At 35.7% G+C, this 120,431-nt stretch overlaps 2 protein-coding genes across 2 annotated transcripts in view; both read left to right on the top strand.

The window, feature by feature from the left end:
* The first annotated feature begins 2,221 nt into the window (after positions 1-2,221).
* Positions 2,222-63,270, top strand: LOC136032786 (tetratricopeptide repeat protein 4-like). Its single transcript, XM_065713152.1, has 8 exons — positions 2,222-2,323; positions 10,275-10,411; positions 14,012-14,129; positions 15,431-15,602; positions 21,570-21,762; positions 29,246-29,508; positions 48,190-48,363; positions 63,150-63,270. Exons 1-8 carry the CDS (start codon positions 2,308-2,310, stop codon positions 63,232-63,234), a joined length of 1,158 nt encoding a protein of 385 aa, XP_065569224.1. The 5' UTR covers positions 2,222-2,307; the 3' UTR covers positions 63,235-63,270.
* Positions 63,271-105,629: 42,359 nt separating this feature from the next.
* The window catches only part of LOC136033354 (sushi, von Willebrand factor type A, EGF and pentraxin domain-containing protein 1-like), a 306,644-nt gene continuing 291,842 nt past the window's right edge, over positions 105,630-120,431 (top strand). The window contains exons 1-2 of the mRNA XM_065714145.1: positions 105,630-105,733; positions 117,999-118,570. Of these exons, the coding sequence (XP_065570217.1) occupies positions 118,040-118,570 (531 nt within the window). The 5' untranslated portion in view covers positions 105,630-105,733; positions 117,999-118,039. The remainder of the gene's footprint in view (positions 105,734-117,998; positions 118,571-120,431) is intronic.

The raw sequence follows: 120,431 nt of genomic DNA, 5'->3' as shown, positions 1-120,431 counted from the left end.
GCAAGACTCAGCCCCCCTTCTTATACAGATTAATTTCTGTTCGGCTCAGGTTTTAATATTATTCCTTTCTTCCAGTTGAAATAATTTTAAATCCAATTTCTGATCGTTTTTCATTTAATTTTGCAAAATTTTTCCTCCTTTATTGAAAATTTCCGGGAAAAACTTCTCCATGGACAGTTTATCCCATGTAAAATACGTTCTGAGAAAGTCCCCTGGACAATTCCATCCTCACTGAAAATTACCCAAAGTAAATTTCATTGGATTATTCTAGTCAGAGAATTTTCCCTTGCCTTCTTTTATTTATTTATTTTTATTTATTATTACGAATAGCGGTAAGCATCAATGCTTGTCGCAAAAACACAAAAACACAAAATCATAATACTAATCTAAAGTAAATTGGCAACGACAAACTAAACAGCAAAAACTCCTAAATAACACGAAACTACATAACAAAAGTGTCTAAATAAAAAGACGTATTTACTAATGCACTCTTAAAAATTCGAGCACTCTCTGCCTCGACAACCTCCAAAGGCAAACCATTCTATGGTCCGGCAACTCTATTAACGAAAGATAATTGACCAATTTTTTTCAGTGGTTTTGGGGGATATAATTTATAATCATTCTGACGAGTAGAATGATAATGGCTAAATTAAAAAAATAAATTTGGATCAACATCATCCACTCCTTTAATTATACGAAACACATTTACAAGGTCATTGTGACGTCTAAGAAAGTTCAACGACGAAAGTTGAAGCCTAGAAGGTCTCTGCGGATAGGAAAGGCGCTGAAGGTATGGGACCAGTCTAGTGGCCCTTTTCTGTACCTTTCCTATCCTATGCTCATCCGTTAAACTTAATGGAAACCAAACAGTAGTATTATACTCAAGAAGAGGGCGGACCATTGAATTGTATTAGTAATAAATTGCGAAGGTTAAAGCTACTAAAGCTTCTCCTTATAGACGATAAACGATAATTTGCATTCTTTACGATTTCCGAAACATGCTTATTAAATGTCAATTGGGTATCAAAGTAAACGCCAAGGTCACGCACTATTTTATAGGAAGGGATTCGTATGCCAGACAGCTGGTAAGTATGCACAGGTGGGAGTTTATGAGCATAGTGTAGAATAACACACTTATACGGGTTTATGAACCTGAAATTAGATTCGCACCAATAAGTTAGAGAGTCAAGATCCTCTTGTAAAAGTTGCACATCGTTTTGGTCTCGTACTCGCAGAAAAAGTTTTACATAATCCGCGAACATCTTGACAGTAGAATGATGAACAGAAGAAGGCATATCATTAATAAAATAAACAAAATAAAATTGGACCCAGGCAGCTACACTGGGGGACTTCGCTTAACACATCAATTGAGGATGACCTAGCTTCACCAACAACAACCTGCTGAGTTCGTCTATTTAGATAATCAGCAATAAATGCAATTGTTTTTTTACCCAATTTATAAGCTGCACATTTTTTAAAGAAGGTTGGGTATTGAGACTTTGTCGAATGCCTTCGAGAAGTCGATTTAAATGCAGTCAAAGGGTATAGCTAAATTGGCAAAACGTTGAAAGTCCAAAATAACCTCAAGAAGCTGAGTATTACAAGACCTATTTTTTCGAAAACCATGCTGAGCAGGATTCCAAAAAAAACTTATTTTTTAAAAATTTCTGATTGTTTTTTAAAATCATGCCGTAAATTCAACCTTCGTGGAAGTTTTATCGCGAATCCATTTCCCCCCATGTTCCAGGGAAAGATTCCCCTGTAGAAAATTTATACAGCGAAGAATTCTCCACCCATATGCAAAACCCATGATAATGTGGACGCTCTTGGAATATCTCTACACATAAAAATTGAGTCACCAAAGTGAAATTAAGACGAATAAAAAGAATATCCCATAAAAATTAATGCAAACTTACCCCGTTTAAAATATTCCCTGAAAAATTTTGCAGAAAAGCTGCCCCCCCCACATAAAAACTTCACGTGTTTAATACTCTATGCAGAAATAAAAAAATTCATAAAAAAAATTCAAATTCATCCTTTTTCGACAGTTATCATGTCTTAGCTAAAAATTGGACTTGTTACCATAATGATTAAACCAAATTGTAGATATTGGGAAGAAATTTATTGGTGTTTGTAACTTCTTTTTGCCTAAAAGGTGACTTATATTCTTATGGCCAAAGGCTATAGACTTCTGTCACTCAGTTATTGCTGTCGAGCTGTGCTGAAACCCGAGTTCTTTTTCTTTATAATTTTGCCTAAAAAGTCGGCAACCATAGAATGTAAATTTAAATCTACAGGACGTGCAAAATGATAGACAAGACAGGTAACTCTTTTGGAGAGATGGCCAAGGTCAAAATCTTAAAGGAAGACTGTTGTGTATGAAAAGCCAATTGCCTAAGACATAATACTAGGTGGTATAATTTAACGAAACCCTTGGAAAGGGAGCAAGAGCCTAAATTGGACTGAAGTTAAGGCTAGGCAAATTTTGATGTGATTTCCTTTGTGTAGGCTAATTGAGACCTAGGTACACAGAAACATTAGAGAATAATGGGTATTCTGATGCTTAAGACCTAGTAACTAAATAACTGCTCCATTTGATTCCCCAATCAACACTTTCAAAATGTAATAGCCTAGGCCCATTCACTACCCTGAAAAAAGCTTGCCTCACCCTTTGCCAATGGTTTAGTATATAGCTCTAGGCTATACTGTTACTTCATAATATGCAAAAATTGCAGTTAACTGATTTTTTTAAACATTGCAGTTAACTGATTTAAAATACAAAAATTACAGCTAACTGATTTAAAATGAAAGGCACTTTCATTTTACTTTACCCCCATCCCCCTTAATGTGCCAATATAGAATAGGTTAGCCCAAAGTATATATCTCTCATGTGTTTTCATTTCTTGATTTTGCCAGTACACAGGTTGAAACAAGAGTGATACATAGAAAATTTGGTAAAATTGGTACAAATGGTATTACTGACTTTCATATAAAGTGAATATACCACTCGATGCCTTTTTTAATGCTGTTTACAAATATAATAATTGCTTCTACAACAAATTCAGATTTAAGCACTTTTTGACCTCTTAAAAATGACCTATATATGGGGTCATTACAAATCTGTAATAGTTTAGAAACAAATTTGGGCTATATATTTGCACATCAGGGGGGGGGGGGGTAAAGCATAGCATATATTAAATATGTAGACTAACCAATGCTGTATTTTTTTTTATGTGCTGTTGCACTGGTGATTTCTCTTCTCATTAAAATTTGATGTGCACAAACACATAAAAAAAAAACAGCAATGGTTAGTTTACATATTTAATATATGCTATGCTTTACCCCCACCCCCTGATGTGCAAATATATAGCCCAAATTTGTTTCTAAACTATTACAGATTTGTAATGACCCCATATATAGGTCATTTTTAAGAGGTCAAAAAGTGCTTAAATCTGAATTTGCAGTAGAAGCGATTATTATATTTGTAAACAGCATTAAAAAAGGCATTGAGTGGTATATTCACTTTATATGAAAGCCAGTAATACTGTTTTCACCAATTTTACTGAAAATAGGCTATATAATTTAGACCATATATTTGCACAAGGGGAGAAGGGAGCTGTGGGTAAAATATAGGGGAAGTGTCTTCAAAATGTGTTAACTCTATTTTTTTTGCATATTATGAAGTAGCCTAACAATTGTCTTCTTAACATGATTACTTCTCAGTAGGCCTAATTCCAATTCTAGGCTTATACCAATGTTTTTAAAACAGCTCTTACTTTGTATATATCACATTTCTGTTGATCAGATCTCCATCTTTCTTTCCATTTTCATCCATAGAGTAAGATTTCCAGTAACCAACATTGACAGCTGATCACTACTTCCACATTTGAATTACTTTGAAATCTCTACCATACCTCAAGTCAGCTGGGCTGATGGCATGGGGTATTCCCCCCAGTGTCATGGGGGTCATACTATGAACTCTGCTTTCCTCACGCACCTGGCAGAAAATATGTTATATCAATCCATTGAATCACCAACTAGGTTCAGAGATGGACAAATACCCTTGCTACTTGACCTGGTAATCAAAAATGACCCAGATCAAATTCTAAGTATCAATCATTTACCACAAATTAGTGCAAGTGATCATTTATGTCTCTTAACAACTCTCCAACTTTCACCACCCTCTTCTGACCATATTTGCAGAAGATATATCAATTACAAGAAAATCCACAAGGAACTAAGGAGAATGCAAAATGGCAACTGGGAAGCACTGTTTGAGCACAAGTCAAGCAATAACTACCTTACTTGACAAGGTCCATAAAATGCAAAATGAACAGAAAGAACAGATACTGGGCAAAATACAGGCAAATGAATTCTCAAGAACAATATGATAAATTAAAAAGCAAGGAATAGACTAAGAAAGATTACATGATATTCTATAAAAACATGAAAATATCATTGCTACAGAAACTAAAACTAATCCAAAGAAATTCTGGAACTATGTATCATCAGCAAAACCAAGACAACATTCCATTCCCTACCTAACCATGCCATCTGGCAAAATCACCAATCATGCAGAGATAGCAGAAACCTTAAACAAACAATATTCCTCAGTCTACATTATGGAAAACTCCAGAAACATCCCAGATATCCAGGAATATCCTGTCAATGTAACAATGCCAATGGTTGTCATTTTTGAGTCAGATGTCCAAAAACAACTGAAAAAGCTTGGCATATCAAATGACTGGAAAAAAGCTACTGTTGTACCATTACACAAGAAAGGCTCCAAAGATAAAGCTGAAAATTATAGGCGTATAAGTCTAACATCAGTAACTTTAAAGATTCTCAAGGGGATCATAAACAATGCTGTCACTAAGCACTTGACATACAACAACAACATGTCTCCAAAATGGCCATTCCACAGACACAAACCTAATACAGTCATATGATGAAGTTACCAAACTACTGGAAAAAGGGACACCCATGGATGTGATTTTGTTGGATCAAGCAAAAGCATTCAACAAAGTTGCACACCTAAGGCTGAAAAGAAAGCTTCAAGCTTGTTGTATCCACTCTGACATCATTGAATGGATTGTAGACTTCCTGGGAGAACAAACCCAAAGAGTTGCTGTTATTAATGATAAAGGAGTATATGTGCTATCATCACCTATACCTGTTCTTAGCAGAGTTCCCCAAGGAACCATGCTTGGGCCATCACTTTTCAACATATATATCAATGATGCTCCTGAAATACTCCAAAACCTTCTCACACTCTCTGCAGATGATAGTAAGCTCACTGGGGCAGCATCATCTTGGGTGGAGGTTGCCTCAATCCAAGCTGGATGACTGGACTACACAATGGCTACTTGAATTTAATTCAAGCAAATGTAAATTTTTACATTTTGGCAATAAAAATCAAAAACATGTTTACACCATGCAAAATCAAATAACTGGTCAAAGAGAGCCTCTAGTTGCAGTTACAGAGGAAAGAGACTTGGGTGTCATAGTTGACTGCCAGTTAAAATTTTGAAGTCATAATGAAAAGATTGTTGCTAGCACAAACCACACTTTAGGGACAATTAAACAAACATTCACAATTAGATCTCCATGAACAATCACCAAGCTTTACAAGAGTCTTGTCAGATCAAGGCTGGACACTGCCATGTCAATTGCATCTCCATTCTACAAAGTGGACAAGGACATAATAGAGAAAGTACAGAGGAGAGCAACAAAGATAGTAGATGGGTGCCAACATCTTCCTTACCCAATGAGACTGCAAACTCTGAACTTATGCAGCATGACTTACCAAAGAAAAAGGAGTGACATGATTAACACTTACAAATTGACTTAAAACAATCCAATTCATGGTCTCTTCTTCATTGATTCATCACAGTGGACAAGGGGTCATTCTAAGAAGCTCATTAAGGTCAATGCTCAGAGGAGGGAACGCCATCACTTTCTAACCAACTGGGTTGTAGACCTGTGGAACTCCCTGAGTGATCATACTGTATCCAGTAAGACTGTCAAAGAATTCAAAGTCTCACTTGACAAGGAGTGGAGCAATAAGGAATGGAGGCTGGAATGGGACACCTTGGAGTCCCAGAGCATAAACCCTAGTCAATAAAACCAACTTAATATTCAAAACAATTCCGAATCAATCCACATGACAATTTTTGAAGAAATGCTGAGCAATGCTACAGGATGGAAAATCCTTCAATTGCCCCAAGTTGCAATTTAAGGTAATACCGCTTAGAAAGTGGATTGTTACATCATTGGATTTGTCAAAATCTTCTGATCATGTAAATTTAGCTTGAACAATCTATCTATATACAACACATATAATTTCAAATATACTGATGGACAACAATAAAGCTCAATCACTGGCTGAAAAAATAGCTTCTTTCTCAGATCAAGGAGCTTTTCTTGAAGATTTTATTGGTATGCCTTCTAGTCACAAAATGTTATGGAGAGGGCAAGGAGACCAGAGAAAACATTTTTGTAAATAATTTTGTGGGCCATAATCATGTTGCCATGTGTCCTCTGGTATGCAAGAGTAGGAAGCTTCAAGTGATGTAGGCTAAATGCTCTTTGTATGGTATCTGTTTGAGGCCTTCAACCATTTTGGATGGTGTTTGTTGTACTCTTTCTAGTATTTGTTTGTCCTTCTTGAAATAGGGTGATGGCAGGGACATTCTAACCCTTAGGTGCAGGGAAATTAGTACCTTGTAGTGCTTCATAAACACACTTGGGCATCTGCTAGAGATTGTTCTTTTGATCATTCTGAGAGATTGTAGGGCAGATAACAATACAGATTTTGAATGGGTGCTGAATTCAAGTTGACAATCAACAATGACTCCAAGATCTTTTTCTTCAGAGACTACAAAAAAGGGGTTACCTTGTAGATGGAACTGCTGATGTGTATTATGATTGCCAGAGTGGATTGGCATTTGCATTTGCCTGCATTGAAAGAGAGGAGCCATGTATCAGCCCAAGTCCCAAGAATGTCAAGATCCTTTTGGATAGATTGCAGGTCAGAGGTTATGGCTGATTTACCAATAAGGTTTGAATCATCAGCATAAAGTGTGAGGAGGTTTGGGAGAAGATTGGGTGCATAATTTATTTAGGGTGAAAAAACTCAGCCCAAGAATGGTCCCCCAGCAAACCCTGCTTAAAACTGTTGTAGATAAGGAGACATGAGAGACACCTTTAGAGTCATGAGCTCTTACAACTTGTGTTCTTTCTCAAAGGAAACTGTATCCACTGGACTATAACATCATCAACAGCTGCTGCTTTTAGTTTGGTGATGAGGAATTCATGATGAACCCTGTCAAATGCTTTTGAGAGGCCCAGGAGCCCCAAGTTGATGGGTAAATCATTACCCAACAATTATTTAACATAATCGTATGTGTTAATTAGATTAGTGTTAACAAATTTTAAAGATCTGATGCCATGTTGAGTAGAAGTGGGAATGTTGTTATTTTTATCCAAGTGCTGAATTAGAGCTCTGTTGACAAATATCTCAAGCGCCTTTACAACCATAGAAGTGATGCTGATAAGACAGTAATTTTCTGCATGATTTTTGGGGCCTTTGTTTGTGGATTGGTGTGATATAGGATGTTTTCCAATCCAATGGTAGTTCTCTGTTTTGTAGGGACAACTGGAAGATTCTACACAAGGAAGAACTGAGAACAATTCAGCACTCCTTGAGAAGCCTTGGGTGTATCCCATCTGATCCTTTGGATTTATTACTTACTTGTACTTGGGGTGGGAGTCAGGCGTTTCTGCCTCGCCTGGCATCCAGAATCTTTTTGACCTCTTTGGACCAGGTTTTACAATCTGCTGCCAATTTCTCTGCAAATGGGAGCCACTGGGTTAACCATCTATTTTCAAATTTCTTAATGCCCCCAATGGTATCTGGGTCAGAATTGATCAGGGTCCACCTTCTTTTGCCCTCCTTGATGCCTCTTCCAAGAGTTGTAGGGCTCAACTAGAAGGATTTGATGGGGTAGGTATTCTGGTGGTCTCTGCAAGATGTGACCCAGCTATTCTAAGCAGCAATTTTAGCAGTGGTAGTAACATCTTTTCTAATCTTGCAGAGTTGGCTTACCAGAGAATTCTAAGTACTTGGTGTGAGCATCCATGTTCAAAGGCAGCTAGTGCTCTCTTGTGTTGAAGCTTTAAGGACCAAGTTTGGATTTATTAAGATCAAGTTTATCCAGGCTATTTAAGACCATATCTTTGATAATTTATAATTTTGTCATTATATCACATATAAAGTTTGATGATGCTGCAGGGATAGTTGGACAAGATAGGATGGTGAAGGCAGAGACAAAGTGGATATTCAATACATTAGCCTTATCTACTGGTAATGAGTGGGTTTTGCCATTATGTTTGAGGCCAGGAATGGTGTGATGGTTAGAACTTTTAGCAGATACATGTCTCCAGAAAGATTTGCCTTAATATCTGTGGAAACCTTTCTTCTCGTGTTGAGACTTCAGTTTTCTAACTACACTGGAGGCAAGGTTTTGAGCCTTTGCATACCTTGTCCAATTTTCTTGGGTTTTCTCCTTGTTGTACCTTTTCCAAAGACTGACTTTCCTGTTGATTATTCTTTTTGCATCTTAAGAAGAATCTTTTTCTTTTTAAATTTAAATGTTGAGAAACTACAAGTATTCCAAAGTTGTAGTCAGCCAATCCTAACTATCAGCCAATCAACTGTCTTAACCTTTATACACCAAAATTAATAGAGAGACAAAAAAAGTTTAATTTAAATAAAGCAGAAGAACAAAACAAAAGATGAAAAAGAAACAACAACAATATTTTTGACTTCATTTCCAGGAGCCTTCTACAACAGAAAAAAAATGAAGGAAAAACATTTTATTTTGAATTAACTCATCTAAAGACAATGACAATAAAAAAAAGAACAACAACAAATAAATATAACTCACATTTTAAGCATTTTCGGAAATGCAAATTTGTCCAAGATTAGGCACGATCTGAGTACTGGGACTCTTATTCCACTTTTAACTTATTTTTAAATTTTGATATCATTGGTATTTTAATGAAATTATCTTGATAAATTCTTAATGTTTGCAATGTATTTCAGGTATTTGCCTGTGAGTGTTTTTGAATGTACCAACCATTTATAATTTTTAATATTCTGCTATGTTCTGTATAAGTGGTCACTATTTTAACCACAAAAATTGACTCTTGACATATATTAATTCTATTTATGACTCATTTTGATTTATTGACCTTGAAGCAGCACATGCTGATTTAATATTTTTGTGTTGTTATTTATTTGTTTTTGATCCTTGCTTTTGTGTCTTCTTCTTTTGTGTCTTGACATGCTCGTGTTAGTTCCAGCTATTGTGTTGAATAAATATATTCTATTTTATTTTATCCTGATAGATAAACACACCAATAGTTTTCTCCCTAGAAAAGAACTAATTGCAAATATTTAGCTCTGACTCACAATAAGTAATTAATTAATTACTTTTTATAAATTGCAACTCAATGATTGCAATTGCCTATTGAATGTCAAAATTTACAAAAATTAATTGCAATAAGCTTATTGAACATGGGGAATAATTAGCATAGCTGTTTACTTGAAAAATGAGGCATGAAAATGTTATGTTTATAAAAAAAAAGAAAAAATAGAGAACCACTTCAAGTGTCCCATCTCAGTGCAATTTTACCTTTATGCTGGAGGGAGGTCAGGTGAGAATTTCTTCAAGATTAGCTTGAACTTTGAAGAAACATATCAAAGAAAGTTTAAAGAATTGGGTAGAAAGAGGCTCATCATCAATATTTCAACTCCCAGTTCCTGGAAATGTTCTTCAGATAACCCATCTAAAAGTTCAACCTGTATGTTCATTATTGCAGTAATACCTGCAGCCAGGGTGGCAAGGGGGACCTGGCCCCTACTCGTCAAAGCTGGTGGTTAGGATTCCCTGAAAAATTGGAAAATAGTTGCAAAATTGTATTTTTTCCTACTCAAAAACCCTTAAAAACCCCCTCGCCTCCATAAGATATTTGTTCAATTTACCTATAGTATCTAACAAGTATGTTTTTGTTTCTAACAAGTATGTTTAATGTTTCTAACAAGAATGTAATTTTATTTGTAAAAACATAAATTTTCACATCTTTTTCTTAAAATATAATTAAATAATTGTTCATATAGTAATTTACTTAATATGCATCTCCCCCATCTGTATGCAAATGTGCAAGCTAGAACCCAAACTTCTGGGAAATACTGCTGCTTTGTATTTAAGGTGACATGAATCAGCCTAAGGAAGAAATTGAGACACTTGCACAGAGGCTAGATAGAGAATTAGATGAATATATAGACAGTTTGCCATCAAAACCTTATAGGCCTCCTGAAACAAGTGATCCAGAAAGATTGCTAAAGGTAAAGTATTTTCCTTTTGATTATAGATTTGTGATTTAAGGTCACGAAGTTATGTTGAGCAGAAAGAAAATAAAATATATTATGTAGTCTATATAAAGGGTGTGTATATTGTATACTGATGATATTATGGTGTATATAGATGATTTGTGGTTGTTATGTTTATTAGCTGCTAAAATATGTATAGTTTTTGTGGCACTTGGTACCAAGTGACATATAGCGATTGCAAATTCTGTCAGTCTTTTGGTCTAGGTGTATGTTTTTATGGCACTTGGTATCTACCAAGTGACATATAGCAATTGCAAATTCTGCTGGTAGATCTGTCAGTCAGTTGGTCCTGGTTTTGCTAGTTTAGGCACTTTCAGGTAAGCTAGGACGATGATATTTGGCAGGTGTATCAGGAGCCAGCCCAGATTAAATTCGAAATTGTCCTTACCTTGATTTGACCGTCTGGGGGGAGTGGGGGGGGACAGTTAAATTGGAAAAAATAGAAAAAATGAGGTATTTTTAACTTACGAATGAGCGTTCGGATCTTTATGAAATTTCATATTTAGAAGGACCTTGTAGCTATGATCTCTTATTTTAAATCCCAACTGGATCCAGCGTCATTGGTGGAGACTTGGGGGGGGGGCCTGAAATCTTGGAAAACACTTAAAGCAGACAGATCAGGATGAAACTTGGTGGGAAGAAAACAAATCCAAGATACGTTACTGACATAACCGGAGCAGATCCGCTATGGATCTGGTGACATATGGGGAAGTTGGGGGGGGGGGTAGAACCTAAAATCTTGGAAAACGTTTAGAGTAGGGGGATTGGGATGGAAATTGGTGGGAAAAATAAGTAGAAGTGCTAGATACGTGATTGACATAACTGGAACGAATCTGCTCTATTTGCCGGGAGCTGAGGGGGGGAGGGGTAATTCTGAAAAATTAGAGAAAATGAGGTATTTTAATTTACGAAGGAGTAATCGTATCTTAATGAAATTTCATATTTAGAACGACCTCGTAACTCAGATCTCTCATTTTGAATCCCTACCGGATACAGCGTCATTGGGGGAGGGGAGAGACCGAAAATCTTGGAAAACACTTAAAGCGGAGAGATTAGGATGAAAATTGTTGGGAGGAATAAAAACATGTCCAAGATACGTGACTGACATAACCGGACTGGATCTGACCTCTTTGGTGGAGTTTGGGCGGGGGGGGGGGGAGTAATTCGGAAAATTTAGAAAATATGAGGTATTTTTAACTTACGAACAGGTGATCAGATCTTAATGAAATTTGATATTTAGAAGGATCTTGTGCTTTAGAGCTCTTATTTTAAATCCTGACCAGATCCGGTGACATTGAGGGGAATTGGAGGGGAAACCGGAATTCTTGGAAAACGTGAAAATTGAGGTATCTTTATATTACGAATGGGTGATCGGATCCTAATGAAACTTGATATATAGAAGGATCTTATGTCTCAGATGCTCCATTTTCAATTCTAATCGGATCCGGGACATAGGGGTTTGGAGGGGGGAAATAGAAATCTTGGAAAACGCTTAGAGTGGAGAGATCGGGATGAAACTTGATGGGTAGAATAAGCACAAGCTATAGATACGTGATTGACATAATTTTAACGGATCTGTTCACTTTGGAGGAGCTGGAGGGTGTTAATTTGGAAAAATTAAAAAATTGAGGAATTTTTACCTAAAGAACAGGTAACCCAATCTCAATGAAATTTGATATTTAGAAGGAACTCATGTCTCAGAGCTCTTATTTCAAATCATGACCAGATCTGTTGACATTGGGGGGAGTTGGAGGGGAAACCGGAAATCTTGGAAAACCACTTATAGTAGAGAAATCGGGATGAAATTTGGTGGGTAGGATAAGGAAATGTCGTAGATACATGATTGACGTAACCGTAAAGGATCCACTCTCTTTTGGGGAGTTAGGGGGTGGGGTTCAGTGCTTTGGCGAGTTTGGTGCTTCTGGACGTGCTAGGACAATGGAAATTGGTAGGCATGTCCGGGAGCTGAACAAATTGACTTGATAAATTCGTTTTCCCCGATTTGACCATCTGGGGGGCTGAAGGGAGAGGAAGAAGTAGAAAAAATGAGGTATTTGTAACTTACGAGTAGGTGATGAGATATTAATGAATTTTGATATTTAGAAGGACCTCGTGACTCAGAGCTCTTATTTTAAATCCCGACCGGCATTAAGCCTCCGATTTTACTTTTAAATCAATTTATTGATTCGTAGAATTTTGCTAGAGCTCATACCATATAAGCTCTTGGCTCTTGGCTCGTCCGGCCTCGTCACAAGTGCCATATGAGCTCTTAGCTCTTGTTTTTTTTTTGTATCTTCTGCTGATGATTGCCATTGAACAAACGATTCAAATATCCAGCTCTTGTACTTGGTTAGCTTAAATTTTATCGATTGTTATTAGTGTGTTTTTAAATTACATATGTCAAATACGGTCTTTAGGTGTAACAACGATAATTTGGTCTTTAGAATGTTCTGAATTCAGAAAAATTCTCAAGGCTCTTCATTAGTTCATTTTTGCATCTTCAGCTAATGACTATCATTGAATAAACGGTTAAAATACCCAGTTCTTGTGCTTGCTTTGTTTAAATAATATCTGGTGCTTTTAGTATGTTTTTAAATTAAATATGTTTCTAATATGTTATTCAAATATGCGTTTTAGTTTTATTTCACCATCTATATTGGAAACCTTAATATTTAAAAATACTCACTGTAAAATACGCCTGCATGGTCCAAGACTTCTTGCAAGATAAAATAGAAAAAAAAAGGTTGTAATATTTATTCATTGTGTATTTGAAGAGCAGTTTGATGCTGCACCGCTATTTGGAATTTTCTCTCAAGAAAGGTTTTCCCTAGAAACCCATCTATTGATTTTTCATAAGGAGGCTCGACAAACGTAATTCAATTAATAAAATGTAGGTAATTGGCTATATATTGGCACATTATCTCTTACGTTTTTAGCGCCCTGATGCCATGAAAATTCTTGCAGAAAAAAAATGGGTGAATTCCAGTCGTAATAAGATTTTTTCCTAAAATCATCAGAAGTTCTCTAATTTATGTAAGAAATGTGTCCACCCTAATTCCGGTTTTTACCCGGTTAGAAAATTTTCAAACTCAACTTTTTACGATTAAGGAACTTCATCAAATATGAACTTGATTTTGTTGGAATTCCCAATAATATTTAAGAAGATTAGCCCCCCTCCCCATCCCCGACAAATGTTTGCCTAAAAATACAGTTTTTGTATTATATGTTAGGCAAGTACTTGCACGATTTAACCATTCATGTTTGAGGTTTATTAATTTTTCTACGGCTTAAAATTGCTAATATACCAAGTCAAAGGGTTCAAGTTTTGAAAACTGGTAGCCTAGAAGTCGTGCAGGATTTCTTTTTGGACGAGGGAGGTCTGGTATTTTTGGGAGGGATCTAATTGTTCCAATTATTCCGGGAGTGAGATTTGTGTATAAATCTGAAATGTGACGAAGAGCAGGGGACAACCAGTAGTCAATTCACGTGGTAAATGTTGCTCCTGAATTTGAATAAGGTCAGTTAGACTTGGCATAAATTGTGGTTTGATTATAGGAGATGGAAGAACACCCAATTTTTATGACCAAACAGCCAGAAGAGGGTGAATCCCTGCCACCGTTTCTTGAAGGAATTCAGCAACTTAGGTATGATACTAGTGAGAACACTCCTGAAGGTATGTACCACAATTCCCACAATAGCATGTATAAATGAACGCTAGTGTGTCAGTTTGAACCCAGTTTCGATTGAACCCAGTAAACTATATCTTGTCTTTAAACCACTTGATTACTTTTTCTGTCAGTTACTTTAACGTAACGCACTTAATTATATGTAATTGAAACATAAGTTTTTCTTTATTGATATTTATTAAAGTCATAGTCTTGAAAAACACGAAGATTACCTTTATGAAGAGGTACTATCTGAGCTTTCTTGAGGAGGAATGAAAATACCTCCGTCTGTAGTGAGAGCTTGATCAAGTATGTTAATGGTTGAAATGCAGATGGCAAGAGTTCTTTTACTACTTTTATGTGAAGGCAATCGAGTTCGGACGCAGAGGTACCACTTTAATTTTTGACAATCATTGAGTTGTCAAGGGAAGTTTTGATAATGACTGCTATTGGCTCAACATACGCTGGATCTACAATATTCTAGTAGAATTTTTGTGGAGAAGCTATTGTGTGTAGTTCCACAACTTCAGTTCGCTCAGCACATGTCCTGCCAAAAGTAATTTCAGAATGTAGCTTAGGTATTTGGATCGTAATACTAAAATAATTATCTTCCATAGTTTCCTTCCATCCCTATCACTTTCAACTAGTTGCTTATTAATATTTCTCTTTTGCCCTTTCTGAGAATCGATCGGAAGCATTTATTGTTAAATTCATAGATTTCTACGCCAGCTGCTCTTGATAGGCTACTATATTTAGCTCTAAGCCAGGTTTTCTTACAAATGCATTTCAGTAAGCTCTCAGTAATCCATGGATGAGGTTGAGCATTTTTTTTCTCATGTTTAGTTACCTTTTTTTTTCAAACAATGTGGTTTAAGAAGCTCCAGAAACTTTCCACCTGAGTTAGCTCCAGCTATTTTAGTGAATAAATATATTCTATTCTATATCTTCTTCATCTAGAACACTGACGTGTTCTAGAACACCATGACCATCAATTTTCTTAATAAGTCATTAATTGGCACGTCTTCTCTTATTTCCAAAAATGATCTTTCCACCTGTGATACTGTATTTGTATTAACTGTCTATTTTTCTATTCTCTGTTCTTGTTTGTGCTCCCATATCCAAGGCAATTTTTATACCATGGGCCCTGCGTGTAGGAAAAGCATTTGATGTAGGGAAGTCTAAGTCTTGATGCAGGGTATGGGTTCCCATGTCCTATTCGCAAGGCTTTGCTTATACCCAAAGCTTATTGATAGACGTGTTATTGATAAAATGATTATCTATTATTATTTTTCATTCTATTAAATTCCAGAACTGGCCACCACATACAAGGAAAATGGCAATTATAAATTTAAGCTTAAGAAGTACCGTAATGCCATTACTGAATATACTGAAGGCTTGAAGCAAAAATGCGAAGATGCAGAACTTAATGCAATATTATATGCCAATAGAGCAGCATCTCATTTTTACCTTGGCAACTACAGGTAAGTATCCAGTACTTCTCTGAATAAATGATTCATTCATTTCTAAACAAAAACTAATCTAGTTTAAAATTATCTACAAAGCAGTCCAATTAAGTCAGTGACTGTGACTCAGTTAAGTCAGTGACCAGTTAAGTTAAAAGTGTTAATGGTATTCTTAACACCGCTAAAGATGGGGGAGGCGTAAGAACTCCTGTTTACACCCTTACCTATTTGGGAAGGTAGGAGAGGGGAGGTACTAGTAGCGGAGCCTGTTGGACGACAGTTATAAAAATAAGGTAAGAAAAAAATGTGGGTATAATAAATGACATATAACAATAATATGAAGTTGTAATAAAGAATAATAAAAAAAATTCTAAAAAAACATGTTTTGTTGAGCTTGGATGATGTTTACTGACTGAAAATGTTCATATTTTTTTTACTCTTCTCTCTACCTATTTTAGTTTTTTAATAAAAAATTAAAAACTAGAACTTTTTTTTAAAACATTCCCCTCCAAGAGCGCAGATAAGTTGAAATATATTTTTGTCCTGCTTACCGATAAAATTGAATTTTCTTGGGTAAAAATAAAAGCTTGAAACTGTTACGGTTTTGAGACAAAAATTCGTCATGTAATAGTTCGCCATTTAAAAGAATCGTCATTTAATAAGTTATAGATATGTCAGGACTGCATATAAATATACCTATTTAAGTTTGCCAATACAAATTAAAAGCTAGAAGTTTTGAATAAATCGATGCAAGGGCCGCAAATGTATTTGTTGATTCGAAAAGAGAAAGTGAAAGCATTTATAAGATAATAGAGATATGGAAGACAAATTTGGAAAATATTTCCACTTTTGAATTTATGTGCCCAAGTTAATCCAGAAGCAACCGAAAATCTATTTTTTGAACACTTGGGTGGTTTGTTAATTCATTTTTCGAATTATTTTGATGATATCGACTTTACAAAATACGTATGAATACAGAATGCATTTATCGACGAAGGAGATGACGAATTTGAATTAACAAGTTTTGAGGAAGAAAACTTAATTGAACTATTTTTTTATACTCCTTTAAAACAAAAATTTCAGAATGTACTGCTGATTCATTTTAGGCTAGATATTAATACTGAATATAATATTTTGTTGAATAAAGTTACAAAAATATTCCTGTCCTTCGCAATATCTTATTTATGTACAAAATCAAAAGTATTTGTGCTCACTTTTTTCTTTGCAATTAAAAAAGCTATAAAACGTACAGTGGTCAAGTTAGGTTCTGATACATGGGGGCTCCGAAACACGGAGAACGATTTGTTAGATGTTTTCCAGAGGAATTATCTAAGGATTCTTTTGGGTATCCGTCTTACTGACCGTATTTCAAACAGTAACTTGTGCGAAAAAAATATAGTTCAATCCTGCGTTCTAGAGCTATAATGAGAGAAATATTAGATGGCTAGGACACGTTTCGTGGATGAAAGAGGATTGCCAAAGATCATCCTTTTCGGGCAACCATATTAGGGGCGAACGAAAAGAAGGTCGTCCCCAAATGCGCTGGGAGGAGGTTGGAGGAAGGATTTAAGGGAAATTCTTGGAAAGGTATAAGGGGGGGGGGCTCTGAGTAAATTGGGACAGGAGAGGAGTGTTCGTAGTTGTATTGGCCTCAGGTGGTTTTGTGCTGCAGAAAGTTGTTAGTAGTAGTAGTAGTAACAATAATAATCTAAAAACTATAGGAATGTATATACACAGTAAAAAGATTAAATGGATAAAAACTTCAAATGACAAACGTATGGATAATCTATTTATTAGTTTTTAAGCTAATGTTGTCTCTGCTATTGTATTTGTCGTCGTTTTAATAAGCAATAAGCAGTTTAAATTTCCATAGATCATTGTATATACTTAACATTTTTAAGTAATTGCTTGAAATTAAGAGGTTGATTTATTATTTATCAATTAATAAAGGTAATTGGTTAAAGCTAAAGTTGTCTAAATAAGAAGTAGATAAGAAGACTTTAAAATTAGATAAGGATAAAAAGGCTAATAAGTAAATAAGAAGGCTATATTTTGGGCCGTGCATTTATCTGGAATTGATTTCTTAAGTGTCTTATCGCATCAGTGTATTCCTTTAAGCAAGACAGCAGACAGCACTGCTTATTGCTTTAAGGTGTAGAAGCAAGACATCACTGTGTAACTAAACAGGGTTAAGAACCGGCATATCGACACTGTGCTTTGCTACTCACTGTTAAAGTACGAAAATTATAAAAGAAGCAAAAAGGAAGAGGTCGTAATCTTAAGAGTCTCTTTTCAGAAGGGGGCGTAACCAGAAAATCGGAGTTTTGGGTTGGTCTTTGATCTGGGATCTCTTATTAGCAAGCCTTTTAAAATCATTTGTCTTTCTGACCTTTGAACTTTACTTTTGCACCTTTACTTATTTCATTATTTTATTTGGGAATCTTGTATAAATAGAGAAGGTTGTTTAAAGAGCTACTAAAAGAAAAATAATAATAATCTTTGACTGTTATTCTAATAAAAAAGGGCGTGCCTCTGAGGGCAAATCACAAACAGTGGCGTCATTTGGCAGGGGGCTGGCTGGGGCTGTAACCCACCCTGATTTTATGGGGGCTCCAAATCAGTTGTCATAATTTTCATTGATTTTACTTGAAGTGTGAAAAAATTGTTTAAAAAGGTTTTCTCAGTTAAAACGAGTCCGTTTCTAATAGAGCTATACTTCACAACAATATATTGTGGGCTCTATTCTCAAAAATATTTATTTATTGTTCCTGTTTTATATATCGCGACATATTTTTATTGCCTTGGTGTTGCAGCTACGGTGATCAACTTTCATTACAATAAAGTAATTAACCCAGGATCTACAATAAAATTATACATGTCAGTTGAGTAATTCTGGAGCAGTGATCCCCTCTATATACACGTATTATATACTCTACTTTCTTTTAGTCTGTTTTTAAACTTGTTCTGAGTCGTGCGTGACTCAGGTCTTCTCTGTTTCTAGACTTGGTAAATAAACATTATTTTTTACAACGATGGATTTTTCGTATTCTTAGTAGCCTTAGACTGATTATTGTTAGTAGACGCCTGAGCGCATGGAATTTTGCCTCCTTCCTCCTTCCGAGGAGGAAGCTCCTTGTGCTTTTTCTTCTTTCCCTCCAGTTAGCACGTTAAATTTGAAATTTGCTTTAATTCAAAATGGCTATTTCATAAATTTTGTTTCTTGTATTGTCTTGAAATTTAGCTTCTTGAATTTTGAAAAAATTAAGTTGTGGATTTCAGGCCAAATTTTTTTTTTTTAGATTTAAAGAAAGATAAGAAAAAAAAATTATACAAAAGGACAATTTAAAGAATCGACAAAAGCCTTGTAGGACGGTAATTAATCTCACACGCCAAACATCATAACAAAATAAGAACTTAAAAAAGGACAAGATTTGTTAATAAGAGAGTACAGTCAAAGACCAAATATTTCGACTTAAAAAACGGAAGGCCCTATCAGCAGAAGGGAGGGGGGCTTAGTTTGAACCTACTTAGAAAAACATGAAAAATGCAAAATCAATAAGAGCTGTACAGGAACAACTTGAGAATTGAAATAAAACTCAGACATTTCAATTAATGTCAATTCAAGAAAATTTAGAAGGGGTAGGGGGGGGGCAAAGTTACTGTTCAACATCCAGAGGGGGAGTGAAAATTTGTTGTTTTTTCAATTTTTCTGTGAAAATACCAAGCCAGTGTCATGAGCGGCCATTTTTCAGGCGTGTAAGCCCATATTAAAGCAGTTGCATCGCGTGCATTTTACACTAAATGCCATGCCTTAGACTGAACCTTGTGTTGAGTGATTGAATTCAAAACTAAAGATGAATGGCATCTTCATTTTCCGTTCTTCATCAGCTTTATTGTTTTATCACGAATTGCAATTCACACTTCCAACTGTTTTTTAATGCTCAGAAAGCCACTGACATAACTGTTCTTCAGCTGGAGAAATCATCTACTACGAGCTGGGCATACTGGTATAGATCGGTGAACAAAGTACTGAATAAATACGACTGTGTTTTAGCCGTTCTATCAATCACCAAATCTTCTAGTGACGGGCAGCTTCAGACATTCAAATTTATGTTTATCCTCCCTCTAGCGAAAAAAAAAATTTGCCACGAAATCTGTTTGAGCAGCTACTTTGGGAAAAAGCAATCTTGCTGAAGTGGAACAATCAACTCAGACATTCATCTTTTGCTATCAATCACCAAATCTTCTAGTGACGGGCAGCTTCAGACATTCAAATTTATATTTATCCCCCCTCTAGCGAAAAAAAAAATTGCCACGAAATCTGTTTGAGCAGCTACTTTGGGAAAAAGCAATCTTGCTGAAGTGGAACAATCAACTCAGACATTCATCTTTTGCTATCAATCACCAAATCTTCTAGTGACGGGCAGCTTCAGACATTCAAATTTATATTTATCCCCCCTCTAGCGAAAAAAAAAATTGCCACGAAATCTGTTTGAGCAGCTACTTTGGGAAAAAGCAATCTTGCTGAAGTGGAACAATCAACTCAGACATTCATCTTTTGCTATCAATCACCAAATCTTCTAGTGACGGGCAGCTTCAGACATTCAAATTTATATTTATCCTCCCTCTAGCGAAAAAAAAATTTTTGCCACGAAATCTGTTTGAGCAGCTACTTTGGGAAAAAGCAATCTTGCTGAAGTGGAACAATCAACTCAGACATTCATCTTTTGCTATCAATCACCAAATCTTCTAGTGACGGGCAGCTTCAGACATTCAAATTTATATTTATCCCCCCTCTAGCGAAAAAAAAAAATTGCCACGAAATCTGTTTGAGCAGCTACTTTGGGAAAAAGTAATCTTGCTGAAGTGGAACAATCAACTCAGACATTCATCTTTTGCTATCAATCACCAAATCTTCTAGTGACGGGCAGCTTCAGACATTCAAATTTATATTTATCCTCCCTCTAGCGAAAAAAAAATTTTTGCCACGAAATCTGTTTGAGCAGCTACTTTGGGAAAAGCAATCTTGCTGAAGTGGAACAATCAACTACAAACGCTTCCACAAGTGATTATTCTCTTGTGACAGATTGTGCTCTAAGTTTGAAAGCTGCTTCATGAAAGCTCTTCCACTGTTGGAGTCAGTCTCTGTGTTAGATGTTGATTCGCCGCGTTTTCTCAATCCTAGCCGACTAGCTAGTGTAGCAATGCATTACAAAGAAGCTTACATTGCCGCAACCCTGTTTGCTTCGCAAATCGGTTTTGTGAGAAGATATATGGACTCTTTAGCCTTTAGGCCAAAAGATTTCTAAGAGCTTCGCGATTGTCTGAAGGCAATGTCAATAGCATATTCCGAAATTTTGAAAATTATGAAAATCTTCATTATTCTGTCTACTACAGCGGCTAGTAATGAGAGATTCTTTTCTACAATAAGCCTGATTAAAACCTATTTAAGATCAAAAACAGGCAGCAAGAAAAATGAGACCTTGTCATTTCCCAGTGTTACAGTAAAACTGTAAATTACTTTCCAGCTTAAGTTCTCTCTATTCATTCAACACTTTAAATTGCTTCTTATTATTATAAGTCATGCCTGTGCTAACCATTATAAAGAAATATTGCTCTTAAACAACTGTGAGCCGACCACTTTAGGAGGCCCAGAGAGGTTGCTTAGTACCCCGCCCCTAGCTCAGAATGAAATGGTCGCCGCTTGTCACAAATTATTCTTTGTTTTGGATCATCTTTGAATGATTGTCGGACAGCTGTAAAACTAAAATAGGATTACAAAAAAAAATCTTCCAAGCAGCTTGGTGTTGACAAAAGCTAGATCATTTGATCATTCTGGAATTAGCTCAGCTATTCCAACAATCAAAACAAATAAAATAACTTGAATGTTGCCATGCGATTTTCGCGGGGAAGGGGACAAAGTCTAGGCTAGTCAGAGCAGAGCCTTGGTTTAGAGTAACCTAAAAGTTGTGTCCTTTGTTTTAGATCATCTTTGAGTGATTGTCAAGAAGCTGTAAAGCTAAAAAAAGATTACAAAAAAGCTATTTTGCGAGCTGCTCAGTGTTGTCAAAAGCTGTCACGTTTTGAAGAAGGAAACGAATGGTGTGACCGTGGGCTAACTCTGGATAGAACAGACGAGCAGTTAATTCAAATTAGAGCGCAATTAGCCAAAGAAAAGGTTGGTATAAACAACAACGAACCGCAAAATATAAGTGTCTCTTAGAAAAAACGCTTGAAATATTTTCAGAAAGAACCATCTTCTTTGATGAAAAGAATTTTAAATAAATTAACTAAATTAAAGTTTATCTAATTACCTAAGTATAATTGAAATCGTTTTGTTCCAGCTGTGCCTAATCAAGATTTCATCATCTTTCTTTTAATTTTCAAATTAATTTTGTTGCAATAGAAATCGATTAGTAATTTACATAGTTTTTAATTTGAATTAAATTATTAATTGAATTAATTTCAATCAAAATTGTTATATCACAGCTGTGCAAAATCGAGGTTTCATCTTCTTCTTTTAAGCTTCGTATTACTTCGTGTTCCAAAAATCAATTGTAATTTAACAAATTTTTCAATATTGGTTCCGTGTGGTTCCGTAAAAGTTCTAAATAGGTTAAAAAGTTCCAACGTTGATTTTTTAATTTTCCATACTTAGTAAAAACACGTGTCTCAATTTTAATATGATTGAATTTTCCGCAAGAATAATGTTGATGCGTCAATCAACATTGTTCTCATGTTCATGTTATCAGAGCATGGTGTCATGCCCTATTGGTACCATGTTAAGAAAGAAAGGGGGAGGATAAACTGTATTAGAAATTATTGGACCAAGAGTTAGAAGCAACGATTTCCTCTATTTGATCTCTCGCACTAACTTTGATGGTCCTTTTCAAATATATTCAATCCTCTCCATCAGAGGAGTTATCGACAATTTGACGACAACGACAATTGAAGAAAGGTTTGAGTGGTAAATGAAATGTTTGCAAATAAATCAATTCTTCGAAATATTTTCTTAATATCCTCGCTGTTTTTTTAAACGCTCTTCACTTCATGGCCTTCTTGGTTCACAAATGTATATACTATTTTGAAGAAGATGATTATAACATAGCATTTATTAGAGATAGGAAATTTTTTTATTTAATTTATAGCCGTTTTTTAAATAATACGGGGAAATCCGGCTCCCCCTCTATGGGAAGTTCCTTTCCCCATGAACATTTTTTTCATGGAAAGATCCTCCCACGTAACCCTCCCCCTCCACCAGAAAAATCCTCCCTGAAAAAGTCTATATACTTCCCAATAACCAATACTATATAATGCAATGGGCAAAGTTCATAACTTGCAGCCCTTTACCCGGATACTGTGGGGCGCTAAGTCATCCTCAAAGACATAGTTATTAGACTTTTTGACTATACTGCAAAAAATGGCTATCTAAAAATTTTGATCGGGTGACTTTGGGGAAAACACGAGCGTAGGAGGGGGCTAGCTGTCCTTCAATGTTTTTGGTCACTTAAAAGGGCACTAGAACTTTTGATTTCCTATCAAATGAGTCCTCTTCCGAGCTTCTGTGATCACTGGTTCGATATGATCACCCCTGAAAAAAACAACAAAAACAATCAAACAAAAAACACGCATCTGTGATCTTTATTCTGGCAAAAAATGCAAAATTCCACAAGATCACTTGAGGTTTTGGGGATGTTTCCCCCCTTTTTTCAAAAAATTTGAAAATTTTCTCAGGCTTGCAACTTTTGATGGGTGCCATTAAATTTGGTGAATCTTACATATTTGGTATAAGCATCAAAACTCGATTCTTTTGATATATCTATTGTTATCAAGACTCTGTCTCCTAGAATTTCGGTTACTATTGAGCCACATCGCTCCTTATTTAAAGTTCGTTACCACGAAATGTTTGATCTAAGAATATAAATTTGCTTTTACCTGATATGATTCCTTGAAATCATTTTGCGAGCCTAAGCGTCGGCTGACGGTCTCAAAGACAAAGGATCCATTAGTTAATTTTTCAAGGGGACTAGGTATCATCAAAAGCTGCCGAGAATGTATGATTTGATTGGGAAGTTTGACTGAAAAGACCGTGAAACTTACTTCTCTTTTGTAGACGATCTTTCCAATCAAAGTGAGTAGCACCACAGAGAATTCTTTTAGCGACCCATTTGCTCAAATTATAATTCTTTTGATCTGATTTTTAGCCTTTTTTTTCAACAGATATGCCAGAACATTTTAGGGACTGCCCTTTCCTGAACTTTAAACAAAAAGAAACAAAATTTACACTTTATAATGTAAGTTCATTACAACTAAATATATCTTTGTCTGGCACAAAACGGGGGTAGTTAAATAGTTTTTTCAATGATTACCGGGAAAGTAGATGTCGGCTTTTAGTTTTGTATTGTTGATTCGAGTGTCTTATCCATGCTCTACAAGCTAAGACAAGATCGCCCACCCAGTTCTATGTAGTTCGGCCACACAAACTAAAAACTTTATGATGGAGATGATAATTTTTGAAGATATTGTATGACCTTAATGTCAAATTTGTCCGTAATACCAATTTTTAGTTGAAACTGACGGTGATCTTTAAGAGGAGAAGGACATTTTGTTTTGTAATCGGATATATAAGGGTTGAAAGGTCCTAAATATAAAAGTATAAAGTATAGAAATTGTGTAAATAAAAAGTATAACATACAAAGAGTATAATAGTACATGAGAAATATGTAATAAATAAATTATAATATAAAATATAAAAGGTATGCAAAATACAAAAATATATAAAATATAAAACAAATATGTAATATAAAGATGGAAAAACGTACTAAAGGAAATGTTTATATTCAGCCAAGTTTCAACAAAGCATCTACTATAATATTGCCAAGAATTACCAGAGTAATAATAAATGCATAGATTTGTTTGCCTATAAAGGTTTGTATCCAACCAAGCTTTAACAAAGCCTCTACCATAATATTGCCAAGAATTACCAGATTAACTATAAATGCCTAGACATCACATTACCGATCTATTGGTGCTGTCGTGATCTGACCCAGGGAGTAATTGTTAAATCTTTTGAAACCTTACTCTATAGTGAAAAATGAAAACTGGCTCTTTGACTCTTTTTGCTCATCATTTTTCAGACGACTCTTATTATCCACAAAATTGACAAAAGAGACACAAACAACAAAGAGACAAAAAGAGACACAAAATTGGCAAAATTGACTCTGCAATGAGAACACTGTGCAAGATATAGAGACAAGCTTGTTTTTTATTTGAGAACACTGTGCAAGATATAGAGACAAACTTGTTTTTTATTTGAGAACACTGTGCAAGATATAGAGATAAACTTGTTTTTTATTTGAGAACACTGTGCAAGATATAGAGACAAACTTGTTTTTTATTTGAAAACACTGTGCAAGATATAGAGACAAACTTGTTTTTTATTTGAAAACACTGTGCAAGATATAGAGACAAACTTGTTTTTTATTTGAAAACACTGTGCAAGATATAGAGACAAACTTGTTTTTTATTTGAAAACACTGTGCAAGATATAGAGACAAACTTGTTTTTTATTTGAAAACACTGTGCAAGATATAGAGACAAACTTGTTTTTTATTTGAAAACACTGTGCAAGATATAGAGACAAACTTGTTTTTTATTTGAAAACACTGTGCAAGATATAGAGACAAACTTGTTTTTTATTTGAAAACACTGTGCAAGATATAGAGACAAACTTGTTTTTTATTTGAAAACACTGTGCAAGATATAGAGACAAACTTGTTTTTTATTTGAAAACACTGTGCAAGATATAGAGACAAACTTGTTTTTTATTTGAAAACACTGTGCAAGATATAGAGACAAACTTGTTTTTTATTTGAAAACACTGTGCAAGATATAGAGACAAACTTGTTTTTTATTTGAAAACACTGTGCAAGATATAGAGACAAACTTGTTTTTTATTTGAAAACACTGTGCAAGATATAGAGACAAACTTGTTTTTTATTTGAAAACACTGTGCAAGATATAGAGACAAACTTGTTTTTTATTTGAAAACACTGTGCAAGATATAGAGACAAACTTGTTTTTTATTTGAAAACACTGTGCAAGATATAGAGACAAACTTGTTTTTTATTTGAAAACACTGTGCAAGATATAGAGACAAACTTGTTTTTTATTTGAAAACACTGTGCAAGATATAGAGACAAACTTGTTTTTTATTTGAAAACACTGTGCAAGATATAGAGACAAACTTGTTTTTTATTTGAAAACACTGTGCAAGATATAGAGACAAACTTGTTTTTTATTTGAAAACACTGTGCAAGATATAGAGACAAACTTGTTTTTTATTTGAAAACACTGTGCAAGATATAGAGACAAACTTGTTTTTTATTTGAAAACACTGTGCAAGATATAGAGACAAACTTGTTTTTTATTTGAAAACACTGTGCAAGATATAGAGACAAACTTGTTTTTTATTTGAAAACACTGTGCAAGATATAGAGACAAACTTGTTTTTTATTTGAAAACACTGTGCAAGATATAGAGACAAACTTGTTTTTTATTTGAAAACACTGTGCAAGATATAGAGACAAACTTGTTTTTTATTTGAAAGCACTGTGCAAGATATAGAGACAAACTTGTTTTTTATTTGAAAACACTGTGCAAGATATAGAGACAAACTTGTTTTTTATTTGAAAACACTGTGCAAGATATAGAGACAAACTTGTTTTTTATTTGAAAACACTGTGCAAGATATAGAGACAAACTTGTTTTTTATTTGAAAACACTGTGCAAGATATAGAGACAAACTTGTTTTTTATTTGAAAACACTGTGCAAGATATAGAGACAAACTTGTTTTTTATTTGAAAACACTGTGCAAGATATAGAGACAAACTTGTTTTTTATTTGAAAACACTGTGCAAGATATAGAGACAAACTTGTTTTTTATTTGAAAACACTGTGCAAGATATAGAGACAAACTTGTTTTTTATTTGAAAACACTGTGCAAGATATAGAGACAAACTTGTTTTTTATTTGAAAACACTGTGCAAGATATAGAGACAAACTTGTTTTTTATTTGAAAACACTGTGCAAGATATAGAGACAAACTTGTTTTTTATTTGAAAACACTGTGCAAGATATAGAGACAAACTTGTTTTTTATTTGAAAACACTGTGCAAGATATAGAGACAAACTTGTTTTTTATTTGAAAACACTGTGCAAGATATAGAGACAAACTTGTTTTTTATTTGAAAACACTGTGCAAGATATAGAGACAAACTTGTTTTTTATTTGAGAACACTGTGCAAGATATAGAGACAAGCTTGTTTTTTATTTGTGCGTAGGCTCTCGTAGCTTGGTGAGTGAGTTGCCAGTCTAGTTAGATGGTGGTGATCAGTTTTGCTTAAACGGACGGAAAGTTTCTTTATGGTAGATTTTCTGCCATTAAATTTGCTTTTTATGCAGATTTGCTTCCATAAAATTTGCTCTATATGCATATTTGATGCCATAAAATTTGCTTTTTATGCAGATTTACCTCCATAAAATTTGCCATACATACTGATTTACTTCCATTTGCTGTATATGCAGATTTGTCGCCATAAAATTTACTGTGTATGCAGATTTGCTGCCATAAAATTTGCTTCATGTACAGAATTGCTGTACATGCAGATTTTGCTTCCATAAAACTTTGCTACATGCAGATTTGCCTCCATAAAATTTGCCGTACATACTGATTTACTTCATTTGCTGTATATGCAGATTTGTCTCCATAAAATTTACTGTGTATGTAGATTTACTACTACTACTACTACTAATAACTCACTGCAGCACCAAGCCGCCTGAGGCCAACACAGCTACGCACGCTCCTCCTCCAACCTAATCTATTTAAAGCCTCCCTCTTTACACCCTCCCAGGAAGTTCCCATTTCCTTTAAATCCTTATTTATGACATCCTCCCAACCCAGACAAGGACGACCTGCTTTCCGTGTAGCCCCAGACGGTTGGCCAAAAAGGACAATCTTCGGTAATCTGTCATCCTTCATCCGTAGAACGTGGCCTAGCCATCTCAACCTTTCTTTCATTATAGCCCCAGAAAGCGGGATTGAACCACACTTTTCGTACAACCTACTGTTTGAAATACGGTCAGTCAGCCGGGTACCCAGAACAATCCGTAGGCAATTTCTCTGGAAAACATCTAGTAAATTTTCATCTGCTTTTCGGAGTGTCCATGCTTCAGAGCCATATTTGACCACTGTCATCACTGTAGCTTCCAATATTCTAATCTTGGTTTGTAGGCTTATCTTTCTATTCTTCCAAACTTTTTTTAACTGTGAAAAAACACCCTGAGCTTTAGCTATTCTACTTTTAACATCTTCACTGCTCCCACCATCTTTACTAATAATACTACCAAGGTAACTGAAGCTCCCAACCTGATCAATCTTTTCGTTACCTAAGGTCACCTGTTCATCTTCACTTATTCCTAACCTTAGTGACTTAGTCTTCTTAACAATAATTTTCAAGCCTATTTTAGCACCCTGAACTCGTAAAACCTCTAAAAATTCATTCATTTTGCTCACACTTTCATCTAATATGCTTAAATCATCAGCATAATCTAAGTCCAGGAGCGTTCTGCAGATTTGCTGCCATAAAATTTGCTTAATGTACAGAATTGCTGTACATGTAGATTTTGCTTCTATAAAACTTCGCTACATGCAGATTTGCCTCCATAAAATTTGCCGTACATACTGATTTACTTCCATTTGCTGTATATGCAGATTTGTCTCCATAAAATTTACTGTGTATGCAGATTTGCTGCCATAAAATTTGCTTCATGTACAGAATTGCTGTACACTCATTTTTTTTTTTTTCAAATAAGTTGCCGGTCATCGGTCACCCTCGCTTGCACACTGTTTTTGTTTTGTTTTTCGGATTGATATTTGCCGAGTGTCCGTTGTTTTGTGGGTGGGTTCCCGTCTAGTGGTGAGTCGTGGATTTATTTATATTTATTTTATGCATTTGTTTTTGTTTCTTTTTTCTGTCAAATAGGTGTGCTATATTGTTATACCGGGTCTTTGTCAATCGACCTTGTGTCTCCGGCTTGACCCTTTTTTTTTTATATTGTGTGTGTTGTACAGAAGTTTAAATAAAATCTTGAATCTTGTAGATTTTGCTTCCATAAAACTTCGCTACATGCAGATTTGCCGTACATTCTGATTTACTTCCATATGCTGTATATACAGATTTGTCTCCATAAAATTTACTGAGTATGCAGATTTGCTGCCATAAAATTTGCTTCATGTACAGAATTGCTGTACATGTAGATTTTGCTTCCATAAAACTTTGCTACATGCAGATTTGTCTCCATAAAATTTGCCGTACATACTGATTTACTTCCATTTGCTGTATATGCAGATTTGTCTCCATAAAATTTACTGTGTATCCAGATTTGCTGCCATAAAATTTGCTTAATATACATAATTGCTGTACATGCAGATTTTGCTTCCATATAACTTGCCCTACATTCAGATTTGCTACGTTAAAATTTGCTGTATACGCTTAATTACTGCCATAGATTTGTTGCCATAAAGCTTGCTGTATATGCAGATTTACTGTATATCTGCTCTGATTATTGGATATAAAAAAAATTCGATTCTTTATTTTAGTCTATCAAAGACCGGGATAGAAGGAAAGCTGATATCGCAGAAAGGAAACTACAAGCATCGCACAAGACAATTTTGGCTGCAATAAAAAATCGTGGGATACAAGTTCATGGTGATTTAAGTATGGAGAGTCTTGAGCCGTGTCATCCAGCTGCTATCAACAAAGGTGTACACTTGGAAGGAGAGACTCTAGTTTGGCCCGTTTTATTTATGTATCCAGAATATGGGGAAACTGACTTTATTGCAGAGTTTCATGAAAATACCACGTAAGTTTCTCTCTTCTGTATGATCCTTGAATAAAGAAATACACTGGGAATTAGAGAAAAATGGGCTTTATACCAATCCCTAATATGTGTGCAAAAATGATATTGGGTTTTATTTTATCTGTAAAACACTTGAAGATTTGAGAGTCGGCATTTTTGGGTATATGGCTTTCACCTGGCTTGTCAAGTAGGAATGCCAAGTAATACAGTAAGCTCCATCTTATGAGTTCACTATTACTCATAAGCCAAGGTTGATCATATGAGGTTTCTGATATGTGACTACTGAGTTTATTCATGAGGTTTGTTCATATGAGGTTTCTGATATGTGACTACTGAGTTTATTCATGAGGTTTGTTCATATGAGGTTTCTGATATGTGACTACTGAGTTTATTCGTGAGTTGTATATGGCTATGGTTATTTTGAGGTACTATGTAGGTTGATTTTTCGGGCATAATTCTCAGATTCATTTTCAAGCGAGATTGAATTGATTTTCAGGATAGAGTTTAAGGTGAGCGACCGAATTTTAAAGAGCCCAGACAGTCAGTTTTATTTAATAATTAATCGATAAAAAGGTTTGCAAGCGGAATCCGTTTGATTAATCCACATACCTTATGTGGGAGTGTCACTATAGAAAAAATAATGAAAAATGAAATTTGCTCAGAAAATATACTGGAAATATAATAAAGAGAGAGAAGAAAATACAGTGGGAATTTTTGGTCTAACGTTTAGATACGTGAATGAAAATATGAACTATTCGACGCATGAGATACTGAGGGATTTAAAATATAGTAGCTATGGGTATTTTTTTTTACATATAATCTGCTCATTTATTTCTGTAACATTATCACAAGCTCTAAAAGAACCAAATTCCACGTACTATGTTAAGCAAAAAAAGAAGAATCTTAAAAACTGATTGAATACGAAATTTGTCAACACGAAATAACCATTATGAAACTTCAAAGAAATTCATAAAAATATTGTATGCAAAAATAAGCTTAAAATTAACTTAATAAAATAACTTTATTTTATTAATCTAAATAATAAAATAAATGATAAAAAAATGGACTTAGAGAAGATTCGCCTGTTTAAATTTGTTATTATATAGGAGAAAATGTTCTTCTACATGTTTCTATTGAAGATTTTATTAGAATGGAAAAGGTTTTTTTTTTGTTGAATCAGAACGAAGATGGTGAAATCTAAGAGAGGAAAAAGTTACTAAGGAAAAGCGAGTTTCTCTGGGTTTAAAGAGAGCCTTATTGACGAAACATAGCAATTTTTTATCCTTTCTGCAATAGTAACCAGATTGGCTTTGCGAAGAAGGGAGGTGTAATGGACTTCACCTTACTAAAGTTATTTCTTAGACATTCGTTTTGGACTATCTCTACTATGTCCGACGATTCCTTGGAGATAAAGAAACCCACTTAAAAACAATAGGGAAATTTTCTCAAGACAGTGTAAATCAATTCAGTGAATATTTTGTCCTATGTCCAAGGGCCATTTTCAGCACAACAACAAACACACACACATATATATATATATATATATATATATATATATATATATATATATATATATATATATATATATATATATATATATATATATATATATATATATATATATATATATGTATATATAAAAAACTTGCATTAAAATACAAACTTTAAAATTAAAAATGCTTTTAAAAACTTTTAAAAGAGCACTAGCATCATTACTTCAATGAAGTTCATCCAGGACTGATAAATAAGGTGATAAGAGATGATAAGATTCGTCCAAACGGAGTGAAATAATTAAATACAAGCTTTCCAAGCTAATCTTGCTTTTTTAGCAGCCAGTCTTAAAGGCATTTTTGTAACAGATTCTCTACTATTGTCTACTGGTTTAGTAAAATATTTTGTTAGATCATTTATACCGTTTACCTAAAGCAGAATCAAAGGAGTTATTAGAATTATTAGAAATTAATGCTTTGCCTATGTCTTCTTTATGCTTGTGCAGGCGTTTTTCTAGATTATGACGAGTTCTGCCGACATAGTAAATGCCACAGTCATATGGTTTTGATGAACTCCTCTTTTGCGAGTAACTGGGGTTTTATCTTTACCAGAGTTTAATAAATTTTTTGATCTTAATATTATTAGTGAATGCTATATACTGATAATTTTTTGTGCAAACATTTTTTAATTTTGTTGTGATTTTTGGGATGTACGGAAGATAGATTATATTTTAAGGCTTATCAGGAGCCTCACATTGTGAAACGTCTTTGATTTTACGGGAATGTCTTTTTAGTCTGTGGCTAATTGTATTATTGACAAAAAGAATGAGATATCTGTTACCAAAAAGAATATCTCCGATAAAATTTATTTTTGCTTTAATGTACGAATCGGAGCAAATGTTCAGGGCACGATCAAGCAGAGAAGCTACATCTGCTCTTTTAACTTGTGGGGGGGCGGATTTGATTTTAAGTGAAGATATCTGTTGTTTTGTGTTTGTTTTCTATAGATATTAAAATCCTGCTTATCAGTACTACGAATAATTAACATATCTAGAAATGGTAATTTATTTTCAATTTCAATTTCTAGGGTAAACTGCAAATTTCTATCATAAGCATTAAGATTATCTAAAAGTTCAGTTTCCCCTTAGTTCCAAAGAGAAATTACATCATCCATGTAGCCACCACAATAGAAATATTTTAAAGAATATGAATTTAAATCGCAATTTTGAAGATTCTCAGCATAAATATTTGCCAATAGCCCGGATAAAGGTGCTCCCATTGGTAGCCCTTTTATTTGCTGATAAAATGAATCACGGAACTGAAAATACAATGAAAACCTCTTAAAATTTTAACTAGGTTCATTAAAATTTCGAAGTTAATTCCTGCCACTGAATCTATGATTAAATGTTAATTTTCTTCTATTTTGTTTTTTAATATTTGCTCGGAAATAGCCACATCTATATTCGTATACATGAAAACAACATCAAAACTACTAACTATTGTGTTTTCTGATAAACACAATAGTTGCCGGTCATCGGTCACCCTCCTTGCACACTGTTTTCATTTTGTTTTCCCGATTGATATCTGCCGAGTTTCAGTTTTTTTGTGGGTGGGTTCCTTTTTAGTGGTGAGTCGCAGATTTATTTATATTTATTTTATGCATTTGTTTTTGTTTCTTTTTTTTGTCAAATAGGTGTGCTATATTGTTATACCGGGTCTTTGTCAATCGACCTTGTGTCTCCGGCTTGACCCTTTTTTTTATATTGTGTGTGTTGTACAGAAGTTTAAATAAAATCTTTAAATAAAATCTTGAATCTTGTAGATTTTGCTTCCATAAAACTTCGCTACATGCAGATTTGCCTCCATAAAATTTGCCGTACATTCTGATTTACTTCCATATGCTGTATATACAGATTTGTCTTCATAAAATTTACTGAGTATGCAGATTTGCTGCCATAAAATTTGCTTCGTGTACAGAATTGCTGTACATGTAGATTTTGCTTCCATAAAACTTTGCTACATGCAGATTTGTCTCCATAAAATTTGCCGTACATACTGATTTACTTCCATTTGCATTATTATGAAAGGAAAGAATATGCTGATACTGTTGGTTAAAATACGAAGGTTACAGCTACGTTATATGACAAAAAGTAATTGGATCCAAGTGAGGAAAATAATTTCATAAAGATAATGCATTTCAAGCCAAAAGTACGGCAGATTAATTAAAATGCACCAAGACTTACGCCTGGCGGGATGATTCAAAATCAGTCATCCCGCCAGTTACCATCAAAATAAGCCATCTTTTGTTCCTAAGTTTTTCAACTAAATTTGTCGAATTTCTAATATCGGAATTTTGGAATACAGTAAAGGCTTGAAAGCTGTGCAAAGCCATTTTCCAATATTGGAAGCGAGGGCTTTGATAAATGCCACGATAGGTCTGAAGACAATACCTTGTTTATGTAGTTTTGGTAAACCGTGAAATTTTGGGCAGAAGTTACCACAGGGGAAAAATCTATTGTATAATTGTGGGGTGATTCTACCATTCTGTTTTAGCTGCTTTAATTCATTCATAACATTATTAGCAAACTGATTAGTTCATATTTATCGTTGAACTGATAGTTCAACAATAACTCACGGATCGTGAGTTATCAGTTTACATGTAGTTTTGTCATTTAAATGTGAATACTTTTTGTTGTCATAATATGTCGCATCCATGACAACAAGTGAATTTTTGTCTGCTTTGGCTATTATAATAGACAGGTCTTTGCGGAGATTAGATAATATTTGCATGTCGTGCAAATTATCTGGTGTAAAATTGGTAGGAGAGTTACCTTTTTTTGGCTGTTATAAAGGTTATTTATAAGACAAGATCTAAATTCATCTGGTTTAGAAATAGATGTGTCGTATTTATGCAAAGCAGACTCTAGAGAGGAAATTATATATACCACAGGAACTTGTTTCGGTAGAAAGAAGAATTTTGGATACTTTTTTTTCTTTTTTTTTTCGATTTTCTGGGGTTCAAACGTTCTAGAAATGAGGTGAACAATAGCGGGTCCTGGAGTGAATCTTGGAGAATAAATACGGTTCCTTATTGAAGATTCATCCTTAGAGCTTTCCAATTTCTAATAAAGTCGTTCCTTTGAAAAGATACTTTCCATTCTATCGGAAGGATGGATAGAACTTAACAGGACAATGAACATTCTGACATCTGACGATGAGAACATTCTGACATCCAGAAATACAAAACAAAAGGTGATAAAAAAAAATGCAAAACGTATTTTGTTGTTGTATTTTTCAATTTCCTACTGCTATATCCTTTATTTTTTTTACTGGATATATATGTAAATATTATTTTATGTTGATGCTGTTTCATTACATATATTATCTTTTTAATGGTTGACTTCAATATTTACAGCTTTATGTGACGCAAAATATAAATTCCATTGCCATTGCTCATCAAGATCTTATTTTATATGCAGGGTTGTATATAAATAAACACACATTGACGGCCGAATATTTTACAAATGTTTTTTCGTTTTTTCGAAAAAAATTCTATTATTTCTAGCTTGATATCACGAAATGTAAATCTCTAATTTGCTTTACATATTTTTATCTTTCCTGTATTATAATCTTAGGATTTTTGGAAAGAATACTTTTGAATAAAAATTACTCCAAGTACTGATAAGCTGGATTTTACTATATATAGAAAACCAAGACAAAACAGAAGATATCTTTATTTTGAATCAAACAATTCCCCCCCCCCCCACACGGTAAAAGAGCAGTTGTAACGTCTCTCATTGATTGAACATTTGCTCGGATTTGCACATAAAAGCAAAAATAGGTTTTATCAGAGATATTCTTTTTGGTAACTGATACACCATTCTTTTTGTCAATACTACAATTTGCCATGGATTAAAAAGACGTTCCTGTAAAACCAAAGATATTTCACAATGTAAGACTTTTGATAAGCCCTTAAATATAATATATCATCTGTACATCCCAAAAATCAGAACAAAATAAAAAATGTTTACACGAAAAATAATCTGTGTGTAATTTCACTCATGATTCAAAAATCACAAATTTATTAAACTCTGGTAAAAATAAAACCCCAATAACTCGCCAATGAGGGGTTTATAAAATGCGATGTGACTGTGGCAATTACTATGTTGGCAGAAGTCATCAGAATATAGAACAAGAGCTAAGAGCTCATATGGCACTTGTGACGAGGTCGGCAGAGCCAAGAGCTCATATGGCATATGCAAAATTCTAAGAATCGATAGAATGATTTACAAGGAAAATCAGAGGCTTAATGCCGGTCGAGATTTAAAATAAGAGCTCTGAGACACGAGGTCCTTCTAAATATCAAAATTCATTAAGATCCGATGACCCACTCGTAAGTTAGAAATACTTTTTCTAATTTTTCCTCTCCCTTCAGCCCCTCACATGGTCGAATTGGGGAAAACGACTTTATTAAGTCAATTTGTGCAGGTCCCTGACACGCTTACCAATTTTCATCGTCCTAAAACGTCCTGAAGCACCAAACTCACCAAAGCACTGGACCACCCCCTAATTAACCCAAAGAGAGCGGATCCTGTCTGGTTACGTCAGTCACCTATCTATGTCATTTGCTTATTCTACCCACCAAGTTTCATCCCGATCTCTCTACTCTAAGCGTTTTCTAAGATTTCCGGTTTCTCCCTCCATATCCCCCCAATGTCACCAGATCTGGTTGGGATTTGAAATAAGAGCTCTGAGACATGAGTTCCTTTTAAATATCAAATTTCATTAAGATCCGGTCACCCTTTCTTAAGTTAAAAATATCTCAAGTTTTCTAAAAAATTTTAATTACCCCCCCCCCCCCCCCCGAACTCCTCCAAAGAGAGCGGATCCGTTCTAATTATGTCAATCACGAATCTAGAACTTGTGCTCATTCTTCCCATCAAGCTTCATCCCGATCTCTCCACTCTAAGCGGTTTCCAAGATTTCTGTTTCCTCCCTCCAACCCCCTATGTCTCCGGATCCGATTCTAATTGAAAATGGACCATCTGAGACATAAGATCTTTCTATATATTAAGTTTCATTGAGATCTGATCACCCATTCGTAAGATAAAGATACCTCAATTTTCACGTTTTCCAAGCTTTCCAGTTCCTCCTCCATCTGTCCCAATCTCACCGGATCTGGTCGGGATTTAAAAATAGTGTTCTGAAGCACAATATTCACCTAAATATTCACTGAAATGGTTTCCACTATCTTGATAAAATTTACCTTTGGTTTTTAATTGTGTTTGTTTGTTATGGAAAGGCAGTGTAGTCTTCGTCGCTATTCCTTGGAGATGCCAGACAGGAGGTAAGTACTCAAGGAATAGGTGTATAAATGAGAAGAAAATTCCGAAACAGTGTTATTTAGGACATTTAAACGTATTAAGGAGGGAGAATGGGGTATCTTCAAGTTAGGAGGAAATTTAATTAAAAAAAAGAATTTGTTTAGCTTCTTTGTTTCTCTTCCCCTTCGTCTTCTATTTTTTGCTTTTTTTTAGGTTTTTTTTTGTTCAGGAATGATTAGAGTCTATTTAATTTATTCAGTTTATTTATTGTTTTCCCCACTACGCCGCAAGAAGTGACTCTTGCTCGTTCCGAGTCTAGAAGTTCATGTCATACCACATACAGCTATTCAATTTAACTTTTTCATCTGTTGATTTTTTTGACGAGTTTTGTTCTAATTAAATAAAAAAAAGTTAAGTTTTTTTAACTGAAAGTAAGGAGCAACATTAAAACTTAAAACGAACAAAAATTACTCCGTATATGAAAGGGAATGTTCCTCCCTCAACGTCCCGCTCTTTACGCTAAAGTTTGACTCTTTCTTTCAATTCTACTTTATAAAACAGTAAATAACTTTAGCGTAAAGAGTGGGACGTTGAGGGAGGAACAGCCCTTTTCATACACGGAGTAATTTCTGTTCGTTTTAAGTTTTTAATGTCGCTCCTTACTTTCAGTTAAAAAACTTGATTTTATGGCACTGTCGGTTTGTCTGTCGGTCCCGGTTTTGCTTCTTTAGGCACTTCCAGGTAAGCTAGGACGATTAAATTTGGCAGGCGTATCAGTGACCGGACAAGATTAAATTAGAAATGGTCATTTTCCCGATTTAACTATCCGGGGGGAGGGAGTGGGGGCCGATTAATTACGAAAAAATAGAAAAAATAGAGTATTTTTAACTTACGAACGGTTGATCAGATCTTAATGAAATTTGATGTTTGGATGGATATCGTGTCTCAAAGCTCTTATTTTAAATCTAGACCGGATCTGGTGACGTTGAGGGGGAGTTGGGAGAGGGAAACCTAAAATCTTGGAAAACACTTAGAGCGGAGGGATCGGGCTGAAACTTGTGGGAAAAATAAGCACAAGTCCTAGATACATGATTGACATAACCGGAACAGATCCGCTCTCTTTGGGGTAGCTCTCTTTCGGTATTTTTAACTTACGAACGGGTCATCGGATCTCAATGAAATTTGATATTTAGAAGGATATCCTGTCTCAAAGCTCTTATTTCAAATCCCGACCGGATCTGGTAACATTGGGGGGAGTTCGGGGGGGGGGGCTAAAATCATGAAAAACACTTAGAGTGGAGGGATCGGGATGAAACTTGGTGGGAGAAATAAGCAGAAGTCTTAGATACGTGATTGACATAATTTGAATGGATCCGCTCTATTTGGGGGAATTTGGGGGGGAGGGGTAATTCTGAAAAATTAGAAAAAATGACGTATTTTTAACTTACGAAAGAGCATGAAACTTCATATTTAGAAGGACCTTGTAACTCAGATCTCTTATTTTAAATCTCAACTGGATCCAGCATCATTGGGGGGGGGGCAGTTGAGGAGGGGACCGGAAATCTTAGAAAATACTTAAAGCGGAGGGATCAGGATGAAATTGAATGAGAAGAATAAAAACAAATCTAAGATACGTGACTGACATAACCGGACCGCTCTCATTGGTGGAGTTGGGGGGGGGGGGGTAATTCGGAAAGAAGACGTATTTGTAACTCACGAACTGGTGATCAGATCTTAATGAAATTGATATTTAAAAGGATCTTGTGCTTTAAAGCTCTTATTTTAAATTCCGACCAGATCCTGTGATATTGGGGGGAGTTGGAGGGGGAAACCGGAATTCTTGGAAAACGTGAAAATTGGGGTATTTTTATCTTACGAATAGGTGATCAGATCTTAATGAAACTTGATATATAGAAGGATCTTTTGTCTCAGATGCTCCATTTTCGACTCGACTCGGATCCGGGGACAGAGGGGGCTGGAGGAGGGAAACAGAAATCTTGGAAAATGCTTAGAGTGAAGAGATCGGGATGAAATTTGATGGGAAGAATAAGCACAAGTTCTAGATACGTGATTGACATAATTGGAACGGATCCGTTCTCTTTGGAGAAGCTGGGGGGTGTTAATTTGAAAAAATTAGAAAAATTGAGGTATTTTTAACTTAAGAACGGGTGACTGGATCTTAATGAAATTTGATATTTAGAAGGAATTCATGTCTTAGAGATCTTATTTCAAATCCCGACCTGATCTGTTGACATTGGGGGGAGCTGCAGGGAACATCGGAAATCTTGGAAAACGCTTAGAGTGGAGAAATCTGGATGAAGCTTGGTAGATAGAATAAGCAAATGTCGTAGATACGTGATTGACGTAACCATACTGGATTTGCTCTCTTTGGGGGAGTTGGGGGAGGGGTTCAGTGCTTTGGCGAGTTCGGTGCTTCGGGACGTGCTAGGACGATGAAAATTGGTAGGCGTGCCAGGGAGCTGCACAAATTGACTTGATAAAGTCGTTTTACCAGATTCGACCACCTGGGGGGCTAAAGGGAGAGGAAAAATTAGAAAAAATGAGGTATTTATAACTTACGAGTGGGTGATCAGATCTTAATGAATGTTAATATTTAGAAGAACATCGAAACTCAGAGCTCTTATTTTAAATCCCGACCGGCATTAAGCCTCTGATTTTCCTTTTATATCAATCTATTGATCCTTAGAATTTTGTTAGAGCTCATACCATATGAGCTTTTTCCTCTTAGCTCTTCTGGCCTCGTCACAAGCGCCATATGAGCTCTTAGCTCTTGTTTTTATTTTATTTCTGAACGTTTTTGAATTAATGTATGTTGTTATTTTGGCTCTCCGCAAATGAATAATTAAAACGAAATTTGCGTATTAATTTTTTTTTTTGCTAAATGGCTTTCTCTTAGTTTTGATTAGATGATTTTGAGAAAAAGGGTGGGAGAGGAGGCCTAGTTGCCCACCAATTTTTCGTTTACTTAAAAAGGCAACTAGAATTTTTAATTTTTAACGAACGTTAGTAAAAAATACACATAACTTACAAATTAACTTACGTAACGAACTTCTATATTCGTATGTTTTTATTATGTATATGAGGGGGTTTGCCCCCTCGTTAATACCTTACTCTTTACACTAAAGCTTAATTTTTTTCCCAATTCTTTTAAGATTGACCCCTGAATCACAAAGGCTGTAGAATAAACAGTTGATATTACTAAAAATGCTTTAGCGTAAAGAGCGAGCCATTTAGGAAGAGATGGAACCCCGATATGCGTAATATTCTCTGTTCGTTTTAAGTTTTAATGCTGGTCCTTACTTTCAGTTGAAAAAACTTTTTCATATTTATTTTTTTCATTGTTTTTTTTTTAAATAATACTTAAAAATCCTGCGCCCCTTCATGGAATTTCCTCCAAGGGAAGATCCTCCAACGTAGCTTCCTCCCCTCAACCCCCCCCCAACCAAAAATCATCCTGAAAAGGTCTGTACACATCAAAATAATCATTCATTATCATATGTAAACGCTGGTCAAAGTTTGTAACTTGTAGTCCCTCCCTTGGGGACTGTGGGGGAGTAAGTGAGCCCCAAAGACATAGTTATTACGTTTTCCGACTATGCTGAACAAAATGGCTATCTTAAAATTTTGATCCGTTGACTTTGGAAAAAAATGAGCGGGGGAGGGGGACTAGTGCCTTCCAATTTTTTTGTCACTTAAAAAGGGCACTAGAACTTTTAATTGCTGTTAGAATGAGCCCTCTCGCGACATTCTAGGACCACTTGATCGATACGATCACCCCTGGGAAAAAAACAATAAACAAACAAACAAATAAACATGCACCCGCAAAAAATACCAAGTTCCACATTTTTGTAGATAAGAGCTTGAAACTTCTACTTTTAGGGGGTGTTTCCCCCTATTATCCAATACAAGGCAAATTTCCAAGCTCGTAACTTTTGATGAGTAAGACTGAATTTGATGAAACTTATATATTTAAAATCAGAATAAAAATCCGATTCTTTTGATATATCTATTTGTATCAAACTTCCGTTTTTAAGAATTTTATTTACTATTGAACCGGGTCGCTCCTTACTAGTTCGTTACCACGAACTGTTTGATCATTATAATTTTTATTTCGTTTTGATTTATTTTTTTCAATGAAACATACGTATTCCCCCTCCTTTTTTTAATTGTAAATATATCTCATTTTAAGGTATCGTTTGTAAGGTAAATACATTTCAAAGTACTTCAGTATTAGTAACCAGTATTTCAGGGGCTATCAAGCATGTGAACGAAGGGAAAGCTTTACTGAAGGGAAAGCTATTTGTGTAAGGGATAAGGGATAATAATATAAGGGATATATAAAGGGATAAGCATATAAGGGATAAGCATGTGAACTGAAGCTATTTGTTAAAGTTTTTGACTTCGCAGGATTGACTGTAATAGGGTGAGTAATAGCTCCATCTACTATCTGTTCGACAGCAGACATTGGCATTGGGCCAGTTTTTAAATTTTTGTAACACGTCTCTAAGACAGTTATATCTTCAGTAATTTCTTTTCTATTCAAAAAATGAGCGCCACAGCTGCTAATCGTTACAAGGAATATAATTGGGTCTATCACGACTCCTTTGGGCCCGGCATTGTAAAATAGGTGAGGATTGAAATAAATGTTTTGGTATTTACCTACTTGTGTTCCATCAGAAAGCAAATGGATTTACCGTGAATAAAGTAGGAGTCAAATTAAAAGTCACCTAAAACTTAGTCTGTTTGTGCATTGTCGTTAATTAAACCAAAATTTGAGTTTGCTGGAATAGGATCTATATCTTTCAAGTTTTTATATAAGGTAAACAAAATAAGTGGGTTGTGAATTTAGAAGCTTTCGAATTGCCTATAGTTGGATAAGCTTTCGAATTGGTCAACCTTTGGAATTACCCTTTCTCATTTACCTAGTTAAAAATCTTTCGTACAATTTGGAGAAAACTTGGGCTAAGTGTAATAGATCGACTGTCAAATCTTTCTTGTTACCTTTTTGTTTTTTGCATGAGGAAAACCTGAATTCCTTCGAAACCTGATTTCCAGCGATTTGGTAACTTTTACCAAAAGTAGAGTTATCTCTACTTAGAGTTGAGGAAACCTGAAGAAAAGTAGAGATAAAAAAGTAGAGGAAACCTGATTTCCATGAATTTGGCAACCTACAGTAGAGGTACTCTGAAGGAAATTAGTTGAACTGATAGATCAAATCTAACTATTTGGTAACTTACAGCAGACTTACCTCTACTCAGAGTAGAGCAAACCTGAAGGAAAGTAGAGAGTAGAGGAAACTGGCAGTAGTGGTAACCTGAATTCCAGCAATTTGGTAACTTACAGTTGAGGTATTATCACTAAAAATTAATGACAATGGCTGTGAAAGGTTATCGGCGGATTACTGATCACTTTACTTTGAAAGATTATTGCTATACTTTGGGGAAGTAAAGCAATTGCTGAGATATGAAGGTTGTTAACTTTGGGAGCTAGATAGGAGCAACAGAATGTAAATGTGAGGAAGGAATGTCACCGTTTTGAGGATGGAAATTTTGGGCCTGTTTGGATAGTGCAGTTACGGTTCCATTGCAACTGAACTCCAGTAAACTAAACCTCCGTGTAACTGAGCCCTTGTGCAACTGAACCTCATTTAACTGAGCCCTCGTGCAGCTCAATCTCATTTTACTAAACCCCTGTGTAACTGAGCCCCTATGCGACTCAACCCCCTTGCAACTGAACCACCTTTCAACTGGACCATCGTGCAGCTGAACCACCGTGCATCTGGACCGCCTTGCAGCTGAACTGCCATGCAACTGAACCACCGTGCAACTGAATCTCAGTTTAACTGGACCACCGTGCAGCTGAATCACCATGCAACTGAACCACCGTGCAACTGAACCACTGTGCATCTGATCTACTATCCAACTGAACCATCTTGCAACAGAACCACCGTGCAACTGAATCCCCGTGCAACTGGACCCCCGTCCAGTTGCATTCTCGTGTAACTCAACCACCGTACTTTCATTGGGTAAAAATCAATTTAAGATCTTTACTTGTCCAACCTTGTTGGAATTGTATATTGGCTTTTTAAAGTCATGATATAAATGACTGTCAAGATGATTAATATAAAAGCTCTGAAAATCGAAGAAAATCGATTTGAAAAGAAGAAAATCGGACATCACAAACTCTTAAAGCCAGATCTATTTCTCCTTTTTGTATGTCTGTTAATGGGGGTTTACTTCGCCCTCTCACTGTCTATGAGTCTAGGCGACTGTTATGGAGCTATTATATATTTTCACATTAGGGGGGTGGGGGTAAATCATAGCATATATTAAATACAGCAATGGTTAGTTTACGTATTTAATATATGCTATGCTTTACCCCACCCCCCTAATGTGCAAATATATAGCCCAAATTTGTTTTTAAACTATTACAGATTCGCGATATCAAATATCCGATCAACGAAAACGGTTGGGACGGAATAACTCCATAATGGTGAGTTTGCGGTAGTTTTGCAAGACAGAAAAGATGTTCCAAAAGTCGAAATGCATTTATTAACAATAGTTTCATGACCCTAAACAATTGTTCAGGTAGTAGGAACATTAAACAAAACATATTTGAATGTTTCGGCCCTATATCTAAGGGCCGTCTTCAGCAAATAAAATAATAAACAATAACATACTTACAATAAAAGTTCTCGGTTAAAAATCCATTTTTCTAAAATAGCCTTGGTATCATTACTTCTTAACGAAAAGTTCAGCCAAGCCTGTGTGATATTAAATAAAAAAACAAGTTTTTTCAACTGAAAGTAAGTATTAAAACTTAAAACGAACAGAAATTACTTCGTATATGAAAGGGGCTGCTTCCTCATCAACGCCCCGCTCTTTACGCTACAGTTTGACTCTTTCTCTCAACTCTTCTTTTTAAAACAGTAAAAAACTTTAGCGTAAAGAGCGGGGCGTTGATGAGGAAGCAGCCCCTTTCATATACGAAGTAATTTCTGTTCGTTTTAAGTTTTAATGTCGCTCCTTGCTTTCAGTTAAAAAAACTTGTTTTTATTTATTTAATTTCTGAACGTTTTTGAATCAATATATGTTTTGATTTTGGCTCTCCGCAGAGGAATTTGCATATTTATTTTTTTTTGGCTAAATGGCTTTCTCATAATTTTGATCGAATAATTTTGATAAAAAAAGAGCGGGGAGGAAGCCTAGTTGCCCTCCAATTTTTTGGTTAATTAAAAAGGCAACTAGAACTTTAAATTTTTTACGAATCTTTTTATTAGTAAAACATATACGTAACTTATAAATTAGCTTACGTAAAGAATGTTTTATTCTCATTTTTATTACACATATGAGAGGATTCGCCCCCTCATCAGTACCTCTCTCTTTACACCAAATCTTAAATTTTGTCCCAATTCATTAAGAATGACCCCTGAATCACAAAAGCCGTAGAATAAATAGTTGACATTACAAAAAATACTTTAGCGTAAAGAGCGAGGTATTAGGAGGAAGTGAGCCCCTCATATGGATAATGATTTCTGTTCGTTTTAAGTTTTAATGCTGCTCCTTACTTCCAGCTGAAAAAACTTTTTCATATTTATTTTTTCATTGTTTTTTTAGATAATGCTAGTAAATCCTGCGCTCCCTTCATGGAAATTTTCTTCCCCCATGACAAATTCCTTGGTGGAAAGTTCCCCCAGTATATCCCCCTCTTCTCAACCCCTCCCCCAATCAAAAAATCCTCCCGAAAACGCCTGTACACTTCCCAATAACCATTACTATATGTAAGCACTGGTCAAAGTTTTTAACTTGTAGCCCCTCCCACGGGGACTGTGGAGGAGTAAGTCGTCTCCAAAGACATAGTTATAAGGTTTTTCGACTACGCTGAATAAAATGGCTATCTCAGAATTTTGATCCGTTGACTTTGGGAAAATAATTAGCGTGGGAGGGGGCCTAGGTGCCCTCCAATTTTTTTGTTCACTTAAAAAGGGCACTAGAACTTTTCATTTCCGTTAGAATGAGCCCTCTCGCAACATTCTAGGACAACTGAGTCGATACGATCCCTCCTAAGGAAAAAAAAAAAAAAAAAAAAATAAACACGCATCCGTGATCTGCCTTCTGGCAAAAAATACAAAATTCCACATTTTTGTAGATAGGAGCTTGAAACTTCTACAGTAGGGTTCTCTGATACGCTGAATCTGATGGTGTAATTTATGGTGAATCTGATGGTCGTTAAGATTCTATGACTTTTAGGGTGTGTTTCCCCCTATTTTCTAAAATAACGCAAATTTTCTCAGGATCGTAACTTTTGATGCGTAAGACTAAACTTGATGAAACTTATATATTTAAAATCAGTATTAAAATCCGATTCTTTTGATGTAGCTATTGGTATCAAAATTCCATTTTTTAAAGTTTTGGTTTCTATTGAGCCGGGTCGCTCCTTACTACAGTTCGTTACCACGAACTGTTTGAAAAGCTAACATTTAACAAGCTTAAAAGGTTCATTCATTTCACTAGCTGTATTTGTTAAAAAATAGAATAATTTCTTATTGCGATATTTGCCTTCTCTGCAGCTAATCTTGTAGTGTTTTTGGGATTGGGCTTGTTTTACACACCCGTTGTATTGTCCCGAAACGCATCTAATAGAAAATTTGAGATAGCCATTTCATTCAAAATAGTCTAAGTATCATACAATAAGGCTTTTGAGGTTGAAACAAACCCTCAGAGCCCTGGGACAAGGGTTGTAAGTTATGCCCTGTGGCCATTTAAGGAAGGGACGGCTGTATAAACTTTAGAGGAGGCTTATTTGGTTGAAAAACGGAAGTTATAGTTCCGTTTCCGTTTCAAGAGTCAAAAGTGATGAAGGGCAGAAAGCCCCCCCCCCAACTACCCCTCTTCCCAAGCGAATCTGATTAAAATTTTGAGATAGGGATTTTGCTCAAAATAGTCCAAAGAACATGTAACAATGCCTCTAGGGTTGACACAGACCCCCCATGCCCTGGGTATAAGGTTGTAAGTCACGCCCTGGGGGCATATAAGGTTTTATGGAATGGGTGGTTGTATGAACTTATGATGGGGCTCATTTGATTTGAAATTTGAAGTTATAGTGCCCTTTTTAAGAGTCAAAAGGGATTTGAGAGCAACCATCCCCCACGCTTCTCTTTTCCTCGTAGGCTTCCAATAAAAACTGGAGATAGCAAATTTGTTCTTTATAGTCGAAGGGTCGGAAATTGTGTCTTTGAGGAAGACACTTGCGCCTCCACAGCTCTCTGGGCAAGCTATGCCCTGGGGGCATATAAGGTTCTTATAAAAAGAGTTGTCGTATATAATTTGGAAGGGACTCATAGAACTGATAATCTGAATTTCTAGTGCCCTTTTTAAGCGTCAAAGTGATCTGAGGTTAGCTATCCCTCCCCCACACGTCGTGTTTTCCGGAAATACATCGAATAAAAATTTTTAGAGAGTCATTATATTTAAAGTAGTCCAAAGATCATATAAACAAGGCTTTTGAGGTTGATACAAACCACCAGAGTCTAGGGGCGAGGATTTTAAGTTATGCCCTTGGGACATTTAAGGTTTTTATGGAAGGGATGGCTGTATAAACTTTAGAAGTGGCTCATTTGTTTGAAATTGGAAGTTCCAGTTCCCTTTTAAGAGTCAGTAGTGAGGAAGGTCAACTAGCAACCACAATTAACCTGCTTTTTACGGAATTTAGTTGACTGAAATTGTGCAGTGGCAATTTGGTTTAAAATAGTCCAAAAAACATATAACAATGCCTCCAGGGCTGGAACAACTCCCAAGCCCTGGGGCAAGGGCTTTAAGTTATGTTCTCGGGGCATATAAGGCTCTTATGGAATACAAACCACCAGAGCCTGGGGGCGACGGTTGTAAGTTATGCCGTGTGGCATTTAAGGTTTTTATGGAATGGATGGTTGTTTAACTTTAGAAGAGGCTAATTTGGTTGGAAATCGGAAGTTCTAGTTCCTTTTAATCGTCAAAAGTGATGGAGGGCATTTAGCCCCCCTCCTCCTCCCCGAAAACTCCTCTTTCCACTAAATGCATCCGATTGAACTTATGAGACAGCGATTTTGATAAAAATAGTCCAAAGGACATATAATAATACCTATAGGATTGACACAACCACCCAGCAACCTGGGTATAGGGTTGTAAGTTATACCATGAGGGCATGTAAATCTTTTCGTTTCAGGGTTGGAACGACCCCAGAGCCCAGGGGCAAGGGTTTTAAGTTGTGCCCTGGGGACATATAAGGTTCTTATGGAACGGGCGGTCGTATTAAATTCAGATGGATCTCATTTGAATTTAAATTGAAAGTTGAAATGCCCTTTCTAGTGATTTGAAACGAACCGAACCCCCTCCCCCTCCCAAGCCCATAATTTTCTATAACAAACATCCAAACAAAGTTTTGACACATAAAATGTTTTTGAGCATTGTTGAAAAGGTCAGTAATTATGTGTTTGGGGAAGTCAACTTGGGTTTGACTCGGATATTTATTTCTGTTTTATCGATGCTGACTAGTGGTAGTTTTACGCATGGTAGATTATTTGATTCTATTTTTGCTTATTTTTGGTTTAATGGAGTTCTATCAGGCTAATTCCCGGTGGGAGAAGCAATATATTGACAAATTTGGCACTGTCTTCCACTTATGCTACACCTCTCATGCGTGTCACTCCACGATGCCGAACTAGAGGCAATCTGTTGAGGTTCTACCTTGCCAAATTGACAATTGTCGATTATAACTGACGAAGGCAAATTGTTTGTATATATATAGTCCAATTTGCCTATATGTAGCCAAATTTGCCTATATATTGGCAGATATCGTCAATATATCCATACTTTAAGCGGCGGGCGTAGGCTAGATGGGACGAGGGTCTGACTGTCTGGTATTTATGAGTTCATTTAAAGAATTTGCAAAACCGTGGTTCGTGGCTTGTTTAGAGCAATGGTCTAAACGAGCCACGGCATCAGGCATCCGTGCCTTTTTAGCAATGAACATGGGCGTGAAAAAAAGACTATATTGTTGGTATACGGTTAGCGATTGCAGTTACCTTCATCAGTAGATAGGCTTCTGATGCAGCAGATATATGTATATCTGCTGATGACGGTCGCTGTATATGTAATCGAAATATTCAGAGTTGTTTTGTGATTGTTTTTCACTGTCTAATACAAAGATTAATCCCTGTTATTTGTACGACATGTCTGCTACTATTCAAATGAGGCAAATATTCGACTTATCCGAAGGCTACTAGTAAGTTATAGAATTGATGATAAACGGTAATGTTGTAGGTAATAGTAGTAGTAGTAATATCATCTTAAATGATGATATATATCATGATATATAGATGAAATAATAATCTATTTTCACCCTCTTTTGTACCATTTCAAAAATGCACTAGAGAAGTATAAATAGAGAAAGAAAGAAAAATAAACAAACCAAAAAAGGAAAAAAAACACGAATAATTATATACTTTATGGTAAAGTAACCAGCATATCTAACGAAGAAAGAAAAACAAGTAGAAAGATAAAACAAATCAAAAGAAAAGTAGGAAGTATCAGTCTACTACTCTACCGTATATAATAGATGGTTAAGCCGGAAGGGTGATATTTTCTTACACCAGTCTTTGAATCGAGCCAATAATTCCTCCATCTGTACACATATGTCAAAAGCATGTTTTTTTTTGTTTTTTCTTTCAACTAGAATCCAACTATTGTGTGAATTGTAGAACCACAGAGCTGAACTATTTATCAGCTATTTGGATATGAAAATAGAAAACAATTATACTTTTATTATATATTTTGTTTGTATTCTCTGGTTGTTTATAGCTATTGTTTTAGGTTTCAAGACCACTTGCAGGTTATTTTTGGTCCAGAATCTGAGCCAGCCCCTTGGGATGCTGAAAAGAAGTATACAGTTGATAAATTGAGGGTGTACTTTGAAGATAGGAAGACGAATACGCTTCTACATGTGCCTTTGATAAAACGGCTAAATGAAATACTGACGAACCAAAGGTAATGTTTATTTTTGGGTATTAGATTTTTTTTCTGTTCATTAGTAACAGATAATCCTAGAAACAATTGAAGTTTTTTCTGCTCAAGAATTTGCATTGCAATTCTGTTGACAATCTACGATGTATTTGAAAATTTTCTATGAATTTTTTCATCGTCCACAAACGGCTTTTTGCGAAATTTCTGTATTTTGTATCTTTCGAAAAGTAAAGTTATAAATGTTTAGAGAAATTTCTTAAAATGGCTTTTTTATGCTAAGTATAAAAATACAAGTAGACTTTTATCAGCCATCCACAGTTTTGCGAATGGTTTTTTGAAGCAACGTGAGACAAACACAGCTGCGCACACTTCTCCACGTGGCTGTATTCAGGGGATGGGATTTTAGGGGGTTTAAATCACCCTGCCTGAAATGTTTGTCCGACTCGTAAAAACCTAACAAAAATAAATAAAATAAAATGTTGATGTGTTTTTTAAAGTTTTTTATGTAAATCCCCCTCCTGGAAAAATTGTTTTGTATCCCCTCCCGAAAAGAAACCTGGATACGACCCTGTTTCTCCATGTCAGTATATCTCCTTTCTTGTAATTTCATTCTTGTAACTCCAAACTCCGTTCTGGTAACTTCTCCCTACAACATTTGAAAACGTCATGTTATCCCTTTGGCCCCAAAGGGATATCAAGAGGGATTATCTTTCATCCGTAAAATGTCTCCCAATTATATTAATCTCTCTTTCATTCTATGTTTTTTGAACGACTTACTGTTTGATACAATCATTCAAACTATTGCCTAAAAATATCACTAGATAATTTCTCTGGAAAACATCAATCTTCCTTAACCTTGCAAATTTTTCCCATTTCAGAGCCATTCTGAACCACTATTATCTCTTTGATTTCTACCATACGTATCTTTATGAACTTTTTTCAAATAAGGAAAGCAATCTGCCCCTTGTCTATTTTACCTTCTTCACTGCGTGAGTCACTGCACACGACATACGCCAACCTATCACTAGATTAAGTACTTGTTAACAACCCATAATACACTCAAGCAGTTTGCATTGTTTTTTTTTCTCAGTAAACCGGTTTTTCTTTCGCATTCACTTATTGATAGATAGATGGATAGATAGATTTATTCACACGAATGCCCAATTGGGTCATGGTGACATACACAAAACAAGCGAAAAAATAAAGCAACAAAACATAGACTGAAAAGACACTAAAACTAATTATTTAAAAAGAATCATCACGGATACCTCATACCTACCTGAACGAACTTTCCAATATTATTTTTACTCACGTAAAAATCAAAGTATCATATAATTAGTTTATTCTTTCGAGAAATAAACTACGATGAATGTATATTTAATCAAATATTTCGTATATAGAGGTGGTTAGGTTAGTTATTTAATATAATGGGTTCTTGGCTGCCTGCTTTCTATAATTCTTTTTTTTTTTAGTTTCCATAATTTTGTTACTAAAGTATTATATTTTCATCATATTCTGGTACATTTCGTTATGATATACCTAACTTCACTTCTTAAGTGTGTTCTGGATTATTAACAAGTACCCTAAGCTATTATGTTTACTTGTTATTGTCTGAACGAGTGGTCTCATTCAGTGTTTTTAGGTCATTTTAGGTTCAACAGTTTTCTGCAGGGTTATTTGAAATAACGATTTTAATGGCACTTGGTATTAACCATTAAATCGAAAAAAATTGAAAAAAGGAGGTATTTTTAGGTTACGAACGGGTGATTGGATCTTAGTGAAATTTGATGTTGGGAAGGATTTCGTGTCTCAAAGCTCTTATTTTAAATCCTGACCGGATCAGGTGACATTGGGGGGAGTTGGGGTGGGGAAACCTAAAATCTTGGAAAACGCTTAGAGTGGAGGGATCGGGTGAAACTTGGTGGGAAAAATAAGCACAAGTCCTAGATAAGTGATTGACATAACCGGAACGTATCTGCTCTCTTTGGGGGAGTTGGGGGGAGGATTAATTCTGAAAAAATAGAAAAATGAATTATTTTTAACTTATGAAGGAGTGATTGGATCTTAATGAAATTTGATATTTGGAAGGAAATCGGGTCTCAGATTTCTTATTTTAAATCTTTACCAGATCCGTTGACATTGGGGGAGGTGGGGGGAACCTAAAATTTTGAAAAACGCTTTGAGTGGACGGATTGGGATAAAACTTGGTGGGAAAAAGTCCTAGATACGTGATTGGCATAACAGGACGGATCCGCTCTGTTTGTGGGAGTTCGTGGGGGGGGGGAAGAGTCAATTCTAAAACATTTAAAAAAATGAGGTATATTTAACTTACGAAGAAATGATCGGATCTTATGATCGCACAAGTTATAAATACGTGATTGACATAATTGGAACGGATTCGTTCTATTTGGGGGGGGGCTGTGGGTTGTTAATTTGGAAAAATTAGAAAAATTAAGGTATTTTAACTTAAGAACGGGTGACCGGATCTTAATGAAATTTGATATTTAGAAGGAACTCATGTCTCAGAGCTCTTATTTCAAATCCCGACCAAATCTGTTGAGATGGGCCCTTTTACATATTGCGAAGTACATCGCACAACAGAGATGTGCCATTTCTGCCATTTTGTGCCGAAAAATATCTATTTTGGCCAATATAGGATAAAATGCAGTAAAATGCAAATTATGAGGTAGCCAATCGATTTATCTCAGTCAAATGTCCTTAATTTGAGTTTTAGAGTCTCCCATCGCGAAAATAAAAAAAAAACTGTATTTTAGCATGGTTAGCAAGACTATTGTCTCATCTTTTTCCCCAGGGGAAAATATTAATGGATCATGTGAACTTAAACTGAAAGTTCTGGTGCTTCTTTTTAAGTCACAAGAGAGACTGTGCCATAACTAAGTACCACTTTCCACTTCAAACAATAATTTTGGCTGAGTGGATCCAGAATGCCAGCGAATGGAAATTTTAGGATAGCCAGTTCATCGGAAACTATCTAAAAGCTGTTTATAGAATTGATTCCTCCCAAAATCTCTCCTATTTATATCCAAGCTTTGTCCACCCATTCCTAAAGTTTGCCCTACAAAGAGCATTTTTATAATACTCCTAAACCCACACTTCAGTCTTTTAAAGTGTGTACCTTTTTTCTTCCCCTCCAAAGGGTACTGGACTTTGATAAACTTAGGCAAACTTTGCACTTTGTTTTTTACTTCAACAGTTTCATATGGTTTAGTGTTAACTATGGAGCCACGATAAAGAAATATCGCTAGAAAATAGTTACCAGGCTTCAACGAGCTAAAGAAGGTTTGAATATGGAATCTAGGGCAGAAACAAGCGCTGAAAACGAATGTCTGGTAGAGCATTCGAAGTTCCTCGCGCCAATGGCAAAAAGGGTTTATCTGCCGAAATGGAAAAAAAAGAAAAGATTGTGCATATTTTTATTCTAGGAACCTTTTTTTTAGCAGTTCGTCTGGTAGCATTTCTGGTCTCATTTTGTCAATATTTCTCCATGAGTGCAATTTCAGATCCAATTCCAGTAATGAGGGATTTCATGAATAGAGGGGGTGTATTATCTCTCTACTCTACTTTTCACATTTGCCTTGCCTTAATTTACACCTGCAAGCATTGAGAATTTGCGAGCTCTTCAACTGATCGACCTTAGTGTGAAAAAGCTGTACAAGCTGATACAGGCCTACAAACTGATGTGATTGGTTCTTGTGTATTCTGGTTAAAATCCTTGATGATTATTTTCTAATATTTATTATTAGTCTTATATTAATAGTATTATATTATATTATTATTATATTAGTAATTATATTAATTAGTCCTAATATTAATCTTATTTTCTAATATGAACAGTAGTTGTCGTAGGAGAATAAAACTTTTCAGACTTGTGGCATGAGTAACGTAAATATAACAAAATTTGGCAAATTTTTGGTTTGCTTCATTATTTTGCTATCTAAAAGATGAACATGAACACTTGATCTGATAAGTCCCTGTGCCTTCCAGTTAAAATTCTAAATGAGGGGTCTTTTTGCTAATATGAATAGATGCATTAGGAAAAATAAAACTTCCAGAATGGCGCCATGAGTAATGCATTATGCAAATTTTACAAAATTTAGGATTTTTTTTTTCGGTTCTTTGCTAGCTAAAAGAAAAACATAGGCCCTCAGCTTGATCTGATGGATCGTTGTGGTCCAGTAAAAGTTCAATCCAGTAACTCAAACCCAGTAATACAAAAGAATGCAAGTATAACAAAATTTGTCAAATTTTTGGTTTTCTGTTTTTTTTTCTGCTAGTCAAAGGATGAACATAGGCCTAGAACTAGATGTGATAGATTTCTGTGCATTCCAGTTAAAATTCTAGATAAGGATGAAACTTTCAGAATAGGGCCAACGTTAATGCAAATATAATACAATTTGGTAAATTTTTGAAGGAAAATATTTTCCCTTATTTTTTTCGAGCCAAATTTTCTTTGATTTAGTTTAAACCGATGAATTGAGGAGGATCTTAAGCCATATTGTTTTTTTCAAGTTATAAAAATAATATTCAGAACCCTTTCATATTTTGTAAGTCAGAATTTAGGAAAGTTCTGAGCTAATTCATTTCTGTCGCAGACGCATTTTTGAAAGTTTTTTTTTCATAAAACAAAAGTACGCTGTATCCTAGTTCATTGATAAGTCCTTTGGGAGGTGTATGAGTGGAGGTAGATGCCCTAAAATACCTTCTTAGTGCACAAATGAGGCTCTGGATCAATTCCTGCAAATTTCATTCGCTTAACTACAATCAATGAAGCTTTACATATTTATTCACAGCTTATTTTTTCATATTCTTAGTAATTTGTCTGGTTGAGTATTTACATACACTATTATACACTATTTAGTATAGTAATTCGTTTATTTTCTTACTTAATCTGATAATTCGGACATAGGAAGCACTTTATTATAATATAGTTCAGGGTTCTTTTCTATAGGAGAATTTTGCACATAATCTGGTGGGAAAGCTTGAGAGTGGTGAAAGTAAGAGCAATATTTTAATGGCTTATTTTTGGCAAAAATTATGGGATGCCAATAGACATCCTCCTAAATTCCTCCCTCCCCCCTCCGTAGATTCTGAAAATCTGTTTTATATATTTTTAATCAAAATACTCTTTTGGATGTTTTTATTGAAAAGTGTAAAAAAAACAAAAATTTCACCTGGATATTAATACATTTTGCCCCCCCCCTCCGTTATATTTTCGTAAATTAGTGCACCTTGACACACTGCATTTTGAACTTTTTTTTATCTTGGGCCTGATTTAGACAAAGATTTTTAGTCTGGTTAATTATTTAGAAAATACTAAAACAGGGCAGAAATATAACTTAAAGAATAATATTTCTTGATAAAATCAAAGCCCGAAGTTGAGACTTGAAATCAACAAGCATGGTTGCTTGAAAGCCTCTGCAACATTTATATATAAAACTAGCTCAAGTAGGCCGTCTCGGAATATTTTCCTACATAGTAGAATTTTGAAAAACTACCTTTTTACTGAAAACACAAAGTCCACGAAAGGACGTTGGCTTAGGAAGAGAAATGTCCTTAAACAGCCTACATGAAATAAAATTCTTTTTATAAGGCTTTCAGTAGGCTCTCTCTCAGGAACCTTCACTTCGGATTTGTCTTCAAAATTAGCATCTACAGCCGTACTCAAATTAAGAGAATACAGTTCATATTAAAATACCTTGTATTGCCGTACTGTGAAAAAAAAATCCTTAAATATTTTATATTTCTTACATACAAAATAAGATACTTTTTCACACAGTTCGTGGTAACGAACTGTAGCTAGGAGTGACCCGGCTAAATAGTAACCAAACTCTAAAAAAAATGGAATTATGAAACCAATAGCTACATCAAAAGAATCGCATTTTAATGCTGATTTTAAATATATAAGTTTCATCAAGTTTAGTCTTACCCATCAAAAGTTACGAGCCTGAGAAAACTTGCCTGATTTTAGAAAATTGGGGAAAACACCCCCTAAAAGACCCCACATCATAAAATCTTAATGAAAATCACACCATCAGATTCAGCGTATCAGAGAACCCCACTGTAGAAGTTTTAAGCCCCCATCTACAAAAATGTGAGATTTTGCATTTTTTGCCAGAAGGTGCATTTTTTTCCAGGGGTGATCGTATTGACCCAGTGGTCCTAGAATGTTGTAAGAGGGCTCATTTTAACGGAAATGAAAAGTTCTAGTGCACTTTTTAAGTGACCAAAAAATGGAGGGCACCTAGGCCCCCTCCCACGCTAATTATTTTCCCAAAGTCAACGGATCAAAATTCTAAGATAGCCATTTTATTCAGGTAGTCGAAAAACCTTATAACTATATCTTTGGGGACAATTTACTCCCCCACAGTCCCCGTGGGAGGGGCTATAAGTTACAAACTTTGACCAGTGCTTACATATAGTAATGGTTATTGGGAAGTTAACAGACGTTTTCAGGGGGATTTTTTGGTTGGGGGAGGGGTTGAGAAGAGGGGGATATGTTGGGGGAACTTTCAATCGAGGAATTTGTCATGGGGGAAGAAAATTTCCATGAAGGGAGCGCAGGATTTTATAGCGTTATTTAAAAAAAAATAAATATGAAAAAGTTTTTTCAACTGAAAGAAAGGAGTAGCATTAAAACTTAAAACGAACAGAAATTATTACGCATATGAGGGGCTCACCTCCTCCTAATACCTCGCCCTTTACCCTAAAGTATTTTTAGTAATTTCAACTATTTATTCTGCGGCTTTTGTGATTCAGGGGTCATTCTTAATGAATTGGGACAAAATTTAAGCTTTAGTGTAAAAAAAAAAGTTTTTTTTAACTGAAAGTAAGAAGCGACATTAAAACTTAAAACGAACAGAAATTACTTCGTATATGAAAGGGGCTGCTTCCTCATCAACGCCCCGCTCTTTACGCTAAAGTTTGACTCTTTCTCTCAACTCTACTTTTTAAAATAGTAAAAAGCTTTAGCGTAAAGAGCGGGGCGTTGATGAGGAAGCAGCCCCTTTCATATACGAAGCAATTTCTGTTCGTTTTAAGTTTTAATGTCGCTACTTACTTTCAGTTAAAAAAACTTGTTTTTTTTTATATTTAATTTTCAGTAAAGCGCTGGTATTTCCAAAAATATAACGAAATATCATGAGTCCGTTTATTTGAGCTATTTTTTCATAGACATATGTTCCAGAGGCTGCAAAGCAAGAATTTTTACTCGTTTTGGTTTCCAACTTAACTCTTTACTTCAATTGAAAATAAATTGTTTTTTCAATTAATGTCAAAATAAACCCGTTACGACAAAATCTTACACACAACACGTATGCATGTCCTTTACAGACAGGGTTGTCACCCGGTGAAAAAATTCACTAGATTACAGTGATTTTCTTCAATAATCTAATGATTAAAAATCGCTAAAAATAGTCATAAATCACTAGGGATGGCAACCCAGCATACAGATAATGAAGCATACACCAAGGTTTCAAAATGCTGCTACTAGTTGGAGACGTTTCAAATAATAAAAACAATCGTGCCTGAGAATGAATATATTTAATTACTATACGCTGGAAGGAAATTTGTTAATCTTGACGAGAATGCTTAGTGACATGTATGAAATTAACTAAGACGATTGCGCATAATTACCAGTCCCGTGAAACATGCTTTCTTTAAAATTGGCCTTCCTGATTATGTAACCCATAACAGAAATAATGGATGCACCCGTAATTTGAAAAAATGGGGGTATTTCTGGCAAGGTCGTATCCGAGGGGGAGGGAGGTAGCTACCAGGTTTGAACCCTCCCCCGAAATATCTGTCCGACTCGAAAAAAATAACAAAACACACGAAAACTAATTTTTGATATGTTTTATAATGTTTTATTTAAAGGCCCCCCACCGAACGAAATTCAGGATATTGTATTGGTGCCTGGAACAGCATCTAAATAAAGCATTTATAAAAAGAGTACTATAGCATTATTGTGATATGTCTAAATAGGATAGCGTTAGAATGTTAGGAGTACAATTAAAGCTAACCAAGAACGTAATTAGGGAGATAACCAAGAAAGTAATGTAGACAGCTCTCCCCCACACCCCACCCCAAAAAAAAGAAAATGTCATGGCTATATTAGATTCTTGATTGAGTAGACATAAAAGAAATATTGGGATTGCTCAAAATTCTTAAAGAAGAAATGGTGTAATTGTTACTGCATTAAAATAAACTCTTTTTTTGGGGGGGGGGCAAATATACCGTATTACGATACAATTAGCTTTAAATTTGCTTTTATAGATTTTTTTTCCAAAGGATGACAAGTCTGTTGGGGAAGGGATTACTCCCTGGTACCCCCCCCCCCTTTAGGTACGCCCTACCTTGCTGTTGTGCTACTAACAGCCTAATACCGAGCTTTTGACGTCATATTAATAATGTATCCTTAACACGAACTATTTGATAATGGAGCATTATTTTGATATAAAAAAGGTATTTTTAATATGATTTGATTAAAGGTATTTTTAAAAAGGTAATAAGCCTATTAGGGGTATAGCAGCAGGTACCCAAGGTAGGACGTAGCTGAGGGCAGAGATGAGGGAGCAATCCAATCATCAATAAATATTATTTATCTTCTATGAAAGTGAGTTTAAAGCTAAATTGTGTCATTATACGGTATATTTGCCCCCTCCCCCTCCAGATGGTTAGTTCCCGAAGAAAACTCGCTATCCACGTTCAGTTGATAGTTAAAATCTAGATATTCTGGACAAAGCATACCGAAAAAAAAAACAAATTAAAACATTAAAAACTGTTTTCAATAATACAGGTACTTAGTTCACGAGAGACCTGGAGCCTAATTTGGACGATTTCCTCGATTTTATCATTATTATCAGTAGTTAAACGAGGTTTATAACATGATTTCAATTAGGAAGAGGACATTATTCCGCTAGAACTATTTTTTAGAGAAAAAGAAATGTGTTTAAGTACTAAGCTAGTTTCCATAGTAAAAACATGTTGTATTACATTTTTATTGCGGAAAATACCTCCACGAATTTCTGATCAAAATTGTTAAAATTGACGTAATCGGAGGCGAAATTGTCTAAAACCATAGCACAAAGAGCGGAGAAAATAAGGGAAAAGATTATTTGCAGGTTTTGAGTCTGGTTCACCAATACCTTGCTGGTAAACACATTTAGATATTTTCAGGGTCATTCCAAGGGCTTGTGGCACCTGAGGAAACTTCTCGTCCCGACCCGACTCCCCCCGGAACATTTTATGCAAATAGCAAATGACCTTCGTGATCACCTTTTAAGAAATCTCGACCGCACCACGCACCTCACTGCTAAACGGTGCCAGGGTAGCTTGCCCCGCCCGCCCCCTTTTTGAACAGTCCGTACTTTTTTTTCTCAGTCTTATCGCAAAATGAAATTGTGCCTCCGTAAATCAATAATTAAGTTTGACTTCGATAAATAATACTATTACGTGCGCGGTGTTACACTTTGCAAGAACTCAGGAAGGGAAAGGTTTAGACCTGGAAATACCGTGCTCGCAATTTTGTAGCTTAACTTCCGTTACCTTTCTTGAAGAAAATGTACCAAAGCTATTTGTCTCATCAAATAGAACAAATTTGGGATATATTGAAATTATGTAAATATTTGCTATATTTGCATTGCTCATAGCACTATTCTGAAAGTTTCATTTTCCTAATGCAACCACTTTCCATATTCGCAAAAAGTCTAGCATTTACATTTTGAACTGAAACATACTAGGAACTATTACATCAAGTAGTAGGTCTATGTTCGGTGGCTGATATTTACCCCACCTCTCCCCGTGAAAATTCCCCCCCATACGCGTAAAATACCCCTTCCCGAAAAATACTATCGCAGGAAATCCTCCCTCAGAATAAACCTGGAAAATATTCCCCTCCCCGCGACTGGTTGGTCTCTAATCACTTTCGACTTGTAAAAAAAAAGGATCTCTCAATTTCTGATCTAATAAGCAACCTCCGAAATTTCTGTGGCCCTGAGGTGGAGGTTTAGATGATGAAGGCGCAGCCCCCCTACTATACGGAATAAATTCTGCTCATATTGGGGTTTAATGTTACTCTTTACTTTCACAATAACAGCGTAGACCAGAAATATTCCCAGAAATCATAAGGGAGTAGATATAAATTTCACATTTTTTATGCGTTTTTTCAAGGTTTCTTTTGTACCCCGTTTTTAAAGTTTTGGTTTGGAAGCAGAAAGTGGCACTTAGTTGTTCCACGATCTTTTTGTAACTTAAAAAAAGTCATAAAAATTTTCAAATCAAGCTCAAGTGATCCAAAAAGAGGCCCCTGGAGAAAAAGGTGAAATAATACTCGTGCTACCCATGTTAAATACAATTTGTTTTCATTTTCAAGATGGGAGACCCCAATTAAGGATATTTGAGCATGTCAAATCGACTAGTTATCTCGGAATTTGTATTTTAATGACTATGAATCGGCCCAAATGGATGTTTTGTGGCACAAAATAGCCGAAAAGAACGCGTCGCTGTTATGTGATATACTTCATGACATATAAAAGGATATTTTTAATATCCAATTAAATGAACCTATTTACAATATTTTACAACCACCGCTTCGATCGTCATTAGAAAAAAAGCTAATGAAGATAAAGACGAGACATCAGTAGTACATGCAGAAACTGTGATTTTCTTGTTATTCAATGTGTGGACCTGTAAATATCCGTCATTAGAAAAAAGCTAATGAAAATAAAGACGAGACATCAGTAGTACATGCAGAAACTGTGATTTTCTTGTTATTTAATGTATGGACCTGTAAATATCCATTCGGAGTTTTTTGACGATGGTAATGGTGATGGCGGCAGTTTGGTAATGATAATGGTGGGGGATTTATCGACGTTCTAAAAGAGAAAACAATATAAAAAAAAATGTTTTGAATTCGCTCAAGTGCAAATAACAGTAATTTTGAAATTATTCACTACTCTCTTTAAGACGTTATTCGGAATTCTCCTAACTTCTATCTTGATGTTTTCTTTCAGTTAGTCAGTTGTACCTGAGTTGTCGTTATAATCCTTCGAGTATTCCTGGATAAAGTAATCTGTCGAACTCAGACCGGGGGATTAGGGTGGCCAAGGATTAGATCCACCTCGAGATTATTCAGTCGCCTTGGAAGTATTGTCTTAGGTATTGGTTAGGTCAGAACAGTGGGGTGGTGTACCATACTATTGAAAAACATTCAAAAACCTTAATACATTTTAAGTTGATAATACAGACAACAGAAGAGGGGATTGGGGCTTGGAGTAACCCAAAAAATTTTCTGTGTACTAGGGGGCTCACCCCAACAAAAAAATGTCCAAGGTTTCCACATTACAACATGACCCCTTTTTCGTAGGCCCCAAACAAAAAAGTTAGAATCATTACGACAAACCCAAGTGACTGTCAAAAAGATGAAAGCCATGAGCCCATAGTGTCATAGCTCCAATTTTTTAATGCGCTTAGTGATTTGGGATAGCCTAAATACCTTACATTTTAAAACTATATAAAAAAGTCCAAAGTTTATCATAAATGTATTATCACTTTTGAACATACTTATATCAAATTCTCTTCTCTTCTTTAATGCTGAAATGAAGCTTTACCGATGCAACTCGGTGCATCGGACTACATTCACTATTGCTGGGTGACCTCATTTTCAAAACCTAGGGGCCGAAAATATTATTATTTTAAAGTGCAGCTCATATCATCGTTTTTTACACTTTGTGGTTTTTGAACATATTCAAGAGGTTGTTCAGTGACCCAAAAGCTGAAGTTTTATATGCTCACTTAATTGGAAGTTTGGCTCTTCGCTGAAGAGAAGGCAGTCCAAGAGCTGTTTGTCGTTCTCAATACGATCCTTTATAGTCTGGCCGAGATTATTCTTCGGTGTTGTTGGCTTTAGTTTGTGGTTGAAGAATCTACACTGTTTAGGGAAATGGTTGGTGGGGAATTTTCGTCCCAGAATATTCGCGTCGAAACTGTCTCTGAACAAGAGTAGGTGACTTTGTTTCAAAATACAGTACCACAATCTTCTTTCTCCCTTCTTCCGGAAAATGCTCGTAATGCTTCCTATTGGTATCAGCTAGTATTTACAAGCTTATTCTGTAACTCACCTGTCAAAGGAAAAGAAACAATGACTTATCTGCAAAATCTGTGTTTTTTCTTTTATACCTCTTTTTGTGGCCCAGTTTTGATACAGTTTGATCAGTTTTGATGCAGTTTTGAGCCTATGACATTTTACTTACTATGATAGAGCAGCGCTGCCTGACATTTTACTTACTATGATAGAGTAGTGCTGCCTATGACATTTTACTTACTATGATAGAGCAGCGCTGCCTGTTACTCACCTACTGTTACTCACCTGACAAAGGAAAAGAAACAATGACTTATCTGCAAAATCTGGGTTTTTTCTTTTATACCTCTTTTTGTGGCCCAATTTTGATACAGTTTGATCAGTTTTGATGCAGTTTTGAGCCTATGACATTTTACTTACTATGATAGAACAGCGCTGCCTGACATTTTACTTACTATGACAGAGCAGCGCTGCCTGACATTTTACTTACTATGATAGAGCAGAGCTGCCTATGACATTTTACTTACTATGATAGAGCAGCGCTGCCTGTTACTCACCTACTGTTACTCACCTGACAAAGGAAAAGAAACAATGACTTATCTGCAAAATCTGGGTTTTTTCTTTTATACCTCTTTTTGTGGCCCAATTTTGATACAGTTTGATCAGTTTTGATGCAGTTTTGAGCCTATGACATTTTACTTACTATGATAGAGCAGCGCTGCCTGTTACTCACCTACTGTTACTCACCTGACAAAGGAAAAGAAACAATGACTTATCTGCAAAATCTGGGTTTTTTCTTTTATACCTCTTTTTGTGGCCTAATTTTGATACAGTTTGATCAGTTTTGATGCAGTTTTGAGCCTATGACATTTTACTTACTATGATAGAGCAGCGCTGCCTGACATTTTACTTACTATGACAGAGCAGCGCTGCCTGACATTTTACTTACTATGATAGAGCAGAGCTGCCTATGACATTTTACTTACTATGATAGAGCAGCGCTGCCTGACATTTTACTTACTATGATAGAGCAGCGCTGCCTGACATTTTACTTACTATGATAGAGCAGAGCTGCCTATGACATTTTACTTACTATGATAGAGCAGCGCTGCCTGTTACTCACCTACTGTTACTCACCTGACAAAGGAAAAGAAACAATGACTTATCTGCAAAATCTGGGTTTTTTCTTTTATACCTCTTTTTGTGGCCCAATTTTGATACAGTTTGATCAGTTTTGATGCAGTTTTGAGCCTATGACATTTTACTTACTATGATAGAGCAGCGCTGCCTGTTACTCACCTACTGTTACTCACCTGACAAAGGAAAAGAAACAATGACTTATCTGCAAAATCTGGGTTTTTTCTTTTATACCTCTTTTTGTGGCCCAATTTTGATACAGTTTGATCAGTTTTGATGCAGTTTTGAGCCTATGACATTTTACTTACTATGATAGAGCAGCGCTGCCTGACATTTTACTTACTATGACAGAGCAGCGCTGCCTGACATTTTACTTACTATGATAGAGCAGAGCTGCCTATGACATTTTACTTACTATGATAGAGCAGCGCTGCCTGTTACTCACCTACTGTTACTCACCTGACAAAGGAAAAGAAACAATGACTTATCTGCAAAATCTGGGTTTTTTCTTTTATACCTCTTTTTGTGGCCCAATTTTGATACAGTTTGATCAGTTTTGATGCAGTTTTGAGCCTATGACATTTTACTTACTATGACAGAGCAGCGCTGCCTGACATTTTACTTACTATGATAGAGCAGAGCTGCCTATGACATTTTACTTACTATGATAGAGCAGCGCTGCCTGTTACTCACCTACTGTTACTCACCTGACAAAGGAAAAGAAACAATGACTTATCTGCAAAATCTGGGTTTTTTCTTTTATACCTCTTTTTGTGGCCCAATTTTGATACAGTTTGATCAGTTTTGATGCAGTTTTGAGCCTATGACATTTTACTTACTATGATAGAGCAGCGCTGCCTGACATTTTACTTACTATGATAGAGTAGTGCTGCCTATGACATTTTACTTACTATGATAGAGCAGCGCTGCCTGACATTTTACTTACTATGATAGAGCAGAGCTGCCTATGACATTTTACTTACTATGATAGAGCAGCGCTGCCTGTTACTCACCTACTGTTACTCACCTACGCTACTGTTACTCACCTGACAAAGGAAAAGAAACAATGACTTATCTGCAAAATCTGTGTTTTTTCTTTTATACCTCTTTTTGTGGCCCATTTATATATGAGGCTCATACTTCAAGAAAATGTACATTTATTTCAAAGAAATATTTTTGTATTTCAAGAAAGCCCCATCATAGGTGTTATTTTAGTTTGGGGAAGGGGTTAAGTCTATTCTAAATCTCGTTTTTCACTCTATTCTAATAAAATAACTTTTTACGTCAGATATTGTCTCAAATTTTATCTCACACTGGCCATTCTTTCAATGATGTCCCTAAATTAGACGGGGAACGTTTCTTGTCCCTAAATAATATCCCAAAATCACTGCTGTCCCTAAATCACTTGCAGATAGTTTCTTGAGAAGATATTAAGTTTAATCTCTTTCTCGAATCTTAAATTCTTCACAGATGCTTTAATGTTCTTTCGATGTTTTTGCTTAGATTCATGGGTCTCAGGAACTATCAAGTTTCCTCTTTTTTTAAAGTGATGGCAATTAATGTTTCTCTCTTGCAGATACTGCGTCATTGCTGGAACACCTGGTTTTATTGTACTTGTTGAAGGTTCAAAATTTCAGGAGGAATTTGTTAAGAAGTACTAGTTTTATAACAATTCAATTAATAAAAAAAAAAATTAAAGAACTCATTTCCGGCGAGATACTTATCTGCTGGGCAATATTATTGGTCCTCATTTTTCTCAGACGTATTACGGACATCAAAGATTAAGAGGGGTGCTGATGGGAAACGCCTTGGCAACCATGCAAGAAGTATGGATGAACATTTTTGGTTTTCCCAATGGTAACACAGGCAGCCCTTTAATCCCCCCCCAACTCTAGAAAGTAAATATATGATGAAAATGAATTCACTGGGAGAAAATATTGCATTTTCAGGGGATAAATCCTTATTTCAAAGTTAAATCCTCCCTTCTGGATTATTTTTTAGGCACACCCCCCCACCCCTCGTTGCAAAATTGATGCGGGTGCATTTGTACTGAACATATGTAGTCCTTATTTCTTCGAGTCATTTCCACACATACAGGCTGTAAGTGGTTACTTAGGCATAAATGAAGGAAAGGGGCTTTTGATCCCTGTGTCTTTCCCGGAAATTCCTATATTTTTGCAAAATTTTTGTAAGTTGTATCCTCACAGAAATATTGTTCCCTCTTTACGTGCCTGTCTGGAATGTCCCCCTATAAATGGTTGCGTTTCATGTATGCTGTCAATTCCTCATTCTTTTTTTTTTTTGCACAATCCCCTACCAAGCATTCTGGCTGGGGTTTAAAAAATTTTTATGGACATAATGAAGCGTCCAGCTTATTTCTACTTATCAATAATTTGTTCTGTTTATTTATCATTCTTTTTAAATACTTTTCTGTTTGTATATCATGTGTTATTCATGTAAAAAAGCTCAAATACTCAAATCAAAAAAAAATCGTATATGGTCCTTAGATCCCCCAAGACCAGTGAAGGACAACTTTTTTTTTGGCTCTGGGTGAAAACCAACTAAAGTCTAGATTATGACCGAAGATCATCCTATTTGTTAAATTAAATAAATGAAAAAACAAGTTTTTCAACTAAAAGTAAAGAGCAACATTAAAATTTAAAACGAACAGAAATTATTACGTATATCAGGGGGCTTGCCCCTTCCTCAATACCTCCCTCTTTTGGTTGGACTTTTTGTTTTAATTATTTAATAATGACTCCTGAAACACAAGGTCCGTCTAATTAGAATAATAAGCTTCTTTAAAATTTCAAAAAAAAGTTTAGCGTAAAGAATGAAGCATGGAGGAGGGAAATTAAAGCTCATATACGTAATAGTTTCTGTTTGTTTCAAGTTATAATGTTGCTTCTTACTTTTAGTTAAAAAACTTATTTTTTATTTAATTTCTGATTATTTTTTAACTAATGCCTGGAAATCCAGCTCCTCCTCCTTGGAAAATCCGCTTCCCCCATAAAAAAATCGCTTTTTGGAAAGAACCTCCCACGTACCCCCTCCCCGTGCCAGAAAAACAACCTCCTTCTCCTGAAAAATACTCGTATACTTCCAATAGCCAATATTAAACAATGGGCAAAGTTCATAGTTTGCAGCCCTTCTCCCAGGGACTCTGGGGGGTCAAATCATCCTCGAAGAAATAGTTATTAGATCTTTCAACTGTGCTGAACAAAATGGCTATCTCAAAATTTTGATCAGACGACTTTAGGAAAAAAGGGGCGTGGTTTTGAGCTAGCTGTCTTCCAGCATTTTCGGTCACTTAAAAAGTGCAATAGAACCTTTGTTTTCAGGTAAAACGCGTCCGCTCTTGATCTCATAGGGTCACTGATTTGATACGATCAGTCACCGAAAATAAAACAAAAAAAACAACAATAAAATAAAATAAAAAATAAACACGCGCCCGTTATCTTGCTTCTGGCAAAAAATGCAAAATTCTATGTTTGTGTATACAGGAGCTTGATAATAGGGTTCTCTATTATCCTGAATCTGATAGTGTGAGTTTTTGGAAGTGTTTCCCCCTTATTCCAAAATTAGGCAGATTTTCTCAGGCTCGAAGGTTTTGATAGGTAAGATTAAACATTATATGTTTTACATATTTCGAATCTGTATACAAAGAAAAAGTAATCTATAACGACCAAAATTTTGTTTTTATAGTTTCGGTCACTATTGGGAATTTAGTTTGTTTACACGAACAGTCTGATGAGTGAGATTGAAACTTGCAATTTGCAATTAGTATCCGAGGAGTAATGGGTTCTGAGGCAAAAATTGTAGCCTACAGAGGGGGAAATTTCACCTGATTAGCCATGGATTCATTTTTCTTATTAAGAACTTGGACAAAGAGCCTCTTTTTGTATCAGAATCACTTTGAAAATTTGCAGTGAAGGCAAAGAGTCGATTGTTGCTCCTGAAAAGCTTCTTGAATTTGTAACAGATTGTACGCTGTACTAAAAATTAATGGCAATGTGGTTGGGGACTTTGACTTTGTAGGTCGAATTTAATTTAGTTTTAGCCCTAAGTTAATCTATCCCTAAGCTAGTCATCCCTGTGTTAAGTGAGAACAAGCCCTAATTTGTAAACTGAAACGATTTATATCGTCTTATGGCAGTGAATTTGACTAATTATTCTCTTAGTTTCATTTTCTTGAATTTACATGTTCCATCCAATGGAACTGTGCCGTAGACAGCTGGACCCTGGAACCCTTTCTGATATTATGACTCTGGAAATAGACTCTACGAAATAATCTACTGAACTTAAGGAGAACCCCCTGTTCGCGCATACTAGATTGATTACGCTATTAATTACGCGTTTCCTATGACTGCAATAACTGACATGCAGGGTGGAAAATCGATTGCTGAAATTTGAATACTTTTGGTATGCTCCTGCGTATTAAGTAATGCTTTAGAGGATGTTATCAGATAATATCATGGGTTGCTGTTAGCGTATTTTTTATTAATAGTCCGTTGCACTGTTGGAATTTGAATGTGCTATTAGATGTTTTTGAGGACTTTTGATGAAAATGCCTCGTTAATATAAGCCAAGTCTATGCAGCCCTGGTTGACAAGTGGACATTTGAATAATTCTCTTCAAACTCCACACAATTTCGTTGGAGGTAAATATCAGCCACAGTAAGATATTTTTGATACCTTATAATGGAAATGCCTCCTTTCTTTGAGCCAAGACTATGTACCCCCGGTTGACAAGCGCAATCTTGGATAACGTTTTTCTTCAAATTTCACGTAGTCTCGTTAGCGGTAAATTTATTTAATCCACGTTAAAATATTTTTGAGGGCTTCTAATGAAATTGTCTAGTTTCTTTCAGGCATGACTATGCGCCCCTCCCCCCGGTTGACAAGCGCACATCTGAATAACATTTTCTTTTCAAATTTTACATAATCTCGTTGGAGGTAAATTTAAGCCACATTAAGATACTTTTGAGAGCCTTTAATGAAAATACCTTGTTTCTTTGACTGGCCGTTCAATTTCACCTCCCCTCCTCCTCGTCAGTCTAAAAATTCTGTTAATACCTCTCAACTTAACTTCAAACTTCAGAAAATTTTGGTCCAAACAATTCACACCACTATGACAGTATATGGGTAGCCATCCATTAGGAGAAAGCTCGTTCAAGAAATAGATTTAAAGTGGCGCGATTTGCCTTAGACTATCAAGTTCTAACAATGGAAAGGTAAGATCCGCTTTTCAAAATAAAAACAGTGTGAAATTTATATTTACAAGCTTATTTTTATGGGAAAGAGGTTGAAAATGCCTTAGAAATGATGATGGATGCCACTGCCTTGGGGCCAGGCGCATAATGTCATGGTGGTGTGAAGTGTTCCGGGGGCACCACGAAATTGTTTGCTTAGGAAGACGCGAACCAATGGAGTCAAAGCATAATTTTGATCAAGAAATGTCTGAAAATGATCTACAAGTAAAGAGGGGTGCCAGAGGGCCAATCATAGTGTGACACAGTGATGTGAAATGACTGTGTATCGCGGAGGGTTGGCTTGCCAAAAACAGGAACCAATGAACTGAATGCAGGATTTTTAACAAGAAAATATCTGGAAAATGTCTCAGAACTAATGAAGGGTGCTAGAGGGTCAGTAATAGTGTGGCACGGTGGCGTGAATTGCCATGGAGGGTATCACCTTGGGATTGGCTTGCAAAAACACAAATCAATGAATTTTGAGCTATTTTTATCATGAAAATATGTAGAATATGTCTTAAGAATGATAAAGTGTATCATGGGGTAGCCACATATTGCCACGGTGATGTCAATGTTTGGACTAACATATTTTACAGCTTAAATTTGAGATGGGATGTGTTAATTGAATTTTTTGGCGGTGCGGTGACTGAAATCTAACACCCAGTGTAAAGGAACTAGGGATTTTCATTAAGAACCCTCACAAGTAACTCTTGATAGGGTTTGAATTCATCTCTAATAGCAACCCTCCCCTACTGGAATTTTTTGCTAGGGTGGGCTAGCCACGTATTTTCTGGATGGTGTGAATTGTTTGAATTAACATTTTCTATAGTTTAAATTTAAACTAAGAGGTTTTAATTAAATATTTTCGACTGGGGGGAGGGAGGGGAAGTGAAATTTAACACTCAGTTAAAGAAACTGGGTGTTTTCATTAAAATCTCTCAAAAATATCTTAACGTGGCTTATATTTACCTCTAACGAGATTGTTTGAAATTGGAAGAGAAAATATTATCCAAGTATACGCTTGTCAACCGGGGATGCATGGTCTTGGCCCAAAGAGCCGTTGTATTTTTATTAAAAGCCCACAAAAATATCTTAATGCTGCTCAAATTTACCTCTAACGAGATTATGTGAAATTTGAAGACAAAAAAAAACTATTTGAATGTGCGCTCGTCAACCAGGAGTGCATATTCTTGGCTCAAAGAAATGCGACATTTTCATTGACAGCACTCATAAATAGCTTTTAATTTTGCTTAAAATTACTTCTAACGAGAATTTGTGGATTCAAAAAGAAATATTATTCAAGTTTGTGTCTGTCAACCACATAGTCATAGCTTCAAAGAAACGAGACATTTTCATTAAAAGTTCTCAAAAATATCTCAATGTGGCTTAAATTTACCTCTAACGAGATTAAGTGAAATTTGAAGGGAAAATATTATTCAAATGTGTGCTTGTCAACCGGGGCTACATAGTCTTGACTCGAAGAAACGTGGTATTTTCACTAAAAGCTTTCGGAAATAGCTCTTAATAGGGCTTAAGTTACCTCTAACGAGATTATGTGAAATTTGAAGAGAAAATATTATTCAAGTATGCGCTTGTCAATTGGGGGTGTTTAGTCTTGACTCAAAGAAACGAGGCATTTTCATTAAAGGCTGCCATATATCTTAATTCGGTTTAAATTTACCTTTAATAACAAGCCCCCCCCCTCTGGAATTAGTTGGTGGTTTCCCAGCCTTTCTTTGATGCATGATTCTTTTTGCTTATATTTTATCCTTTATAAGCTTTTCTCATGTTTTGTTGCTTCCGTTGTTTTGTTATATCAAACATAACCAAATTTCAGTAATAAATTTTCCATCCTGCATGTCAGTTATTGCAGTAATAGGAAACACGTAATAGCTTAATCATTCTAGTATGCGCGAATGGCGGATTCTCTTTAAGTACAATAGGTTGTTTCGTGAATATGTTTCCTAAATCATAATATTAGAAAGGGTTTCATGGTACAGCTGTTTAGAGCGCAGTTCCATTTGATGAAAATGCCCTTCCGAATCCTAATTTGGACATCAAATCTTTAGAATCTAATGGATCACTGAAAAAAACGCATTGAAAGGAAATGAAATCTCTTAAAGTATTATGAAACATCCCATATGGGTCCCCCGTCATTACGTAATACCCACGTGTGTGTCCTCCTCATTTATTAGCAGGGATCCTCCAAGAGGATCCCCCTTGCAATTAATCAAGTCACGTGTGAATGCGTCATCCTTAACATAAGTAAACATTGCCTATTATGTAAAAACTACAGAAATGATGAAAAACTAGCTGTTAGGGTGGCGCTTCGCGCCGCCCCAACACCTAGTTGGTAGGGGCGCTTCGCCCCCCAAGCCCCTCCGCGCGCGTAAGTCATTACGCGCCATTGCAGTTGTGTCCCTGTATCCCATCTGTGAATATATATATATATATATATATATATATATATATATATATATATATATATATATATATATATATATATACATATATATATATGTTTTTAACTACGTAAAACTCGCGAATATACAACATTCTTCGCTGTCCCTTTGTCTGTGCATATAAATAGATTGTCAGGTTTACCGACTATTGAACATGCAACATATAATTGTCCATGGGAAAAACAATCCGTATTCAGATCTATACCTCATTATTCTAATGATTGCCCTTGAGCTTTGTTGATGGTTATTGCTAATCGAACATTCCCTGTGTCCCCGTCGTCATTTATATATCCCCCCCTGTGCTCCCCGGCGGCCCCGTTGTAGTTGTGTCCCTGTGACCCGGTCGTCATTTGTGTCCCGATGTCCCAGTCTGTAATTTCTCTTTGAGTGTCCCGGTCGTCATTTATATTCCCTGTGTCCCGGTGTCCCGGTCGTCATTTGTCTCCCGGTGTCCCGGTCGTCATTTTGTGTCCCGGTGTCCGGGTCTGTAATTTCTCTTTGAGTGTCCCGGTCGTCATTTATATTCCCTGTGTCCCGGTCGTCATTTGTGTCCCGGTTGTCCACGGGAAAAACAGTCCGTATTCAGATCTATACCTCATTATTCTAATGATTGCCCGTGAGCTTTGTTGATGGTGATTGCTAATCGAAAATTCCCTGTGTTCCGGTCGTCATTTATATATCCCTCCCTGTGTCCCCCCCGGCATCCCCGTTGTAGTTGTGTCCCTGTGTCCCGGTCGTCATTTATATTCCCTGTGTCCTAGTCTGTAATTTCTCTGCGAGTGTCCTGGTTGTCATTTATATTCCCTGTGTCCCGGTGTCCCGGTCGTCATTTTTATGTCCCGTTGTCCCGGTCTGTAATTTCGTCAGTCGACAAATATGACGTGAGTCGACAAACAACTTCATGACGGCATAATGCTCAATCCTTATAAAGACGTCAGTCGACAAACATGCATGACGTCAGTCAACACACAACACACAAACAACTTATTTATATATATATATATATATATATATATATATATATATATATATATATATATATATATATATATATATATATATATATATATATATATATATATATATATATATATATATATATATATACTAGCTGTTGGGGTGGCGCTTCGCGCCACCCCAACACCTAGTTGGTGGGGCGCTTCGCGCCCCCCCAAGCCCCCCCGCGCGCGTAAGTCGTTACGCGTCATATTAGTTTTTTTGTAGTTTTTACCTTGTTTAGTTTTTTTCTTCTTTTGTATTAATGCTAAAGCCAAGGTTCAAACCTCGAGCCTCTCGGACCTAGAACCTGAAACATAACGCTTTACCAACTCAGCTACTTCGGCTTGAATACATTCGTTTTGAGCAGCTTCCTCGGGTGTTGCCATTGTAGGTTCTTCAGTCATTTTACAATTAGAAATTTCTCTTTCAACGGTCTTCTTACAATTAAAAATTTGTGTTTGAACGATATTCTTAAATACCTGTGTCCTGGTCGTCATTTATATTCCCTGTGTCCCAGTCGTCATTTGTGTCCCGGTATCCCAGTCTGTAATTTCTCTTTGAGTGTCCCGGTCGTTATTTATATTCCCTCTGTCCCGGTCGTCATTTGTGTCCCGGTCTGTAATTTCTCTTTGAGTGTTTTTTCTTTTTAGTATTTTTTAGTTTTTACATTTTTTCTTTTTTCAGTTTTCTTTTTCTTCTTTATTTTTCAGCTTCACTATGAAATACATATCGTCGAACCTTTGTTTTTTTAACTAAAATCTGGTAGGCATTGATGACCTTATCCAAGTCAAAATCCCAAACCCAATCATCATCGCTATCATTTTCAGTTTTGATATGTTTTGACTCTCGCTGTCCAGGTGGATCTTCATCTAACTGCGCGGTTTTGCGTTCTTTAGCCTCAAGCCTGTTTGCTTGCTGTTCTTTTGATTCCTCGGCACGCTTTCTTTTCTGACTTTCTCTATCAGCAGCAAGTTTTTTGGCATAGACTCTTTGAGCATCTTCATCGGCTTTTGCCATTGTAAGTTCATCAGTCATTTTAAACTTAAACATTAATAGATTTCTACGTGAACATATATGTCTTAAATATCTTTAATGACGTCACCGTCATAGCAAAAATGACGACAAATAACTTCATGACGTCAGTCGACACAGAAACATGACGTCACCTGACAGACAGACACACAGACAGACAACGTATTTTTATATACTAGATAGACTAGCTGTTGGGGTGGCGCTTCACGCCACCCCAACACCTAGTTGGTGGGGCGCTTCGCGCCCCCCAAGCCCCCCCGCGCCCGTAAGTCGTTACGCGCCATATTAGTTACGCGCCATTGTAGTTGTGTCCCTGTGTCCCACCTGTGAATATAGATAGATTTATATATGTGTTTCAAACTACGTAAAAATTGCGAATATACAACATTCTTGGCTTTCCCATTGTCTCTGCATATACAAAGCCGTATGTACTAATAATGACGTCATATGCAAACGCTCTTTTTACAAACAAACAAAAATGCATACACACAACTCGTTTTTATATAGATAGATAGATAGATAGATAGATACAATACAAATTAACTGCGTAAAACTTGCGAATATACAACATTCTTCGCTGTCCAATTGTCGCTGCATATAAATAGATTGTCAGGTTTACCGACCCTCGAACATGCAACGTACAATTGTCCATGGGAAAAACAATCAGTATTAAGATCTATACCACATTTTTCTAATGATTGACCTTGAGGTTTGTTAGTGGTGATTGCAAATGCTAGTCGAATTGGGAATTGCAATCTTTTAAATTGAAAAGGCAGATCCGTTGGAATCATGGGAATGCGAGGAATAAGAACAGCCTCACCCTCAAAAGGCCCTGTCAAGATTGTGGCCTCTATTAGGTTTTCCATTGTTTTTTTACGGCAAGTCGCGTGCCATTGCAAAGCTTTGGTGGGTTGATATTTCTTAAAAGTATTATTGGTACGCCTATTTTTAGTTGTAGCACGTGCGGTGGAAACCCTGAAAGATCTATGGAATTTAAAAATTCAGATGGATAATTAACCGCTTCATTTGGTTCCAAAACTGTGTCGACTGACTTGTAAAGGACTGCCTGGTCTCGAATCTTGGTCAAAACAATATTGTTGATTTCGTGGACGTCTATATTTTTGGGTGCGAGAATCGCTCTTTCACTTAGCCATTTATTATTTTTATAATTTTTTAGAATATTCGGAAATACTTTTTCAATCAATTCATTTTTGGACGTCACTAAATTACAGAAATCAGCAGCTAGTTGTATACGTCCTGAAATTGAGTCTACTGGGAGCTTTCCGTTTCCAATTGCCAGCAATTGATCTGAAAATGTTTGATCAGAGTCATCGTTTTGCAATCGGACACGCATATTTGTAGTTAATTTTAATATTTTTACGTGTGCCCATAAATTAGAATTTTTCAGGCAAGCATTCATTTCGTCTGCAGGAGTTGATCTAGGTATTATAGGTAATTTTTGCCTGAATTCTAGGTGAAGGCATTCCCAAATCCTGAAGAGGTTTGTTTGCCATACGTACGCACAAATCTTCTATAATAACTAAAGTGTAGTTATAAATTTCTGATGTAAAATCAAAAGTCATATCTGACGTCTCTAACTGTTTTCGATGGAGTATATCTTCGGACATTTTTGACATATTTTTCCCATAACTCTGTAGGAGCTGATGGAGAGCAAGTTGTTAAAATGATGCCAAACAATGCACGAATTTGACTTGGGGTTGACGTTTCGCACGCGTCATTGATGCAGTTATCCCAGTGTTGGTCATTCTCCAATAAATTCAGAGCTTGGCATGCACTACGGTAAGTGTCATGTATAGTACCGTTTACAGTTCTCAAATACTCAAAGGATGTCGGACTGGGTACATTCACCAAAAGCAGGCGTAGAAAGAAGCATTCATGTTGATTGGGGTGAACGGTGTAGAGTCTTCCTATCGTGGTATCTTTGAAGATGGTAGGTTGGCCGTCGACTGACTTACCCTGTTTTCGACGTTCAAATACTTTATTTTTAGTATTCCACGTGTAATACGAAGGCACTTCAGTATACAGCAGTTTTTTTGCAAAAGAATCATTTTTGCAAAGCGAAAAAAAAGCTGTTAATGTTGTATCCGGTGGATTCAGGGCTCTTTGTTGCACGTTGGTTTCCGTGAAATAAACACGTTGACCATTCTGTAAATGTACCGCTAAGTCAACAACAGCTGGACTACGTTCATGTATCGGAAATGAAAGAATTCGCCAAACAGCTTCATTACTGCTTATGTATCTTCCAGCCTGATATTGTACGATTTCGTCGAAATCTTTGATTTCGGGCTGCAAGCCAAAAACTGCCATGTCACTGCCTTTGTTGACGTATTTACATATGTATTTGATTGCCTTTACGGAGTTACAGTATTCAACGTTTATGTGTGCATTAAATGTTTTTGATAATAATGGGGAATATGGAACAACCCACTGGTTATCTACTTCGATGGTGGTACCGTTACGCTTCTTTATTATTGCTGCTTTACCGCCATCTTCAGTAGATCTTCTTCTATATTGTGGGTAACCATCATTGTCAGTAATTGTGTTTGATACTAAAAGTCGAGGATATTGCTTTGTGCACCTTTCTTTGGCCATGCATGGTGAATTTTCGTTCAGTGCACCGCAAGGTCCATGTATCATATTTTTTACAATAATATCATGTAACCGCTTATCGACATTTTTATCAGGTATTTCAGCGGAAATCACATCATCAATTTCGTTCGAAGTAATTTTTTTATGTAGCCAGATTAGTATATGTGCGTGTGGCAAACCTTGTTTTTGCCATTCCACTGAGTACATCCAGCATCGCACTGACCCAAACACTTCAAGTTTTACTATGTAGTTTATCAGTGATTTCAACTTTTGCCGGAAGACACGGGCCGTAATGTCATGCCTATGAACCGCCGATTGTCCTTGAAGTAAAAGCTGCAGTATCTCGTCCCAAGATTGATTACATGTAAATGTAATAAATAAATCTGGACGACCATAGAGACGAACATACGCAATAGCATCTTGAGCATATTCATGCATATGACGGGGACTGCCAGCATATGACGAAGGTAAAATTGTTAATCTTCCAACGTTTGTGGTATTACCGTCATTTATAACGGCATCTCGCAAATGAATGTATTGTTCAGAGCGGAGCTTGGTCTGATTCAGGCGGATATATAGCAAACGTTCTGATTCAATTTTAGCATACATATCAACGACAAATTGGTGAAACAATTCACGGCATTTTAAAATATAATTTTCTTCATCCTGCCGAATCATTAGTCTATAGGAATAATAATGCATTGCACTGCATTTCTTATTCATTTCTTTGTTAGTGGCTGGATTCATCAATTTAATATTAAAGTGATAGCCGTCGGCTCCATCCCAAAAAATGATAGGATATTGTAGGGCATCGTAGCATCGATGAGTTTCAGTAATTCTTAACAACTGAGCGTTTCGCTTATGAAGAATAATATCTCGAGGTAAAAACTGATCACCGACCATAACGATTGTCACTTCGTCGATAGTTGGAGCATTGTATCTACGCACATGTTGGCCAGGAGGCGTTTTGTCAGCGGAAATAACAATTTTATGCGTATCAGTAGGCATCAAATCGATGGCTGTTTTGAACAGACGCACTAAATTATTATTTTCGTGGAAAAGATGTTGCAATTGGGAAACGATTGTCCTTTCAACGTTGGGAGAAATTTCGCAACGTGCATTCAATTCAGAATTTCTATCACTGATGAAGTACAATTGTAAAAATTTATGATTCTCGCCTGAGAATGGTAGAAGGGACCCTGCTCTATGATAAATTTGCCCTTTTACTTTGAAAGTAGACATAAATTGATCTGTATTTTCGATTTGGGCTCCAAACGACGTCATTTGGAAATATGAGTTGTATTTTCTGATTTTTGACAAAAAACGCTTAGATTCTGACGTAGTTCCAGTAAGGAAAGTCTTCAATGGCTCTGGTGGTGCAGCCAATAGAGGAAGTTTAACTTTTCCTGAGGCGCAACACATTCCCATTGTTTCACCATTGAATTTCAAGGCCTTGCAATAGGACAAATTTTAGACATTGTCCCGATTTGAACACATCTACTCAAGCTATAATCATCGACTGGGCTGTACCTGAATGCCAGGCGATAACTTTCAGGTTGCTCTGATTCCTCGGCACGCTTTCTTTTCTTACTTTCTCTATCAGCAGCAAGCCTGATTTGTTGCTGTTCTTGTGATTCCTCGGCACGCTTTTTTTTCTTACTTTCTCTATCAGCAGCAAGCCTGATTTCTTGCTGTTCTTGTGATTCCTCGGCACGCCATCTTTTTTCACTTTCTCTTTTAGCAGCAAGTCTGCTTTCGCGTTGCTCTGGTAGTTCCTCGGCACACTTTCTGTTCTTTCTTTCTCTATCAGCCTCAAGCCTGTTTCCTTGCTGTTCTTTTGATTCCTCGGCACGCTTTCTGTTCTTTCTTTCTCTATTAGCCTCAAGCCTGTTTCCTTGCTGTTCTTTTGATTCCTCGGCACGCTTTCTTTTCTGACTTTCTCTATCAGCAGCAAGTTTTTTGGCATAGACTCTTTGAGCATCTTCATCGGCTTTTGCCATTGTAAGTTCATCAGTCATTTTAAACTTAAACATTAATAGATCTCTACGTGAACATACATGTCTTAAATATCTTTAATGACGTCACCGTCATAGCAAAAATGACGACAACTAACTTCATGATTAAATATCTTTAATGACGTCACCGTCATAGCAAAAATGACGACAACTAACTTCATGACGTCAGTCGACACAGAAACATGACGTCACCTGACAGACAGACACACAGACAGACAACTTATTTTTATATATATAGATAGATGTATATATATATATATATATATATATATATATATATATATATATATATATATATATATATATATATATATATAGATGTCTTGTAGGAAAAATGTCTTTAAAGTGTATTGAAATGTCTTGAAACTTTTGAAGAAAAAATGTGTTAGAAGACGTTTTGAAATGTATTCAAACGTCTTTAAAATGTCTCGAAGAAAAATGTCTTAGAAAACGTCTTGGGATGTCTTGAAACATACGTCTTCAAGAGGAATGTCTTAAAAAACTTGTTAGGAAATCTTGAAACATCTTGATATGTCTTGAAGTGAAATTTCTTCAAAAATGTCTTGGAATGTCTTGAAACGTCTTGAAAAAGGTTTTAAAGAAAAATGTCTTTAAAAAACTTCCTTGCCTAACTAGTGGACTCTAAACCCTATTACGTAACAGTCAAAGCCAATTATGTAACTACTAAAAGTAAAAAAAATCTATTACACAACCTGCTGGTTGTCGTGGAATGACGGAATAAGCCTCTCCTGGAATCTGGGGATGGGGCTGCCTTTAAAAGCAAGGAGAGGGCTGTCTTGAAAACCATGGAGGGGATACTACTTAACAATGATTTTTATTAATTGAAGTTTTAATAATTTTTTATTTAGTAAAGTCGAAAAAGCGAAAACTTTAAGATATATTTAAATTCCAGTGAAGTACAAATTTTATTAGGTCTTGTGAAGGTATGAGGGTTGTCAGCCCCGCTCATGTTAATTTTTTTCGTTTTTAGTTTGATTCGGTTATTGTTTCTAATTTCTTTTCGTTTTGGGTTTCATTTATATATTGATGGTGATTTGTGGTAGTTCTACGCTGGGAAGATTATTTTTCTTTATTTATGCTTATTTTTCGTTAAATTGGGCTCTTTAGTTTTCTTTGAGAAACTTTTTATGGAAAAGTTTATTTTTTAATTAATCGCTTTATACGAGCAATAATTCTATGTATATGTATTTATTTACGCATATTTTTTCGAAAATTGCTCTATGTATATTTTTTTTTGGAAAATTGGCATCCTGGTATTGCCTTGCCTAAAAATCGATCTACGTAAGTCAAAAGGTGGAGAAACTTCGTCAAGGCCCTTAGTTTTTGGGGAAAAAAAATTCATGTGATTGACGTCATATTTATGAGCACATTTCAAGAGCATACATATGTCATAGTTTCCTCAGTAGTGGTTGTATCGTTTTTAGCGTCTATGATGTAAGCAAAATTATACAAGAAACATATCTAAGTACAAAATACCAAGCATAATGAGTCTTTTGCAAAAGGTGTTTTCAACAATTTCATAATACCTAGAAGACAAATGAATAACTCAGACGAGGAGCAGAACGAATTGAAAATAAAAATGGAGATTAAAGAAATCAGAGGCGCCATTTGGGGGGGTCAGGGGTGGTCAAATGCCCACCCCTGATTTTCCAGGGGGCCTAAGCTTCCACCACAAAGGGCCTTTTGCCGGCCATAATAATCCATTATGGCCAACATAATCCATTCTGTTCAATTGATTCGAGATTACTGCACGCCTATTAACCAAAGAGCGTAATTACTTGACAACCCTTGGGGTAATTACGCTATTTGCTATTAATCATTGTAAACTTTGAAAGTAGGTAAGATACATAATAAAATCCTCGAGTTCTGCCAAATGCCCATTTCCTAGATGATTACGCGACACGAAGTGAGTCGGGGGGGGGGCGCAAGATGGAGTTCATGCCCACCCCAAGATTTGATCCAAATGGCGCCTCTGAAAGAAATATGCGGTTAGAAGATAAGCGGCAGCGAGAATTACAAGCGATAGCAAGAACGCGAGTATCAGAACGTGCCGAAAGTAAAAGGAAGACCAAAGAATTGTGCTGTTAAAATAAATGTGACAGTAAAAATCAGAACGAGTCGAAAATGTAGATGAAGAAGAAAGAAATATTGCGTTAGAAGAACAACATAATCACAATCTTCAACGCCAACAAAATGTGGTGCAAAACCCAGTACAAACCTACTAAAACCATAAACCACGCAACCGTTGATTACAAGTCATTGGGGTCCTTCTAAATATATTACCTGTGGAGCCCTCCATTTTCCTAGGAAAAGAGTAGAAAACAAAGGCGATTCATTTGGAGTTTGCTACTTACGACGAGAATCAATACACACAAGCCTACCGCTTGCCTTGTGCCGGGGGCTGGCCTTAAAATTGGCTGCATATTTTTTTTCTTAAAACTGGCATATTGCCATTTCTGGCCACAAAAACAATCTAGAAAGGTCACAACTTTAAGGAAGAATTTGTATTTTTCCCAGGCTGGTTGTATCAATTCCATGGTGTATGAGAATCAGTATATACAAGCTTACCGCATAGCAGTGCTGGGGCCCGGCCATGAAATCGGATACTTATATGGCATATTGGCATTTTGGGCCGACTAAATAGGTCGCAAGTTAAAATAAGAATTTGTATTTTCCCAGGGTAGCTGTATCAAACCTATTGTGACACCATGGCATCAAGATGAGGCTGCGGTTAGAAGACAAGCGACAATGAAAATTAGTATATACAATCCTGCTGCGTGCCGAGTGCTGGTGCCCGTTCTTGAAATCGGCAACATAGTTTTTTTTCTTAAAACTGGCAATTTGACATTTCTTGCCAAACGATTTAAATAAGTCACAACTATAAGGAGGAACTTGTATTTTCCCCAGGGTTGTTTTACCGAACCATAATATTAAGAAGTTGCTGCGGTTAGAAGACAAACAACAATGATATTCAATACGTACAAGCCTGCCACGTAGCCTTGCAGGGGATTGGCCTCGAAATCAGCTATATAGTTGTTTTTCTTAAAACTGGCACACTTGTATTTCTTCCCACAGACGTTTTAAATAGGTCACAACTTTGAGATAGACTTTACATTCTTCTCAGGATGCCTGTATCCAACCGTTACATCAAGAAGAGGTTGCAGTTAGAGGAGAAGCAGCAATGGGAATCAATATATACAAACCTGTCGCGTTGTCCTGGTGGGGTCTGGCCCGTGCCATCAAGAAGAGACTCACATTTTCTGCGGTTAGAAGACAAGCGACAATGAGAATCAATATATACAAACCTGTCCCGTATCCCTGCCTGGGACCGGCATCGAGATCGGCTAAGTAGTTTTTTCCTTAAATATATATATATATATATATATATATATATATATATATATATATATATATATATATATATATATATATATATATATATACTAGCTGTTGGGGTTGGATATATATACTAGCTCCAACACCTAGTTGGAGGGGCGCTTCGCACCCCCCAAGCCTCCCCGCGCGCGTAAGTCCTTACGCGCCATATTAGTTACGTGCCATTGTAGTTGTGTCCCTGTGTCCCACCTGTGAATATAGATAGATTTATATATGTGTTTCAAACTACGTAAAACATTCTTGGCTTTCCCATTGTCTGTGCATATACAAAGCCGTATGTACTAATAATGACGTCATATGCAAACGCTCTTTTTACAAACAAACAAACATGCATACACACAACTCGTTTTTATATAGATAGATAGATAGATAGATACAATACAAATTAACTGCGTAAAACTTGCAAATATACAACATTCTTCGCTGTCCAATTGTCGCTGCATATAAATAGATTGTCAGGTTTACCGACCCTCGAACATGCAACGTATAATTGTCCATGGGAAAAACAATCAGTATTAAGATCTATACCACATTTTTCTAATGATTGACCTTGAGCTTTGTTAATGGTGATTGCAAATGCTAATCGAATTGGGAATTGCAATCTTTTAAATTGAAAAGGCAGATCCGTTGGAATCATGGGAATGCGAGGAATAAGAACAGCCTTACCCTCAAAAGGCCCTGTCAAGATTGTGGCCTCTATTAGGTTTTCCATTGTTTTTTTTTACGGCAAGTCGCGTGCCATTGCAAAGCTTTGGTGGGTTGATGTTTCTTAAAAGTATTATTGGTACGCCTATTTTTAGTTGTAGCACGTGTGGTGGAAATCCTGAAAGATCTATGGAATTTAAAAATTCAGATGGATAATTAACCGCTTCATTTGGTTCCAAAACTGTGTCGACTGACTTGTAAAGGACTGCCTGGTCTCGAATCTTGGTCAAAACAATATTGTTGATTTCGTGGACGTCTATATTTTTGGGTGCGAGAATCGCTCTTTCACTTAGCCATTTATTATTTTTATAATTTTTTAGAATATTCGGAGATACTTTTTCAATCAATTCATTTTTGGACGTCACTAAATTACAGAAATCATCAGGTAGTTGTATACGTCCTGAAATTGAGTCTACTGGGAGCTTTCCGGTTCCAATTGCCAGCAATTGATCTGAAAATGTTTGACCAGAGTCATCGTTTTGCAATCGGACACGCATATTTGTAGTTAATTTTAATATTTTTACGTGTGCCCATAAATTAGAATTTTTCAGGCAAGCATTCATTTCGTCTGCAGGAGTTGATCTAGGTATTATAGGTAATGTTTGCCTGAAATCTCCCGCAAGCAATATTAATGTGCTGCCAAAGGGTTTCGACTTCCCTCTCAAATCTTTCAAGCATTGATCCAGAGCCTCGAGCGATTTTTTGTGTGCCATTATGCACTCATCCCAAATAATAAGTTTGCATTGCTGCAATACTTTACCCATCCCAGATGATTTGGAAATATTGCACGTGGGAGTTTCTGTAGAATGCAAATTCAGAGGCAATTCCAAAGCAGAATGAGCAGTTCTTCCACCAGGCAGCAATGTTGCGGCTATTCCGGACGACGCAATTGCCAACGCTATATCATTTTTTGATCGAATTGATGCCAGAATCAGTTTTATCACAAACGTTTTACCAGTACCTCTTGGCGCATCCAAAAAGAAAATTTCTCCAACGTTGTTATCGACACAATGCATTATCGTATCATAAATGTCTTTTTGTTCCGACGTTAACTTGGAAATGTTATTTTGTACATACGACAATAGATCACTCGTACTGTAACTTTGTTCATGATCCAATTCTACACATGTCGAAACAGCAGCGATACGGTTAGGTGAAGGCATTCCCAAATCCTGAAGAGGTTTGTTTGCCATACGTACGCACAAATCTTCTATAATAACTAAAGTGTAGTTATAAATTTCTGATGTAAAATCAAAAGTCATATCTGACGTCTCTAACCGTTTTCGATGGAGTATATCTTCAGACATTTTTGACTTATATTTTTCCCATAACTCTGTAGGAGCTGATGGAGAGCAAGTTGTTAAAATGATGCCAAACAATGCACGAATTTGACTTGGGGTTGACGTTTCGCACGCGTCATTGATGCAGTTATCCCAGTGTTGGTCATTCTCCAATAAATTCAGAGCTTGGCATGCACTACGGTAAGTGTCATGTATAGTACCGTTTACAGTTCTCAAATACTCAAAGGATGTCGGACCGGGTACATTCACCAAAAGCAGGCGTAGAAAGAAGCATTCATGTTGATTGGGGTGAACGGTGTAGAGTCTTCCTATCTTGGTATCTTTGAAGATGGTAGGTTGGCCGTCGACTGACTTTCGACGTTCAAATACTTTATTTTTAGCATTCCACGTGTAATACGAAGGCACTTCAGTATACAGCAGTTTTTTGCAAAAGAATCATTTTTGCAAAGCGAAAAAAAAGCTGTTAATGTTGTATCCGGTGGATTCAGGGCTCTTTGTTGCACGTTGGTTTCCGTGAAATAAACACGTTGACCATTCTGTAAATGTACCGCTAAGTGAACAACAGCTGGACTACGTTCATGTATCGGAAATGAAAGAATTCGCCAAACAGCTTCATTACTGCTTATGTATCTTCCAGCCTGATATTGTACGATTTCGTCGAAATCTTTGATTTCGGGCTGCAAGCCAAAAACTGCCATGTCACTGCCTTTGTTGACGTATTTACATATGTATTTGATTGCCTTTACGGAGTTACAGTATTCAACGTTTATGTGTGCATTAAATGTTTTTGATAATAATGGGGAATATGGAACAACCCACTGGTTATCTACTTCGATGGTGGTACCGTTACGTTTCTTTATTATTGCTGTTTTACCGCCATTTTCAGTAGATCTTCTTCTATATTGTGGGTAACCATCATTGCCAGTAATTGTGTTTGATACTAAAAGTCGAGGATATTGCTTTGTGCACCTTCCTTTGGCCATGCATGGTGAATTTTCGTTCAGTGCACCGCAAGGTCCATGTATCATATTTTTTACAATAATATCATGTAACCCCTTATCGACATTTTTATCAGGTATTTCAGCAGAAATCACATCATCAATTTCGTTCGAAGTAATTTTTTTATGTAGCCAGATTAGTATATGTGCATGTGGCAAACCTAGTTTTGGCCATTCCACTGAGTACATCCAGCATCGCACTAACCCAAACACTTCAAGTTTTACTATGTAGTTTATCAGTGATTTCAACTTTTGCCGGAAGACACGGGCCATAATGTCATGCCTATGAACCGCCGATTGTCCTTGAAGTAAAAGCTGCAGTATCTCGTCCCAAGATTGATTACATGTAAATGTAATAAATTAACCTGGACGACCATAGAGACGAACATACGCAATAGCATCTTGAGCATATTCATGCATATGACGGGGACTGCCAGCATATGACGAAGGTAAAATTGTTAATCTTCCAACGTTTGTGGTATTACCGTCATTTATAACTGCATCTCGCAAATGAATGTATTGTTCAGAGCGGAGCTTGGTCTGATTCAGGCGGATATATAGCAAACGTTCTGATTCAATTTTAGCATACATATCAACGACAAATTGGTGAAACAATTCACGGCATTTTAAAATATAATTTTCTTCATCCTGCCGAATCATTAGTCTATAGGAATAATAATGCATTGCACTGTATTTCTTATTCATTTCTTTGTTAGTGGCTGGATTCATCAATTTAATATTAAAGTGATAGCCGTCGGCTCCATCCCAAAAAATGATAGGATATTGTAGGGCATCGTAGCATCGATGAGTCTCAGCAATTCTTAACAACTGAGTGTTTCGCTTATGAAGAATAATATCTCGAGGTAAAAACTGACCACCGACCATAACGATTGCCATCTCGTCGATAGTTGGAGCATTGTATCTACGCATATGTTGGCCAGGAGGCGTTTTGTCAGTGGAAATAACAATTTTATGCGTATCAGTAGGCATGAAATCGATGGCTGTTTTGAACAGACGCACTAAATTATTATTTTCGTGGAAAAGATGTTGCAATTGGGAAACGATTGTCCTTTCAACGCTGGGAGAAATTTTGCAACGTGCATTCAATTCAGAATTTCTATCACTGATGAAGTACAATTGTAAAAATTTATGATTCTCGCGTGAGAATGGTAGAAGGGACCCTGCTCTATGATAAATTTGCCCTTTTACTTTGAAAGTAGACATAAATTGATCTGGATTTTCGATTTGGGCTCCAAACGACGTCATTTGGAAACATGATTTGTATTTTCTGATTTTTGACAAAAAACGCTTAGATTCTGACGTAGTTCCAGTAAGGAAAGTCTTCAATGGCTCTGGTGGTGCAGCCAATAGAGGAAGTTTAACTTTTCCTGAGGCGCAACACATTCCCATTGTTTCACCATTGAATTTCAAGGTCTTGCAATAGGGACAAATTTTAGACATTGTCCCGATTTGAACACATCTACTCAAGCTATAATCATCGACTGGGCTGTACCTGAATGCCAGGCGATAACTTTCAGGTTGCTCTGATTCCTCGGCACGCTTTCTTTTCTTACTTTCTCTATCAACAGCAAGCCTGATTTGTTGCTGTTCTTGTGATTCCTCGGCACGCTTTCTTTTCTTACTTTCTCTATCAGCAGCAAGCCTGATTTCTTGCTGTTCTTGTGATTCCTCGGCACGCCTTCTTTTTTCACTTTCTCTTTTAGCAGCAAGTCTGCTTTCGCGTTGCTCTGGTAGTTCCTCGGCACGCTTTCTGTTCTTTCTTTCTCTATCAGCCTCAAGCCTGTTTCCTTGCTGTTCTTTTGATTCCTCTGCACGCTTTCTGTTCTTTCTTTCTCTATCAGCCTCAAGCCTGTTTCCTTGCTGTTCTTTTGATTCCTCGGCACGCTTTCTTTTCTGACTTTCTCTATCAGCAGCAAGTTTTTTGGCATAGACTCTTTGAGCATCTTCATCGGCTTTTGCCATTGTAAGTTCATCTGTCATTTTAAACTTAAACATTAATAGATTTCTACGTGAACATATATGTCTTAAATATCTTTAATGACGTCACCGTCATAGCAAAAATGACGACAACTAACTTCATGATTAAACATCTTTAATGACGTCACCGTCATAGCAAAAATGACGACAACTAACTTCATGACGTCAATCGACACAGAAACATGACGTCACCTGACAGACAGACACACAGACAGACAACTTATTTTTATATATATAGATATATATATAGCCTGTCCCGTATCCCTGCCTGGGACCGGCATCGAGATCGGCTAATTAGTTTTTTCCTTAAATATATATATATATATATATATATATATATATATATATATATATATATATATATATATATATATATATATATATATATATATATATATATATATATATATATATATATATATATATATATATATATATATATATATATATATATATATATATATATATGATGAAAATTACGGCCGGAATCGTAATGCAAATGTTCTAATGTTATTAAGGCACATTATACTTATATAATAAATGACAATTTGAGATTGTCTTTTTTTTTTACTTTAATTTAAGTGTTTGATGAATATTCCTGTTTTACCTTGTATTCTATTTCTGACCAGTCTTTTCATTTATTTTACTTGTCATTCTTTTTATAACTAATTGAATTTTGTAAGTATGTATGCTTTTCTTGTGTTTTTAGTCCGTAACCCCTCAAAGCTCATTACGAATTACAATTAGTAACACTCATATTTTCTTTTTAGTCACCAGAGACAGAATTTTGTGTTGTTTATCTCGTATTTATAAGGTATTTCATTATTCGATTCTGTCGATAGAAGAGCTTTAGCAAAGGTCTTCTTCTTATATGGTATACTAGACAAGTACATTTAAGTGATTAGTGCTATGTACGAGAATAATACTGCTGCGGTTAAGGTAGGAAATGAGGTTAGCAGCTGGTTTTGTATTAAATCAGGAGTTAAGCAGGGTTGTGTTCTATCCCCCTTTATATGGATCATTTTGATTGACTTTGTCTTAAGGAGCACAGGAAAGGCAATTGGAAACCACGTAATCAAATGGGGAGGAAAAACTCTCCTGGACTTAGATTATGCTGATAATTTAAGAATATTAGATGAAAGTGTGAGCAAAATGAATGAATTTTTAGAGCTTTTTCGAGTTCAGGGTGCAAGAATAGGTTTAAAATTAATGCTAAGAAGAATAAGTCACTAAGGCTAGGAATAAGTGAAGATGAAAAGGTGACGTTGGGTAACGAAAAGATTGAGCAGGTGGGCAGCTTCACTTACCTTTGTAGTATTATTAGTAAAGACGGTGGGAGCAGTTAAGATGTTAAAAGTAGAATAGCCAAGGCTCAGGGTATTTTTTCACATTTAAAAAAAGTTTGGAAGAATAGGAAGATAAGTCTGCAAACCAAGATTAGAATATTGGAAGCTAAAGTGATGACAGTGGTCAAATATGGCTCTGAAGCATGGGCGCTCTAAAAAGCGGATGAAAATCTACTTTATGTTTTCCAAAGAAATTGCCTATGGATTGTTCTGGGTACCCGGCTGACTGACCGTATTTCAAACAGTAGGTTGTACGAAAATGTGATTCAATCCCGCTTTCTAGGGCTATAATGAAAGAAAGGTTGAGATGGCTATCCCAAGTTCTGCTGATGAAGGATGACAGATTGCCGAGATTGTCCTTTTTGGCCAACCGTCTGAGGCTAAACGGAAAGAAGGTCCTCCTCATCTGGGGTGGGAGGATGTCATAAATAAAGATTTAAAGGAAATAGAAACTTCTTTGGAGGATGTAAAGAGGGAGGCTTTGAATAGATTGGACTGGAGGAGGAGTGTGCGTAGCTGTGTTGGCCTCAGGTGGCTTGGTGCTGTTGTGAATTATTAATAGTAGTAGTAGTAGTATTTAATTAAAGTGTCAAGGACAGTGGAAAAGAAATCTGTTTGTTTGAATTGATTGAGTGGAAACTAAAACACTAATATATATATATACTCATATCTTAAAAACTAAAAAAAATATAAAGCTTTTAGGTCTGAATTAAAAAGGTCTTGTGAGTTTTGGCAGTAGCGGTTGCCAAATTGAAAAAAAAACGGTTGAAAATTTAGCCAAAAATAAGCTAAAACACATGGCATCAAACGCCTTATGAAGTTTTGCTTTCATTTGAAGGTGCAGTTGTCGTTAGGAATCAGCAATTCCGTCAATATGAATTCATGAACTGTTGATGAAAAGTAACGTTGAATGTACCTGCTTAGTTTTGCTTATTTATGTTAACAGTCCAACATGACAACATTGACGAAAAGCTTGACCTGTCTGACAAACTTAGAAATCTGGATACAACCAACAGGTAATTTCTATTGAATTGCAGTTTTCAGTTATCGATAAACCTCAGATGGGTCCGGAGGGCAATTTTTATTTTTATTTTTGTGTTCTTGGTGCCTCAATGCAACTTGTTCATTCGACTTGAAGCGAAAATTCGCCATTTGCTGCTTCTGATATTTGTTTTCGAGATTATATTTAGGTTAAAAAAAATAATAATTAGAAAGCTTTTTGACTTTTTCCTGTTTTTGACAGCTAATGTGCCACCTGATTAGTTTCTCTGTCTTCTTTCCCCCTGTCAGACGAAACGTTATTAAGGAAATTAAATGGACTCTCAGAATGTTATGAAGAGGAACAGATGTGTTTTTAAAAAATTTATTAGGAATGACACTTGCTTAATTGGCCATGTCCGGTGTCAGATTCTTCGTAGACCACTAAGTTGATCAGATGAGTCATCTAAACGACTCGGGGGATATTGACGCTGCCATCCCTAAGAAAACTAGAAATTAGACGAAAAGTTTAAAAATTATGCTCGGAAATTCCAAGGACAGTGGAAAGAATATCTGATTGATTATATTGGTTTAAGTGGAAACTTGGAAACTTACAATAAAATATTTGTCATATAAAAAAAAAGCGGACGAATTGGGAATACAATTTTTTAATAAAATACAATTTCTATTTTGTTTGAATGTATTTTTGTTACGTTTTTACGACCCAGGTAAATATTTTGGAGGGGGGATTCAAACCCCCTAATCCACCCAGGATACGGCCTTGAAGTGGGGCAGATAAAATTTGTTTCCTTGCAAAATAAATTGCTGAAAATTTTACAATTTTTCCAAACATCACTAAGTTTGCAAAATAACTTTTTCATATTAATGTAAATTCTTGAATATCTACTAATTTCATCAAGTTTCATTCAATTTTGTTTTACTTAATTTGAATATTACTAAGTAAATTTTTTGGTGTATTTACTAAATTGGTGGCAATTCTGTTTTACTCAGATTGTATTAATATTAGGAGTGGGTTTGGATCCTAAAATACGGTAATATTACTATGATTGAGCTGAGCTGACCTGAGCTGTTGAATAAAGTTAAGCTGACAACACTCAAGTCAACTGCTGGTTCAGACAAGGTTTGAGCATTTAAAGTTTTCGTATCTATCAGTAAGGCAATCATCTGATTTTTATTGGAAACTAATGCAGCCCTTATTAAATCCTATTAGGAAAATCTTTTGATAAATTTTTTTGGAATCTTTTGTTAAAAATTTTAGTGGAATCTAAAAGCAGCCCTGTTTAAATACTCTTATGAAATCTTACATTAAAAATTTTTAGCTAATTTTGTTTTAATCTTTTGTTAAAAATTTTTCAGTGGAACCTAAATACAGCCCTTTGTAAATACTATTATGAAATATTTTGTTGAAAATTCTAAAATCCATAAGAGAAATTCCCGATATCCTTGATTGACTACGTCCAGACTCTGCCCAGTGACATAAGTTATGAAAAACCAAATTGAGTAGAAGTATAAAACTATCGGGGTAGCTCTGACTGTGGTGTGTAAACTGTCATTAAACTTTCAACAGCATGGCCCCTACGTGAGGATGACATGTAAAATCGTGAAGCATTCCCATTTTTTGTACTATTTTTAATTTTATAGTGGGGTTTATTTTTTCCTATGAGGGCTTTTTTCAAAAGTTGTTTTGGATTTGTCGAGAAGGGTTGAGTACCTTATCGAAAATTTCAAAGTTTGTATTCTTTGGGTATGACCACTCCTGAAATTTTTTGAAGGAAGGAAACAAACGTGAAGCGTTTTGGAGAGTTTATTTATTTCATTTCAACATTTACTTAACTCCAAAGTCATCCCTCCGCCCTAAACCTTATTTCTATTAAGGTAAGTCAATAGCATATCTGTACATGGGGGAGGCTATGAGTAATATCCCTCGAAGATTGTTCATAAGGCCATTTAAAACACAACTTTGGAAATTTACTTTAAACAAAAATTTGAGGAGGGGGTTTGTAATTTTCCTCGAAATCTGCGCTGTAAGCGCCGGCGCCTTTTCACCTCTCGGACTTAAGATTTATGTTCCGTGTCCAAGTGTTTGGTATGTTATTTTTCTGTGTTCTCACAGTCTGGATGTTTCAACATAATGACGACAGTTTTGGTACCATTCGATAACTGGGATTAAGCTTTATCCATGTCCAGAGAAAAAGTTGGGAAATTTACACTTCAGATCAAATGAGTCCTCTCTTGATCTTCTACGATAACTGGTTTGATAAGACCATTTCTGGGGGGGGAATGTACAAACACGCATACCTGATCTTTTAGGCAAAAACAAAAATACAAAAGTCAAAATGTTTGCATTTTGGAAGTTGAAGCCTCTGTAATAGGGTTTTCAGATATGCTAAATCAGATGGTTGATTTTCATTAACATTGCTAAAAAATTTTTAGAGGCAGGGGGAGGGGATGGTTCCCATCTTTTTCGAAAATTAGGCTAATTAGCTCAGCCTTGCAATTTTTGATGGGTAAAATTAAACACAACTTTATATATTTGGACAAGAAAATTCAGCTCTTTTAATGTATTTGTTGTTACCGAAATTCTGATTTTAAGAGTTTCGGTCGCTACTGAACCGAATCACTCCTTACGTTCAGTTCGTCATCACGAACTGTTTGAAAAGTGTCTAATAAGAAAAAGATTCCTTTTTGGCCCTGATTCAAGAATGGTAACTATTATTTCAGGTTAATATAAACAATAAAAGTTTATTGCCAAAACAAATCTACGGAAATCAAACAGTTCGTGGTAACGAACTGTAGTAAGGAGCGACCCGGCTCAATAGTAAATGAAACTCTAAAAAACGGAATTTCGATACTAAAAGATATATCAAAAGAATCGGATTTTTATGCTGATTTTAAATATATAAGTTTCATCAAATTTAGTCTTTGTCATCAAAAGTTACGAGCCTGAGAAAATTTGCCTTATTTTGGAAAATAGGGGGTAACACCCCCTAGAAGTCATAGGATCTTAACGAAAATTACACCATCGCATTCAGCGTATCAGAGAACCCTATGCACAAAATTCCAAGGTCCAATCTACAAAAATGTGGAATTTCGTATTTTTTGCCAGAAGACAAATCACGCGTGCGTGTTTATTTGTTTTTTGTTTTTGTTTTTTTTCCCAGGGTCATCGTATCGACCAAGTGGGCCTAGAGTGTTGCAAGAGGGCTCATTCTAACGGAAAGGAAAAGTTCTAGAGCCCTTTTTAAGTGACCAAAAAAATTGGAGGGCACTTAGGCCCCCTCCCACGCTCATTTTTTTCCCAAAGTCAACGGATCAAAATTTTGAGATAGCCATTTTGTTCCGCATAGTCGAAAACAATAAAAACTATGTCTTTGAGGATGACTTACCCCCCACAGTCCCTGGGGGAGGGGCTGCAAGTTACAAACTTTGACCAATGTTTACATACAGTAATGGTTACTCGGAAGTGTACCGATGTTATCAGGGGGATTTTTTTGGTTTGGGTGTGAGGTTCAGGGGAGGGGGCTATATGGGAGGATCTTTCCTTGGAGGAGTATTTCATGGGGGAAGAGAAATTCAATGAAAAGGGCGCAGGACTTTCTAGCATTACTATAAAAAAAACAATGAAAATATAAACATGAAAAAGTTTTTTCAATTGAAAGTAAGGAGAAGTATTAAAACTTAAAACGAACAGAGATTATTACGCATATGAAGGGTTCTTTAGGAGGAGATAAATACTTCGCTCTTTATGCTAAAAATTTTTTAAATAATTTCAACTATTTATTCTACGGCCTTTCTGATTCAGGGGTCATTCTTAAAGAATTGGGATAAAACGTAACGTACGTTACGTAAGTTATGTACGTTTGTTACGTAAGTCAATTCTTAAGTTACGTTTTTTTTTTACTAATAAAAACGTTCGTTAAAAATTAAAAGATCTAGTTGCCTTTTTGAGTAACCGAAAAATTGGAAGGCAACTAGACCTCCTTCCCCACCCCTTATTTCTCAAAATCGTCTGATCAAAACTAAGAGAAAGCCATATAGCCAAAAAAAGAATTAATATGCAAATTTCATTTTAGTAATTTATGTACGGAGAGCCAAAATCAGACATGCATTAATTCAAAAACTTTCAGAAATTAAATAAAAAAAATAAGTTTTTTGAAATGAAAGTAAGGAGCGACATTAGAACTTAAAACGAACAGAAATTACTCCGTATATGAAAGGGGCTTTTCCTCTTCGACACCCCGCTCTTAACGCTAAAGTTTGATTCTTTCTCGCAACTCTACTTTTTAAAACAATAAAAAACTTTAGCGTAAGAAGCGGGGTGTCGAGGAGGAAAAGCCCCTTTCATATACGGAGTAATTTCTGTTCGTTTTAAGTTCTAATGTCGCTCCTTACTTTCATTTAAAAAAACTTGTTTTTTTTATTTAATTTCAAAAGGGAGCGTGAGACCAATAAAAAAACGATGACGGAACGAAGGGAAAAATTTACCATAGGAATCCTTTTGGTTGAAAACCCAGTAAAGGGAATAACTGTCCCCCAATTTGAAGAGTGAGAAAAATCATTTCTGCCTGGGTAACACAGAAGTACCTTTTTCATTTCTTAATTTTGTCCTACCAAGGCCAGCAGGCTACTGAAACATCGTAGAGGGACATTTAATGGCTCAGTTCAAAGCCACTCTCCATATCAAGGATCTAAAGCAGAACTGGCCAGCCAAAGATAGATAAAGAAAAGAGAGAGAGAGAGAAATCTCACCATGAAGAAAACGAAGGGGGCTACTACCAGTAGAAGGAAAAGACAAAATCAAAGCATAGCAAGTATTTTGTCTGTATGAAAAAAGGCGTCTTCGATGCTAAAAAAACACAGATAAAACTAAAATACCCTAAAATCAAATAAAATCCAAAATCAAGAAATAAAAACAACAAATATCTATATATACAATTGTCGCTATCAAACAGTTCGTGGTAACGAACTGTAGTAAGGAGCGTCCCGGCTCAATAGTAACCAAAACTCTAAAAAATTGAATATTGATATCAATAGCTACATCAAAAGAATCGCATTTAAATGCTGATTTTAAATATATAAGTTTCATCAAGTTTAGTCTTACCCATCAAAAGTTACGAGCCTGAGAAAATTTGCCTTATTTAAGAAAATAGGGGAAAACACCCCCTAAAAGTCGTAGGATCTTAACGAAAATGACACCATCAGATTCAGCGTATCAGAGAACCTTACTATAGAAGTTTCAAGCTCCTATCTACAAAAATGTGGAATTTTCTATTTTTTGCCAGAAGACAAATCACGGGTGCGTGTTTATTTGTTGTTTTTTTTATTTTTTTTTTTTATTTTTCCCAGGGGACATCGTATAGACCAAGTGGTCCTAGAAGGTCCCAAGAGGGCTCATTCTAACGGAAATGAAAAGTTCTAGTGCCCTTTTTAAGTGACCAAAAAAATTGGAGGGCATCTAGGCTCTCTCCCACGCTCATTTTTCCCAAAGTCAATGGATCAAAATTTTGAGATAGCCATTTTGTTCAGCATAGTCGAAAACCATAATAACTATGTCTTTGGGGATGACTTACTCCCCCACAATCCCTGGGGGAGGGGCTGCAAGTTACAAACTTTGACCAGTGTTTACATATAGTAATGGTTATTGGGAAGTGTACAGACGTTTTCAGGGGGATTTTATTTTGTTTGGGGGTGGGGCTGAGGAGAGGGGGCTATGTTGGAGGATCTTTCCTTGGAGAAATCTGTCATGGGGGAAGAAAAATTCAATGAAAAGGGCGCAGGATTTTCTAGCATTACTATAAGAAAACAATGAAAAATAAACATGAAAACTTTTTTCAAATGAAAGGAAGGAGTAGCATTGAAACTTAAAACGAACAGATATTATTACGAATATGAGGGGTCCTAATAATACTTTAGCATAAAGAGCGAGGTATTTAGGAGGAGATAAATACCTCGCTCTTTATGCTAAAGTATTTTTAGTAATTTCAACTATTTATTCTACGGCCTTTTTGATTCAGGGGGTCATTCTTAAAGAATTGGGACAAAACTTACGATTTAGTGTTAAGAGCGAGGTATTAATGAGGGTACAAACCCCCTCGTATACATAATAAAAATATAAGGTTATGAAAGTTTGTTACGTAAGTTAATTCTTAAGTTACGTATATTTTTTACTAATAAAAACGTTCGTTAAAAATTAAAAGTTCTAGTTGCCTTTTTAAGTAACCGAAAAATTGGAGGGCAACTAGGCCTCCTTCTCCACCCCTTATTTCTCAAAATCGTCTGATCAAAACTAAGAGAAAGCCATTTAGCCAAAAAAGAATTAATATACAAATTTCATTTTAATAATTTATGTGCGGAGATCCAAAACCAAACATGCATTAATTCAAAAACGTTCAGAAATTAAATAAAAAAAACTAATTTTTTTAGCTGAAAGTAAGGAGCGACATTAAAACTTAAAACGAACAGAAATTACTCCGTATATGAAATGGGTTGTCCCCTCCGCAATCCCTCGCTCTTTACGCTAAAGCTTTTAACTGTTTTAAAAAGTAGAATTGTGGCAAATAATCAAACTTTAGCGTAAAGAGCGAGGGATTGCGGAGTGGACAGCCCATTTCATATACGGAGTAATTTCTGTTCGTTTTAAGTTTTAATGTCGCTCCTTACTTTCAGCTAAAAAAATTAGTTTTTTTTATTTAATTGTGAGTAAGCGCCACAGGAACTAAATAGAGTTGCTTCATTGAGAACAATAAAGCGAATTGATAAAAAAAAATGAATATGAAATTAATAATTATGTTGCACAACAACCCTATTGCTTGCTACTACTGCTGCAATTCTCCTTGGTCTTGTATTTAATCTTATCCCTTGGTAATTTTTTTTTTTAATTTATTACCCTCATTAGCTTTTGGTTCACTTTTAAGCAGAATGTTGTATATCTGGTCAATATTTACATTACCTGCATCTCAATTTATTGAAATATTAATAAGAACATTTTTTTTATTTCAATTTCCTCCCTAGCCCACTGTGTAAACCCCCTGTTGTTAGAAATTGTCGCGGCATCGTCAAGTTGCGCTTAATAATCAGGGTTATAGAAAATATGTTCTGCCAGAGCCGAAACAAAAGTTTCAGGAAGCTCGCTAAATTTTAGAACTTTATCTATTGAGTTAGGATGCTGTATAAATTGTTCAACAAACTGTTGGTGAATTCGGCCAATGTAGAACATTCCACACGAGAAAGAAATATTATACATACCACTTCTCAAATTGCCACAAGTCCATTCCTTCCCCGAATTTAGAAGACTGCTTAATGGTCTAATTGACTGAAAATATGTATTTTCTGTTTTTCACCTAGATCAGTTACATGCGGTAAGAAAATATGACTTTTTGTCAAATTCAATTCGGAAGACTGTGAAACTGTATTTATTGTATTATTATGTTTAATGTGTCAATTTTGTATTATATTGTATACGAATTTAATCGGATAACCATTAAAAAATAAAATGTCTTTGTCTCAAAATAAAATGTCTCCTGGGAACAATACTTAAAAACCATGTGAACTAATGATTTCACGACTCCTCTTTTCACTGAAACCAAGTGGCACGAGTAAAATTTAGATATCTAAATTTTCACTATAGCTCCTTCAGTTTTTATCTGCAACTCCTGATACCTTTTAGTTTTTATCTGATACCAACGATAATATACCTTTAAACTATCTACTTATTTTACTATCTTATCAACGATAATAATATACCTAATATACTATCTCTTTATATGGAATTTTTTGCGAGAAAGTTTACAAGAGGGCTAAGTTAAACCTATATCTGATACCTAAAAAAATCTTATATTGACTTCTTTATTTTTTTTTGCCTAAGCTACACAACGATCTTTTTGTAAGGTTTATTGTGTATATTTAAAAAATAAAACAAGGAGCAAAAGAACAAAGCTGTTTTGATAGGTGTAAAGACTGAGATTGAAACTTAAAATGAGCGAAAATTTGTGCTTCGCAGTTAATGTCATATATATTTGCAAAACGGATTCAAATGAACTTATTCGTGACCTTTTCTTATATTTATAAAATTTGGAAAACTAGCGCTTTACTGAAAATTCGAAACTGAAGCAAAAAAAGATGGCTAGGAACAGAAAAGACCTCGAGAACTATGCAAATAGGATTGGTTTACATGGCTCCCAGTAGTCTTTCACTGAAGATAACACTGTAAACTTTACTATAGCCGACAATTTATTTTTTTTTTTAAGACTCGAGCAAGTTACTTTTCAGTAAAGCGCTAACTATTCAGAAGAATTCTATAAATAAAACGAAATATGCCAATTCAGCTTATTTTAACCAGTTTTGTGGATATATGTTGCAAAAAGTACGAAACAATAATTTTTGTTTGTTTTCAGTTTCAACTTCGATCTCAGCATTGTTTTTTAAATTAATGTTGACAGGATCTGTACATAAATGCCAGAATATGTATGCAAAATGAAAGTTACGACATAAAACGTAAATAACTGACAAATTCAGTCAGGCACGTACGCAGGAATTTTTTTCGGGGGGGGGGCAAAACCTTCGAAACAGCAGATATAAAGTAGCACTTTTTTATTTAGTAATGCAAAAAGCACGTATATTAGAAAATACAGATTAACTTTAATCTGTAGTATTGTAGCGGATGGGGGGAAGAAGACTGAAGCCTCAAAAGTACGTTTTAGGCTCAGGTTATGTTCATAGCGATTTAGAACCAGTGATTAATCTATTATATCCCACTGAAAGGGAAATTTTAGGGTTAATAGTGCAATATGGGTGCTCTGGGGAGTAGTTCTTTTGTTCAAAAACGTAGATTTTAATGAAAAATGATAGTTTCCAAAATTGATCCATTAAAAGCTGTACTTTATCCTGAAATGGGGGGATGAACGTCCTAATATCAAGGATAATTCTATTTTGCCGTGGAAAGCAAACTCTCTTTACAAAACAAAAATAACAGTACAATTGCTAATTACTTCAAAGAGGGTAAAAAGTTAGACAGAAAACGGGTTAATAATTGGGCAGTGACTTGGCCGGATAATTGCATGCTGTAAAATCCCCCAAAAAAGGCTTCACACATGTATCTAGATTCTTAATAAATGTCCTACTTTTGCCAGAAATCCCAAGAAACCGTCGGGAAATTAAACAAAATTTCGGGGGGGGGGGGGGTCCCGAAGGCCCCCCTTGCGTATGTGTCAGATTCAGTATATACTCATATATAATGAATTTATTACTTTCGTTAGCATCCTTACAATCCAAAACCAGTCAGTTTTTTAAATGTTAGAGTTTTGACAGTATCTCCATATCAATGCTGGAAACAATTGTAAAAAAAAAAAAAAAAAAAAAAAAAAAAAAAAAAAAAAAAAAAAAAAAAAAAAAAAAAAAACTGAGCGAAAATTACTAATAAACACAACATATTACTTTCGTTAGCAACCTTCCAATCCAACATCAGTCACATCATTAAATGTTGATTTCGACAATATATGTGATCAGTGCCAGAAATATTTGTATAAAATTAAATTTACAGCCATTTTATGCTTGCATTTTGAAATCACGGGAATTTTTATGATGAAACCCGAAGTTTGGGATGCAAGACTCTGCTGCTGAGAAGATAGTTCGGTGTTCTCTTCAACTCCATATATCGACACATTATTTAAGAATAATAAGATCGAAAGAAATCGGGCCAGTACTCTACAATATTGACTACGCGAGGAAAGGGTTACCGTTGTCTGTAAAAGACATTTCTCAGTCGTTAAATAGCCAAATAAAATTTAATTTTTACCTAATTTTAATCCCTCTTGCGAAGCCTTTCAGCCTGCCCCTCCTCCTTGGACTGCCTTGGCTGAAATGGAAGGTTACTTTTGGTGGAATGAAACGGGATAATAGACTCCCATTCATAGTTTAAGTTGTAATTAAAATGTATCTTTGTTTTTTTTTCTTTTTTTACGAGTTAGTTGTACAAAATCAACAAATGCATTTGGGGTAGCTATGGATTTTTTTTTCTGTGAGGAAGCAACCGGCTTGCTGGGCTAGGGGAGAAAATTTATCGACCTCTGGCAGAACTTTAAGGGACGTTGCAGAATTTTGCCTTCTAGCTATACAGGTGCACAGCAAGAGGTCAATAATGGAGGTAGGGATGTGTCCTGCTTAAACTTTCCCGCAAATAAGTATTTTTTAATTATTTTCTTTTTCCTGCATTGTACTAGCCTTGTGAGTGCCGAATAATTAACTATTTATGTTGTATTTTCTGGTTGTTTGAATTATATCCCCTACCCCCCAAAAATTATAAAACGATTGAATTTGATTAGCTCAGCCCTTCAAATAAAACTAACGCTCTGTTAAAACTTGCGTTCCCATAGTAGAAATAAAAAAAAGAAGTTGAGACCAGATTCGGCAAAATTTTGTAGTCAGGTTTCAGTGTTAAACCGAAATCAGGCTAAATGTTTGGAAGGCTTGCATAGATATCTATTTATGTCCTTGAAGCCGTGGTGGTCTCACTCCATTACATAAACATAAATCTTACCGAAAAAGTGGGAAACTTGTAAGAGTAAAAATTGGCGGTAATGTCGAAAAAAAAGTCATCTGTGCTATGTTGTGTTTGATGACTTATTTGATAAGTGACTAATGTGTTAAAAATTGTCTTTACAGGTACTTGCAAATGCAGGGAAGTTTAGAGAGAGCAGAGTTCTCTCCCCGCTAGTCCTACCATCTCAACGACAATTACCCTATTAATCTACCAAGACTGTCCAAAGGTAATGTATGCTTACTTTATGCTGACTGGATTTTAACTTATAATGATTTTTTGAAATTAAGCAAATTTTGATTTTCCAGCTTACCGTTAGTAGTCTCCTACCGTTAGAATGTAAAATAGGCTTTTGTTAGTAGCTTCTTCTTTTCACCGTTAGTAGTTTCATACCGTTAGAATGCGAAATGGTCATTGGATTGTAGTTACTTATTTTTACCGTTAGTAGTCTCTTACCGATAGAATGGAAAATGGTTTAAGATTAGTAGTTTCTAATCTCATCTTTAGTAGTCTCTTACCGTTAGAACGCAAAATGGTCTCTGGTTAGTAGTTTCTTATTTTTATCGTTAATAGTCTCTTACCGTTAGAATGCAAAATGGTTTTTGATTATAGTTTCTTATTATTACCATTAGTTTTCTCCTACCATTAGTTAGAATGCAAAACGGTCTTTGGTTATTAGGTTTTTTTAAATGGTAAAGCCCTGGGGGTATTTGAGAGGTAATTATCCTTTTTATGGCACTTGGTATTAACCAAGTGACATATAGCAATCGGAAATTCTGTCGGTCTGTCTGTCGGTCCCGGTTTTGCTACTTTAGGCACTTCCAGGTAAGCTAGGACGATGAAATTGGCAAGCGTATCAGGGACCGGACCAGATTAAATTATAAATAGTCTTTTTTCCCATTTCACCATCTGGGGGGGACTGGGGGCCCGTTAATTCGGAAAAATAGAGAAAATGAAGTATTTTTAACTTACGAACGGTTGATCTGATCTTAATGAAATTTGATGTTTGGAAGGATATCGTGTCTCAGAGCTATTATTTTAAATCCTGGCTGGATCTGGGGACATTGGGGGGATTTGGGAGGGGGAAACCTAAAATCTTGTAAAACACTTAGAGTGGAGGGATTGGGATGAAATTTGGTGGGGAAAATAAGCACAAGTCCTAGATACATGATTGACATAACTAGAACGGATCCGCTCTCTTTGGGGTAGTTTGGGGGGGGGGGGTGTTGATTGTGAAAAATGACAAAAAATGAGGTATTTTTAACTTACGAATGGGTGATTCGATCTCAATGAAATTTGATATTTAGAAGTATACCGTGTCTCAAAGCTCTTATTTTAAATCCCGACTGGATCTGGTGACATTGGAGGGAATTTGGGGGGAACCTAAAATCATAGAAAACGCTTAGATTGGAGGGATTGTGATGAAACTTGGTGGGAAAAATAAGCAGAAGTCTTAGATACGTGATTTACATAATTGGAACGGAACCGCTCTAGTGGGGGGGGGGGGGGGTAATTGTGAAAAATTAGAAAAATAACGTATTTTTAACTTAAAGCGTGATTCATATTCAGAAGGACCTCGTAACTCAGATCTCTTATTTTAAATCTCAACTGGATCCAGCGTCAGTGGGGGGCAGTTTGGGGGGACCGGAAATCTTAATACTTAAAAATACTTAAAGCAGAGAGATCAGGACGAAACTGGATGGGAAGAATTAAAACTTGTCTAAGATACGCAACTAACATAAACGGACCAGATCTGCTCTCTTTGGTGGAGCTGGGGGGGGGGTAATTTGGAAAAATAGGGTAGCCTATTTGTAACTTACGAAAGGGTGACGAGATCGTAATGAAATTTGATATTTAGAAGGATCTCGTGCTTTAAAGCTCTAATTTTAAATTCCGACCAGATCCTGTGACATTGGGGGAGTCGGAGGGGGAAACAGGAATTCTTGGAAAACGTGAAAATTGGGATATTTTTATCTTACGAATAGGTGATCGGATCTTAATGAAATTTGATAACTAGAAGGAATTCATGTGTCAGAGCTGTTATTTCAAATCCCGACCAGATCTTTTGACATTGGGGCGAGTTGGAGGGGGAAATCTTGGAAAACACTTGGAGTGAAGGAATCGGGATGAAGCTTGGTGGATAGAATAAACAAACGTCCTTGATATGTGATTGACTTAACCTTACTGGATTTCGAGTTTGGATTCGAGTTTGGTGCATCTGGACGTGCTAGGACGATGAAAATTGATAGGCATGTCAGGGAGCTGCACAAATTGACCTGATAAAGTCGTTTTCCCAGATTCAACCATTTGGGGGGCAAAAGGGAGAGGAAAAATTAGAAAAAAATGAGGTATTTATTACGTACAATTGGGTAATCGGATCTTAATGAATTTTGATATTTAGAAGGACATTGTGACTCAGAGCTCTTATTTTAAATCCTGATCGGCATTAAGCCTCTGATTTTCCTTTTTAATCATTCTATTGATTCTTAGAATTTTGTTAGAGCTCGTACCATATGAGCTCTTGGCTCTTAGCTCTTCTTGCCTCGTCACAAGTGCCATACGAGCTCTTAGCTCTTGTTTCTTTTTATATTAATATTTTAAGTAGTCTAGGATTTTTCTAGGAATATTTATATAGGTTTTTCTTCTTTTTTTTTTTTTTTTTACTTAGGACGCCTTTAGGAAAGTTTATGTAGTTAATCGCTACGCTTTAGCAAAGTTAAAATTGTTGTCTAGCGTAATGATTTTGTAGGCTAATAGTTTATATTTTTGCTTATTATGTCAGTAAAAGTCAGAAGTCAAACATATCCAGTCAAATTTTAAGGCAGTCATTTTGTTCATCATAGAAAACAAATATGTTTCAAATTTTTTCACTTTTTTCATTTTAATATATAGAAAATTATTAAGACTTCGAGGAATAAATAGAAACTGACAAACCATGTTCATTTTTTTTCATTAAAGTCCAAATTATGTTCTTGTCTTGAGAAGGCTTGGGGGTTATCAGCCCCACTAATGTTAAACTTTGCTTGTTTTGAGTTTGACTTGGCCTATGATTGTAATATATTTTCGTTTTGAGTTTCATTTATTTTTTTATAGTGATTTGTGGTAGTTTTAGGCTTGGAAAATTATTTCACTTTTTCTGCTTTTTTTTTTTTTTTTTTTTTTTTTTTTTTTTTTTTTTTGAATTGATGTTTTGATAAAACAAAACCACACTGTTCAAGATATAATTTTCAATAAAACGCAAATCATGCAATGGGCTTCACAACTTTTACTGTTACCTTTTAAGTTTTAATATGGCTCTTTTTTGTTCTTTGAAAATTTCTTTTTCGGAAGCTTTTTTAATAACATGTTTAGCCAGTGCATTCTTAAAAACTATTTAATAATTAAAGTAAATTAAAAATCAACATATAATGCAATTTATTCACGGGTGTAAATTTATGTAAACATAAGGGCAGGGAGCGATTTTCTTATATTTGTTTTATAAATATACGAAAATATTACTTTTTCAATATTTAAGGGAGTATTTTATTTACTATTAAAATACCTAAAAGGTACTGAAGAAAAGTTGGTGGAAGCTACTGCCCCCTGTCCTCTCCTATTTGAGCACCCTTGTGGATTAATAAATTCAACCTTAAACAAGCAGAAATTAAACTGAATGATCAAACTTGAAACAACTAGGAATTGCCGCAAAAAATTAGGGCTACCGTACTTAAAAACCGTCTATAGAACAGACTATTATTTGTGCTATTTTGAAAACAATTTGCATTTGGATTAGTGTGTTTTTTATTTGTAATAACATCACCAACAAAAGAGTATCACAATTCCAATCAAGATTTAATAAAAAGAGCTACTGCAGATAAGAGGGAGACTATTCCTTTCCTCCTTTCCATCTCAAATATTGGCTCTTTTTAAGCTTAATTTGATATTTCTATAACATATGCTCTATTTAAGGATTTTCAGTATTGCATAGGTCTATGGGTAAAGCCTGATCCATGGTTTGAAAAGTTTTCATTAGGTTTGAAAATCCTCCCTTAGGTTTTTTCCGACCCGTAGAAAAGTGACGAAACCTACATATAAACAATATTTTTGTGTTTTGTAAAGATTTTTTACCCTTCCTCCCCCCTTCCCCTGAAAAATAGTCCATAGGCCTTGGGAAGTCTATTTTTAAGACCCCTCCACTAAATTTTTTCGATCCGTAGAAAAGTAACAAAACGTACATGTAAACAATTTTTTTTTTGCGTTTTGTAAAGATTTGATTACCACCCCTCCCTTGAAAAAATACCAGATACACCCTTGTTCTGGCATGTACACAGGGGGGGCCTTCAGGCCCCCCCCCGAAATTTTGTGTAATGTTTAAAATCCCAATGGTTTCTTGGGATTTCTGGCAAAGTAGGACATTTATTACGAATCTAGATAAATGTGTGAAGCCTTTTTTGGGGGGATTTTACAGCATGCAATTATCCGGTCAAGTCACTTTCCAATTAACCCATTTTGTGTCTAAATGTTTGCCCTCTTTGAAGTGATTAGCAATTCTACTGTTATTTTTTTTTTTTTTTTGTAAAGAGAGTTTGCTTTCCACAGCAAAATAGAATTACCCTTGATATTAGGGCGTTTATCCCCCCTTTTCAGGATAAAGTACAGCTTTTAATGGATCAATTTTGGAAACTATCATTTTTCATTAAAATCTACGTTTTTACAATAAAAGAACTACCCCCACAGCACCCATATTGCACTGTTAACCATAAATTTCCCTTTCAGTGGGATTAAATAAAAAAAAAAAAAAATTTAATTGAAAGTAAGGAGCGACATTAAAACTTAAAACGAACAGAAATTACTTCGTATATGAAAGGGGCTGCTTCCTCATCAACGCCCCGCTCTTTACGCTAAAGTTTGACTCTTTCTCTCAACTCTTCTTTTTAAAACAGTAAAAAGTTTAGTGTAAAGAGCGGGGCGTTGATGAGGAAGCAGCCTCTTTCATGTACTAATTAATTTCTGTCCGTCTTAAGTTTTAATGTCGCTCCTTACTTTCAGTTAAAAAAAAATTGTTTTTTTTTTTTTAATTTAATTTCTGAACGTTTTTGAATTAAATGCATGCTTTGATTTTGGCTCTCCGCAGAGGAATAATTGAAACGAAATTTGCATTTTTTTTTTTTTTTTGGCTAAATGGCTTTCTCATAGTTTTGATTGAATGATTTTGAGAAAAAAAGAGTGGGGGAGGGAGCCTAGTTGCCCTCCGATTTTTTTGTTACTTAAAAAGGCAACTAGAACTTTCAATTTCTTACGAATGTTTTTATTAGTAAAAGATATACGTAACTTATAAATTAGCTTACGTAACAAACTTTTGTATTCTCATGTTTTTATTACATATATGAGGGGGTTCACCCCCTCGTCAGTACCTCGCTCTTTACACTAAGGCTTAAATTTTGTCCCAATTCATTAAGAATGACCCCTGATTCACAAAAGCCGTAGAATAAATAGTTGAAATTACTAAAAATACTTTAGCGTAAAGAGTGAGGTATTAGGAGGAGGTGAGCCCCTTATATGCGTAATATTTTCTGTCCGTTTTAAGTTTTAATGCTGCTCCTTACTTCCAGTTGAAAATTTTTTCATATTTATTTTTTCATCGTTTTTTTTTAAATAATGCTAGAAAATCCTGAGCTCCTTTCATGGAAATTTTCTTCCCTCATGACAAATTCCTCAATGGAAAGTTCCCCCAACATATCCCCCTCTTTTCAGATCCTCCCCCAACCAATAAATCCCCCTGATAACGTCTGTACACTTCACAATAACCATTGCTATATGTAAGCACTGGTCAAAGTTTGTAACTTGTAGCCCCTCCCACGGGGACTGTGGGGGAGTAAGTCGTCCCTAAAGACATAGTTATAAGGGTTTTTGACTACGTTGAATAAAATGGCTATCTCAGAGTTTTGATCCGTTGACTTTGGGAAAATAATTAGCGTGAGGGGGCCTAGGTGCCCTCCAAATTTTTTGGTCACTTAAAAAGGGCACTAGAACTTTTCATATCCTTTAGAATGAGCTCTCTCGCAACATTCTAGGACCACTGGATTGATACGATCACTCCTGGGGAAAAAAAAACAAACAAAGAAATAAACGCATCCATGATCTGCCTTCTGGCAAAAAATACAAAATTCCACATTTTTGTAGATAGTAGCTTGAAACTTCTACAATAGAGTTCTCTGATACCTGAATCTGATGGTGTGATTTTCATTAAGATTCTATGACTCTTAGGGGGTGTTTTCCCCTATTTTCTAAAATAAGGCAAATTTTCTCAGGCTCGTAACTTTTTATAGGTACAAACTAAAATTGATGAAACTTATATATTTAAAATCAGCATTAAAATGCGATTCGTTTGATGTTGCTATTGATATCAAAATTCCATTTTTTAGAGTTTTGGTTACTATTGAGCCGGGTCGCTCCTTACTACAGTTCGTTACCACGAACTGTTTGATATAATAGATTAATCACTGGTTCTAACACGCTATGAACATAACCTGAGCCTAAAACGTACTTTTGAGGCTTCAGTCTTCTTCCCCCCATCCGCTACAATACTACAGATTAAAGTTAATCTGTATTTTCCGATATACGTGCTTTTTGCATTACTGAATAAAAAAGTGCTACTTTATATCTGCTGTTTCGAAGGTTTTGCCCCCCCCCTCCGAAAAAAATTCCTGCATACGTGCCTGCCCTTGTTCATAGACTTTGAAAAGTCTTAAAACAACCTTGAATAAGGTAATAGATTTTTTATTAATATTTTGGTAGAAGAAATTTCACAGACTGGCAAAATATAGCTGCCTATTTTCAAAATATATGGCGGCCATTTATGTTACCTGTAAGGAGGTTTCCGAAATACCGCGTGTCTTACGGTAGAACTTTTTAACGTGACCTTAAAACAGCAAGTTGAAAATAGTCTTTGAAACTGCTTAAACTCTTGCTCATGTCCGTCATTGAATTAATTTGTTACAATAAATTGGGAAATGAAAAGGCTTAACTAAAAAAGATAGAGGATTTTTTAAGGTAAAAATAAAATTTGGCCTAGATATACCTACCTATTAAGGTATATTTTCAAAGTAACTTACAGTGTTTAAAAAAGCAAAACGTGTTTGTATGTGACAGTATCGTAGCTTAAGGCTGAATTTAAATATGTAAATCCTTTTGTTGGGCAAATATTTTCACAGAAAGTTTGTAAAACTGAATAAATTCAATAAAATAAGGAAAGCAACTAAATCCAAGACTTCAATGACATTAGTAGTATAATGAGCACATAAAGGGAGTCTTCCTAGAGGTTGTCAAAATTAAGGGTATTATTAGTCTAGCTGTTATGGTTGAAATCACCCCTCCCCTCACGCCAAAAACGATTTACTATGTACGTTACCACGCTCAAATCCATGAAAAGATAGGGTAAAATTTTAGTTAATTGACTTCTTGCTATCTCAGAAAGGGTTTAGGTTAGGAAAATGAAAACTTTCAGGAATGAATCTACAGACTAAAGTATGTCCCGGGAAGGTATTTTGAACTATCTCTACTCCTTCTCCCTCTAGAGGGCTTTGACCTTTGATGACCTTTAAAAATATGTATGTTATAAAAGTGAAACCTTGCAAAATGGATCTTTTGCTTAATTGAAGTACAACAAAATTGTTTTTAGCTTCATAACTTTGCTCAATTCCATTTTATAAGGTTTTAAAGATATGCAAATATATTTCGGAAATTTTGAAAAAAAAGTATTGATATGGCTCAAAATTCTACTCAAATAACAGGAATTACATTTTCAGAACTAAAGGCAGGGAAAAAGCAACTAGTAAACTGAAAATTAAGGTAGAATGTTGTTTTGTCAAAATTTCAATAGGTATAGACCTGTTATGTAGGCAAATTTCAGGGCCCTCTAGAGAGAGAAGGAGTGGAGGTGGGTAGGTGGGTACTTTAAAATACCTCCCCGGGACATTCTTTAGCCTGTAGACCCATCCCTGAAAGTTTTGTTTTCCTAACCTAAACCCTTTCCGAGATAGTAAGAAGTCAATTAACTAGAATTTTACCAAAGATAGTTTTGGTATTGAGATGGGGAAAAAATCACAAGATGAAACCTTATTGCGGAAACCTGTCTTCTTAAATGAGCGTCAAAATTGAATAGACAAGCAGAAAACATTCCTAGGAAAGCGTCCTGTATATTTTTCGAATTTTATTGCTTCGTCACGGGTGAAGAAAGGCCTTAACAAGCCTAAGAAAGATACATCAATAGTTTCATTCGACTTGAAAAATTATTTTTATAATGAATTAAGGCATACCCTATGAATCTGTCAAGCTTTATGTTCCTATAAATTTGACAAGCTGTTTTTTTTGTGTATGCATTTTAGTAGCGGCTGTGTCTCTTGGGTCTGGAGCACTTCTTGATACGCCAGTCTGACTAAATTGTAAGCAGTGTTGTATCAAATGTTGAAAGAGGAACACCTGATATTGGTATTAAAGATAGAGCTGTGAAAGGTGATTCTTTTTGACTAAAAATCACTGTTTATCAGGGTTTGTAATTTAACCAATTTTGCGAAGAGTGTAGCAAGTATTTTGGTAAAATTCTAGTTGAGTGACCTCTTGCTATCTCAGAAAGGGGCTAGGTTAGGAAAATGAAACTTTCAGGGATGGGTCTACAGGCTAAAGTATATCCCGGGAAGGTATTTTAAAGTACCCACCTCCACTCCTTCTCCCTCTAGAGAGCCCTGAAATTTGCCTACATACAGGTCTTAATTTTCAGTTATCAGTTGCTTTTTCTGCCTTTAGTTCTAAAAATGCAATTCCTGTTATTTGAGTAGAATTCTGAGCCATATCAATGTTTTTTTTCGAATTTAGGAAATGTATTTGCATATCTTTAAAACCTTATAAATTGGGATTGAGCAAAGTTGTGAAGCTGAAAACAATTTTGTTGTACTTCATTCAAGCAGAAGATCTATTTTGCAAGATTTCACTTTTATAACACACATATTTTGAAGGTCATCAAAGGTCAGGGCCCTCTAGAGGGAGAAGGAGTGGAGATAGGTACTTCAAAATACCTTCCCGGGACATACTTTAGCCTTTAGACCCATCCCTGAAAGTTTCATTCTCCTAACCTAATCCCTTTGTGAGATAGAAAGAAGTCAATCAACTAGAATTTTAACAGTATTTTAGGTTTCCTACATGTGTTAGAAGAGTTCACTCTTTTATAGGCAGATTCGTCATATTACTGAAGCGTCAATTCACACAAATTTAGGGCGGCAGACAATTATTCAATATCTAGTACTAAAAATATCGTTTGTATTCATTTAAAATATTAAAAAGATAATATTTTTCATAAAAATAATCATCACAAAGCTATTTTCAAAAAATTTAGGTGGAAAGGGGGTGTGTGTGAAAAATCTAGGGGACCACAGAGACCCCTTGCACTCCATTCGAATTCAAGCCATTGGGTACTACTGATAAGGGTGATGTGCGTTGAATATCAACAATAAATTTTTCCTATTTATAAAAGAACTGAATTTCCTTTAATTGGAGTTTATGGGGATTGTGTCTGCCGAGAAAGCTTCCCACGTCATATACACTCGTACAGTATTTCAAAATTGAGGAAACTGCAACATTTTTTTTTTGGTGGGGGGGGGGGGGGTAGAATTTTGAAAAAGAGTAATTTTGTCAGAATGTGCTACATTTTTTATAATGTTACGCAATTTCCGGATATTTATGGTCACTAAGAAACCAAATGTGCGGTATAACCACAGCTTAGATACCACCAATATTGGTATTTAAGCTGTGGGTATAACTCTTTCCCCATGGGGATGCCCATATTCTACTTGCCAATCAATGGTTGAGTAAAGGCTGATGAAGTGTAATCAAAAAGCAGGACTGTGGAGTGGAAATAGAGCCAAACAAGTGAAAATTCCTTCACACTCCCTTCCTATTTTTCTTATAGCAACGTAGTGAAACAAGGTGGACTTATATAGATCTAGGTATTGAAACCAAAGAAGTATGTGTAACAAGCCTGCGCATTTGCAGGCTTCGGAAATTTTGTTATTATGACCATAGAATTAAAAAAAAGTATAAACAGGCAAATTAGGTGAGGAATTTTCCATAAAACCTATTCCATAAAAACCTATTTACAGTGGTTCATAGTTATTTATGGTCATCCATATTGTGAGAGGAGTTCGCCAGAACAGTAGACACCGAGTAGTTGCACAAAATGTCGTAGAAATTGAAAAAAAAAAATGGAAAGTGCCTAGTTGTAATTTTATTTAACTTCCTCTTCAGTGCATAAATTAAAGGTGTTTCGGTCCTAGACTAAGCTTCAATAAAAATGTAGAAACATGTTGCCTTAATCCTTCTTGAGGCTCAGACCACGAGAATTTGTCTCTTGTTTAATCTGTCCCTCTCGCTATGACTTTTCCCAATGAAATAATCTGCGCAAGTGAGGCCGTGATGGTCTACTGTCTTTGCTTCAACTCTGGCCGTAGTTCTACTTGAGATGTCCAAAAAGGAAGGGTAAAGTGTATACTGGTTGTTCAACTCTCATGTTCTGGTTCAGTATCTTTACTGAATCGGTTCAGTTTTCCCAGTTCGACATAGGCTAAAGTCTGCCAAAACTAATTCTCATGGTAATATTCTGCTGTAGAAATCAGATAGCAAAAACAGGAAACATACCATTTGATTCTGCATTCAGTGCTTATGTAATATTTCGCTACCGTGGCAATTGCGTCCCCTCCCCTCATGCCTAGATGTAGTCCTAGACTATATAGGCTACGAAAGTTTGTGGATTTTGATGGTTTGCGTTATTGTTTAAACGTTACTTAAGTCGGCAGACTTTTGTTTATGACTTAGAGCTATATCAATGCATCAGGGGATGGGGACTGGAAGCAATTTTATTATAGTAATTCCTTTAGTTATCTAATTTTTGCAGTATAACATGATATTACCTATTACTACTACTACTACTACTAGCAACTCACCGCAACACCCAGCTGCATGAGGCATACAAAGCAACACAGGCTGCTCGTCCATCCCAATCTGTTTACAGCTTCCCTTCTTATACCCTCCCCGGAAGTTCCAATTTCCCTTAAATCTTCCCTTACGACATCCTCCAACCCCAACCGAGGACGCCCTGCTTTCCACTTAGCCCTAGAAGGTTGGCCGAAAAAGACAGGCTGGAAATCTGTCATCCTTCATCCGCAGAACCTGCCCTAGCCATCTCAACCTTTCACTGATTATTGCTCTAGAAAGCTCGATTGAACCACGCTTTTCGCACAGCGTACTGTTTTACGGTCAGTCAGCCGAATACCCAAAACAATCCGTATGTCATTTCTCTGGATAACATGTAGCAGTTGCTGTTATTAAATATTAATGACAAATTACTAATCACTAATGATAAACCTATTGCTTATGATAAATTCTATTTGTGAAAATTACGTAATCGCAGATGAGATTCATTTTACGTAGAAAATTACGCAGTCTCTTGGAGTTTCATTTCGGGCCTTTTACTTTAAAGTACACAGCGAAAAGGAAATCTGACTGTTTGAATTCGTTAAACAGAAATTTACACACCCACATGCATCTTGATAAATTAAAAAAAGTCGGGAATTTAATTTTTAATCTAAAAGACCACCGTATACAGCTATGAAGTTTCCGTATTAATGGTCGTCCAATTGCTGAAAAAGAAGCGCGGGTGTTAAACCGGCAAAAAATAAGCGAAAACATAAATCACCAGATTAAGTCCGTTCTAGTCCAAGTTCTTTATTATTAAATAAAAAAATGTTTTCTCAAAACTTTCAAATTAATGACCCACGGTGAGAATATCTCGAGTGTGGGTTTATACACTTAACAATAAATAAATAATACTACCTCCGGATATTGGAGAAAACGATGACTTACGTTTGAGTTTTTACTGACCACATGCGATGTTAAAAACTAACTAATTATTTTACTTATCTATTTTTAAACTTCGACTATCAGCACTGTCAGCACTGACGAAAATGCCTCATTTCCTTAAGAACTTTATTATCTGAAACAACCAAAAACAAATCTCAGAAAATCATGGTTCACATTTATGAATGAAACTAAAATGGCTGATGGGGGGGGAGAATATGTTTTAGTTTTGATGTTCTTGGAACAAAAAAAATACTATTGGTGACAACCCTAATTCCTGGATAGGTCACAGATCTGCCTCCTGATTATCATTAAGACCATTTCGTGAGCTCACTTCTAATTTGACTCAGTGTTGCCAGATGTTTAATTTAAAGCTGCGCCACCATAAAAGAGAAAATGTGTCGAAAGTTCATTTTTCTAATGAAAACAAGCTGAATGAACAATTCTCTCCCCCCCCCCCCCCGCAAAAAATGCTCTGATTTAAAATAAATTCAGGCGCAAATGCCTCAAAAAAGCACCAAAATTGTGCAAAAGCTAAATCAAGTTGCTAAATCAATTGGAGAAAAGCCAAAATGTGGCCATTCTGATTTGACTAAATAACTTTTATTGTTAATGCGCAGTAGTTGTCGCTGACTACGCAGCTTTCGGGAAGATTACCCACATCGGAAAAATCAAAATTCACCAGTAAGAAGCGGCACTGCATTAATTCTTACGAAATATTTAAGAGGTGTGAAACAGAAATCTAATTTTTCTTGATACATTCCACGATAATTTATCATTTTCAGTTTTGGGATAATCTTACTATTAAGGTATTTGTTCCCTCCGAAACAAGCGTTTTTGTGACAAGCCCAGAGCCGTAAATCAAAAAGTTCGTGGTAACAAACTGTAGTAAGGAGCGACCAGGCTCAATAGTAACCAAAACTCTAAAAAATGGAATTTTGATATCAATAGCTACATCAAAAGAATCGCATTTTAATGCTGTTTTTAAATATATAAGCCCAGAGCCGTAAATCAAACAGTTCGTGGTAACAAACTGTAGTAAGGAGCGACCAGGCTCAATAGTAACCAAAACTCTAAAAAATGGAATTTTGATATCAATAGCTACATCAAAAGAATCGCATTTTAATGCTGTTTTTAAATATATAAGTTTCATCAAGTTTAGTCTTACCCATCAAAAGTTACGAGCCTGAGAAAATTTCCCTTATTTAGGAAAATCAGAGAACCCTACTGTAGAAGTTTCAAGCTCTTATCTACAAAAATGTAGAATTTTGTATTTTTTGCCAGAAGACAAATCACGGGTGCGTGTTTATTTGTTTGTTTGTTTTTTTTTCCCAGGGGTCATCGTATTGACCAAGTGGTCCTAGAATGTCGCAAGAGGGCTCATTCTAACGGAAATGAAAAGTTCTAGTGCCCTTTTTAAGTGGCCAAAAAAATTGGAGGGCATCTAGGCCCCCTTTAGTCTTACCCATCAAAAGTTACGAGCCTGAGAAAATTTGCCTTATTTAGGAAAATAGGGGGAAACACTCCCTAAAAGTCGTAGGATCTTAACGAAAATGACACCATCAGATTCAGCGTATCAGAGAACCCTACTGTAGAAGTTTCAAGCTCTTATCTACAAAAATGTGGAATTTTGTATTTTTTGCCACAAGTCAAATCACGGGTGCGTGTTTATTTGTTTGTTTGTTTTTTTTTTCCCAGGGGTCATCGTATTGACCAAGTGGTCCTAGAATGTCGCAAGAGGGCTCATTCTAACGGAAATGAAAAGTTCTAGTGCTCTTTTTAAGTAACCAAAAAAATTGGAGGGCATCTAGGCCCCCTCCCACGCTCATTGTTTTCCCAAAGTTAACGGATCAAAATTTTGAGATAGCCATTTTGTTCAGCATAGTCGAAAACCATAATAACTATGTCTTTGGGGATGACTTACTCCTCCACAATTCCTGGGGGAGGGGCTGCAAGTTACAAACTTTGACCAGTGTTTACATTTAGTAATGGTTATTGGGAAGTGTACAGACGTTTAAAGGGGGATTTTATTTTATTTGGGGGTGGGGCTGAGGAGAGGGGGCTATGTTGGAGGATGTTTCCTTGGAGGAATCTGTCACGGTGGAAGAAAAATTCAATGACAAGGGCGCAGGATTCTCTAGCATTACTATAAGAAAACAATGAAAAATAAACATGAAAACGTTTTCTCAAATGAAAGGAAGAAGTAGCATTGAAACTTAAAACGAACAGAGATTATTACGCATATGAGGGGTTCTAAAAATACTTTAGCATAAAGAGCGAGGTATTTAGGAGGAGATAAATACCTTGCTCTTTATGCTAAAGTATTTTTAGTAATTTCAACTATTTATTCTACGGCCTTTCTGATTCAGGGATCATTCTTAAAGAATTGAGACAAAACATACGATTTAGTGGAAAGAGCGAGGTATTAACGAGGGTACAAACCCTCTTCGTATACATAATAAAAATATAAGGTTATGAAAGTTTGAAACGCAAGTTAATTCTCAAGTTACGTATATTTTTGACTAATAAAAACGTTCGTTAAAAATTAAAAGTTCTAGTTGCCTTTTTAAGTAAACGAAAAATTGGAGGGCAATTAGGCCTCCTTCTCCACCCCTTATTTCTCAAAATCGTCTGATCAAAACTAAGAGAAAGCCATTTAGCCAAAAAAAAGAATTAATATACAATTTTCATTTTAATAATTTACGTGCGGAGAGCCAAAACCAAACATGCATTAATTCAAAAACGTTCAGAAATTAAATAAAAAAACTAATTTTTTTAGCTGAAAATAAGGAGCGACATTAAAACTTAAAACGAACAGAAATTACTCCGTATATGAAATGAATTGTCCCCTCCGCAATCCCTTGCTCTTTACGCTAAGGTTTGACTCTTTGCCACAACTCTACTTTTTAAAACAATTAAAAGCTTTAGCGTAAAGAGCGAGGGATTGCGGAGGGGACAACTCATTTCATATACGGAGTAATTTCTGTTCGTTTTAAGTTTTAATGTCGCTCCTTACTTTCAGCTAAAAAAAAAATTTTTTTTATTAAATTAAACCAAAAGGACAAGGTACTTACATCGTTTGATTTATTAGTCTAAAATATCCATTCATCGATTTAAAATTATGCAGCGAAGCCTTGCCGAAATTTTTGGCAGTGCCGATTTTTGGCGGCACGTCACCGAAAAATTATCGGCGGCACGCCGTCAATTTATTGGCGTTTGTTCTCAATTTTTAGAATTTTTTGGCTACTTTTAAAAAATTTTGAAAACTAAATTGGTATCATTTTTTATCACAATTTAGTCCATAACTCCTTTTTAGCTTCATTACCATGACCGAACATCGGACAAAATAAGGATGAGACGTCAATCTTAACTTCTGAGAAACATTCTTTTACCCCAAATGATTGATAGTGAGAATTAAAATGCGTGATATTTGAATTAACCCGACAAAACATGTATTTAAAATGTAATTTAAGTTTAGCTCTAGAGCTTGAATTAAACAAATTTACTTGCACCATGAATCCATGGCTAATTTATGAAACCTCGATGGAATCTGAAGTTTACATCTTCGCGTCTGAATTTCCCGGTCTTGCAACATGCATTCCTCTTCTTTAACTACCCCACCCCTCAACTCCTCGCTCTCTACGCTACAGAAGCTATTATTTCTCATTGCTTCAAGATTGAATCTTCGTACTTATGGGTCGTATAATATAAGTTTAAAATTAAAAGTTTGAACCAACTCCTTTGAGGATGTTCTTCCTATTATTCTCCTCTCTATCTCAGGAATCAAGGTACTGCATTTGTGGACGTACTTGGACATGGTGGTTAAGCATATCAAACGATCAGAGTTTAACTTTAGCGTATTTTATGAAAACTTTGAGGCAATTTTCAGAAAATTTGCCGTTCTTGTCTTTCTACTTGTCGTTGCATGTCGTTATTTAAGAACAGTTCGTTCCCAGGTTTTAGAAGAAAAAGAAGTAAGATTTCATAAAGAAAACTTTCAAATAAAAAGAGGCAACATCTTATAAAAAAAGCATTATGTATTATTAAATTTTTTAGTTCTGGCTTTAAATTTCAGAGTTTAATTTGAATTATGTTTTAATTTCCCTATTTTTTTCAATTCTTAGGCAGTTTAATTATCCAGAATAAATAATTCAAAAAACTTAGCTAGAAATAAACCCTATCACTTTCCTTTAAAGTTTTTTCAAGCTTTTAGGTATAATGTATAAAAAAGCTTATTTATACGGTGTGAGGTCAACATAGAACTTAGCTGCAACAATCAATCCTGCACCCCTGAAAACCCTTTCTGCTGTGGCACTTGTTGCCGGCAGCGATAGAACTTTTCTTGCCAAAGCTATAATCCATGGCTTTGGCATAAAGCCGTCCTGGCCGAGTGGGTTGGTGCGCTGGATTCGGGATCCCTCGTCTGAGAGGACGCGGGTTCGAATCCCAGTGTAACCAATTCTTCAGTTTGGGACGTGGGTTATTGGCGTGACTCTGTAAGCTTAACCAGAGTCGACCCAGCTCTAAATGGGTACCTGGAGAAATCTGGGGAAAGTAAACAGGAAGGGTGTGCGAAAGCACAGGATGGCTGGCCCCCAACCCCCCATTGCATTTCCTGGCTGAAGGGCCAAGAAACGGAGATCAGCACCGACGGTAAGGACTGTAAAGTCTAATGCCGTATCCTTTACCTTTTTTTTATAATCCATGGCAGATGAGTAAAGCATCTCTTCCAGAAAGTATTGCTTGGATTGATTGCATCAACTAGCGTAGGATCTTATGACCTACTGTTATGGGCTGACAAGTCCGGATATAATTCTACTTGGCGCTTAGTCAAATCATTATTTTCATCCTGTTCTGCATTGTCACTCTGTTCTGACATTATTTGACCGAGCAGCCTCGTTTTCTTTTTCATGCATGATCACGAGGAGATTTAGTGTTGCTTCTCTTCTGAGAAAACCTACTAGCCATATTCACGCGACTGATTGGGTAGCTGATCCACTGACAGCAACAGAGGTTACAGCCTCCTTCAGGCCTTTCGAGGACCCTCTCCTCTTCGTACAGAAGAAGGTGACCTTTTAGGAGGCCCCAACAGAGCAGAGCAACATTTAGGGTGGGAAAGAATTCTCTCTCAATAGTCTTGACTGTAGTAGAAAAAGTTTGTAGTAGAGAGCAAAGGTCACTCATCAGTTCATTTTACTCATCATCTAGAACTTGGTCAGGTTTCCAAATTTTACACAAGACACTTGCCAGAGGTTCTTTGCATTGAATAATATTTTGCATCATACTATATGTTGCATTCCATCTTGCGGGTAAACCCCATTTTATGGACCTGCATGATTCGCATCTTGATAACATAGGAGGCTGATCATCAGCAACCTGCGCACTCGACAACTGAGAATCAGAATCAAGAACCTCATCTAAATCACAAAATCTTTTAAGTAATTCAATGCTATTTTAAATTTGAATTTTTCGAGAAGGCTGTTAGTAAGACAAAGAATTTGTATATAAGTTTATTCATCCACTTTGTACATGCTTTCATGTACATACGTACAAAAAATATTTTGGATGGGGAAGGGGTTTCTGTTACTTATATAATGTTTCACCTTGCTTTCAGGCCTTTGTAGAATAGCTGCATTTTTGCATATGGTAAAACATTTATAAATAAAGTATTTGAGGAATATCATGGCTAGTCGAAAATCATTTTAATTAGAAAATGTTACATTGCAGCAAAGAAACAAGATAATGATAAAACCCCACTTGATAGACTTGATAGAACTTGATATAAACAAGATAATGATAAAACCCCACTTGATAGACTTGATAGAACTTGATAGAAACAAGATAATGATAAAACCCCACTTGATAGACTTGATAGAAACAAGATAATGATAAAACCCCACTTGATAGACTTGATAGAAACAAGATAATGATAAAACCCCACTTGATAGACTTGATAGAACTTGATATAAACAAGATAATGATAAAAGCCCACTTGATAGACTTGATAGAACTTGATATAAACAAGATAATGATAAAACCCCACTTGATAGACTTGATAGAAACAAGATAATGATAAAAGCCCACTTGATAGACTTGATAGAACTTGATATAAACAAGATAATGATAAAACCCCACTTGATAGACTTGATAGAACTTGATATAAACAAGATAATGATAAAACCCCACTTGATAGACTTGATAGAAACAAGATAATGATAAAACCCCACTTGATAGACTTGATAGAAACAAGATAATGATAAAACCCCACTTGATAGAACTTGATAGAAACAAGTGAATGATAAAATCTAAAGTCTATAGTTGACGAGTACATCCAAAAACATTTTGAGAAGATCTAAAATTTTTACATGTACCGTTAGATAGTAGATTTTGCATTGCATTTGTCGCTTGAAAATCTCAGAAAATAATTCGACGCTTAAAACTTCCGTTGGTGCGCCGCTGCCGACTGTATCTGCGGTGGCGTTGGCACACTGAAGCCTTTTTGGGGGTGGCACCCTATAAGATTTTGGGTAGCGCACCACAAATTTTCGTTGTGGCTTCGGGGACTAGCCGGAATTGTGATATTACTTAAACTTTTTCTTGGAGAATTATCTAAAATTCCTTAGAAAACGGGAAATTTGTCTTTTTTCGACGATTTTCAAAAGATTTTCCAAGTGTTTTCAATCTACAAAACTCAATACAGCAAATTCTAAAGATTTAATTCGGTGGATAGAAGGACCCGAATCTCAGATCCGGAACGATTGTAAAGTTTTCCATTTTCGTTCCTTGAGTTTGAACATCGTTCTTGAAGCATTGAAACAGAAAGTAAAACTTGGCGTAAAGACCGGGGATTTGAGGTGGAGCCAACTCCCCTCATCTACATAATATTTTCAATACGATTTAAGGTTTAATAACGCTCTTTACTTTCATTTAAAAACAATTGTTTTTTAGTACCGTGTTTTAGTGCCATCGTTTTTAGTACCATGTCTAGAGCTACTCTAAAAATAAGGAGGCCTGCTGCCCCCTCATAAACCGCATTTAACCATTTATTTTACTTGCTTTTCGAAATAAAGTGAAATTCTCCAAAATAAAGCACCTTTTCCGAAAAAAGAGGGGAGCTTTCGCCCCCTGAGCACCCATACTACACACTTTATTCATATATACATATATTCTTCCTAATGAAGGTCACTGATCAAATCCTAAGCATCTGAGTTTTCATTAAATACTTTTGAAGTACCCTCTTGGAAAGTTTTAAATTATGAGCCTGAAAGGGTTTTTTGAAGCCTTAGTTTTTTTTTCTCCCTATAAAAGAAACCATTGGCCAACACCCTAATTGGCCTAACCATTGGCCAACCATCATTTGATACTCTATGACCGTCATTTTTGTGGATAATCGATTTATCATAACGGCTCATTATTTATGGACTGCAGGTATGTTTAGGGACAATGGTATACCACACGTCACTATGGACTGTGCTATATAAATACCCTTTCAATCAATACCGTATCTAAGGGAGGGAGGGGTTTGAATACCCACCCCCCTTGATTTTTGTCCAATTCGTAAAAACGTAACAACATGGATATAAACAAATTTTTTATGAATTTTTATAAAGTTTTCTTTTTAAGCCCTCCAACCCCAAGAAAAAACATCCCCCCCCTGTATAAAATTCCTATCTCGACCTTGTTTTCAATAGTTCTCAAAATATCTCCTCGATAACACTTCGGCCCTGTTCGGTCCAAAATTGCTTTTGCAAGTTGAATGCTAGAATTTGGGACTCTCCTGTGGCTCGTTCGCTTTTGTTCTTTGGCAAGGGCAGAAGACCTGTGAATCGTTAATCAAATCAACCCTTGTTCAGTAATCTACGATTATTGGTACAAAAAAATCATCCATGGGGAGGAAAAACTCGCACGCATGCCCATTTTTCCCTGGGAATATATGTAGCCTAATATTATATTTTGTAGATAGAGGATTCAGGGTTGAGTTGGTTGAGTTTAATCCCTTCTATTTACAAACACTTGTCACTTTCGATGAACAGCTTTATAATTCATAAATTTACGTATTTAGATTCAGCAAAAATAATTAATTTTGTTGTTATATATATTATAAATAGAACTTAGGTTTTTTTCTACTGAAAAAGGGTTGTTTTTTGCTTTCAGTTTGTTACCATGAGCTATTTGATTCAAGGCTCTCTTGAATGTGACAGAAACTACCACTCCCTTCTTCAACCCCCGATTTGAAAAGTCATTCCTTTAATATATATATATATATATATATATATATATATATATATATATATATATATATATATATATATATATATATATATATATATATATATATATATATATATATATATATATATATATATATATATATATATATATATACACGTTGAGAATATAATTATCCTGAAAAAAATGTAACAATTTAAACGTGTTCAGGGACAGAGGGAGAAGGTATGAAGCATATCAGAAATGAATTCTGGGGCTAAAATTTCTACGGTGCTTGCCGATCAGTTTTTTCTATTAGGATGCCCCCACATCTCTCTCTTCTGTGCAGGTAATTATATGAATATAAATTTTGTGTTACGCTGAAAATAGCCCTGCAATAAAAGGGGAGATATCACCGCGCTGTTCCGGTTTTGCACCAAAAACCACTTTTAATCAGTTTTGCACCACACAATGACAGAAATGACACAAAATGACTGAAGTACAATCAATTTTACTGCTTAGACCAGAATTTTCAATTTATTTTCTAGTGAGCTCTCTTCCGATATTGTAGAACAATTTAGACCATATACCTGTTTCTTTTCTTTCTTTGTCAATTTTAACTACCCAACTGTATCGTCTAATGTTATTATTGCTTTATTTATAGGATTCGTTTCATAAAACCCGTTGGCAAACAATGGTTCCAGCATGACGAAAAAAATACAAACCCTGTGCATTTACTTATTCTTGTTTCTAGTGTTTCTTGCTTGTGTCGATAGTTACAAGGGAATTAATTACGGCTATGGAGATAGTGAGCAGTTCTTAAATTATGGTCATAAAAAACTCAAAGACGATAGACATGAAAACAGTGTTCTTAAGTCTAAGGTTGAGGTGCTCGGAGGAATCCTAAAAAAGCATGTGGAACTCCTTAGGAGTACCCCAAACCAGCGCATTGAACTAGTTTTTCTGGTAGATTCTTCTGCTTCTGTTGGCTCTGAGAATTTCTTCAATGAGTTGAAATTTGTTAAAAAGCTGTTAGCCGACTTTACTGTGTCCTACGATACAACAAGAGTATCGGTCGTTACTTTTTCATCAAAGAATCGAGTTGTCCGACACATAGATCATATCACGAATGCCTCGTTGAACAATCACAAGTGTAAGCTGTTAGAAGAAGAGATACCTGCTATTGGATATACAGGTGGGGGAACCTACACTTTAGGAGCTGTCCTGGAGGCACAAGTTAGTCATTTCTCTTTTTTAATAGCGAATCCACAACACTCCCCCTTCCTTTTCTTCTCCTTTCCCCTTTCTACTCCCCTTATCCTTTATATGTGTCTAAAGAGTCATTTCACTTCACATGAAAAATGACCCTTCTATGAGCCAATGCAACCAAGTTGTAAACCTTTTTATGCCACATTTTAGTATAAGTAGCAAATTGGCTTTCAAAGTTTTAGAGTCACAAGGATATTTTCTAAGAATTAGGACACTAAAGTTGAATTTTTTAAAAGAAAATGAATAAAAGAAAAGAAGTTTTTTGTCTCAAAATAGGGAGCAGCATTAAAATGGTGTAATTTGTTTCAAGATCTTGTCCCTGTTTGGGATAGTTTCCCCCGTTTTTCAAAAGCCACGCAAATTTTCTCTCTTAATTTTTGATAGGTAACTTGATTAGGTAACCTAATGATTTTGCATATTTTGAATCAGCGTAAGAAAAATTAATGCATTAATTGTAATCAAAATTCGATTTTTTGAGTTTGGGGCACTACTGGACCAAGATGCTCCTTAATTATAGTTCATTACTACGAACTATTTGATCATATAGTGTTTTGTATGGAAAAACTCGTAACGTGGCGTGCAAGTAAGTTTGAAGCAAAGAGATCACTCTCTTATACTTTCGAGTTCCGAGGCAGGAAATGTGCTTTAATTTCACTAATTTTTTAATTTTAATTCTAATTCTAATTTTTGAGACGTATTTTCTTTATCTAGTTATATTGTTCCTTCAAGGTATGTTGAAAGGGAGGCCAAATAGCCTTGCTTAATTTCACTGTTCTTGTAGCAAATACCAGTTGCAGGATATGCCTGGTGTTGCTATGTTAAGTTTTGAGTCAGTATAAATAACACAAAACTGAGTCGTTTTCTGCAGGATTAAATTAAAAAAAAAACAAGCTTTTTTCAACTGAAAGTAAGGAGCAACATTAAATATTAAAACGAACTTAAATTATTGCGTATATGAGGGGGGTTGCTCCTCCTCACCACCTAGTACTTTTAAAAATAGCTTCTTCTTGTTCTAATTAAATGAACATAGTGTTTCAGGAGTCCTTCTTAAAGAATTGGGACAGAATTCAAACTTTAGAGTAAAGAGCGAGATTTTGAGGAGGAGTAACCCCCTCATATACGCAATAATTTTGGTTCATTTTAAGTTTTAATGTTGCTCCTTACTTTCAGTTGAAAAAACTTTTTTTTTATTTCTGATCGTATTTTAAATAATGCCAGGAAATCTGACTAAACTTTCATGGAAAAATCCCTCCTCCTCACGGATTTATTCTCTAGACAAATCAATCCTGGTGAAAATTTACCTCGGACAATTATCCTTAACATCTCCACGCGTAAAATTGAGCAAAGAGAAAGCAAGATATAAAAAAAATTCGTATAGGAATTATGGCCAATTCCCACAGTTATTTTCCCTGAAAAATTCACCCCTTGGAAATTTCCCTCCCCATGTAAAACTATTCCCGTGGAAAATCCTACCAGCAGAATATTTCCCCTTCCCCACCCGAAAAATATATGCATACTTCCCGATAACAAATATTATACGTAAACAAGGGGCAAATTTTGTAACTTAAAGACCTTTCCCCAGTGGATTTTGGGGGCTATGATATCTCCAAAGGCATAGTTATTCAGCCTTTCAAATGTGCTAAACAAAACCGCTATCTCAAAATTTTGATTGGAGGATTTAGAGACAAAAAGGGGCGTGGGAGGGGGCCTAGTTGCCATCCAATTTTTTTGGTCACTTAAGGAGGTTACTAGAACTTTTAATTCCCGTTGAAATGATCTCTTTCAGATATTCTAGGACCACTGGATTGATATGATCACCCCTGGGGAA

The sequence above is a fragment of the Artemia franciscana genome, chromosome 11, assembly GCF_032884065.1.
Source record: "Artemia franciscana chromosome 11, ASM3288406v1, whole genome shotgun sequence".
NCBI lineage: Eukaryota > Metazoa > Arthropoda > Branchiopoda > Anostraca > Artemiidae > Artemia > Artemia franciscana.
Note: the sequence above shows the minus strand (reverse complement) of the source record. Positions and strands in the feature narration are given on the sequence as shown.

Bases quoted from the DNA above. Each gene is read 5' to 3' on its own strand.
- LOC136032786 (XM_065713152.1), top strand. The intron at 14,130-15,430 runs GTATGTACCACA...ATTAAATTCCAG, and splicing joins TAGTGAGAACACTCCTGAAG to AACTGGCCACCACATACAAG. The intron at 15,603-21,569 runs GTAAGTATCCAG...CCTTTGTTTTAG, and splicing joins TTTTACCTTGGCAACTACAG to ATCATCTTTGAGTGATTGTC.